At 40.2% G+C, this 119,365-nt stretch overlaps 7 protein-coding genes across 15 annotated transcripts; 3 read left to right on the top strand and 4 right to left on the bottom strand.

Annotated features, from left to right (window-relative positions):
• Window positions 1–2,188: 2,188 nt before the first annotated feature.
• kmt5aa (lysine methyltransferase 5Aa) lies at window positions 2,189–8,228 on the bottom strand. 2 transcript variants are annotated; one of them, XM_079552062.1, is made up of 8 exons: window positions 7,964–8,228; window positions 4,839–4,980; window positions 4,533–4,758; window positions 4,357–4,444; window positions 3,745–3,804; window positions 3,418–3,608; window positions 3,266–3,297; window positions 2,189–3,163 (listed from the first exon to the last, which is right to left on the bottom strand). In XM_079552062.1, the coding sequence occupies exons 1-8, from the start codon at window positions 7,970–7,972 to the stop codon at window positions 3,087–3,089; spliced, it is 825 nt and encodes a 274-aa protein (XP_079408188.1). In that variant the 5' UTR covers window positions 7,973–8,228; the 3' UTR covers window positions 2,189–3,086. The 2 variants fall into 2 exon arrangements, with proteins under 2 accessions (XP_079408188.1, XP_079408187.1); XM_079552061.1 differs by having other exon boundaries at window positions 2,195–3,297.
• A 1,656-nt stretch (window positions 8,229–9,884) lies between these two features.
• sbno1 (strawberry notch homolog 1) lies at window positions 9,885–25,293 on the top strand. 4 transcript variants are annotated; one of them, XM_079551800.1, is made up of 34 exons: window positions 9,885–10,212; window positions 12,043–12,162; window positions 12,243–12,341; window positions 12,492–12,707; window positions 13,252–13,387; window positions 13,471–13,559; window positions 13,651–13,747; window positions 13,830–13,990; window positions 14,059–14,192; window positions 14,266–14,356; window positions 14,429–14,590; window positions 15,438–15,573; window positions 15,650–15,755; window positions 15,829–15,982; window positions 16,563–16,745; window positions 17,113–17,210; window positions 17,283–17,434; window positions 17,534–17,737; window positions 17,811–18,235; window positions 18,709–18,840; window positions 18,937–19,072; window positions 19,160–19,272; window positions 19,825–19,896; window positions 19,969–20,068; window positions 20,147–20,221; window positions 20,304–20,450; window positions 20,526–20,620; window positions 20,704–20,790; window positions 20,865–21,002; window positions 21,071–21,147; window positions 21,231–21,424; window positions 23,869–23,966; window positions 24,340–24,466; window positions 24,541–25,293. In XM_079551800.1, exons 2-34 carry the CDS (start codon window positions 12,043–12,045, stop codon window positions 24,606–24,608), a joined length of 4,422 nt encoding a protein of 1,473 aa, XP_079407926.1. In that variant the 5' UTR covers window positions 9,885–10,212; the 3' UTR covers window positions 24,609–25,293. The 4 variants fall into 4 exon arrangements, with proteins under 4 accessions (XP_079407926.1, XP_079407924.1, XP_079407923.1 ...); XM_079551798.1 differs by lacking the exons at window positions 23,869–23,966; window positions 24,340–24,466; window positions 24,541–25,293 and adding an exon at window positions 21,500–22,201 and having other exon boundaries at window positions 17,811–17,981; window positions 18,063–18,235; XM_079551797.1 differs by lacking the exons at window positions 23,869–23,966; window positions 24,340–24,466; window positions 24,541–25,293 and adding an exon at window positions 21,500–22,201.
• Window positions 25,294–27,629: 2,336 nt separating this feature from the next.
• mphosph9 (M-phase phosphoprotein 9) lies at window positions 27,630–38,585 on the top strand. Its single transcript, XM_079552592.1, has 24 exons — window positions 27,630–27,729; window positions 28,801–29,069; window positions 29,722–29,866; window positions 30,117–30,206; window positions 30,282–30,691; window positions 30,770–30,935; window positions 31,039–31,111; window positions 31,227–31,327; window positions 31,609–31,665; window positions 31,776–32,161; window positions 32,618–32,767; window positions 32,842–32,929; window positions 33,992–34,207; window positions 34,310–34,357; window positions 34,444–34,508; window positions 34,628–34,723; window positions 34,803–35,018; window positions 35,403–35,557; window positions 35,811–36,023; window positions 36,098–36,218; window positions 37,385–37,425; window positions 37,503–37,672; window positions 37,807–37,875; window positions 37,953–38,585. The coding sequence occupies exons 2-24, from the start codon at window positions 28,837–28,839 to the stop codon at window positions 38,052–38,054; spliced, it is 3,411 nt and encodes a 1,136-aa protein (XP_079408718.1). The 5' UTR covers window positions 27,630–27,729; window positions 28,801–28,836; the 3' UTR covers window positions 38,055–38,585.
• A 1,400-nt stretch (window positions 38,586–39,985) lies between these two features.
• LOC306959732 (membrane-associated phosphatidylinositol transfer protein 2-like) lies at window positions 39,986–71,793 on the top strand. Of its 5 annotated transcripts, XM_079551921.1 has the most exons (28): window positions 45,653–46,078; window positions 48,501–48,621; window positions 51,990–52,183; window positions 59,060–59,274; window positions 59,785–59,906; window positions 60,031–60,264; window positions 61,125–61,460; window positions 61,589–61,684; window positions 61,771–61,875; window positions 63,373–63,437; window positions 63,535–63,625; window positions 63,715–63,868; window positions 63,950–64,139; window positions 64,220–64,339; window positions 64,405–64,616; window positions 64,687–64,862; window positions 65,627–65,797; window positions 65,884–66,024; window positions 66,189–66,350; window positions 66,432–66,659; window positions 67,013–67,161; window positions 67,257–67,373; window positions 67,453–67,569; window positions 67,675–67,823; window positions 67,898–68,047; window positions 68,362–68,545; window positions 69,017–69,145; window positions 69,217–71,793. In XM_079551921.1, the coding sequence occupies exons 3-28, from the start codon at window positions 52,106–52,108 to the stop codon at window positions 69,580–69,582; spliced, it is 4,257 nt and encodes a 1,418-aa protein (XP_079408047.1). In that variant the 5' UTR covers window positions 45,653–46,078; window positions 48,501–48,621; window positions 51,990–52,105; the 3' UTR covers window positions 69,583–71,793. The 5 variants fall into 5 exon arrangements, with proteins under 5 accessions (XP_079408043.1, XP_079408045.1, XP_079408047.1 ...); XM_079551917.1 differs by lacking the exons at window positions 45,653–46,078; window positions 66,432–66,659 and adding an exon at window positions 39,986–40,053; XM_079551918.1 differs by lacking the exon at window positions 66,432–66,659 and having other exon boundaries at window positions 45,664–46,078.
• Window positions 71,794–73,022: 1,229 nt separating this feature from the next.
• Window positions 73,023–82,681, bottom strand: LOC306959744 (kinesin-like protein KIF2A). The gene is made up of 21 exons (XM_079551942.1): window positions 82,502–82,681; window positions 81,349–81,443; window positions 81,155–81,274; window positions 78,831–78,885; window positions 78,619–78,738; window positions 78,140–78,240; window positions 77,979–78,074; window positions 77,830–77,884; window positions 77,566–77,728; window positions 77,404–77,494; window positions 77,272–77,335; window positions 76,284–76,375; window positions 76,051–76,193; window positions 75,759–75,963; window positions 75,572–75,682; window positions 75,428–75,495; window positions 74,938–75,024; window positions 74,556–74,700; window positions 74,311–74,412; window positions 74,096–74,231; window positions 73,023–74,022 (listed from the first exon to the last, which is right to left on the bottom strand). Exons 1-21 carry the CDS (start codon window positions 82,560–82,562, stop codon window positions 73,937–73,939), a joined length of 2,196 nt encoding a protein of 731 aa, XP_079408068.1. The 5' UTR covers window positions 82,563–82,681; the 3' UTR covers window positions 73,023–73,936.
• Window positions 82,682–88,903: 6,222 nt separating this feature from the next.
• LOC306983039 (zinc finger SWIM domain-containing protein 6-like) lies at window positions 88,904–107,213 on the bottom strand. Its single transcript, XM_079582712.1, has 14 exons — window positions 106,620–107,213; window positions 97,934–98,290; window positions 97,460–97,608; window positions 97,228–97,378; window positions 95,931–96,110; window positions 95,390–95,566; window positions 93,552–93,698; window positions 93,314–93,463; window positions 92,945–93,163; window positions 91,357–91,492; window positions 91,076–91,233; window positions 90,849–91,012; window positions 90,689–90,770; window positions 88,904–89,892 (listed from the first exon to the last, which is right to left on the bottom strand). Exons 1-14 carry the CDS (start codon window positions 107,017–107,019, stop codon window positions 89,030–89,032), a joined length of 3,333 nt encoding a protein of 1,110 aa, XP_079438838.1. The 5' UTR covers window positions 107,020–107,213; the 3' UTR covers window positions 88,904–89,029.
• A 7,476-nt stretch (window positions 107,214–114,689) lies between these two features.
• On the bottom strand, window positions 114,690–119,121 carry mat2al (methionine adenosyltransferase II, alpha-like). The gene is made up of 10 exons (XM_079551326.1): window positions 119,101–119,121; window positions 118,750–118,842; window positions 116,378–116,455; window positions 116,177–116,299; window positions 115,990–116,102; window positions 115,774–115,917; window positions 115,491–115,709; window positions 115,224–115,406; window positions 115,029–115,162; window positions 114,690–114,815 (listed from the first exon to the last, which is right to left on the bottom strand). The coding sequence occupies exons 2-10, from the start codon at window positions 118,820–118,822 to the stop codon at window positions 114,713–114,715; spliced, it is 1,170 nt and encodes a 389-aa protein (XP_079407452.1). The 5' UTR covers window positions 118,823–118,842; window positions 119,101–119,121; the 3' UTR covers window positions 114,690–114,712.
• Between the last annotated feature and the right edge of the window lie 244 nt (window positions 119,122–119,365).

The following is a 119,365-nucleotide window of genomic DNA, read 5'->3' as shown; positions in this document are numbered from 1 at the left end:
GGCACCCCAAGTCTACACCTAATATGAGCAGCTCTCATAGCATCGTTAAATAAAAGCATTATTGTTGAATATTGAAGTAAATATAAGTAAAGTAAAGTGTTTTTTGAAGACGAATGGACAGAATTGCATTCATGATGGATGTATTGTTTAAGTTAACCTCGGTGCACTGGTGCAACCACACAAAAATGCGAGTCTGTATAATATGTGATGTAAGCCAGTGTTGTTAAAAGACGATATTCAGATGCTGTCAAGCAGCAGGAGCATCTAGTTATTGTTTTTGACAAACATTTAACACTGTTCACAATGAGAATTATTTAAGTATACCCTCTATACTGCCTCAGACACAGTTTCAGTCAAACAAGCATGTATTATGGTGTTTTTGTAGGTCCCCAGGAGTTCAGTTTGTTTGTTTGTTTGTTTACTTTATTGTCCCCGTAGGGAAATTTGTCCTCTGCATTTAACCCATCCTTCGATGCCGCTGGGGCAACCCGTAAGGAGCAGTGGTCGACGGCAGTGCCGCGCCCGGGGACCCATCTCCATGATGTGGAGCCAGGCTGATGGCCAGAATCACCTGGCTGGAGGATTCACCTATTGCACATGTTTTTAGTGGTAGGGGAACCCGGAGTACCCGGAGGAAACCTACGCAGACGCGGGGAGATGCAAACTCCACACAGAAAGGCCCCGTCCTGGTGGGAATCGAACCCGGGACCTTCTAGCTGTGAAGCGGAGGCGCTAACCGCTGTGCTACCGTGCCAGTTTAGGCTACACTCCACCACAGGCATTTACATGGGCCCTTGGCTGTGAGTTTTGCTGCAGGCAGTTAATAGATTCACACTATGCAACTAGCTGCATACAAAAAAAAGCTAGTTTAGTCTTTACTATAATAATTACAAATACAGTCACTATTTTTTTTTTTTTTTAAGTTAACACTGACAAGCCCATCCTATTTCAACTTTAAGTTGATAAAACTTCTTACACTAACAAACTTAACGTATAAGTGCAACCAGGTACTACCACAGTACTTTTTCCAAAAGACTATTCAAATTGTCCTCTTTATGAAGGTTTACTTTTCCGAACCTGGAACAAATCTGTGGTCAGACTATTGCTGTGTCAAATGCAACGGGTGCAGCAAATTTGTGGTCATGAAATATTTTTTTTAATCTGAACTCTCAACACTCCTCATAACACACCAATAATTTATATTTGACTCAGTTTTCTTTAGATGCACCAGAATTAGCACGAACAGTACTTAAGATTATGAACATAAGTGAAGGGAAGTAAAGCATTTTCTGTATAATTTGCCCTGTAATAAAGCAGTATTATGAATCCATTGCCGTCTCAGTGAACTTGAATTTGAACACATTTCAAAACTAGTAAAAGACTCACTTTTATCTCAGCGAGATCCTTGACTGATGAGATACAAAGTAGTTCTTGCATAATAATACACCTTTATTCAACCCCAGCATAACGATTTACAGTATGCTACAACAAATCTAAAATGGCCATTTCCGTTTTGCATCTACAGATTATTGCATTAGTTAAAAACAAAACAGACCAAAATTTAGCACATTAGATCAAAATAACCTGCATGATTTGGACATAAGTTTGTGAAAGTAATAAAACAAACTTTCAATATGAATCATTTCATGTAATAAATTAGACAACTGGTATCAACTAATCCATCCACCCAAGAGAGCATCCTTAGCTACTTTCAAAACGCTTCGGCAGCTAATTATAGATATATATTATTGTGTAATATATATATATATATATACATTATAGTATATAAATATATTATACATATTTATATTTTCATAAATTAGATAAAAGACAAGCAATTACTATTCTTGTACGAGTAACTAGCAAATGCCAAAGAACAATTTGTGTCCATACATCCTCCAGAGCTCCAGCTACAAATGGTGCCATCTCTTCACCAGGTGACCAGCATTTCAGTAGAAAGCTTGTTGCAAGTCACCAGACCATAAGTGGTCACCGTATTAACATTTAAACTCGATACTGATACCAATTTCCACAGTGTGGTGTAGGTGAATTCCTGTCCCCAACCATCTCTATAGTTTTATACTATTTATTTAACATATAACAATACAATTTGTAGTTTTTAAGTTAAAATCATTGAACTTGTAACATTCTCCTGGGGTTTTATCTGACTTCTGACAGTAGTCATGCCTGCGCAGTTAAGCATCTCAGTCCAATGTATGTGTATATGTGTGTTGCAGTTCACCAAACCCATTGTCTGTACTGTGCATGTTCACATTCTGTTTGTGTGTCCTGACTGTAATAAACAACTGGTTTAATTAAAATCAATGTCCAAGTCATGCTCCTCTTTACAAACATGAAGACTGTGTCCACCATTGCTGGTAACATTCAAAGCTGCAACATTATAAATATTTCTAGTCTTTAAACCCTTTGTGTGACCTTCAAATCATTTAGATCTAGACGTCTGCAATACAATATGGGATCATCTCATTTTTCTTTCTTAATTGGAGATGTGTATTGTGACCAGCATTGAAAAAATACTAATTGTTTGGTTGTCACAAGTTAAAAGGTTAAAAGACACTATGTACAGTATAAAACAAATGTAAGGGTCTTCACTGCTCTAAGGTTATCTGATCTCTTCAAAACAATGAGTTTGGTCAACAGCTACTGGCAATAGACAACATTAGAACCAATTACTGTCTCGTTCTGTAAAAGGTCATCAGGTTTACTGTATCTACTTTTCCTCTTATCAACAAAACCCGCCGCATTATCAAGTTGCTGAATGCCATTAATTTAAAAAAAAAGAAGCTGTATATAAAAGTGCAGAGCATTAACTACTAACTGCATGGCGTTGAAGTTGTGTAATACAAAATGTACAAAAATGCTGCAAAACAATAATGTTTTGCACACATAAATAAACAAACAAACATGTACTTCAAGTGAAATGTCCTAGTACCATGTCACCATCCTATACTATTAATGACATACCGTTTCCTAGCAACTGAAACAAAAAGTACATTCTGTTTGGAAGGCATTTAGCATTAAGAGTTAAGTGTTACTGAAGTTTTCCTTTCATTGATTCGGCTCTATCAATCTTTTAACCAGGGATGTGCTGCGATGGAGGCTTTACTGCGGTCTCCATAGTCATACAGCAACTCCTCCCCTTCTTCAATATTTCGTGAGGCAACAAGAATGAGATGAGGAACACCGTTGATGTCGTGAAGTTTAGTTTGGCAGTTTCCATTTTTACTGTGATTTATCAACCTACCCATTCGGCCAGTCTCTTTTGTGGCATCTACACTGTTGGTAGAAGAACGGGTATACATTAAAACATATACGAATATGTCATCAGTGAGTAAGTGGCAATAAGTAGTAGTAGTTTTTATGATGTCATATAAAAAGTTAATGTCTTGTACATACCAGTATGTTTTGCATAAGTACTGGAAGTAGTACATGTAGCAGCCAGTAGCTGGATTTTGCGCGTATTCAGCCTCCCGCCTTTTGGCATCAGTAATCTGTAGCAAGTCTCCATGATACTCGACCACATATTCTCCTTTCTGAAAACTTCGAGTTGCAAATACTGCTCTGCCCTTTCCTTCGATTTGCTGCACCTTTAAAAACAAAAGGGTTGCATATCAATCCACTATGTCAGGATGAGTTGGTTTCGTGGTTTTACATTCAGTACAAAATGTTTTCAAACCATTAAGAGATAAAGAAAGGAAGATGCAAAAATAATTCACTACCTACCTCCATTCCTTCTTCTATACCATTTGTGATGAGGTCATCGATTACTTTTTTTTGTTCACACTAGTAACAAAGTAAAACATGTCATGATTATCAAGATGATAGTCATGATTTATTTTGATATGTGTATGGCAGGGATACCAAACTATGAATGACACACCGTTTCCAACTACCCCAAAGTGCCAAATCCAACACTAATGCACTACAACTCAATGTGCCAGCAACGCAAGAGGTGCTTGTGCCAAAACTGTGACGGAAACCTCCTAACTATAAGTGCAACACCAGGACAGAGCAGAAGCTAGAGAAGAAGCTAGAGCAGAAGCTAGAGCAGGTAGAAGTTTAAAAAAAGCCTGGTTTCACAGCAGAGTGTTTTAAAGCTTTGCCACAGTGACGCTGTTGTAAGCTAGCTTTCAAACCGTAGTGCGCACTAACAGCACTAAAGACAAGCACAGTTCTAATTCAGCACAAATGTGAAAAAATGAAAGTCATTATGTGAATATAGTAAGACACAGTAAGAATGGGCCCGTGACACACCCTGACCGTGGAGTTTTGGCTCATTACCCAAAGTGAGTTTGGCACCAGTGGTACATAGACAATGTCAATACAACTTCTCACCTTGAGCTCTGTTTTACTTTTTCTTGAGCTTCTCCTTATTGGATAGTAGTCAGTAACTTTGCGATTTTGTGAATTCTTCCTGACTACACTGCAGAAAGAAACAATTAACTAAATATAAATTTTGGACTAAACAAAGGTAAATCATACATTCATAATGCAGGCAACATAATGAGTACCTTTTAAGTGCTGGTCGTCTTTCTTTGCTGTGAACTCCTCGTTTTTGATGGTTACACTGAGGAGTTAAATTATTGTTGGTATAATAAAAGCTGCGAGAAACAGATAGGGTTGTTACAGTGGATGAGGGACTAAGTACCCCTTGTTTCCACTGAACTACACAATTCCTGATTTCTGTTGGATCCGAGTTCAAGTCTTTGAACTCGCTCATGGGTTTTAGTCTTCTACCTGGGAGAATTAAACATATATTGTTATGATGAATTGTGCTTTACCACAATTTTTATTACCAAAAAACAAAAGATACTTACTTTCATGAGGCTCATTTTCCTGGGATAGTAGTGAAAACTGTGTTTTCTCCTGAGTCATCTTGTTCTTTTTCTCATCATGGACTAAGGACAAGGTCTTAGTATTTTCTAAGACTGCGATAGTATGGGAGTTGCAAACAACTTCCTGAAAATACATACAAGAAAAAATGAGCTAACATAATAGGCCAGGTCACTTTGTTATGCCCAATCTTGTCGGATCTCGGAGGCATAAGCATGTCGGGCCAGGATGGGAGACCATGAGGGAATACCAGGGAGCCTGGGAGAAAGGTGTTTGAGTGAGTGAGTGAGTGAGTGAGTGAGTGAGTGAGTGAGTGAGTGAGTGAGTGAATGTGCTTATAATATTATAACAGGGAAATTACATGTAACAGCGTGTCAAATCACATATTATGAATGCCCTTTGTCACAACAATGCTATTATAAATATTTAAAGTGCCCTTACTTCTGTGGACACGAGTCATAAAAACTTTTCGTAAAACTTTTCTCCGATAGAACTGATCCCACCGCTAGACACATGACTCGAGACTAGAAGCAGAAGAAGAGAGAGATCTGGGCTGCCGGAGTATCTGATGGAGCATGTAAAGCTCAGCTAATTTTTTGCAGAGCCAGCAATTAACCTTCCATGTAACTTCTCATTAATGTGTTTTCTTTCTTTTTTAGTCCTTTTTCTTCAATGAATCTCAGAAAAAGCAGCTTCCACATGTAGCTTGATTTTCTCTTGACTTTTGCTTCTGGTTGCTCCCTTTTCACAGGGTAAGAGTGACTAGTAGACTATTGTGGCAAGACTTTTATGAACATCCCGGTCGGTGCAGCAGGGGTAGCAGTTAATGTTTACAGAGCACGTTAATAAGTTGGAGGCACCCTTAAGACCTGGAGGGAGACTGGCTGATAGGTAGGGCTGGGTACATTACAATTTTGTCTATGCCGATACTTTAAAGCTACTCTAAGCGATCCCATTTTGCTGGATCGGCATGGTTGCACTCCCACATTGTATCGCTAGATGCGCAAACTGTTGCAAACAGCGAGGCAACTTTGTACCACAGAAGGAGACTGGCACCGCACCTCGCTCACCTCGCCATATAAACACAAACACATGCAGCTGAAATCCTCATGAAATATCCGTTGTTTGATAATCCAATATCTACAGGGAGCCTTCCTAAGAGCGGAGGAAACGCCGAAACGCTCAGAACTATCTAAGTATCTCTGTCTGGATATATGAAGTACATTGATAGGCTACACTTTACATTTTTTCTAAATGTATAATTTTTTGGGCTTTAGCACTCGGAACATTTGAATCCCCTTCCTGGATACAATCTACAGAGAGCCGTCAGGTATTTTTCCTCCTTATGATCACAAAGCAAAGCAGGAGGAGGCTTAGGTGTTGACGGGTTGCGGGAATAAAAGCTCTGCACTGTAAACTAATTAGTTCTAGGGGTGGGAACATCTGGGTACCTCACGATTCGATACGATACCATGATACATGGCTCACGATACACTGATAATGGGATAATCGATATATTACACAAAAATAATCTACACATCCCGATTTTTTGAAACATGCGAGTTTTAACCTTTATTTCATCTGACTACATAGTATTCACCGCACACATTTGTTCCCATGTGCTTTGTGCCCCTTATTCCTAAATAAATAAATGAATAACTGCTCCCTGACTAACTCACTATGTCTATTGATCTGTCAGCGACATCACTTTATTTACATCTAAATAAAGAGAAACCACAGTCCTATTTCAAAAGGAATACATCAACCATACTGGTATCGTTTAATGGTACCCAGCCCTGCTGGATTGACCAGGGTTCAACCGTATAGCCGGCCGATGGTGCAGATTAGCAGCCTTGCTTCCGTCAGTCTACCGCAGGACAGTTGTGGCTACAAACATAGCTTATCACTACAGATTATGGAATGAATGAATAAAGGGACTTTGAGCATATGGAAAAGCGCTATACAAGTCCCATGCATTAGTGTTGTTGTTGATATTACAATTATTATTATTATTATTGATAACAAAAATGTTGCTATATTGCTAAAATCTACATACATCTATATTATGGCTGTGACAAAATATCAGATTGGACCGCAATACTTTGTGCTGCAATACCAAGTGTCGATACTTTATCAAGTATCGCAGTACTTTCAATACTTGTGTTTGGAGGAATTTTTTTATCATGCACCCTACTAGGAGGGCACTGCTGCATTCAGAGAACATGGACCAGAAGCCGATCCTCTCCTCTCCCACTTAACTTGTTAATAAAATAAGTTATGGAAAGAGCATACCAACCATTTTCTGATCGTTGTTGAGTGAAACATCCGACATAAATACACGAGAAACACTGCATGTTTCCATCGGACATGTAAATGCGGCTCACGGCTGTTGTAACCCGAAAATATCAGAATCAAACAAACAGTGTTGTGATGCTGATCGTCCTCTCCCAAGCCTAAAGTGCCCACATCGGAGTCAAGTCTTTGTGAAAGATTGCACAATGTGAAGATCTCCACATGAAGTTGGTGGGGACAACTTGGCCATCCTGAAATATTGGTGGTCCCCACACAAACCTACGCCCATGCTACATACTGCCCCTTTAATAATATCGTATTTTAAAAGGGATAGTTTTCCAAGTAAGGAGAGATTTGAAAGTAAACAATACCCATCCCTCCTGATGGGACTAAAATGCTACTCCTGGTTTGCAAAATGAAGAGAGCGAGAACAAACTTGAAAGTTTAAATGGTCAAGCTCCCTCCCCCTTCTCTCTCCTGATTGGACCTGAAGGCCAGTTCACAGGAAAGCTTGTCTCATTGGTCAAAGTGATAGCCTCAAGATTCAGCTAAGGGAGAGACTTTATTATTAATTCATATTACTTGCATTACCTCAAACTGCAGGCACAGGTGGTCAGTTATACGAAATCTATAGAATTTGTAAACCACTGAAATGTACAGACTACCACTTTAAAGTGATTGAACGTGTAGACATTATAACAACTGTATGCCCTATTTTAGAACGTTTTACATTCCATGTCATAGTGTAGCAATGGACATACAGCCATTAGCCTGGTAGCAAACCACAGATTATGTTGTGATTATTTTGAAAACTTACCCCATTCATGTCCGACTTGTTCTTTTGGCTTCTTGTTGAGCTCCAGCCAGCTTTGCGGTAAAAAAAAAAAAGAAAAGAAAAAAGAAGAAATCACATTAAACAGAATGGACACATTGAAGGATTTAACCCCTTCATGTGGATCTGTCTCTCTCTCAAACTGGGTTTTGAAGTCTGCTCCAGCGATGATCCCTCTTCTGCTTTTATGCCTCATATGTAAGCAGATGAGTCGCTACAGCTTTCATCGTTTCTCTCCGCCATCTTTGAACGAGTAGCACATAAGCCCGAGCAAAACATCTCCCTCTGCTGGTCATCAGTGAGGACCAGGCTCTGTGCATGGCATATTTGTCAAAACTTGTGGAAATAATATAATATAAAATCTTACTTGACGTCTTGTTATTCTGAAGGTGATACTGAAATAATACCATTAGAAGACAGAAAAAGTCTGCATGTTTTTCGCAACTCCTAGTTTGCAAATAGTCTGTAGATAGCCCAAAATTCTAACTTTTGACAATTTCCAAACTATCTATCTATCTATCCATCCATCCATCCATCCATCCATCCATCCATCCATCCATCCATCCATCCATCCATCCATCCATCCATCCATCCATCCATCCATCCATCCATCCATCCATCCATCCATCCATCCATCCATCCATCCATCCATCCATCCATCCATCTATCTATCTATCTATCTATCTATCTATCTATCTATCTATCTATCTATCTATCTATCTATCTATCTATCTATCTATCTATCTATCTATCTATCTATCTATCTAGCTCACCATCTTTCCTGTTCCTCTTGGAATTATTGACCGCTTTTGACACCGTGAACCATAACATCTTGTGCCATCGGCTCCAGTTGGTTGTTGGCCTCACTGATGCCACCCTGGATTGATCTGCTCATACTTTGCAGGGAGAGCAGAGTAGTCACCTGATCCCACAAGGGCCAGTCCCTTTTTACCATATTTTCACTGTTACACTGATGATACAAAGCTATAAACATTACTCCACATCCTCATCAGTCCTATCGTCCGCATTCCAGGAGATAAACCCAAGGTGATTTTTTTTTTTAAACAAAATTTAACATTTTACCTAGTAAGAAACCCCTACTTCTATTATGGACAATGCTGCTATTTAAACGGAAAAAATGCAATCAAGCAATTGTGTGTCCTCGCTATAAACATTTGACATTGTAAAATGTGTTGCCACCCCAGAGATTTTATCCCTGACCCTGCTTGCCACCCCGTAATTTTTGTTCCAGATCCGCCCCTGTGTGACTCCTCTTCCCTCCATCAAAGACATTGGAGGCAAACGTTGCCTGACCAGGGGGCACCAGGGCACACAGACCGCACTGTGTAGCACCCACAGTAGGACCCCTCAGGCAGGAGCTATCGCACTGTGAAGAGCAGCACTGAACGGTTCTGAACTATTAAAAGCTGAAGCTATGGTTCCCAGCTGCCTTGTGTGTTTTAAAAAATATATATATTTATTTTTTATAAATATTTATGCTAGCACTTATGTAGCATTGTTTACACCTTACATGCATACGGGTTATTTGCAACGAAATATCGTTTCTAGTTTATATGTGCACCTGGATGACAATAACGTTTTCGATGTTTGACATTAAAACTAACGAGAGGCCACCGATTTTTTTAGAGTACAAAATTCCACATGGTTCCATAAAAAAAACGTTGTAATGTATATTTTAAAGTGGTGAAATCTAAAAAGTGGAGTCCTCCAGTCAGGTTTAGCACACTGTCTTTTATTAAAAATGGGTGTTATTTTCTAAATAAAACTATAGAGCATTTTATCAACGAATTCAAAGCTTTTGCATTTAGATCCATGGATTTTCCACACGTGAGTCGTCGGCGTCACGAAGAAGAAGTTTGCAATGCGTCACTTCCGATCTAGACCTCGTTGTGTCACGTGACGGTGCATTAGCTCGTTGATTCTGCTATGTTTGTCGTTTGTCATAGGGTAGATAAAATGTTACACAAATCGTTAGTGTTGGCTTATTGTCATCGATGGACGATTTTTAGCTACCAGAAGATACAATTGTACCAACTTCAAGCAAAGTGGGTGACTGCGAAAACAGCGGCTTTCGGCCTTCACGTCACGTGACCAACATGCGACGGAGCCTTTGATAAAAGATGGCGTGAGCTAAGTGCGCTGGAGCGAAGAGGACAACAAACCCTGACAGAGCACCTCGAAAAGCGAGCTGCCGTAACCTTCTCGTTTTCCAGGTCAGTTGGGCTTTGGTACATTTTTGCAGTTACCACCTTGATAATACACACATATAACTTGAAATGTGCAGTGTCCTCAAAATTAAAATGATTATTACATAGCTTGTATTTGAGGATATCGTTGCCTAGCCCTAGCATGGCTTATGAGATTCCTCGTTGCTAACGTTTGCTACCGACTGCAATGACACATGTAAAGCAATCCAATAATTTTACAGCTACGAGGTACTAAGAATTTACCTAACCCTGCTGTTATTTGTATTGGGTTTAACATGGCTAGCGTTAGCGATTTATCAACGCCAACATTTTATGTTAGATGCTGTGTCTCATTTAACGACAATGTAGCGTTCATGCATGCTTGTTCACCGCAGAAGTTAAGTTTATTTTTGATTGTAGTCAAGCGACATTCTAGATATCTGACATTAGCCTTTAGAACTAACTTTAGAACAACTGTCAATACGGTATGTTTATCAAAACCGAAGACAAGCTAATGGCAAGATGTTTCTGCGATGAAGAATGCATGAATGATGTATAGTTCTGTTCTGACTGAAGGTTAGGGTTAACATTAATGTTTAGCAAAGCTATGTTTGTCTGAAGCAAAGCCGTATGGCATGTTTAATGTCAGACACCGCATTATTGTGTTCATATTGTCTACGTATGTTTGCGATTGTCAGACAGAGAACTATGCTGGGGCGTAGAAACCAGGAAGTTAACACGCTAAAAAGTTTCAAACAACACGTGTCCCGTGTATGTCACGACTTCACTCTAAACACAAGGGTAAAGCGGTAGAGGGCATCTTTAATTAAGTCAAAGAAATCTGATATATAATCCTACATAACGTATACCCTGCCCAAAACACTTGAAAGATTCAAACTTGACATAGATTACAAAAGCGACTTCTGTAAAGCTGAACACGAAAGCATTATCCACCTGTTATATCACTGCACTTACAACCAAAACGTATGGTCACAACAACAACAACGTATCCAGAACGAAACTGGCTACATGATCAGCCTCCACGAGAGCGACTTATTGTTTTATTTTGATAATCCAATTATCCCAAAGACCTTTCCCTTCTGATGCACTGGCCATCTTCCACCTGGCAAAGTATCATGTTCATAAAACTAAGTGGGCACAAACAAAGCCAAATGGACTTTTCATTTCATAAACGAACTCAACCAGTACCTCAAAACAATAAAGACTGTGACCAATCAAAAAGCCATCAAAGTCCATAATGCATCCTGCAAGTACCATCTGTTACCACATTAAACATGTTATATCTGTTTGTCATCCTGATAATGTCCTGATACAAATATTCCCCCTTTCTCTCTCGCTCTGTTTTGTATTACTTCTTTTTATTTTATGTATTATTATTTTTTGGTTCCATGTCTCCCGCCTGGCTTTTAAATATGTGCATATTTGTTAACATGTCTATACTTACTTTTGCTGCACTTTCATTTTGCAATTACATTTCTGTTAAATAGAAAAAGAAAAGAAAAATGAAAATATAGAATAGAATGATAGTCATTGTTTTATCTTTCAAATAGCACCAAGTGCATAAACACAGTTTAAACCATTTTAAAGTAGTTAAAGAACTACACATTGTTGTTTGAAATACTCTTTGGAAAAAGGTGCGTGTTTTTAGCATTATCTAAATGCAAAATCAAAGTTACAAGAGTTCATATTTTTTATTAATTTATTTGTTTTTGAGAGACGGAACAAAGCATTGAAAGATTAGACCAATGCCATGTCCTGAAGTTGTTTAGCTGTTGGACGCTGCTTCAGGTTATTTGTCTTCTCTTAAGAAAACAAACAAATGTTTTGTGATCGTAGATGGATCCTGGACAGGACTTACTTCTTGCAGCTCTAAGTGAAAGTGGCATTTGTCCTAATGATATTGGCTTATTTGATATTGAATCTCAAGATGCTGGACAGCCGTCTAACACCCAACAAGTAGGACATAATTTATCTCTTATTTATTTATTTATTTATTTGTGTCTGTTATTTTGGTGTAATGGTTTTGAAATGTTTAGTCTGTCTCTATGCATGCCTTGGATGCTGGTTTGGGAACACAGCCTTTGGAAGTCAGGCAACCTGAGACTACAGCACCTGTTCCACTTGTTTCAATCAGGGTAAGAAAAAATGTTTCACAGCATCATTTTTTTTTCAGTTTTCTCTATTTTATCATCCAAGGTTGAGATGGCACGTCCACCATGTCAATATCAAACCTATGTGGGGTTTTTTTCATGTGCTTTTTTAACCTATTTTTTATGTTGTGACAGAAACCTCAGCCATCAACAACTACATTTGTCTTAAATCAGCTAAACCAGCTGCCATCACTTGGAGCTGCTGTGACGAAACATTCTGTTTCAAATCCTGTCAAACATACCATAACTGTGACCAAGGTGGTACATGTGTCCAATTCCTCTCTGCGAGGTTTATCTTCGTCTTCTGCAAGTGTTTCTCCACTAACCTCAGTGCACTCGAACAGGGAGCAGGTACTTTGACCTCCGTGAATTTAGTCCGCTTGTAAACGCAAATTTATATAAAAGCAAGCTGTGCTATTTATAATTTTTTAAACTAAAAAAAGTCATCGTCTTAAAGAGGTGCAAGTTGGTCATTTTATGCTCCCTAACTCTAGTCTCGATATTAAGCTCGTGCATGACGGCACTTTGGGACCGAAGTAACACCTTTTTGAGTGACAGTGCAGGATTTTAGAGGCAGTTGTGATGAACAGGTCTGGGCTCATTCTACACATTAGGACATGATTGGAACATGCAGGGGAGGAACATTTTTAGTTTTAACATTTTTAAACTTCGTATTGCCCCTTTAACTGTGCCGTGCATGCGTGTCAATAGCACACCTCATTGCACACTGGATGCCAAAAAACATAATACAGCACAAACTATTGATTTAAGTTTTTATGTAAATTTGCTTCATGGGTGGCCAACTTCATGGAGGTGTAATATTGTCCTTTTAAAGAATTTAGAGGAAGGCATAGCTGCAAATAATTTTGTTTTGTTTTGCTTTTTTCCCCTTTAGATTCAGTTAAAAGACCTCCTTAGGGCAGGGAATGTGAAAACCACAAGCTCGAAGGCTAATAGTTTAATGGAGCTTATGAAACTCAAACCTCCACCTGACATCGCCCCACCAGTAGCAACTGCAACATCTGCTGGAAGTAATTGGATGTTTTATTTCAGGATATTGCACATTTATGTTTTCATATAAAGTTTGATTTTGAAAAAGTTACCTATCTTTTAGATATGAATAATGGAATCAAGAAAGAAATGAGCAAAGACACTGCCAGAATCTGGATTAACGATGAGTCAAGAGTACCAGCTTTTCATCTGGTAATCACTGAATTACATGTACATAAATTATACTATTTGCGTGGTTTAATGTCCCACTGATGTAAGGATGTATGGCATTGCTGTTTTATAGAAGTCACACAGTTTGAAGGAAGATGACGAACCAGAGGAGGAAGATGAAGAAGAGTTGGGTCATGCAGAAACATATGCAGAATACATGCCACTGAAATGTAACAATATTTTAATCTATTTCCATATATTGCTAAAATGGAGCAAATTTATATGTGTGTGTGTTTTGTTTTTTTTCTATAGTAAAAATTGGTCTGCGGCATCCTGACCCAGTGGTTGAAACTAGTTCTCTCTCTAGCGTCAGCCCACCAGATGTGTGGTATCGTCTTTCAATCTCAGAAGAAGTCATTGATCGAGGCTGTCTGTCTGCTTTGCAATTAGAAGCTATTACATATGCAGCACAGGTAAAAGCTTGTATTTGTGATTGCTACACTAACTAAAACTGTTGCACACTGACCTCTTTCTGCTTCAGCAACATGAGACATTTCTTCCCAATGGTGAACGCGCAGCCTATTTGATTGGGGATGGAGCAGGTGTAGGAAAAGGCCGGACAATAGCAGGAATTATCTATGAAAATTATCTTTTAGGCAGGAAGCGCTCTCTTTGGTAAATATTGCAAAGTTGCATTCCTACACACACAAAAAATGGCAAACTTAAGTTGTTTACTTTTGTTATCTAGGTTTAGTGTTTCAAATGACTTAAAGTATGACGCAGAAAGAGACTTGAGGGATATTGGAGCGAAGAACATTCAGGTCCATTCACTAAATAAGGTAAAAGAAATGAATTCATGTTGAACTTTTCTTGTCCGTGTTCTCACTTTGACTGCATGGTGTTGTTTTCAGTTTAAATATGGCAAAATCTCTTCTAAACATAATGGAAGTGTGAAGAAAGGTGTGATCTTTGCTACTTACTCTTCCTTGATCGGAGAAAGTCAGTCTGGAGGAAAGTACAAGACCAGATTTGATCAGCTTCTTCACTGGTGTGGGGAAGACTTTGATGGGGTTGTATCCTTTTGTAAACTTTGTGCAGCTGATTTCAAACAAGGTCACACTTAAATTTTGCACTTCCTTACATTGTGCCTGCCACACTAAGCAGTACTAAGTAACTTGTTTACCTTAATAAATCCTTTTTGTCGTTTCTCTGGGGATAATACAAGTACTAATGGGATGATTGGGTGGTCTTTCATCTCCCCCTGCTGTCTCTGGCCAGAAAACCACAATTGCAACTTCCCTGCATCCGGGTTGGAGCCACCAATACACACTAATGGAATCACAAAGAAGAAGCTAACGGGCAAGGCTAACTGTGGGCTAGCGGCACTCAAACAGTAGTTATAGCCAAGTTTGAGTGAAAAAAATATCCACTGTGTAATTGGATGTATAATATTCCTCTGTCCCTTTGTCTTTTCTGTCAGTGTAGTATTTACTCTCACGGACAATTAATGAGTAAAAAACAACTTGCTACGACACCTACAGTGGCGCTTATGGCCTCTAGGGGCATGAGTTACTTAGTGCTGCTTTAAGTACAATGTAACACTGTGCAATAACTTGTACCTACAGGTTACATACACAATGGGATAATGTGTATTATTATGTTGGTGGTACATAATGCAATAAGATATAAGACCCAAAAGCCAACCCAAAGGGTCTTATGTCTTATTACATTATGTGCCTCCACAGTACTAATACACATTATTCCATTCTGTATGTAATCTGTAGGTACAAGATATGGGTACAATGTATCAAGGTAGTGTAAAATAAAGTGTTACCTCAAGCAATAACATACGTGGCTAATACATGGTACATTTATTGTAAGATATTAAGAAGATTCATTGTTTCCTTAGTTTAAGTAAAGATTGTTTATGATGAATGTCACAAAGCCAAGAATGTCTGTCCAATTGGATCATCAAAACCAACGAAAACTGGACTGGCAGTCCTTGAGCTGCAAAACAAACTTCCCAAAGCTCGAGTTGTCTATGCCAGTGCAACAGGTAAGCTTTCAAGGTACCAGGGTTGTTTTTATTTGTGTGATTTATGTAATGCTGAAATTTACATTTTGTTATTTAGGTGCTTCTGAACCAAGAAACATGGCTTATATGAATCGTCTAGGCATCTGGGGGCATAAAACACCCTTTAAAGAATTTGGTAACTTCATTCAAGCTGTGGAGCGCAGGTGTTTAATGAAATCTTCCTAATTTAAATTAATTAATTTTATTGTTTTAGTTAACTTTCTTTTTAAATTTCAGAGGTGTGGGCGCTATGGAGATTGTGGCAATGGACATGAAACTGAGAGGGATGTACATTGCGAGGCAGCTCAGCTTCACAGGTGTGACGTTTAAGATAGAGGAGGTTCCACTGACTCAAAAATACATCCATATGTATAACAAGTCTGTGAGACTGGTAAGTGTGTCTTCTACAGTAGATGTGTTAAAGTAACAGGCCACCGTTTTTAAATAGATATGTTCTTACCTTAGACGAGTTGATATGTAGCTGTCTGGTCTTTACGCGTGCCCTCAGTAAACAGAGCACAGACGGCGTTAGCAAAAGCTTCTCATCTATGGATCCAAACGGAGGTGAAGTTTGGATCCATTGATGAGGAGAGGCTATATTTTATATTAGTTTATTTGAACAGGGACGATGCACATTAATTAGCATCACTGTAAATGTTGCCAGTTTTAGCTCTAAAGCTACTTTTCAATTGTAGTCCCTGGGCAAGATGTAGATTGCCAGCAATAAACAATATGCAACAACAACAACAATCGTTATTAACCTATAAAATGATAAAACAATTCATTACTATAATCTCACACACAACCTATGTTAACATTCGGCCCAAACACCTGACGTAGCGCACGCGTAAAGATCAGACACCTACATATCAACTCATCTAAGCTAAAGTAAGAACATATCTCAGTATTTAAAAACGGTCGCCTATTCCTTTTAATTTTAACAAATTTTAAATGATTTCCCTTGTTTTTAGTGGGTAAGTGCCCGGGAAAAGTTCCAGCAAGCAGCTAATCTGATGGATGCTGAGCAGCGCATGAAAAAGTCCATGTGGGGCCAGTTCTGGTCAGCCCATCAGAGGTTCTTCAAGTATTTGTGCATAGCTTCCAAAGTTCGTCGAGTGGTACAGCTTGCCAGAGAGGAGGTCCAGAACGGAAAGGTGAGGCATCTTTTAGGTTGTAGTTATATTAATGATGTATGGCAGTTACAGAAGTTAAACTTCTCAAAATCAACATGTTCTCAAAGGCATGAGACTGTGTGACTTGCAGATTGTTGTTGTCCTCTTTGGGCAAGACCCTTCAGCCACTTTGTCTGTATGAAAGTAGTGAGTGAGTGATTGGTGGAGGAGGCCGGCCTCTCAGACCATCAGTATGAAGTGAATGAATATTGACTACAGTGCTTTGAAAAACTTGTGACACAGGCTTGCTACACAATTGTAAGCCATTATTATGTTTTCACTCACATAGAAAATGAGATGCTCTTTATTCCACATTTTCTCGGTGTGTAAAAAGATTTTTGTCCTTCAGTGTGTGGTGATCGGTCTTCAGTCTACTGGAGAAGCAAGAACACTCGAGGCACTGGAGGAAGGAGGAGGAGAGCTTAATGACTTTGTGTCCACTGCTAAGTAAGGGCAGCTCTGAGTTTGTTGACTTCATGGTCCTGTCAGTTTTCTAACATGATATTATATTGGTTACAGAGGTGTGCTTCAGTCTCTGATTGAAAAGCATTTTCCAGCACCTGACAGACAAAAACTTTACAGTCTGCTTGGAATTGATATCTCTGGGAGTAAAGCTGCAACAGCGAGCAACAGCGCGACTGTATCGGAACAAAGGGGAAAGAAGAGAAAAGGTAAAATAAATCTTTAAACAACAAGTATATTTGTTCATTATTTTTAAAAATGTTGGTCATGCCAACATTTTACTCTCTTTTACAATCTTACTCTCGTAGCCACAGAGTCAAAAAAGAAGAAAAAGAAAACTCGTAAACATGGCGGACTGTCAGGCACTAGTTCAGATGAGAGTCAATCTGATGCTTCTGAAAAAGAGTCTGAAAAGGATGCAGACAGTGACGACAGCTTCAAGTCTGTCAGCTCTGCAGAAGATGATGATTTCAACCCTTTCAGAGAAGAGTCTAATGATGAGGATGATGATGGTGAGAGCATTAAAGGAAATATTCTAAATAAGTGAAATGAATTCTGTAAAAATCTGTACAAATGTCTTTTTAGATCCATGGTTAATCAGGAAAGAGCCAAAAAGGCGGAAAGAGAAAAAGATAAGAAAGAAGAAGAAAAGAATTGATCCCGACTCTATCCAAAGTGCCTTGTTGGCCTCTGGGCTGGGCTCCACTAGACCTGCTTTTACTTCTTCAGCGAACATGCCCACTGTGTCTTTCACAGGTCAGCATGAAGTTTTATTTTGTCATCATTTTTGGCAGCAATTGCCAGTAATAAACTCTGTGTTTCTTGTTTGTTTTAAAGCAAAGCCAGAGAGTCCTGATGATGGCTGCCTAACCAGTCACGATGCTGTTGAACATGCCCAAAAGATGAAGAAGGAACTACTGGAACAGTTGGAGGAGTTATCAGAGGTCCTGCCTCCTAACACTTTGGATGAGCTAATTGATGAACTTGGGGGCCCAGAAAATGTTGCTGAGGTATGGACTGTGCAGCCATTGCTTTGACATAGTCTCTTTCGATTAGCCCGTTATATATTAACAATTGTGAAGATTTTAGTAGTTCTTAATTACCCATTTCATTTTTGGCAAATATGCTAGTGTTCAGTAGTTTGTGGTTTACAATGTTGGCACGTTCATACAGCCAGTATAGGCCTAAGCAAACTTTACCGATTAAATTGTCCTCGGCAAAATTCAATATTTACAGTTATCCAACATTTGCAGACACGCAAAATAAACAATCAAATTTGCAGAAAATAAAACAATTTGGATACTAGACAATCGTTCTTTCAGATACTGATACTGAGATTGATGCCAATACTGCGAAATGTTGGTAAATTACCAATGTGGTGTGGTCGAAGCACTTTCCCTGAATTAAACTTTGTTTTATAATGGCATTATATTATTATATTATTTTTACCATTATTACATGTGTTATTTTTTACTACCTGCAGATGACCGGCCGTAAAGGCCGTGTCGTCAGCAACGATGACGGAAGCATAACGTATGAATCTCGCTCAGAGCTTGACGTTCCAGTGGAAATCCTCAATCTCACTGAAAAGCAAAGATTCATGGATGGAGAGAAGGTAACATTTATTTTAACCCAGAATCAATGGGGTGAGGTTTATTTTGTCAGTATTTAAAAATATGAATAGATATGAAGGCAACATTTTCTCATTCAGAATATAGCCATCATCTCTGAAGCCGCCAGCTCTGGTATATCCCTGCAAGCTGATCGCAGGGTACGAAACCAGCGGCGGAGGGTGCACATGACTTTGGAGCTCCCATGGAGCGCAGACAGAGCTATACAGCAGTTTGGTGAGTAAAATGAGCTTACTTGTCCATACCTTTGTTGTATCTTTTGTATCTTCCTTCAGATTAAATCCCGTCTTTATTTTCTTTCAGGGAGAACTCACAGGTCAAACCAAGTCACAGCTCCTGAATATGTGTTCCTCATATCTGAACTTGCAGGAGAACAGAGATTTGCATCAATTGTGGCCAAAAGACTTGAAAGCTTGGTGAGCACAAATTCCATACAGCACACCTTCAAAACTTCTATTGTTTACTATATGTGTTAGGAATGCAACGATTCTAGATAATGTCAATTAATTTGATGTCACCTTTCTGATGTGATCCACGTGATCACTTAACCCATGGGCTCATGTCGCCGTCTCTCCTAGCACTGTGTTGTTTTGGTGTGGGAGGGAAAGGATTACGCCTGTCATCCCTCACGGATGCAGGAAGAAATCGACACCATAGTGGCTTACAGAGAAACACGTCCACCTTGTGACCACTTTTTATTTTAAGTCAAACTTGTGCTATTTTAAATGCTTCACAACTGTTTTAGATTTTATAAGCAATTAAATGATTCAAGAGTAATTCACCCTCTAAATCAAACTGAAATATCACACAGTTTATGCCTCTGAAGAACAAAAAGGTTGTTCTGTTCATCTGAATAGATGTATAAAGTTCATTGAATCAAATTGATAATGTGACCCAAATATTGACATTTGTATGAAATTTGTGAGAAAACGATCATTGCATCCCTATTGTCTATATGTCTGATTTAGGGGGCTCTAACTCATGGAGACAGAAGAGCAACTGAAACCAGAGATCTCAGCAGATTTAATTTTGATAACAAGGTTTGCAAGTTTGTTCACATTTATGGGTGTCTTTATATCTCAATCCTCACATTATTTTTTAATTGATTACAGTATGGTAGAAATGCCCTGGAGATAGTGATGAAATCAATTGTGAAGCTTGATGTTCCATTGGTGCCTCCCCCTGCAGATTTCAAAGGGGATTTCTTTAAAGGTGCGACTCATTGGCTCAAAGTCCATTTTCATATATCTTTTAAACCAACTTGTGCTTTGTTTCGCATCATATTTGTAGAAATTCAGACTGGATTAATAGGTGTGGGTCTGATAAGTCTCGAGGACAGATCTGGCGGGTTGTCTCTTGACAAAGGTAAGAATGGAGTATAAATGCATGTTATGCATTTAAATGAGGAGACCTAATAGTGCATTGGGTTTATACTTGCTCATTACAGACTACAACAACATTGGAAAGTTTCTGAACCGCATTTTGGGCATGGAAGTCCAGCAACAAAATTCTTTGTTCCAGTATTTCTCTGATACATTGACGGCTGTGATTCAAGAAGCCAAGAAGAATGGCAGATATGACATGGGCATTCTTGGTAAGTTACTTTTACCATTTAAATACAGTCTATACTTTTGATGCATAGGTTTAATATGCTCATCTTTCCTGTTAGATCTTGGCTCTGGTGATGAGAAGGTCAAGAAGATGGAATGCAAGAAGTTTCTAACACCTGGCTACACAACATCGGGTCATGTTGACCTCTTTACTGTATGTTATGGGCTTATTTTAAGGTTGGAAGTTAATTCCACGTTTATTGCCATACAATTTACAATTTCTTTTTCTTTTAAAAGGTGAGCGTTGAAAGGGGTATGTCTTGGGAAGATGCCACCCATGCATGGGCAGAGCAAAATGGATCAGATGATGGCTTTTATGTGCAGGTAAGGCTTTGGAGGAGTTCTTCCATTGCTCGAAACAAGTTTTAAAGTTTAAGACTTGTTTTTCTGTCATTCAGACAAGAAACAACAAAAAAACTGTTATATTGGTCAAAGAAGTAAACCCCAAAAAGCGCTTGTTTCTGGTATACAGACCAAACACTGGAAGACAACTGAAACTGGAGTCTTATACGGAGATAAAGAAAAAGTTCAAAAAGGTAATGTTTTTGTTATTTGAATACTGTCAGGAGTAGAGTCCGCTCTGTGCTGAATCTTGTAATCTTAGGCACTGTCAGACGACGCCAAACAGTATTGGACGGATCAGTACAAGTTGTCAGCGCACATCTGTTCCCACGCTTATTGGTATGCTCTTTGGAGTTTGTGAAAAAAATGGAAATCTGTTGCCCTTTTGTGTAACATCTATTTCATGACTGTAAATCCAACAGGCGAGGAAACTGTAAGAAAGCGTCAGTGGGTCTGCAGTGTGAAATCGGTCTTCGGTGCAGGACATACTATGTTCTGTGTGGATCTGTTCTCAGTGTTTGGAATGAACTAGAGGAAGTTCTCACGCCAGTCAGTGGAACCAACGTAAAGGTGCAGATTGTCCGTCTCAGAACAGAGGATGGACAAAGGATAGTTGGTAAGGACCTGATCTCAATGCATATTCACATAGCATAAATTTGCCCTCATTTCATTTTGCTCTTTCCCATTTCAGGGCTCTTGATTCCAGCAAACTGTGTGTCTCCACTCATTACCAAGCTCTCTACATCAGATCAAAGCCAGCAAATAGCTGTGCAGGAGCAGCAGAAACGACAGCAGCTCCATCCCCAAAGTCTCAGTCATGTTTTTACCATTTAGCATGGGTTTGTCTTAATGTCCCACTGGCATGGGACAGATCAAGTGTCTTTGCAGGCTCCAGGGTCTCTGCTCCATATTCTGAACTGCCACCGACTGTTTTAATGACAGTTACTGATGGTTGTCATGTTTCTTAAGCAAAAACAAAAATGTTTGTATATTTGTTTTTCCTTGTATATTTTAAAAAGGCTTTCCACTCAATTTTTTATGGGTGATGTATAATACTCTGATATTCAGAGTGAAAAATCTGTAATTCATTGTGTTAATATTAACAGTTTAATCTCAGAAGGCATGTCTGCTTGTGACACTAAAGCTTTAGGTTTGTTGCACCGAAAACCTCTTGATCTGATACAAAAGCTAAGTCAAATTAAAAAAACAATTATTCTGTGACTTGTTGAATTGTGCTTTTTGTTAAGCCACGATTGACTCCTGACAGATGCTGATACACGACTCGTTTACATTGTACAAGCGAGTGTATAATAGTAAATGGGTTTAGTATAATAAATGATTACAATCTGTTGTATGGATGAGCCGAAGACTTTGAGTAGTTGGAGGTTATGCGTGGGATGGACAGAGTCCAAAGGAATGGCAAGTCTACATTATTGTTTGATTTTGCCACTCAGTACGAAATGCTGCGTGTTCTGTTTAGAATGAAAATGGAAGTATGTGCTGACCGTCTATATTTTAGTGTTCAAAAATTACATGCAGGAGTTTTTGTTTTGTAGATGCAATAACCTATTTCAATCAAAGTTTTGCTTTGAAGCACCAAATCCGAAATTAAGGTGACTTGTTCTGTTTGAACATGTTTTTAGTTTGGTCTGTGAATAAGAACACAACATAGCTTATAGCTTTTATAATTTGATTTAGATGGAACCAAGACTTTTTTTTTGCTTGTTTTTGTGACCGCAGTCACAAAAGTTCACTTGTAAGCCCTTGCAGCTTGTTCCATAAATGTATTTCTGGATTCTGGCCAAATTAAAAGTCTTTTTGAAGAGTTGGATTAGGATCGTTTTTTGCATCAAAATGTATTTTTATAAGTTTGTATCTTGTTCAGTTTGTTTTGTTTGGAAGCGGCATTTCCCGCTATACAGTATATGTGTGCGCGTGTGTATAATATATGTATGTATATATATATATATATATTATATATTTATATTATATATTTATTATATATACATGTGTGTATATGTATGTATGTATGTATATATATGTGAATATATATAGTGTGTGTATGTGTATATATATGATATATAATATATATATATTATTTATATATATATATATATATAGTGAGTGTGTATATATATAATATAATATATATATATTTTATATATATATATATATATATATATATATAAATATAGTGTGTGTGTGTATATATAAATATATATATATATAGTGTGTGTGTGTATATGTATATTATTGTCAATCGGCTATCAACACCAATTTGCCCAAAATGAGTCGTAAACCATGTCTGAACATCCTCTGACGGTGATGTAAAGTAATATATATGTAAAGTAAAGCGTGGTTAATAATTGCACGGTCTCCCTGCATGAGCGCATTAAAAGCGCCAGGGTGTCAATACAAAGTGACGGCCATATTTGCCGGTGCCGCTGTAGTAAACAAAAAGTGAGAGACAGACGCTTCACTGAATTTCGGGTCATTTTTATTCCTTTAATTTACAATGTCTTTGGGAATGTCTCACAAACCCAATGTCCATCAGCATATTCCGGGAACTTCTGGGACACAGGGTAAGGTTAAAATAAGGTCTCAATTCAAATATCCGCGTGTTTAATCGAGTGTTAAATTCGGGGTCTCCGAGAATACCTGGAGAAAGACCGACTCGGTAGTTTTTGTCCAGTTACATAGGGTCAGATCCAAGAAGCTAGGCTAATTCATACCCGCCATTATTACCGATGTAAAGCAGGCACATCCGTAATGTTTCACAATTGATTAAAAGTAGGATTAAAAATGTGAAAGCGGTGTTTTGCGTAAGACCATTACTGGTCTCGCCTCGCGGTCCCGCTGGATGGGTGCGAGACACGGTGACAAAAATGTATCACTTCGGTCTTAAGCCAGCCTTGTTCCGCGTCCTCCATGATGCTCCGACCGAGGAGCTGATTGATCTGATTACTGACTCTTTGAGCACACCTAGTGGACAAACCTGCTATTGCATCGAGCGGCATTGTTCTTCACAGTCTCTAATGTTTTAACGCCTCTGTTCGACAGTCGGAAACCTGACCACCTCTGCAGCCAATCTGGCAACATTGCAATCATACAGGCCACTTCTGAGTGACTATGGGCCTCCTACTCTGGGATTCCCACAGGTACTTACAACACCAACATAGACCATGGCAGGGTCACCAACCTTTTTATAGCTCAGGGCTGCTTCAAAATTAGTAGATGTTGTTTAGACCGGGGCCTGGTTAAAATAATAACCAGAAGACACAGTAGATACACAATTTAAAACTGTATTAACTTAACTATATATTTTGTCACAAATTTGCGCTTCAGAGAATAAAAAGAAGAAGAACTATATACTATATTCTAGAAAGCTCATTGCAAGAGCATGCCATGAGCTGTTATATTATTAGCTCAATTACCATGGCCGACTGAGAGGGCACTCAGGGCTTCAGGTTGGTGACTCCTGGGCTATGTATTCATCTTGAAGCTCTTGTGAAGTGTTTTCTCTGTTTGAAGGGTACAACTGGTAGCCAAGTGCCTCAGAACAAATATGCCGAGCTTCTGGCCATTATCGAAGAGCTTGGTAAGGAAATCAGACCCACGTATGCAGGGAGCAAAAGCGCCATGGAAAGACTGAAAAGAGGTAAACTCTCAAAATTGTATGCACATTCTAGTAGGACAAATTGTATTTTAATATGGAGTTTGTGTTTTTAAAAGGAATCATCCATGCCAGAGGCCTGGTGCGAGAATGTTTGGCTGAGACGGAGAGGAACGCAAGGTCCTAGTTTCTTATGCACATCTGAACAGTATCATATCTTTGCATGGCATTTTCTATGTGGAAAAATTAAGTGAAAGGATGAATGGAAGAACTGATTCAGAGACACCTTAAAACAGTTGCAGTGATCTCTTTTTGTTGGACTGCACAGCCATTTAGTCTGCCCCCTGCCCCACCTATTTAGATGATATTCCACTTTTCATTGGTGCTCTGTGAATTGTACAGAAAAGAGTAATTTGAATTATTAAAACAATTTACTTTTATAAAATGTACAATTTTTGGCTCCTTACTGGTTTGAAATATGTGGCAATCTGCTGCTCTCTCAAATTCAGAGGATATTGCAATTTAATATTTGTATATTTTTAGGAATAAACGCCCATACGGCTAGAGAGTTACTTTCTCAAGTCGTTCCCTTCAAGTAATAATGAGAACGACTTAGAGGTGACAAGCTTCTCAGAGACACTGTAGTCATTATTCATTCATTCCATACTCGGAGGTGGTAAGCTACTATTGTATCCTCCGAATCTGCCAATCTATGCCCTTGCCTCCTCCGACTGCCACCAACCAGTCACTCACACAGACAGTGGGTGTCTTGCCCAAGGACACACAACAGTCAGATTTGAACTGACTGAACTTGGAGCTGACTTTTGGATCTGTGGATGAACGCTCTTACCATCTGAGCCACTGTCGCCCACATTTTTGCTCAACTAATCAAATTATTTTTATTTTTTTTACAGTTTGATGTGGTTACCTTTCTTTTTTATATATATAAAAATTGTCACATTACTGAATTACTGTTTTAGGGAGCCCTTGAACTTTTTTGTACTTGTTAATTTATGCATGAAATTGGCCCTGTGGGGTTGTAGTTGATGCTGCATGGCATTAGGAGTAGATGGAAGTAATAATTTTAGTATAGTACTTTGATCCATTTTTAAAATCACTTGACTGAAGGTCATATGTGCCAAACATTGCAATTTATTTAATGTTCAATGATTTGGTATTTTGAGAAAATGCTGTTACTTGCATCTTTGTATGTACAGTATTTATTACCCAGTGTGATGATTAAATTGTATTTTCAATACAAGTATCATTGCCTTATTTTTGGTTTATTTTTTTAATTAGAAAAGCATCTGAAATGTCTAAAATAAGTTTAAAAGTGATTTTGGCAAAAAATTAGAGATGCTGCTCAGGTTGGCCCACAGGGGCGGCTCAGGACTAACCCTACAATACGCAATTTCGTTATACAATTGTACAATGACAAACAAATCACTTACAATGTATTCCAAATTATTATGCACATTGTATTTTTGTGTCATAAAAGTTAAAACAAAGTTTTTCAATGATGGATGGTATTGTGTCTAAGGACTTGTTGAATCAGCTGTGATAACTAGCTGTCAGGTAAACCCACATTATTAAGCAGACCATTATTTTCAAGCAATATGGGAACGAGAAAGGATCTCTCTGCTGAAGAAAAGCATGAAATAGTTGAATGCCTTGGGCTAGATATGAAAACCTTTGATATTTCATGAAAGATTAAGCATTATCCTCGTACCGTTGTGATAGCACACAGGTTTGTGCAGATAAAGGCACAATGAGAACGGTTTCATCCAGACAAACACATCAGATTAAGAGAACAGATGCTACAAAGCAGCAGACAGGTATTTGAAGCTGCTGGTGCCTCTGGAGTCTCCTGAACATGAAGGTGTAGGACCCTCCAGAGGCTGCAGTTGTGCATAAACCTTCTATCCGGCCTCCTCTAAACTGATAATTGAAGCTGATGAACAGAAACGGCTGCAACGGGCTCAGGAATACACGAGGACTCATTTTTAAGTATGGATACTTGGTGAATGGCCACCAAGTCCCCACAAGGCTGTGACATCAGTAAGGAGGGGGCGGAGTCATGTTTTGGGCCAGAATCATGGTGAGAGAGCTGGTCGGCCCCTTTAGGCTTTAGTCTGAAAATGACCTCTGAAAATATGTGGAGTTTCTGACTGACAACTGTCTTCTATGGTACAAAATGAAGAGCCGTGCTTTCCCTAACAAAATCATCTTCATGCATGACAACGCACCATGTCATACTGTAAAGAAAACCTCTGCATCACTGGCTGCTATGGGCATAACAGGAGAGAAACTCATGATGTGGACCCCATCCTCCCCTGACCTCAACCCTGTTGAGAACCTTTGGAGCCTCAAGCAAAACATCTATGAGGGTGGGAGGCAGTTCACATCCAAACAGCAGCTCTGGGAGGCTATTCTGACATCCAGCAAAGAAATCCAAGCAGAAACTCTCCAAAAACCCACAAGTTTAATGGATGTAAGAATTTTGAAGCTGCTATCAAATGAGGGTCCTATGTTATAATGTAACTTAACCTGTTAATGTGTTTTTGATTGAAATAACTTTTGATTTATAGATGACCTCCTAATGCTGCGAATTCAACAAATGATCATTTTCAGTTCTTTACAACCTATAACATCTATTGAAACTCTGCTGTGCATAATAATTCTGAACAGTGCATTTGAGTTGTCTACTACATTTATTCTTGAAAAATACTGGAAGTTTGGAAGCTTTTTTTTTTGTTTTTAAGTTTTTTTCAATCACATTCAAATGATCCTCTAACAGTTAAAGACTTTTGAAATTATGCTGACTGTCATTTGAGTTGACAATTTAGAATTTAGAAATAGCATTTGCATAATAATTTGGAATGCAGTGCACTTACACGTAAACTTAAGAGGTGCATAAATTAACTGTATAGGTGGTTAACATGGCGCTTTTCCTTTCGATAAAAGTAGTTTTTTTAGGGTTCCTGGTAGGTTTTCACTGTTGACGGATCTGTCTCCGTGGTTACGTATACATTACATCCAGAAAACCCTAAAAATCCTGAAATGAAATAGATTCTGGGGCGTCTTAGAGGCCACCAGGATGGAAAGTAAAGGTGCCATGTTCACCCATTTTTACTTCCGGCCCCGAGTGGAGCCTCAGAGCTCTTATCCAATCACAGCGCAGAGTGTCCTCGAGCACCCGCCTCCGTCGAACAGGCTGTATACGGAAGAGCTCTGTTCTGCAGTGCTGCAGCCGATAGCAACTTTATGCATGAGAGAAATATGGATGTCACAGAGAAACCAGTCAACGGGTAGGTTCATTTTTAGTGAAATCGTTATTTTTAAGCACACGGTTAAAACAGTTGTTCACTTCAATGCAACAATAACTATTACCATGATAGGGCCTTTATTTCCATGGCTAGAAACCTAAGCTAGCTAACTTAGTTGGATAACATCGTGTGGCATTGTCAACACTAAAGCTTTGTTTATTAGCTTCGCATGTTAGGGGCTCAGTCTGGGGCCCGTTAGAGATGAGGGGTTCTGTTCTGTAGGGGGCTCTGATTGTGGTGTACTATGGGTCAGCAAATTATCGTTACCAAATGATACAGCTTTGATGATATAGTTACCATTCAAATAATGATCTCATCAGTCTGTTTACATTCTTTCATACTAGCGGTTGTATACATGATAAACAACTACAACACGTGCAGTAGGGGAGAGACAATAAGCATGCACACTCTCTAGAGCAATGTAGATCTATCCAAATCATGAGGTTTTAATATTCATTAGTAACAGAAAGACCAATTTTAATTATTGTGTTGATTTCACCCAACACGGGGAGGGTTGGGTCACTATTCTGGAGGGTAGACACTAACGTTTATCTATGACATTTTGTGGAATTGCTTATTTGGTAAAAGTTAGAATATTATTGAAACATAAAACCTTCACATAGTAAACCATACCACCACTAAGATATAAAGGAAACAGTAGATGGAGTAGAGGGGTGCCTAAAATGAGAACAAAAGTCTCTGGATTTAAAAGATCCACAATAACAGACCACCTTCAGTGGCAGTTCTTCAGTGTGAAAGCTGACTCGCACTTGACAAACAAAAGTACAGAAGTTGGTATGTTTTTTTTTTAAACTTTGGTTTACTCACCTTTCTGGCACCTTTCTAGTATCCATTAACAGTCAATGACATCACACTCTGTGACCATGAGCATAGCCTCGTATTAGCTCAAAAACACTCCAGGACCAAACCCTCCCTGTGACCAACCCACCCCGTCAAAAATTATACTTGTACCACTTTACATTTAAATTTGTAGTAATAAATATGCAGCTGTAGTTAGTGTTCTATTATTTCCTCTCTCTCTTTTTTTTTTAGCTCTTCAACAGGCCTTCTCTGTATGGTGGCATAATCATGTCCACTGATGATAGTATCTCAGAAGATGTGTCCAGTTCGGTGGCTTTGAGCCACTGCCATGCCAGTGTTGATGGGGACGGAGGTAAAGAGAGTGAGACCTCTTTGGTGTCGTCTGAAGGAAAATCTACCTCTGGGCTTTCTGTCTCGGAGGACAAACAGACAGCCTCCCAAACAACAGGAGGGACTGTGCAGTACAGACCCGTGGACATCACATCTGCACAAGAGATCAGGTAATGCAATTATAAACTATATATCAATGTTGAGGTGTGCTCTGGTATCCGGTGCATAATCCTTAGAGTTTTATACATCTGATCATGATTTTTGCAGAAAAAAGACTTGTTTTTGTTGCCCTGAATCACGCACATAGTGCTCACACATTTAGTGATACAGATGTAAGTCCTGCTTCTACACATACACACATTTCATAACTGAGAAAAGGCTGGAAATACTCCGTCCGTACTCCAGAGTCGAGTGCCCTGGGCTGCCTCACGGTGAGTGCCGTACGAGCACACTGCCAGTGAGCTGAGAGAAGCGAATACTGCCCAGCCACTGTCTCTCGTTATAGTGAAGCTGTTTTGCAGGCGATTTGATCTACGGGGAAAAAGTTGATTGATTAGGTTTGTCTTCACCCTCTGAGTTTGCAGATTAGGTAATTCAAATATGAGCAAAGAGAGTTAGTTTCTGTGGCCTCAAAAGCTCTTCAATAATATCGTTTATCGCCTCAATATATCGAACTTCAGATTTTGTTATTGTAACTATGGGAAAATCACTCTTTCAAACAACAGTTGGTGAGGATATTTTTGCTGTGAATTAGGAGTGGTAACTACTTTGCCACAGCAATGCAATATGCAATTGATTTTTCATTGTTTTACTGTAATACAGGGACATCTGCCTGAGACCTGATGTGTTTGAACATGGGAAGAATCTACCTTTTATTAATCCAAGTTCTATTGAGACATTAAGAGCCTTGGTTCAAGAAATACGAAGCAGCGGAGAGACAAACCCTGAACTCTGGAAGGATTGTGAGGTGCTCTGACAAAAAACTGCTATGTTTTTGTTGTTGTTTTTTGTTTGTTTTTAAATTCTCATTGCCTCTTTGTTGTAGGATAGCAAAGAGGCTATCCTACAACAAACTATACTTTAGTGTTGCTATACTTTAGCAACACTAAAGTATAGTTTAGTGTTGCTCTACTCCAAGCTCTATTCATTGATGTTTGTATTTTATTTTATGCTAGATTGGCAAACTAGTTCTAAATGCAATCCTATGTTCACAACAGGGTCGATGGTTGCATCTCTTTCAACTAGTTGAAAAGCAATACCAAGAGCAAATACTTGCTCAACAAGAACAATACCAGTGCCATGTTCAGGTGAACTCACAATGGAAAATGAGAAAAATGCAATCATATATTTCTGTATAATTATACAACTTTTCTGTGTTTCAGTTAATTCAGGATGAAATCAAGGCTCTTGTTCAAATCCAAAACCGCCAGACCAATGTTCAGCCTCAGAAAGACTTATCTAAAGCAAATGTTGCAGAGGGCTGTGATATCTCTACGATCAGTACTCACTGCACCAGTGATAACGATAGTGTGAAAGTTAGTGGAATGGAGGCACAAGACACGACAGTGCTCAGTAGTGGCTATGGGACCATGTGCACGTGGGAGAGTGGTTTTGTTACTCATAAGTCTGCCCAGGAAGATAAGGTCAGTGAATGTCGGAAGAAACTGCCCTTGTTCCTAAACTCTGCAGACGAAAACCCAAGTGTCATCAAAAGCCAGCCGAAAAATTCAAGCGCAAAAGAACCTGGACTTGAAAGAGTGACCCAACAAAGCAACCAGCAGATACCTCTTAGGTATGAGTGTTGAAATGTGCAAATTCTATAGGTTTGTGGTTTGTCCTAAAATTGTATTTGAATTTTGTCTGATTTTAGCACTAACCAGCAACTTACATCCTGGGTGCAGAGGAATAAATTAAGGCCTAAAAAAACCAAGACGATGCCATTGTCAGTGAAGCTTACAGAAAATGAGGCACTCCATAAAAAACATGTTGAATCTCACCAGCCAATTCAAGTGAAGAGCACAGATTCTCTTGACCAGGTATTCAAGTGAAAAGCTCATCCCGACTGGAGCAGTTGTATTATGGCACTTTATACTGCCCTGACTTTTCCATTTGTGCTAAAACATTATCTTTGTATATTAGCATCAGCCAGGAGGACCTTTATTTAACTCGTATGTTCTAAGGAGGAGTGATAGTCTGATATCTGAGACCTCAGGTAACCTATTGATCCACAACACCGCATAGCATTTTCTTGAAATGTTGATCAAACCAAAAATGTGCAATTCAGTGGCAGGATGTTCTTCACTTACATTTTATTTTCGTACTCTAAGGTCTGACCTATTGGCGTCTGCATGAGAATGATCTATATCACCCCCTGCCTGACAGCTTTGACAGTGGTGTGCCACATTTAAAAGAAGAGTCCATGAGTTTTGTAAGTGGGACCACATGAGATTTATCACATCACTTACTTGTGTTTTTTATTTAGCGTAGCTGCATTGCTTGTCTAAGAGGCTTACTCTAAGTTTGATGTGCAGTGGCACCAGACTTCTGCGGGAAGTATGGCTTTGCCATGCTATGCCAGGCTATGCGATTTTAAGATTTTTTTAAATCAAAATGGTTGGTTTAGAGTGGTTTCAAACTGACCTTTTAATAGTATTTATATTTTTGGTGTGTGCAAAGTTGAAGACAAAGTTTTTGTCATTTCCTCTTCAGATACCTCATCAACTGTCACTGAAAGAGATTTACTGTAACAAGCAAGATTGCAAACAGGTAGACAGAGATGGTTCTTTTAAATCCAGCTCTATATCTCCACTCCCATGTGTATGTTGAAATTCCACCTTGTTTCATGTGACGATTCTCACAACATTTTTGTGCCTTAGGCTTTTTCCTTGGACCCTGTTACCACACGGCAATCGGATCATACCTCTGGTTTCACGTCACCCTCTCACTTCAGCAGCCCTTCTTTTTCCACACCTTCTCACTTCGGCCACAGAGCTGAAACTCCCATAACCCCTGACAGCATGGTGGAAAGCAGTCATAATCCTGGGGATACAGACTGTCTCTCAGATGCCTCTAGTGTTTCTGCAGCTCGACATTCAACTTTAAAGGTGCAAGACCAATGGGGTGCTCTTCCTCTCACTGCCAAGCACAATATCTCTCATCACCAACCGTATCTGGAGAAGGAACAGGGGTGGTCTCAAAACTATCCCAACACTCCCCAGACAGAGGGGTCTGCTTCTCTTGAGGATCCTGTCATCCTTTCATTGTGAGTGTAGCGACTGTAGGAACAGATGAACCTATGATGGCCGATAACGTAATAGCACGTTGTGCCATTAACGGAATAACGATCATTATTGCACTATTGGCTGGTTATTACCTGCATGACGAGATAAAAATTATTCACAAATGTAATAAATTCAGCCAATAATATAATAACACATCATCATCTGACTTTATTTTCAAAAACTAACATACAGTATTACATTACTGGGCTGCAAATCATTATCACGTTATTGGACTGTTTTTGCGTTTTCAGCTTATTACATTTTGAAAATTGCCAAATGTATTACACTATCGCCCGTTATTATTCGGTTCCTACAAGGCTGTGTATAATTGTAGATCTGATTTCTAGATACTGTTTAGTCCACTCTGTTTAGAGTGTAGCCGCTTAACCAGCATCGTATGTAATATTTTGTGTTTCTTACCTTTTCTGTCTCTGTAGACTAAGACAGAACTTGAGAGAGAAACACTCCAGACATGTGGCAGATCTTAAATCCTATTATGAATCTGAGATCCAAAATCTTGTTGACAAACTTCAACTCAAAGATCTTCCCAAGGATATTGAAAAAAGCAATCGTGCTCTCACAGAAAGGTTTGTTTTTACATTACACCCTGACACTTGAACTGTGCTTTGTATATTATGTATTATACTCTAAACTTTGATAGATGCAAGCATTTGGAGAAGGCTTTAACTGATGCAACAAGTCGCATTCAAGAACTTGAAGCAAATAACAATTCCCTTGAGAAAAAAATGGTAAATGTTTACAGTTTCACATTGTTTATTGCCATATACAGTGGTATGCTAAAGGTTGGGTCCCCCTGTAATGTTTCCACATTTTGCCACACTATGGACCATAAGCATAAATATATTTACGTAATTGAAATTTTATGTGAAACATATACACTAAGTGACACACAATCGTGAAGTGAAATTTAAATTTATACATGATTTTGATTTTTTTATATAAATAAAGAACTGAAAAGTGTGATGTACAAAAGGCCCACTTTCCTTTTAGTGCAACCAATTGCTTTCAGAAGTTGCCTGATGATTTCTGAATGATCACATGTCGACCCAATGACTAAATAGAGTCTACCTGTGTGTAACCTAATGTCAGTTCAAATTCAGCTGCTCTGTGAAAAGACTATTGTGGAGCAGAAGCATCATGAAGTCCAAGAACACACCAGACAGGTCCGGGATAAAGATATTGAGAAGTATAAAGCTGGGTTAGGCTATAATTTTTTTTTCCAAAGCTTTGAACAGCTCTCAAAGTACAGTTAAATACACCATCCAGGAATGGAAAGAGTCTGGCATCACTGCAAACCTACCGAGACCCGGCCGTCCTCCTAAACTTACTGACTGAACAAGGACAGCACTGACCAGAGCTGTTACCAAGAAGCCTATGATGACCCTGGATGAACTGCACTGGCATTTTTATTTTTTAAAGAAAACCATAAGAAGCCACATGGAGGCTTCTGGCCACAGAGCAGCTGTATTTGAACGACATTAGATTACAGACAGGTAGACTCTATTTAGTCATTGGGTCAACATGTGATCATTCAGAACTCATCAGGCAACTTCTAAAGGTAATGGTTTGCACTAAAAGGAAAGGGAGCCTATACTTTTGCACATCACACTTTAAAAAAAAGAATACATTTCATTTCACTTCACAATTGTGAGTCACTTAATGTGTGTTTTTGATATCAGATTTCAATTAAATATATTTATGTTAAAAAGTTAAAGGGGTGCCCATACTTTTGCATACCACTGTAACTCCTTATATTATTTTTACCTTCCACTGTTACCTTGTCTCCGCAGACTGAATGGTCTGAGCGATATGCTGTTGCCGGTGCCACAGTGAAGTCTTTGTCGAAGCGACTGGAGGAAAGCAAACACTCGGCCAAAGAGAAAGACACATTAGTAGTCCGTCTAAAGATTCGAATACAGCAACTGGAAGAGGCGGCACAGAAGGCAGAAAGAGAGGCAGAAGAAAAGGAAGCAAAGAGGGACAGGGAGTACAAGATGCTTCAAGATGTAAGTGTCAAGGCCACATAAAGATAATATTTTTTCAACTGAGTACATTTGTTGGCCATTTTGCAACAAATAATGTCTTTCAAATATTCTTACATCCCTTAGCTACTGGGAGAATATGACTCTCTGATGAAAGCGCATGAGGGTCTGAAGGTACTACTTTGTCTTATTATTTTTTATATAATTATAAGAGGTCATTGAAAGTTATGTGATTTCTGCTTCTCTGTCGAAATGCAAAGGGTAACCTGGCCTCAACTGAGAACAAGCTTGTTGATGCCCTTGACCAGATCTCTGAACTAAAGAAGTACGTTTTAGATTACCCAATGATTGATAAGGCAGTGGCTCCGACTGCATGTCTTTATACATGTAAGAAATAACCTGAACAAACCTATTTAGAACATTTTGTTTTTGTCATTTAACCAGAAACATTTCTAAGATGGAGTCACAAGTAAAACAACTAGAACATGAGAATCAGGCTAGAATTCGTGTGTCACACAACATCCAACCCTCTGGAGCTGGGTATGTAAGCCAGCAATATTGTAGTGACTTTATGTTCCTTGTTCATAATATGCCACTGACGTTTTCTACGTGTTTGCAGCCTTTACCACCATCCTGATTTGCTCCTGTCACCAACTAAAGGGAATGCTGTACCTGATGTGACTCGTACTTTTTCCCATTCCCCAAGTGAACAGAATAATGATGCCGCATCACTCATTCAAACCAACAAACCGATAAAATCTCCATCTAATAAATTCAGCAATATATTGACTGGACGTGAACGTCCTATTGAAGATGCAATTACTGAAAGCTGGAAGTAAGTATTTTGATCTTTAAAAACCTAGTTACTGGTCACAAAACTTTTGTTTTTTTTTGCAAAAACTTCCATCATGTATTTTTTATCAATGTTTCGAATTGAAGTGATAGTCTGTTTAAAGTTTAAATGTTTTACTAATTTCATAGATTGCGTCTAATTGACTGCCTGGGCCTGCAATGAGTAATAATGAATAAGAATATTTTTTCTAAAGTCCCTCCTTTTGCTGATTTCGGCAACTAATCAGATTCCCAGGCTCCTCATTTTGCAAACTTAGAGTGGCTTTCTGGTCCAATCAGGAGGGGAGGGAAGACTTGTTTACTTTCAAATTTCACTTTGCAATCTTACAGACTATGACTTTAAACACAATATTTTTTTTATCTGAAGTAGCGCAGATCGTGAACTGTCTCAGTCGAGGTTTCAAGAGCAGAGCTGCAGACCGAAGGAAGTTTCTTGGAGACAAGGCTCGTGTGTTATGACTCCCATGATGAGAGCCATCGTTGAGCTGGAGGAGACCCGAGCGACTCAAAGTCGAGCCCCTTGTAAGAATGATGTCACTTGTTTAAGTTTTCAGTGCAAATGCATCAAAATCATTGTTTATTCTTCATTGGAGTCAATGGTTGAAGTGTACTTGAGAAAAGTATGCAAGTACTGTAAATTTATAGTAATTTGCTTTTTGCTAAAGACTAAATAGCGACAGTCTGTTCCTTATTTGTATGTTTTTTGTGAACAGCTGCAGTTTAATTTTTATTTATATCTATATTGACATAAAAATCTCCACTGTTCTTTATACAGGGGTTGACAATTCAAAGGCCACTTTTGGGTTTGTTGAGCAGAGACTGAAAGTGCCAATACAAAACAGAGACATTCCTCAGGATTTATCGAGGCCTTTGAGAAGAGCTGAAAAAAGCAGAGTTGGAGCCCTTCAGAGAAGCCTGTCTCCAGAGAGTCACAGGTCGTCGTCATTGCCTCCTCCAGCCCAAAGAAACATGCCCCCTACTACGCCCTGTATGTACTATTGTCTCCCAGCATTCCTAAAGCCAACAGTGAGAGCTTGAAATTATGATTTATTTTTCTTCTAGCAAAAAGAGAAACCCTACTTATGCCCGTGTCTGCAAAATCCAGTCCAAAACGCTGTCCTAGTGAGAACTTCTCTACTGCTTTTGGTCACTTAATGCCCAGAGAGGAGCATTTTCACCACAGGTGAGAATATTTATTGATCAGTGTCCTTATAATTGCTGTAAGAGCCGTGAGGGTTATGGTGGTTTCCCCTTTTTATGAGCATTTTGACTCGTCTTGGGGGTGCTAGAAAATATCTTGACGGGTGTGCCACTGGGACAACTCTACAGCACTCTCTCCACACAAGAGAGGCATCGTGGCGCGTAGCGGCCATGTGCCTGAGACTGCGTTGGGGCGCTGGGTTCAGGCTGATTCCGCTGTAATTCTACAAAGCTAGTGGCTTAGCATTGCGCTAAACCCGTGTTAGCATCGCAGCTGAGGGACCGAACATAACTGCTCTGACTGACTACTTTCAGAATTAAGCAACATAAGCTACGTAAGCATGTGAAATGTATCTCTGTGTCCTCAGCAGAGAATGTGTGAGGTATAGAGATTTGATTATTATGTCTTACAAAGCTTTATTTTTATTGTTTTACAGTAAAGTGCACAAAACGTGTCACATAAAAGCAGTGTATAAACATTATTCTGCAGGCCAGTTCTCCCCAATAAAACACATTTGTCATGTAAAACTCCAGCAGCAGTGGCACCGCCTGTGTTAAAGAAAGTTACTGCAAAAGCAGAGGAGAAATGATGCTCAAATACTAACGAGCCTTCGCTCGGAGGTAAACAGCCCTCTCCCCTGCTCCCCCCTCACTGGAGGCGGGGCCAGGGCCCTGTGTGGGAGGAGCTGAGGAGCAGAGCTGACTGACAGGTAATGAAGCAAAATCTTAAGACCAAACCACACACGGCAGCCGCGAAATTCAAACGCTGTAGACTTTAACACAGAAGGCGCCACAGGCGGTTTTTGGCACAAACACAAGATTTAAACAAATATGCACTAAACTGTCAAAATGGTTGCGAGACAGGTAGGCAACACTATTAGATACTCATTCATACATAACTTATCTGCAAAAAAAAAATGATTTGGGGTTTGTTGCTCTTTAAAGGTACATTCCCCCGATACAGTATGAAATGTATGCTTTAATACTGATTCATCCACAATTGCAAAATAATTTTATAGCAACTGTTGGTTCTTAATGCTATATTTTGATGAAATATCTAAATGTTTAAACATGATCACAAAAAACTGGCTACTACAGAACTACTGCTTATTCTGCAATGCTGTTTGTTACCTTTTTCTGCTGCAGCAGCCCAAGAAAAAGGCTTCACTTCACAACAACTGATCAAGATGGTAAAACATGAACTCATAATAGTTTACAAACAAAAAATGTTGCTTTGATTGACTCTTGATTTGATTGTGATTATTAGCGGAGCAGCATACTTCAGATTCTACAAGTGATGTGCAGCCCCGTGATGTTAATCCCCAGCTGGACTGGGATGAGCGGGATGAGGATATAGGACTGTCTCATTTGGATCGACTGCAGTCTCTGTCTGATGCAGAGCGGCTGTTTGATGAGCTCACACAGGAGAAACTGCAGGTATTTACTTCAATATCATTTAATTTAAACATGCATTTTATAAATCGAAAGTAAATAATTGAATCTACACACAGTAATTATATTTAAAAGCTATAAACTCAAGATATAATCATTCAAGAATTTGTTTTGGGCAGATTGAGGCAGCACTGAGCCGGATGCCTGGAACAGGGAGCAGAGTGAGTTTACAGACAAGATTGGATGAGGTAAGTTTAGAATACAAATGTTCTTTGTGTTTGTCTGTGACCACTATTGCCAATAGAAGCTCTTCTTAACTTCTTAGGTGGCCTTAGAGAAGCGTTTGGAAAGACTCAACCAGGATCTGGGATCCCTACGCATGACCCTGAAGAGATTTCATGTCCTTCGGTCTTCTGCCAATTTATAGCAGCATCTTTTTCCAAATTATATTCTGGATGTAATTGATGATTGATTTTTTTCCAGACCTGAATGTCAATTTGTACAGTAAGCCCATGCTTTTTGCTCTGGGATATTTTTCTATATCTAAAATACATATATATTTTTTAAATATATTTTATTATTGCTCCAGATTGTATTATAATATTATACTATACACTTGTAATATCAATTTGATATATTCCATGGTAAAAACTTGTCCTGTTTATTTTTCCACTGTAAATTTCATGCCTTTAATTTAAAGAACCATTGCCATATTTGTTAATAGGTTTTGTCACTTTTGAGGTCCATTGTTTACTTTTTTATTGTACAAATGACATCAGTTCTTCAGTACATTCCATGTACATTTTACTTTTGTGCTTAAATCCACAAGCAGCACGTGTTCCCGATGCTTGTGCATGGACTGCTCTGCTTCTTTTGTCAGATGAATTAGATGTACTTCAATAAAGCGTATGTAAGCCTACTGCTGTTGCGGAAACATTAAAAGTTAATGTATTGTCTACTATTGTGTTTTGATTAATTTCTTTCACACAACTTTAACACAAACATTATAAAAATGTTCAAAAAGTGGCTCTGTGCAGTTTGGAGGGACAGAATTGACTGTACAGGCTATTGCGTAATAGGGCTGGGCGATATATCGATATATTTTTAAAAGAAATATATCGAGATATTTCAAATTCAGATATGCTATTAAGTTACCAAAAAGAAGCAGGTAATTTCATGCAAATTTTTAAAAGGTTTATCTTAAACTGAGCACTTTATTTTGTTATCTCTATATATAAACGCTGCCCTCAGAAAAGGATTGCCCTATTTTTATTTTTTAGGCAATTTTTATTTAAATGTGCAACTTACGGAGCTTTGTTATACAATGTTTATGTTTACATTTTATATATTATTATTGTATTTGGCTTTGACTTTGACTTAACATTTCATTTCACAGCTCTCACTTTGTGGAAAAAAATATCGGCATATATATCGTATCGATATTCAACCTAAATATATCGGGATATGACTTTTAGCCCATATCGCCCAGCCCTATTGCGTGATATCAAAGGAAGTCTATGAATGGGTTATATTTACCTGACATCACCACATGCTGAACAGCCTGTTTAAAGGAGAGGTGCAGAGCTCTAGTTTCTATGGTGGCAACTAAACCATCCAACTTGGATAATGGGTATTATCTGTAATTACTGGCACAATGCAAATTAAACAAATGCTGACATGAAGTTCAATGTTTTCTATGTCAGCACATTATTACCAAAAGGTCATTTTTTCCTCTCATTGTGGACTCCTCAAGTGGTGCAATCGTCAGAAACATGGGTGTTATGTTGCTCAGTACAAAGGACTTTAACGTGTCATCAGGTGTAATCTGGTTAACCATTTGTACACTTTCTTTTTGGAGACTTCTTTCAACAACTGTGTGTCTCTCCCCCGTAGAAGTTGCATGTAGATACCCTGCCCTCCAACCGAAATGACGACATTAATGATATAACGTGAACGCAACCTGGTTATACGGCCTGCAACCATTAAAGACGCTTAAAACCAGAGGGACAAGTCCTGATCGTGCCGACTGTCTCTGAGGTTTCGAGCGTCGCTCTTGATTGCGACAGACTTCCAATAGGGGGCGCTACTGTACATCCACGGATCTCGTACCTTATTTATGTCATCATGGACCAGACACCGGCACTTTACCGACGACCGTGACACTGGATGGTCTCCTAGATTGACAGAGGGGAGCGATGTCGCGCGGTGTTTGGCAGAACTAGCTGGAGGAACGCGGTGCGCGTGGAGGGTCTGCGTCTGCCATTTGTATCATGCGACCATCGGAAAACACTGTGACTGTCGTCTTCTCTCCAAGGTTTCCAATAATGTAATGTTGTGGCTGTTTAATTGACGGCCCGTATCCCCCGTAAACGCTAGATAACAGGAAGGAGGAAGACCACGGATACACTCTGCCCGCGCCGATGCAGGTGAGTCAGCGCCAGCGTTAGAGCCACTGGGTCTGTCAGCATTAATCTGAGAGTCCGGGACTAAACTAGCTGATGCAGATCACTGTTTTAGGCTAACGGGCTGTTGCCTGTTATATAATGTGCGGTCATCTACTGCCCTCAGTCCGTAAGCGCCGTAGTGATCTGTCTGAACATACGGCGCTAAAATACACTGTTAACGCTACAATAACGGAATATACAAGCGGTGTGAGTTATTATTATTACCAGTGTAAGTAAGACTGGCAGGCTGATGATGATAGAATGTAAACGACACGTCACACCTACGGCATGAATTGATTTATTTGGATCATTTATGTATATATATATATATATATATATATATATATATATATATATAATGCTACTGTACATAACTTTGGGGTCACTTAACATTTCCTTACTTTTGAAGAAAAGCTCATTAAATCTATGAGAAATACGGTCTACACATTGTTAATGTAGTGGTTTTTAATGGGATACCTGCATAGATGCAGAGGTGCATTTCAGGCAACCCTCCAGTGTTCTAATGGTACACTGTGTTAGCTAATTGTGTTGAAGGGTAATTGATGATTAGAAAACCCTTGTGCAATTATGCCCTGCTGAAAACTGTTGTGCTGATTAGAGAAGCTATAGAACTGGCCTGGGTGACCCTCTTGGAGCTAAACAACATCAACAGGACTTGAAGAGCCTGCATTGCAACCTCGATGAGGTTGTGGAAAACCACCCTTAAAGCCAATGGCAAGTCACTTGCACAAGTCTCCATCAAATGTGGCATATACCAAGGAGACGCCTTGTCCCCACTGCTGTTCTGCATAGGCCTGAACCCCCTCAGCCAAATAATCAACAAGACTGGCTATGGATGCCGACTCAGGAACGGGGCCACCATCAGTCGCCTCCTCTACATGGATGACATCAAGCTGTACGCTAAGAATGAGCGAGACATCGACTCACTGATCCAGACCACCCGGATATACAGTGCAGACATTGGGATGTCATTCGGACTAGAGAAGTGTGGTCGGATGGTGACTAAGAGAGGGAAGTTAGTCCACACAGAAGGGGTCTCACTCCCAGAAGGAACAATAGCAGACATTAAGGACAGTTACAAGTACCTTGGAATCCCACAAGCAAATGGCAACCTCGAAGAGGTGACAAGGAAATCGGCTGTGGCCAAATACCTCCAACGAGTAAGGCAGGTCCTGAGAAGCAGCTCAATGCTCTGGTCAGGACTTGAGCAGTGGCATTTTGTATTTATTGCAGCTGTCCAACAGCTTGTTTTGAAAGGCAAGTGAGCAGGCCGTTACAGTAGTCTAACCCGCTGGAGACGATGGCATGGATTAGTCTTGTTTTTTTAGGAAGACTGTCAAACTTTAGGTCTGAGTCCATGACTTATACTTGATTTTTTAGGTTCTAGTGAGAGAGCCTCAAGGTGATCAGGGACCATCTCTCTTCGCTTTTGTTAATATTAATAAGAATTCTGCCAGGATGAGAGCGAGCATCACTGCACAACATGCATTTGGGCTGTCAAGCACCATATAAAATGGATGTCAATCACCTTAACTCAGTTTCAGACACAATGAATGTTTAGGGCTCAAAGTATGATTTCAGTATTTCAGTTTGATGCTGACTGGTCTAAACCAAACAGTCTGGTTTAGACAAACCAAACATGTGAGACTGATTAACATTTGGTTTATAATTTGGGGAATCCTTCTTGCATATGTAATGTTTTGCCATACGCATCGTGTTGGCCCCTTATGTGTTGTTGTGATACATGATGTCTCAGCCCTAATAGTTACACGAATTTCTCAACCCTCAGTTTGTAGTTACTTTTTGTTTTTTGTAATTAATATCATATTACGTCCGGTGATACAGGCGATAACTGGACATTTTTTGTAATAGGCCTGTTTCCTCTGTCGAAGCTTCATTGTGCATGAATTTAATATGCGAGTTCTGGAAAGAAAATTATGTTGCCTACAAGATCAGATTATATGACCAAAATGATTAGGTTTGCTTTAATGAATGCTGTTCGGAAGTATCCACTGCAGAAAAGAATGAGTCATAGTATTGATTGCTGCTTCCCCCTGTACTGGCTCCTCGCAGGCTTTGCTTCCTCCTCTGCATCCCTCCCCCCCTTGTGCTCTGCCCTTGTCTGCACATCGCACATCTAGTGTACCTCCTACTTAAGCTCCACGATTTGCCCATATCAACCATCTCATGACTTCCACCGTCTGTGTTTGCAGTTAAGACGCACAGTGTTTGAGTTGAGAGACAGGAGGTTGAGAAATGCATATCAATAACGGCAACTGCTCATTCTGGAAAGAGGAGGCGAGCGAAAGATGGATGGAAGGCTTGTCACAAGATGCTACGTCATAGCTGTGTGTGAAATCTATTTTTAGCTGCGTAAACAGAGGAATTCCAGACCACTGATCAAGGCGTCACAGTCAAGGCGACGTGATAGGAGGCTGTAGTGAATGAGTAGCACTTGTGTTAAACTGTATTGTCACTAAACAAACCACCATACACCCACAGGCTCGGAGTGTCAAACCAGAAAAGCGTGCGCCACAAATAGACCAGCACGACAGTTCACAGTCTGCCACTTTCTCCGTCTCACTCTGTTACACATGCATGCACATATGCTGCAACCCTCTCTTATGGAACAACATGCCCACAGGACACGTTTAACATAGGCTTGGCCTTTTCACTTGGCATGCCTTTGTTTTAAATTTAGATTCATGTGCATCTTGAACAGGCAGGATCATGGTCCCAGCTGCTCCAGAGGTCATGTCTGACAGAGGGATATGGTCTCGTTTGCTTTGCATTTATTCAGCACTTCTAGTCTAACAATACCTTATCTCCGGGAACGTGTCCAGTGTTTTTGCACAGGGGTGGCCCAAAGGCGGCTCGTGCAAGTAGCAGTAGTACGAGTAGCATGTGAAGTGGTGTAGCAGTACAGTCATTTGTGCATTATTTACTCATAGCATTCTCTCATTTGCATAACAAAATTTGTGGCCCCTATACTGTTATACACATCATTCCAAATGTTAAATCAGGTGCAGCACGGCCACAAGTTATCTCATCAAGTCTCTCCTCTCTATTTATTAGGAAGGTGGCTCCAGTTGTCAATAAAGGGTTAATTTTTGGTCGTAAATGTATCTCCTGAACCACTCTTATCACATTGTATAAGACATTCAGAAGAGTAAAAACTTAGATTAGCATCATCACTAAATCATTAACCTTATCCTTCACACCTCACTAGCCTTACTGGTATCCTGCTGCTGCCCCCCTCCCCATCACCGCGCTGCTGGCCCCCACCCTTTGCTGCCCAGAGCTAAAAATAGATTGTCCTCTCATCACAAAGCTTTCACGTCAGGGCTCGGTTCACTCTCATTTGCTGCCCCCAAGCCTCTTTTCATCTGTGACAGTTGGCAACATACAATAAAGCTGTTCATAAAGCTGTCGGATGTAGACGGTGATATTTTTGAACGTTCAAAAAATAGTCTGCGTTTGTGTCTGTTTTTGTTTCTTTTTGTTCTTTTTTTTCCTCCCGCCCCTGTCCCTGCCTCTTCCCCTTACTGCTTACTGTCCCCGGGGGGTCTGGTCATGAATGGTGTTATTTTACGCTGACTAGCATAGACGTCACAAAATAATGTTACCATCATTTCTTGGAACTGCAAAGGCCTTAATGAGGCGATGTTCTTTCCCACTTAGAGGAACTGGGTACAGATATTGGTTTTCTATATAGGAGAAAGACCATTGTAGACTAAAAAATAAGTGGATTGGGCAGATTTACCATTCATTGAAAAAAAAGGGTCAAATTCTATAATATGTAAGGCTCAAGACAAGGTCCACTCATCGTCATGGGCTGCTTTAATTCAAAGCTTTGCACAGGCTACACCTCTCCAAAGTACAGCTTTCCAAAATGTTCCATGGGGTGAACACAGCTTGTGCGACCAGGAACAGGCTTCACTCGCTCACACTTTCTTGAACTGTTCTAACAAAACAGTTTATTGGACTAAAATGTTAACATGGATGTCTCATATTTGTGGAATACTGTCACGTCCTGACCCTGTGCTTGCACTTTTTGGAGTTCCCCCAGTAACCGCTAATCTTGTTTGTCTCAGTGCCAGAAGACCGATAATACTAAATTGGAATAAAAAGAAACCCTCCGACCTATATTCATTTGGTACATGATGTAATGAAGCATATTCAATTGGAAAAAAATCTGAACTGAAAGGGAAGGTAGATGGTTTTCGTTTGATATGGGATCTGTTTCTGAAGTACCTCGACAAATTCAAGCAAGCACATGTGTGAATATAGAGTAGAAAAATGGCCTGACCCCCCTCCCTTTTTTATTTATTTATTTATTTAATTGTATTTATTTTTGTATAATGTTTAAAAACTCTAATAAAGAAAAGATTGGCAGGAGGGGGGTGGTAGTCATCCTCTTGGTTTAAATATAGAGGCTGTTCTATGCCAGGGTTACTTCCTTGCAAATTCTCCCAGCTTCACCTGAGAGCGAGGCTGCTCTTTGATATGTGAAGAGTGTTTTAGCATTCCTGGTGCAGGGGAAGCTGTGCTTGACAAGATCACAAATTAACAGCAGTGCACACATGAGCAGATGTTTGGAACTGTGTGTGGTACAAACGAGCAGGGACTTAATTTTGTTATCGCTGTGCTCTGCTGTTGATCAGGCAGAGTGTGCGCTGTGGGCTGGGCAGCCATCAACAAGTCATTTCATTTGGAGGATGTACAGTACATCCGTGCTGATAATGCTCAGAAACCCGGGTGAAGGGAACAACACACGGCTATTGCTCATTCGACTGCTCTGCATGTAGGACAAAAAAGACTTTTAATAATAATGATAATGCAAGGGTTATATACAGCCTTTTCTAGAAAGTCAAAATGCTTTACATTGCATTATTCATTCACACAGAATACTATTGTAGCCACGGCTGCCCTGGGGTTGACTGATGGAAGCGAGGCTGCCAATTTGCTCCTCCAATCACCACCAACCACTCACTCACTCACTACATTCACTCAGGCTTCCTGATGTTCCCAAACGGTCTCCCATTCGAGTACCAACCAGGCCCTGCTTTGCTTCCAAGATCTGACGTGATTGGGCAGAGCAACAAAAAAAAGCTTGATTATAAAAGTAAAAGTATGAAATGTTTTCCTTTGACTTTCGGAACCCCGTGTTTACCTGAAAAATGACAACCACCACGCGTTTATGCAGCAGGCTCAGAGGCCGTCAGTGCAGAACATTGTTTCAATATTTTACTTCCTGTAAGAAAACATATGTTGTGACATATTTCATCAGTGTTCACTCCAACCCTGTAAAATAATAGTGGTGGCCGAAGTCGGTAAGCAATACACACCAGACCAAAGGAAAGACTGGTCACGACACCTGAGATGCATAATCATGGAAGCAGGTGATCGGGCCCCAGTGGCTCAGAGAAGTGTGTTTCATGCCGTCGCCTGCATGTGGACTGGCATCTCGGGTCATATTCTAGTTTAAGTCTAATTCACTACATTCTTCATAGTGACTGCTTCCTGTTCATGAAAAATCACCTACTGGAAGGAACGGAGAAAAACAGAGAATACAATCGGTCCAGTGGGCTGCACCAGTAACTTGCTGCATCACAACAAACCCCACAAATCAGGCGGTGGCCTCATCCGTCACCATGGTAACAGAGCCTCCTTAGTGCAGAGGAGGAGGAGATATTGAGCAAGGAGAGAAAAAAAGGAAAGCGGTGACTGTGCTGGTGGAAGCGAGGTAAAGCCAAGGGGGTTGAATCAATATCTTCTCCTATTATACGGAGGGGACTGAGAGCGGCATGGCACTGGCCCTTTTCAGAGAGGCCAGGAAGGTTTTCTTGTCTTTTCTTTTCTTTTTTTGCGGATTGCAACGAAGATAAACAAGGATGGCGTGGAAGGGTGCATGAAATCCGGGAGAAGGATCTGCATTGACGGCTTCTGAGCCTGCTGCATGGATTGGGTGGTTGTCATTTATCAGGTAAACACATTGTTTACTGTCAGACATGCCACAAAGCATCTTTTGGGTAAATGCAATTGTGTGAACATAAAGAGCAAGGAAATGAGCATCTTCTATGCTGCGAGCTGTCCAAAAAAAAGTGACATTACAAAAGGAGGTAGAGCTGATGGGATCTGCAGGTGGTTTGCACACGATTGGCACCGTTGTGTGGTTCAGGAACAGTGGAAATCCTTGTGATTACTTAAACAATTGTCACACAAAACTACTTTATGGATATATACTGGAAAGCACTGGCTTATACTGTATGTACTGTATTTGCTGTAATCCTTACTTTTGGCTACTATAATGAATTATTAATCGACATTTATAGCCTGAATAGAAAAAGCTCGTCGTCTGGCTGGCCAGTCTAGACCATTCTTGTATAATTGATGATGCAGCCTACAGGTTTTTCTCATCATAAAATAATGTTTAGTCTAAAATATTGTTTAGTCTAAAATATGAGTGGATTAATTATTCAGACTAATTATACCTTTGACTGTGACGTTGAAGGAAGCCTTACAAAGATACTGCTGACTGCATCTTCCTGATATTGGGTATATTTATGTTTTGCCTGAGACATCACATCGTAGCATTATAACTTGTAGCTCTTGCTTGTGGTTGACCATAACCTACAATGAGGATGTCAGAATTTAGAAGGTGTACTTTTTCATTACCTGAAACATTCACACGGATACAAGACTGATCAACAATGTTAGATTGACCAGGGCTGTGTGTTATGGACTGGAACTTAACGTGATTCGACGCGTTAGATGTTAAAGCACTGGCCTTATTCTATTCTATTCATTTATTCTTTATTAGGATCCCCATTGGCTCCCACAAGTGGTTGCTACTTCCCGGGGTCCTGACACAATATATAATTACAGAACAGTTCAAATGGAATACATGAATGTTACACATTTCATATAATCATACAACCATAGAGCACATATGGGACACGGTGACTATTGCTCACATGTTCTGAGCCAATTGACTTTTTACTTTCAGCTTGAAGTGTGGTTTGCTTTTAGTGTTTCTAATGATAAAAGAAAGCAAGTTCCAGGCGTTTGCTCCTCTGTACAGAACAGTTCTTTTCACCGAGTTACTATTGTCTGGGAACAACCAAAGAATTTGTTGGCCTTATTGTGAAGATTTAACAATTTATTGGCTTTTATGTTAAGAGAGCTGGCCCAAAACCTGAAAATTGGGGGGAAAGAAAGTGTTTTCCTTGATATGTCTCCTCTTGAAGGTAATGTTGCGTTTCTTGGTATTAAGTCATGCTAAACCTATAATCACAATCAGTTTTCTTTAGTTTGTTTTTTGGTTCTTTTGACCAATGGCCCACCCCAAGTAGGCTACATGTTGCTCAAACAAGTCCAAACATACAGTAGCAGGCGGATGTGTGTTGTTTCCAGTCTAAGTGCTGAGTTTATAGAGCTGAACTAAAACCATGTGGCTTGTGTTGCTGATGGCCATGCAATATGAATGTACTGAAAAACAGTACACTCACTGGGAATATGACACCCTTTCTCTACAATGCCTCTCTGTTAATTATGTGTTCATCTGTACAGCTCTGGCAGATTCATGCAAAACCTTGTATTTTTGCGCTCCTATTTTCTCATAAAAATGTCATATCAATTTTTAATAATTGATGATTATTTAGCTTTTCTTTGTGCTATTAACTATTTGTAACTATTTTTCTCAAGGTTGTAGCATGCATATGCTTCAAGTTCTGTATCTGACATATTCAATAATTCCTGGTACTAACAGACACAAATGCCTTTCTCAACTGATGAATTTATGTTGGCACAGATTCATGAAGACACCGTGAAAGTGTAAAACACAGACAAGACAGTACTTAGTACTTAATACTTAATACGTAATACTTACTTAATACAGACTTGTTGGCTGAGTACCGAGAGGGGAAGTAGCCTCAAGTGTCTTCTTGTTACTTCTTGATTTACTTAACTTCTTCTTAACTTCTTCTCTAACTTTTACCGGCTTTTAATCATGCTTCCCTTTTCTTATTATGAGATCGCTTCTTCTAAAGATAGTTAACCTCTACTCTGCATACAAAAGCTGAACTGTCTAAAATTTACATAATAAATGCGCATAACAAAAGCAAATTTACTTAAAGAGGCTAGATGCAAGTTGGCCATTATATGCTCACTACTGCCACCTCAGGTCATACGTGTAACTGCAGCTTCTATGTTAAGCTCTTGCATGACCCGAAGTAAGAACTTTTTGAGTGACAGTGCAGGATTTTAGAGGCAGTTGTGGTGAACAGGTCTGGGCTCATTCTACACATTAGGACATGGCTGGAACATGTAGGGGGAGGAAAATACTTAGTTTTTACATTATAAAACTCTGTATAGTCCCTTTAAGGTATACTTTATTGTCCCCGTAGGGAAATTTGTCCTCTGCATTTGACCCATCCTTCGATGCCGTTGGGGCGACCCGTAAGGAGCAGTGGGTGACCGCAGTGCAGCTCCCGGGGACCCATTTCAAGATGTGGAGCCAGGCTAATGGTCAGTATCACCTGGCTGGATTATTTACCTATTGTAGGGCAAGGCAACTTTATTTATGCATTACAAGAGAAGATATGCAAAATCACAATCCGGTTAAGTTAAGGCAAAGCACATTGATGAGGCAGACGCAGAAGACACGTCCGCACTCGACAGAGACATGAAGAGGAACATTGTACATGTTTTAGGTCGGGGAAACCGGAGTACCCGGAGAAAACCTACGCGGACACGGAAAGAACAAACACCACACAGAAAGGCTCCGTCCAGGTGGGATCTTCTAATTGTGAAGCACGAGCACTCACCGCTGCGCTCCCATGCCGCCCTAATAATTAATAATAAATATTATAAACGCAAGTCGATTAAATTTGTCTTCAATTTAGTCGACTGTATTGACATGCAATTTTAGGCGACTGAAACTAGACTAAAATTGAAGAGATTTTTTTTTTGACTAAATCTCAACTAAAATTAAATTACGTTTTCACCAAAAGACTAAAACTAAATTAAAATATGTTGTCAAAATTAACACTGTGTAAGATTCTGTTATGGGCCTTAGGGGAGGAGCTGAAATAGTTTTTGGCAGAATTGGCTCGAGGTGAAGATTGGAGCCGTGCGTGAGGTACAGCTCTGGTTGCTCCCGGCAGGATGCTAAAGAAAAGCTGACTGTGCAGATGGAGACCACGAAGAGTCGGTGAACATGCAGCAGGAGCTGGAAAGGTCACTCACTGATGTTAGTGACAGAGTCGCAACACTGAAAAATCAAACAAAACACTGTCAAAACAGTACAGAAAGGTTTGGGAAAAGTGCATGGATCTGGAAAACAGAAGATCGAACATTAGGATTGTAGGGATCGAAGAAGATGCCAAAACGAGCAACCCTACTCGCTTTGTGACACATCTTTTGATGCAAATACTGGGTATAGAACATTTTTGCTCCCCCGTCATCATTGACCAGGCACATAGGACCATTGGTCCAAAGCCTAAACCAGATGAGCGTCCCCGAACATTTCTTGCCCGTCTGCATTACTACACTGACAAGGAAAAGATCCTAAAGTTGTCCAGAGAAAATGACCAGCTTTTTTACTCCGGCTCTCGAGGACATAGTTAAAGCCAAGCTGCGTTCTGGGAAGGTCCTGTACAGTCTTTACTATCCTGCGAAGTTGAACATCACGGTTGAGCTACAGCAGTTGAAGAAAACTGCCCCCAAACAAATGTAGATCTAATCATCAGAGACATAAGAGTTGCCAGATGAAGGCCAGACTGCAAGTGACTGCATTTCTCTTCTCTCTTCTTCTAATACATTTTGATAGTTTTAGGTAATAGCTGGCCTTGGCAATAGTTTTTTGTTCAGTTTTTGTGTTGCAATGGGACATAAAACTACAAGGAACTGGAAACTTCCATCTGCTATCTGATCAAAAAGGATTTTTTTCTTTAATAAAAAGAAAAGAAATTAAAAAACACATAGATTTTTACTGAACTACCAAGAAAGAACCAGATGTAACCAGGTGTATTCTTTGGGAAACACCTGGTACTTGTGTGAATTCATTGCTTCAATAATAAAAATCGCAAAGAGAAAGAATTTGGGATTATGAATGAAATCTCTAACATAGACGAGCAATATGCCGTTTCTCTCACCCTTGACCTCTATAATAAAAAAGTTGTCTCTTCAAACGGAACTTAACTCGCAACAAGAACTATAGATAAGATAAGAGATAAGATAAGATAAACCTTTATTGATCTCACAAAGGAGAAATTCACTTGTTACAGTCGGCGTTACTTCACAGTCTTATTGTACAGTCTGACAGCAGTGGGGATGAAGGCTTTGTGGTAGTGCTCCGTCCTGCACTGAGGGTGTCTCAGTCTGCCACTGAGAGAGCTGCACAGCTCTTCTACAGTCCCGTGCAGTGGGTGGGAGGTGTTGTCCATGATGGAGGTGAGCTTGGCTAACACCCTCCTGTCCCTCACCTCCTCCACAGAGTCCAGGGGGCAGCCCAGGACGGAGCTGGCCCTCCTGACCAGCTTGTTTAGTCTGTTCTTGTCCCGCTCTGTGCTGCCCGGGGCCCAGCACACGGCAGCGTAGTGGAGAGCAGAGGCTACCACAGAGTAATAAAAAGTCCTGAGCAGAGGCCTGATCACTCCGAAGGACCTCAGTCTCCTCAGAAGGTGGAGGCGACTTTGGCCCTTCTTGTACAGGGAGTTGGTGTTGTGGGACCAGTCCAGTTTATTGTTGAGGTGAACACCCAGGTACTTGAAACTGTCCACCTTCTCAAGCTGAAATTAGGGATGATTCTGGACAACTATTGATCCAAAATAAATTGAAGAAATGTTACACATCTGAGTCCACATATAATGAAACATGTCCAATTGGAAAAAATCAAATTTGATCGTAGATGATATGGGATCCGTTTCTGGAGCATTTTCAATCAGTTCAAGCAAGCAAATGTGTGATTGGGGAATAAATGACCCACCCACCTGCCACCTCCCGTTTTGTTTTGTTTTGCTTTGCTTTTGTTTTATTATACATTTCATTTGTGTATTTCTGTACTATTATTTGTGTTTTTCCTCTTAGCCATATAACCTGGCTAACACCAGGCTGCTGTGTGCGCTCGAATTATTTCGAACTGCACAACAGCCTGGGGACCATGGCCGAAATCTCCGGTGGATTTGGGAACCAATCACAGAACGAGGAGGGACAGCAAGACGATGACGCGCTATTCGATATATGGAAGCTTGTAGTTTATTTACGGATAATAAAAAAAAAGTTTATTTACGGATCCAACATGACAGCAGCAGACACGATGGTATTTTTTGATCAAGCTTTAGACCTTGTTCTAAATAATTTAGCTCAAAAGTTTACAGCGGGTACGCCATACGTCATCTCATACGATGATACGATTGGCTGTGGCTACGTGCAGACGCATGAGACTTTTTTTTTTCTTTTTCGTATCGCCGACTATGGACGATCGTAAACCACACCTCTCCTACGAGAAAATGAATTGGTGGTCCCCAGACTAAATATCACTTGTGATTTTAGTCTGGTGTTAGCCAGGCTATTAGCCATATGTAATGCTCTCAAAATTTCACACAAATTTGTCTTGCTGTTGAATGTAAGATCATTTCATTCACAAGGCGACAGTGAACCATAATTAATCTTAAGTGTGCAGGCTGCAGTGCTGGGATTTAGGTTGGCTGAGGATTTGAGCGAGTCCAGTGGATTACCTGGTAATAGAACTGTATAGGGGGCCGGGCAGACACACACAGCAAGTGTTGTCTTGGACATGGGTCAAAAAGGGAGGGGTTAATCCTTGAAACAACAACTTCCGCCGTGATTCATACTGGTCATTAACCTCTCCAAACCACTCTCCTCTTTTATAGGTGTGGATACCAATGAGTCCTGTCCATCTTCTTGAACATGTTAGCTGGGTTGTGACTTGAACTTTGAGGCACGGCTCTTGTACGCCTCCCTGTGTGGACAAGGACACGGACAAACCATGTTGATAAAGGAGTACCGTATCCCCATGCCCATGAGCGTGGAGGAATACCGCATCGCACAGCTCTACATGATACAGGTAGGTGGCTTCTTCCAAAACCTCATGCTTGGAAAGCGTCATTTGAGTGAAAGCACTGTGTTATTTTGGTTTGTGGCTCATGCGGTTGCTGGTAGGTCTGGAGTTTAGTGTCATTGGTGTCTTTTGTAGCAGAACAAAAAGACCAGAGAAAGGGTCAGTGATCTTGTGTTGTTCAGTGAACCAGCTGGTGCTCCATATGCCATGTGGATTATGGTCCATTTCATAAATGTTGTCCCCACGCACTTTCACTAATGGAAAATATTGCTGTTGTTTATTCTAATGTCTAATTCAGCAGTTTCATTGCTTAAGGTTTCTGTTGAGAATTATCGCATTTGGCAAGTATATCTACGCATAAGATAAGATAAGATAAGATAAGCCTTTATTAATTTCACAATGGAGAATTTTACTTGTCACATAGAGCTCTTAGAAACACTCAGGTTGTGCAAATAGGCAGAAAACGTCAGAAAACAAACAAAAAACTATTAAATAGTAAAATAGTGGTATCTTATGTACAATGACTACCAAGGACTTTGTGGGGACAAAAGTATAAACAGCAAATAATTAGGTAAACAGACGATAAACAACAATGTTATAGCAGTGCAGGTTTACATCATAGTGCAAGTGGTTGATAAAGTACCATGATGTACTTTTTATTCTGTTGATAAATGTAGTAAGTCATTCCACTATCAAAAAAGATTATGAAGCAAAACTACTTTTACTAATGCTCTGTGGCTCCCCGGTAAGAGCTGAAGTGCATATGCATGGCAGGAAGTTCAGACGAATCATTAAGCTGTCAGATCCTCACACACTTTAAAAGTTAGACATTAAAGACCCTAAATATTTTTAGCTGAATCAGGGCTATTCAGCTATATTTTGTTGTGTATGTTTTCCATATATGTATATCATTGTAACGTATAAAACATGAACTCAGCGTATTTTAGAACCCTGAGTCAAGCATACAGTATGTAACCTTTGTAGCTTTCAGTAAGCGGGACATAAACAGACTTCGTTTGTTTATGCATTCAAAAACATAAAGAGATGCTTCATAGTCTACGTGATGCTTCTGTAGGGCTGTAGTTTTGAGGAGTGCAAGTAGAGGCTAACCTTGTGGTGTCACATAAATTATTCAGGGCGAGAGACGCCCTCGAAGAACAAGGTCTTGAGGAGTCAGCCATACAAACCTTCAACATAAATGAACTGCTGCGAGCTCCTTGATGACTTCTGTAATCGTAATTACAGAGGTAGGAAAATGTCCGTGAAAGCTTTGGCATTTCTCACATTTCTGCCTAAATTGTGGTCTGATCTTAATCAAAATCATAAGAATGAGTACAGTGTACATTTTTATTGACCACAACATATAAACATTAACAGGACAGGGAGGAGAAAGTAAGCGAACCCAGGAGTCTCGCTGAACTGCAACAGGTTTGTAAAGTAGAATGGTTCAATGGTGGTTTTAGTTTTATGCACACACTGTTTATTCATTCTTATGATTTGGATGAAGATCAGACCACATTTTACAACCAAGGCAGAAATGTGAGGAATTCCAAAGCGTTCACATACATTTTCCTCCCACTGTTCTTTCACATATTTACAAGACCGTGTTGGCAATGTTTGAAAATATAACTTTGTCTTCTTTTCTAAATGTGTTTCCATCATGGATGTATTATAATAAAATCGATCCACAACCATAACACTCTCCTGTTGGCGGGTCAGCAATGGTGGACAGCTACTACTTACTCTCTGCCAGCTCATCTCATCCCTCTTAATCCAAATCCAACAGGAAGCTCTCTTTGCCAGGTTCGGCACTGCCTTTTTCTTCTGATCTTCTCGCCCTCATTGCAATCAGCAAATTAAAATAACTAAGTGGGAATATCGATCATTTAAATGTGTACTGGGAGGTAGCATCAAACTAAACATTGAGTGCCAGTTCACATACACATTATGCTCTTCCAGGAAGAAAGCAAACAGATCAGACAGCAGAAGGGTGATGTTGAACTTGTAAAGGCAGTCAAAGAAATCAAAGGCATTCTATAATAGAAAAATATTTATTCAGACAATGACAATAGGTCTAAAATAACATGTTTCCACACCAGCGTGCCTTCATCAGGACCATTTGGTGAATGAGCCCCACAGGTACTAAATACTAGAGGAATCACGTGGACACATCACTCGTCCGTGGAAAAGTACAATAACAACAATACTCATGAACTGAAGTGATCCTTTCTATACATACATTTGTCATGTTTGTCAAGACGTTGGAGTACAACCAAACTGTATGAACACTGCAATAACAAATAACAGTGACAATAACAGTAAGCTTATCCATCATCATAAGCTACACTTCAGTATGTGGGTATTGTTTATTGTACTTTTCCATGGACACCTAAGTGTCCAACGTGAAAACTGCCCTGAAGACATGCAGATGTCAAAACACGTTGGTGTTATTTTAGACCTATTGTCCGTATCTGAATACAGGGATTTTAAAAAATTTACAGAAAACTACAGAGTGCTGCGTTATATTTGATCCCAGAGCACCAAACTGTTTAAGTGTTAGGCATGAGCAGAAAATATGTTAAAGGTGAAAATACATTCAAATTAACAAGAAACGTTTATTTCCCTGTTGAGTTTTTGTGATTTGAACTGACCTGGATCAGGAGTTGGTTTATACAAGGACCACAGCGTTCTCATGGTCAGGATCAGCAGTAGCTCTCTACTTATGTTTAGCCCCATGTGTCTATGATAAACTGTGTCACTGTAGTGGCCACAATAACCACAGGTCTCAGGAAAAGTAATGTCGTGTCTTTCAGCCACTTCATCGTCTGAGTTGTCGTCAAATTCTTCTTCATCGCTGAACTCATTTCAAAAATAGACTAAAATGTAAAACAAACCACTTGAGGCAAAAATCACTGTTTTGCAGAAGAAGCTGCATTTATTGAAAGTTCACGGATAACAAGAAATAAAGCATTTTCCAGAAAGAGTGTTACAAAAATAGCAAAGACTGAAAATATAAGCGAGAAAAAACAAGACAAGACAAAAAGCTTTCGAACCTCTTTTTCCTAGTCTTTTATGCCCTAAAATGTGGGAGGTTGCCAAACTTTTGACAGCTCAAAGTCACATAAATGTGTTTTTAACCAGTCAGCTGAAGCTCCATTCCTAGTGCCATCTGTAACAGGGAACCTTCCCCTCACTTTGTTCCCCTCCGTGCCCTGCTGGGCTGCGCTAACGTCAGTTTTGCAGAGAGTAGAGCGGGTCGTCTTGTGTTCGGAGGATCGGCAGATCTAATCCTGCTGGTGCACGCTGTCGTTGTGTCCTTGGGCAAGACACTTCATGACCATTTACCATTTTGCCCTGTGTTGGGATATCCAGATCTTATCTGGGCTTACGGCATTCCGTCTCTCTTCTGTGTTGGGCGATCCAGCTCTAATCCCAGCCGCCAGCTCGCCCTGTGTCTATTCTTCCTTGACCTGTGGTGGGCCTGACATCCTGCCATCCTGCCATCCTCCCTCCACTGTACTTAAGACTTTAGCGAGCATGTGGCCTCATAAGACATACTTATAGATAAGACATATTGTAGGAATACTGCTTGAGGCAGCTAGATTAGGATAAATGCTCTGCTTAGCTGCCGTGGTCAGTGTGAATAATATATTTGAACACAAAACAAGCTCAAAGCGTTAAAATTAAATCCGACAGTATCGAAGCAAAAAGTTTAAATCCTAAGTTCATCACAAGAGCCAAGAGTGTTACAGATGAGATGACAGTGTCTGAATGCGGTCTTCTTACACCATACTTTTTTTTTTTTTTAAGTGAACTATTAGGTCAGAACAGACAGATGACAAAGGGGAAATCAGAGTGGTCACTTTTATTGATTTGTCTGTGTGTTTTACTTTATTGACTCCACACACGTAAGTGCTCTCCTCAGCAGCAGGCACAGCATCTTCTGTGCAAAGATATCGCTGACAGAAAAAAAACGCCTCTGTTCCTGTGAGACAGACCTTATGTTAACCTTTACCCAGATTTAATTAGTTTCTTGCAAAATTATTTCCTAGGATCATGGCAGAAGGTGAACCTCACGACATTAGATGCAATAGACGGTACACACCTTCTTCATTGCTGTGGGCTTTGAGAAAAAACATCTCAGACTTGTAGAGGGCAATTTAAAGCCCTTAACTCCTCACCCAAATTACATTACCTGCTTGATTACTGCAATTTTCTTGCTTTTTGCCTCCTATGACCTTCATTACAGATATCAAGTCCCTAAAGTCTTGATGAGAGGGGCTCTGTGTTCAATCTAAGCGCTCACTCTTGACCCAGAGCATCCCTCTCTTGCTGCTTGTAATGATCATACTGATTTGTATTCAACACGTCTCTGTGCTTTGACCTCCAGTGCATTACAATCAGAGGAGTAAAACCGCTTTTCAATCACCCCTCAGCGAACAGGATACACTGTCAAATCATTCACTCTGGGCTCTCAGCGTTGTATCGGTGGGCTGCAAATCAAAGAGTAGGAGTTTTTATGAGTTTTTATTCTTTACAAACAACAAAATATCATGTCTCCATAAGCTGCAGTGCACAACTTCAGACACATGTTATTCATATTTCAGTCTTTCTGTCAAAGTTTTATGCTCCTGGATGTGTTGAAAATGTGCACTGAGAACTGAATCTTCATTTGAAAACATAAATCACAAATCCAACACACGCCAGATCTTCCAAAATAGCTCCCAGATGTACATGCATGCACGTATGTATATGTGCTATGAAAGGTGTAGGGGAGTTTAGTGTCATATGTTAATAAACTTTATTAATTGCAATTGTCGTGAAATTTAGCCTCAGTTTTGAACACTGATTTTGAGCACTTACTGTATTAAAGATACTTTTAAAGGGACTATACAGAGTTTAATGTCCTAATGTGTAGAATGAGCTCAGACCTGTTCACCGCAACTGCCTCTAAAATCCTGCACTGTCACTCAAAAAGTTTTTACTTAGCTTAATATAGAAGGTGCAGTTACATGTACGACCTGAGGTGGCAGAAGTGAGTATAAAATGGCCAACTTGTATCTAGCCCCTTTAATCTTTCTCTGATATCTTTGTCTTTCTTACAATAGTTTGGCCTTTTTTCTTTATTTCCTGGTTAGTTTATGCATAAAGAAAGAAATGTGATTATATCAATGTCAGATCATGTATATCAGTTTACACAGTAACCAATAATCAGGTCTGCATGTGTAGCCACAGGCGCATCCCAAAGTGTTTACCAGTATTAATAATAATAATAATACCAAACTCATTTCTCTAGACCTTATTAAAATAGTAAACACACAGAAATACTATCGCCATGTGCCGATCCAACTATTATAGCCGTCAGTAATTATGGCCTAAAACTTTATGTGGACCGTCATACACGTTTTTCGATGGGAATAATCATGATCTTTTTATGATTTTTTTATTAGAATATGTGTCTCTAAATGATCAGGTCTCAGATAAGGACTTTATTTACAGCTTTTTGAAATGACCAGATTCCAAAGACTCGGCTCCATGTAAAGAGCCATAAATCCCGAGCCAAGAGAGAGAGGGCTCTTAAAGGATTTGTTAAGTTACCATCTGTTGTCAAAAGAAAAAAAAAGAAGAAAAATGAATACCGTGCTGAAAGTGAAAATCAATACATTGCCTTTGCTACATGGTGAATTAGCTTCAAAATTAAATGTAATATATGTGTTTAAAAAAGCTAATTCAAGGTTGTCAAATGTTGTGACTTAAGAGTGCCTTTCAGTCTTCATAGGCCTCACATTATGTGGCTCTCTTGCCTCACTGCAGGAAGGTCCCTGGTTCGATCCCCGGGCCATTGGGGCCTTCCTGTGTTGAATGTTCTTTCCTTTTCTGTGTAGGTTTCCTTTGGGTGCCATGGTTTAGAGTCAATTATAAGGTTCCATCTGGGTCAGGATGAGTGAGTGTGTTACAACCAATGTATATTAGCCCATGGCTACAATCCAACATGACCACCCCAACCAAATAAACAAAGAAATACATTCAATATTCAGGCTCGTTTTGTTCACCTTGGAACAGCATGATTGTGTTAAATACTGCCAGTGTATGGAAAACACATGCATCTAAAAGTTATTTAAGCTGAGACCTGTCTTTTACTGACGAGTTGCATCGATTTACTAAAATATAAATACAGCTAAAAACATCATGTACATTCTTCTAAGCTATCAATTACATGCATGGATAAAATACCAGATGTTCTACATTAGAAAATGAATGACAGCTGTGAACTAAGACGAGATCCAACCCTGTCATGACACGCAGCGACTCAATCAATAAGATAGGGCAGGATGATTTTTGAAAAAAAAAAAAATCACAATTATTTTCCCGTATTGATTGATCTCGATTAGATTTTTTTGTTTAAAAGGAAAAAAACAATAAATGTGGTCTTTCCTGGACGAGCATGTAAACAGATGCTGTGACATTTTACACGTAAATCACCAGGTCCTCTGCTCTGGCTGCCGCATGTGCCGTCCTGTGCTTCCTGTTTGTTTGGGCCAAGTGTTGCCCTGGGATTGCCCTGACAGGTTGCACTGTCCATATTTTGTGCTGTCCATATTTTTTTCCTGAATGCGTCACGACCGGCCAATTCTCCTCGATTAAAACGCACCACGCGATTATTGTGATCGACCTTTATTAAAATCACAATTAGATTAAAATTGTATTAATTGCCCAGCCCTACAATAATATTAATTTCAGAGTATAATCTAAAATATTTCTTAAAACATTTGACAGTTACAAGCTGTTATAAAAATCAGCTTGTCACCAAGCAAATTCACTTTCTCCTGGTTTATTGTAATACTTAATCTGTCACATGTTCATGTCTTGTCATGTCTGCAGAAAAAAAGCCGAGAGGAGAGCTGTGGTGAGGGCAGTGGGGTGGAAATCCTTGAAAACAAGCCTTATAAGGATGGGCCTGGCGGTTCGGGTCAGTACACACACAAGGTCTATCACATCGGCAAACACATCCCCTCCTGGTTCTGTGCCATCCTGCCACAGGCTGCCCTTCGAGTGGAGGAAGAGTCCTGGAACGCCTACCCATACACACGTACACGGTGTGTAGTCACTTCGTCTCCTGTTACTTTAATTTCAACCATTCTGTACAAGATTTTTTTGTCATTGCTGTTTTCTGATCAACTCTCATTTTGCTGAGGATTATTCAGCATTACATGATCTTTTACTTCCCGAGTCTATTATCAACAATAAAAAAGTTTCACCCAGGTGCTCTTCCGATTAGGGATCAAAGAGTTTCTTCCATTTCTTTGTTTAGAATAATCTTTTACTGCTTGTGCAGGCAATAGTACAAGCAGTAAAAGGTAATGCTCCTTATGGGTCACCCCAGAGGCATCGAAGGATAAAGTTCACTTCAACCTTAATCACTTATAAATCTACTGCAGGTGCAGCTCTATATTAGTTTTTGACACAAAACAGTCTAATACTTAAAAGGGTTGATGGATCATTGCCATAAAATATGAATATTGTATTTATCCATTCTATGTAGTTCAGTGAATCACGTTACCTCTGACTCCATGACGACCTAAAACACCTGTTTGTCTCGATTTCAGATACACATGTCCTTTTGTGGAGAAATTTTCCATAGACATAGAAACGTATTACAAACCTGACACAGGAAATCAAGGGGACGTTTTCAACCTGTCTTGTGCTGAGAAAAGACTAAGGACTATCGGTAAGCTGTGATATCACCAAAAAACAGCAGTCGAACGTTTGACACTACATGATTTGAGAGACACTGATATACTTTCAGTTTTATAAATGTGTACACTAACAAATATTTGTTTTGTTTTGATCAGATCCCATAGACATTGTAAAGGACTACATTGCCCCTCATGAGTATTTAGTGGAAGAGGACCCTCGGCTGTATCAGTCAGACAAGACAAAACGAGGGCCGCTGTCTGAGGACTGGATTCTAGAGATCAACCAAAACCCCAGCCAGTGCCCCGTCATGTGTGCCTACAAGCTCTGCAAAGTGGAGTTCAGATACTGGGGCATGCAGTCCAAAATCGAACGCTTTATACATGACGTTGGTAGGTTTATTTACTGTTGATATTTCTCTATTGTTAATCATAAAACCGATACACTTATTTAATAAACACTGGTTTTCAACAAACTTGGGTCTAAGATTTGTTAGGTGATTTAGGACAATTTTGATGAGCTGAATCCATAAATCCGAAAACCAGATTGACCAGATACAGAAAAATTAATGTCAGATTCTGCGTTGCAATAATGTTTTAATATCCACCATAGAAGTGTCTGATATGGCTGGGCTGCAAAGCGCTGTATATTGTAGCACAACATTTTAACTATACTAAATGCACGACATACATGTAAAGATGATCTATTGCTAAATACAAATATGAAACAGAAAGAGGGCCTAAAGAGGGCCATAGTTAATTATCGCACTCCGGTCGTTAATTAGTCACACAGTTCAGCATAAAGCATCTAACTCACATTGAACACAAACTGATTTATCTTCATTACAAAGGACTAAAGATAAGATCAGCCTTTATTTATCTCGCAATGGAGAAATGAACTTGTTACATGCAACAGCAACACTTTATTTCTTACTTGGTTCCTAAAATGTGCACAAAACAAGGAAAAGGTCTCAGAGTCTGCTCTCATCATCCCTGACCACAAACAACTGAGCCACCCCCTCTGCACAGGCACACTTTATGTGAGCAGGCATTCAACCACACTTCACTGACAACGGCAATAAACTCATTTATGATTCTGCACATCCGAGCACTGAACAAATATGTCACACACCAAGGGTTGTAGAGTAATGGTTTTTTTAATATTCTCTATATGTTCAACATGTGGTGAGGTTGACAAGAAAGCTTACTTTTGAGTCCGTATCTCTTTCATTAAAACCATTTTTGTCCCACAGGCCTCCGTAGGGTGATGGTCCGAGCCCACAGACAGGCCTGGTGCTGGCAGGATGAGTGGTATGGGCTGACCATAGAGGACATCAGACAGTTGGAACTTGAGACGCAACTGGCTTTAGCTAAAAAGATGGGTCAATACAGTCTGAGTGAGGAAGGGGGAATAGAGACGAATGGCTCCTCTGTGAGTCAGGACCAGGAAAAGGCTGCAGAGACTTTGGGACCTGCTGATGACGAGGGAGGATCGACTAAACTTGTGGACTCACTAGAAACAAGAGGGGAACTCACCAAACAGTGGTCAACGTCTTCCAGGTCCTCCAACCGCTCATCCAAAAGAGGAGGTTTGTGTTAAACCACTTTTGTTTATTGCTGGATGATATTATAAATATAATATTATACATGTCTATCCTTGTCCATGAATTTGAATGACATTATGAATTATTTCATTATTTTTCTGTTTACTCTAAAGGAAGTCCATCCAACCAAAGTTTATCTGAATGGAGGATGCAAAGCATTGCTCGTGACTCAGAGGACAGCACAGATGACGAGTTTTTTGACGCACATGGTGAAAGTTTATTCAGCTTAAAGTGTATAGCACTTTGTTATATCATCACCCCATTTTGTACCTTATTTTCTTTTTTTACTTTCTAGAGGACTTTTCTGATAATGAAGACATGTTTGCCAAGCAGATCACCAAGTGGAGCTCCAATGACCTGATGGATAAAATTGAGACAATAGAAGTGGATGAATCACAAGGTCAGCATTTTTTAATAACGGCGTTGAGGTTACTCTAGGTCTTATTATTGTTAATATATGCAAGGCTCCATTTTTTGTTGATTGCACAATAACATTTGACAATGGACTAACTGAAAAATAAGGATATCGGCTTGCATTTGGTGATTACTTTTACAGTACCTAAGCCAGATTGTCAAGCAACAAAATAAAATGCCAGGAACTTGGACCACAAATTGTAAGGTGAGGTTTAAACAAAAGGATGAATCCAATGTAATGGTTATTAACTCAAAGGTTTAGACAAATACACGTAAGCAGGCATGATTGATTTTTCAAAAGATAAAACAATCTAAACTAAACAGTAACATAAAGAGTTGCAGAATCAGCCTTTTCAAGTAAAATGCTAATACATATTAGCATTTAAGCTGTGAAGTAGAGAACATAATTAAACTACAGTTTTTGACACTAACTTGGACTCAACATTTGAGGACAACAAAGTAGTAATCAGGGCATACATTATATTTCGTCAAGAAAATAAGATGATGGACACTAGTGAATCTATTCAGAATCAACGCCTATACTCCTTGGGTGCTGTTACAGGCCACCAAACTCACGTAATGATTACTGAGACAATGTCTGGAAGAAGCTTATTTATCAGGTGACATGAACATGGACTGGAGCTTAAAGGTGCATTATGCAACTTTTTATTTGGAAAAGAATGTTGATATTTGTTCATATTTGACCTTGTCGGCTGTATGAGCGGTTTACTTTCATTCACGGTGGTCTCTAGGACGCTAATGGACCCTCTCGCGAGAAAACCTACAAAACAATTGGTCCTGAAGTGTCCTAGAGACCACTGTGGTGGAAAGTCAAGGCTCATACAGCTGCTTTGTCATATGTAAAAAGTGTGTGGGCTAAACTCTACTATCTGTTAACTACAACTGTGAAAATGTCACTTTTTCACATTTGTGGTGTCCAGGGGTGAAGGGTCAATAAGTGAATTTGAATTGAATTTTGGGCAAAACATTTTGAGTTCTTTATTATGTTCAGAGGGTCAAATTCTTGGTCAAAGAGGTTAAGACAAAAAAGAAAAGAAAGAAAAGACAGTTGGCCATTGACTCCCATTCACTTTTGTGAAATAAGTGGCACCTTGGGAGTCGGGACAGTGCGCTCTACGTTGCAGTACCAATGGGTCCTTACACACTGCTGGGCCAGAATATAATATAGCAAATTCATATTTCGTACTTAATAATTGCTTGTTTGTATCCATTTGTATCTAAAAATGTTTCTTGGATTTGATGATGACGCTGTGTACTGTTAAGAATGTCATAAAGACATGTGTGATGTAAATACCAAGAAAGGTAGCTGAAGCCGTATACTGCTGATGCTAAAGGGAGACATGAACATTTTATTATAGCTACAAACTTCAGTAATCAGTAAACTGCACATTTGTAGGTGTAGGTGCACCTAAGTTGATCTCATAATGAAGCTCTGTAATATACTTTTATCTTGTTCCTATAGAAACCTTGTATCGGGATTCAGGAGGAGAATATTCTGTCCTAAGTAATGAAGAGACATACATAGAGGTATACTTTATTTAAAAAAAATGTTTTAATCAAAATCATAAGACAAGCAAATATTACATTGGAGAGATTTAAATGTTTATTTTTTTGTGCCTCCAAGGACTGTTCATCTCAGCAGGGTCGCCAGGCTTCCAAGATTCATGTTCTTATTTTGGTCCTTCATGGGGGAAACATTCTGGATATTGGCTCTGGTAAAAGCTTACTTATCTTATCTTTTTTTTATTATTTTTTTTATTGCAATTTGAAACATATCGAGAAATATTTTTTGGTCAATTTCCAGGGGATCAGAACAGTAAACAGGGAGACGTGAACACTTTAAGTGGGGCTTTCGACACCGTCATGAGGGTCCATTACCCCACAGCTCTGGGCCGTGTTGCTATTCGGACTGTTCCGTGTCCTGCTGTTTGTGTGGAGGCTTTCTCATTAGTCTCAAAGTAAGTACATGTTTTTTTGCAGTTACTCCCCATCTCGATATCACTATGTTTTATTGTTAAATGATTGTGTTTGCTTGCCAGTCTGAGTCCCTACAGCTATGATGAATCCTGTCTATCCAGCAGTCAGGACCACATACCACTGGCTGCTCTGCCACTGTTGGCGACCTCGGCCCCGCAGTATCAAGACGCTGTAGCAACAGTCATCCTGCGATCCAACCAAGTGTATAGTGACTTCATCAAGTCTTTAGAAGGAGCTCCTTTTACTGGACAAGTCAGTAGAGAACCTACGTTTGCTCATTGTAAGAATGCTTAATGTCTTTTCCATGCATGCTTATCCACTGTCCTTTGCAGGTATGTGTCATTGGGGATTGTGTTGGAGGGATCTTGGGCTTTGATGCTCTGTGTAGTAGCTCTATTGTTGTCTCAGAAAGCCAGAACAGCAGCAGACGAGGCAGCGCCATCAGTGTACAGGTAACGCAATCTATCTCAATTAAATAAACGTTTACATATTTTTTCATAGATTTTTTGTCTTTCAGGATACGGACCTCTTGTCTCCAGGTATTATCATAAACAGCATCTCTCCGCCCTCACCAACCCTAGAAGGAAGTCGTCACCTTAGCAGAAGCAACATTGACATTCCTCGAACCTCAGGGCAAGATGATCCCAAGAAACCGCTTCCTCGCAAACGCAGTGACTCGTCCACGTATGAGCTGGACACCATCAAACATCACCAGGCTTTTCTGTCCAGGTACGTCCCGCTTATATAACTGGTGGTCTTCTGGTTCTAAGTGTGTGTGTGTGTATTTGTGTGTGCGCAGCCTTCACTCTAATGTTCTCCACGGAGAGCCGGGATCACGGCGATCCAGCAACAGCACCATGTTGGAGGGAGGCTCTTTGGGGAAGTTTGACTTTGAAGTGACGGACTTCTTCCTGTTTGGCTCGCCTCTGGGACTGGTGCTAGCACTGAGAAAGACTGTGGTGCCCTCATTAGATGGTAAGGATGCTTTTATATCGAATATTGATTAATATTATGCTTGTTTGACACTATGATGAGAGCACAGGAATATTGAGTACTTTAATGTAATGATTTATTCTGTCATGGTTTAGGGATTGAGTATCAGCTCAAAATTCAACTTCAAGTTTATGGATTATGGAAAAGAAATAGCCAGAAACAAAGTGATCGTTGTTCTTTGGGACAGTGCAGCGTCACAAGATTAGTGCTGTTCTTTTAAACATCTGTGCCAAATGTTTACAGTCATGTTACTGCACTTAATTTATAAACAAGAAGAGTCTACAAACGTTGTGTCACTGGAGCGTTTACCCAAAGTGACTGCATCACACACACTGTAAACTCAATGGTCCACACCATGGGTACTCCTCTCTAGCTACTGTATCTCTACTGTTATGTCTGAGCTCAAATGGTTGAGCCGGTCGTCCGATAACCAGGAAGTTAGCGGTAACAATAGTAAACAATCTGGAATATCTGTGAGTTTGTCATTGTGTCCTTCACCCACTGGCCTGTAAATCTGGTGTGTGAGTGGTTGGTGTTGGTCAGAGGGGCCGCCTCACTTCGGTCAGTCTACCTGTGGCTACAGTAGTCATTTACCACCACTGAGTGTGGAGTGACTGAAAAAAGGACACAGTGTAGCGTTTTGTGCCTCAGGCTTGTAAAGTGCAATACAAGTGTCAGCCATTATTAGGTCCGAGCTGCATTATTTTTCTTTTTTATTAAATATTATTTGAATGTCACTTGTCTAGTGTCAGCCCTGCGTCCCGCCTGTCAACAGGTGTATAACCTGTTTCATCCTGCTGATCCATCTGCCTCACGACTGGAGCCCCTCCTGGATAAGCGCTTTTACCTCCTTCCACCATTTAACGTCCCTCGGTACCAACGCTTTCCACTGGGGGACGGTCTCTCAGCACTCCTTGGTGAGAATGCCACAAAAAAGAAAAAAATTCTCAGGAGTAATTTGTCTTATTGTAACCTGGAGTTTCATTATTCCTTGTCATTGCAGCTGAAACTGTGCAGAGTAACCCAAAGCTCCTGATGGATTCAGGCCCTGCAGGCCTAAACCGTCTCCAGGACGGGACCATCACTGAAACCTCTATTCCAGTGCCTGTGCTCAACTGGCAGGTCACACAACCGCAGTCAGACTGTAAGTAATATTATAAATATTATGATAACATAAATATTATATGCATGATAACACAATAAAAAACATGTTATTTTGTAACAAAAAACAAACGTGGTTTTTAAATTCTTACAAAATTGTCTTTTATTTTATAAAGCACAACTGACAGTTATGTTTGTTCTTTTTAGCGGACTTGCTTCATTCTCCCTCCTACTCTGATGGCCAGTGCTCATCTTCCACATCACCAGGCTTGCCACACCTGCGCTGCACCCGTAGAGCCAGCGAAGCCAGCATTGCTAGTCAGGTGTCAGGCTTAGCTGATTCATACACTGCATCCAACATTGCCACAAGTAAGTTGACCCCTGTCTGATTAAAGCATGTGGTGTGTGATGGTACATTTACATGTTGATGTTCTCATTTGCCTACTTGAGCAAGCACAGTTGAGGTGAGCCAGCCTAAAAGGCTCTGTCTGCTCACTCACCTGGCTCTGCCCTACAATAAGATTATGCACACCCCGTCACCTCGGTTGCGCAAGAAAATGTGTCAGTTTTTCCCTAAAGTCAAGAGCACAGAGCCTGACTCCAATGAAGTCCCCTGTGACTTGACAGACACCAGCTCCACCCCCCCATCAGCAGGTGTACGGGAGAGCATAGAGCAAGGTACCCTGGGAGCTGTAGTATCTGTTAGAAATTAGTTCTTCTCCTCATTCTCGTGTCTTACCTGCCCTGATGTAGTTGTCTGTTGTTTCTGAGGCAGTCTTTAGGCCCTCAATACAAGTGCATGGCTCATTGTTTTTTGAAAATCACTATTCTTGTCAAATGAAAAAAACAATAACAACCTTCAATGTGGTTCTCCCAAAATCTGAGCTATGCCCTGTGAGCTCTTAACTAAGTGTGGTCTTTATTCTCAGATTTCTCGAGTGTTTTATATCCCATTTAGATTCATCGATTAAACTGTAATTATTGTTGTAACTTTGTTCCTCTTGTGTGTTCTTTTGCTTGGACTGCTGCAGTTGCGTCTCGCTGGTGGGGCAGTAAAAGAATGGACTATGCCCTGTACTGCCCTGATGCTCTGACAGCATTTCCCACCGTGGCCCTGCCACATCTCTTTCATGCCTCTTACTGGGAGTCAACAGACGTTGTGTCCTTTCTGTTAAGACAGGTGAACACTGAGAAGGAAATTATTATATTTCAATGTTCATACTTGAGCATTTTATTTCCTTATTAAACCATGATGCTATTGCTGATTCCTTTTAGATAATGAGACATGAGAATTCCGGTATTTTGGAACTTGATGGAAAAGAGGTGTCTGAATTTGCTCCATCAAAACCCCGTGAGAAGTGGCTTCGCAAAAGAACTCATGTTAAAATTAGGGTACGGGTAATGTTTCTTAGGTAATACTTTTTCTCAATTGTTGTAAACCTGAATAATTTTCTGTATCTATATTTAACAGAATGTTACAGCCAATCACAGAGTCAGTGATGCTGTATACACAGAGGATGGGCCCCAGATGGTGACTGGACGTTTTATGTATGGCCCTCTGGACATGGTCACCCTTACAGGAGAGAAGGTAGCTCAGCTGTGTGTCCCAAATATAGAAGTTATAATGGTGGTTCGTGTCACTTGGGGTTTGCAGCAAACACACTGTCACATTTGAGCTCATATCATTTCGTAGGTCGACATTCACATCATGACCCAGCCTCCGTCTGGAGAATGGGTGTATTTCGACACTGAGCTCACCAACAGCAGTGGACGTGTCTCTTATGTCATACCTGAATCGAAGAGGCTTGGCATTGGCGTGTATCCTGTTAAAATGGTCGTGAGGTGAGTGTGTTTACGTGTCATAATGATAGTTTGATGTGTGTCATCACCCTTCATCTTTTTTGCTTTTGTGACAGGGGTGACCACACATTTGCAGATAGCTATCTGACCATCATCCCACAGGGAACTGAGTTTGTTGTGTTCAGCATTGATGGCTCATTTGCTGCCAGTGTTTCTATTATGGGTAGTGATCCAAAGGTTCGGGCTGGTGCAGTGGATGTGGTGAGGTGAGTGTTTGTGTCAAAACTTGCCAACATGAGGCCACTACATGTGTATTCATCTGTATTATTACCTGCTAATCAGGAGTTTTGTGTTGTTTAATGGAGTTTCAATGGATGTATTGAAAAATCATAGACACAGAAGTTTATGTTTTTAAGACTTATCTATTTTACCTTTTTATTTTTTGTAAAAATCCATATTATTATTTATTCATTATTGTTGCTTTAAAGTGTAAAATCCTCTTTCACTGGCACATGTTTTTGTAACTCACTGGGTGTGTGGGTAGTAGTTCCTGTATGATGTCCTATCTCCTGTTTTGTAGGTACTGGCAGGATTTGGGGTATCTCATAGTGTATGTCACAGGACGTCCTGACATGCAGAAGCAGCGAGTTGTAGCCTGGCTTTCTCAACATAATTTTCCTCATGGAATTGTCTCTTTTTGTGATGGACTGGTTCATGACCCTCTTCGGCACAAAGCCAACTTTCTGAAATGTCTTATTAGTGAGGTAAAGAGCACAGACTTTTAGAGACACATTTTGTAATAAAAAATTTGCAAAACAGATTATTTTTAATTCCACGTCCCCAGTCGCCCAGTACAGATGAAGATTTATTATAATAAAATAATATATATAATGTAAATATGGTCTTTTTACTTGTATGAAACTTTTATTTGCAAACGTTTAAGAAAGCATTTTGTTACAAAAGTAAAGTAAAAATTACCATATTTGCGCTATATATTTTAATATAGTAAAACTTCATGTGTAAAGAGCGACGCCTAAACGTCCTTAAACAACCTTGGGGGTAAAGATCACTTGACTCTGTTCCCTAAAAGGATCCACACTGGGTGGTGGAATTATCAACAACAACAAAACCTTATTTTGAGCCTTTTGAACTTGACTTTACAAAATCCAGTCTAGATATTTAGTTTTATTTATGTAATCTTGTTCGGAATTAGTGACATTTTCTTTTTTTACTAGGCCCACATGAGAATCTTTGCAGCATATGGCTCCACCAAGGACATTTCAGTTTACTCATCTATCGGGGTCCCGCCATCTCATATTTACATCGTGGGTCGACCAACAAAGAAAATGCAGCACCAGTGTCAGGTAGAGCCTTGATGCAAGTAAAGGTCATGCTAATATCTGTTGTTAAATAAATGTACCTGCTTCTCTTGCAGTTTGTTTCTGACGGGTACGCCTCTCACCTGTCCCAGCTGCAGTACAATCAGAGGTCTCGGCCTGCCAAGACTGCCAGTACACGGATGGTCCTCCGCAAAAGCAGTTTTGGCTTGAATGCAGCTGGAGGGGACTTCCTGCGCAAGAGAAACCACATATTCCGCACCATTTCCTCACAGCCTGGTGGGACAGGGCCAGGCTCGCCCTGTCCACCGGGCCGCACAGAGAGGACTCTGAGCCAGTGTGAGGTAGAGAGAGAGCGAAGTGTCCCAGCAGCCACTCAGAGGAGCATGAGCATAGCAGCAGGCTGCTGGGGCCGCAGTGGCAGTACAAAGGAGGGGAGTGTAGGTTTACTGGGTCCCAAGTAAGGACCAAGCTGAACTATGAAGAGCAAATCCTCTTCCACTATGATCTCTGGACGGGAAAGCGAGTGGTTTTCTCTTTTCAGAAGAGAGAAGAAGAAGAGATGAGCTATAGACTCGGCAGTGACAGTGAATTAGAGGGAGTGGATTTTGTGAAATCAAGACAGTGACGTAGCATGACTTTTAAGAACTGCATCTTTAACGGATCAATTACTATATATTGTAAGCCTTAAATTGATCTTGTATAACAAGAACATCATTTTAACGCAGTTACACATTATTCATACAGCTGCTTCCATTAAGCCAGAACATCAGCAGAGCCACATGCAGTGCAGTGTTTTCAGGCCAAATTCACCAGAAACCAATGTACATGTTTTTTGTCCTGAGAAATTGGTTTTCTTTCTTTGTATTTGTTGAAAAGGCCCTCCATGGACCTTTAAACCACAGAACAAGCTCAAAAAGATTGAAAGTGATTGCTATTGACTAAAGAGCACTTTTCCTACAAATTAACATAAACATATAGTTTAGTTTATTTCGAACAACTTAAAAATTATAATAATGCATTTGTCGAAATGGAGTGGGTTGAAGTGTGACATTATTTAGTCCCACCCCCCTATAGATTTTTAACAAACCCCATTATTATGCATTTATAAGTGGAATCATTAAATTTGGCTGCATGGCCTCCTTCTTCAGCTTCTGTAGGCAAATACACAATGTTTACAGGTACAGGTATGTGTATGCTTGACATAGTACTATATGTCCTTGTTAATATCTTACTTCGGCTAACAGTACAAGTATTCTTAAAGCAAACTAAAAAATAGACTTTAAAATCAATACATTTATTAACAAATACACCACCTTCCAATTGTATGTTGATACTTTATAATTTTAACCAGTTCAAATGTGTGTCCTGGAGGCCTTAATGTTGAGATGGACAATAACAGGGCATACTCAAACAGTCCTCTGCAGCGATCCCTTTACATTCATATTTGCAATACCTCTGATACCCCAGTGGTGGGAGTTTGTCTCTCACTTGGGCTGCTGCTGGGAGACATCTCCTGACTTTTTACTGTCATGACAAAATTAATGAGGAGAAACATGGTCTCTACTCAACAGTTTGGAAATAACTGAGGTGGGGTCTTCTGTATAGCCCCCCATTACAGATACAGCTACTCTTTTAATTTCAGACCAAATGCCTAACAAAAGGCCACTTTGAACAGAAACAGTGCTGACTTTTGAAGTTTAGTGGATGTCCAACGGTCGATGACAGCTGCCTGCTTGTTTTATAAGTCCAAATGAAGATGCCATCAGCCTGCACAATGTATGTATTTAACAACAATGTGAGTAGAGTAAGGTTTGTGGGGCTTTTGTTTAATGAGTTTACAATCATGTACCTAAATGTTATAAGCTAAGTAGTGTGTTTTGACTCCCAATAGCCAAACCAAAACTAAATGCATACTTTAATACTGTAGGCTGTCAACTTTGTAACCTCATTGATATTTTTGCACTAGTTTACAGTAAATATACTGTAGTTATTACCATTTCATGTTGCTACATTAACTTTTGTTAACTTTTGTTGTGCATGATCCACATTTTATTTCAGGGTTTTGTGCAGAAATGTACAGTGAGCACATGAGAAAAGGATGTGCCATAAGTACACTTTTAGAAGTAAAGTTATTGTGTTTCTCGCCTGGAGATGTTTGAAGAGGGGCTCGAAGACAATGCTTTTGATGAAATTATAATATTATAGTATGTCTGGGTAGGCTCTCAGTCGTACAGGAGTTGTTCATCTTCAATGAAGGTTCTTGAGTCATCTTCTGTAGGCTACTCTAGTTGAAATGTAGAACGTTTTCGCCTCATCCAAAAAGCTTTGTCAGCGACACTAAAGTTTAAGCTCAGCCCGCAGACTCGATATGGACCAGTGGGAGGAGTTAAGCTTGGCTCAGTCCCTCTATTAACGGCTACTCTCACCTGTGGGTAAACAACTTTGTAGTTCTTCATTCTGAACGGCCCTACTCTCAGCTGATCACTGCTAATTACCTGCCTATTGATCTGTCTTGGGCTGAGTTTCAACCTCATTAGCATGACAGAGCTCTCCAGGCCTGGAGTGCAGAAGGCGGCTTTACAGCGGGGAAAGGTGAATGGAGGGATTTTGTTTCTTCACAAAAATTGCTTCTTTGACTCCTCTTTCAATGTTTTTCTTTAGCTAAAATGTTCACCTCTCTGTTCTCAAAGGAGTGGTTGGTGGCTTTGAGGTGGAGGTGAACACCCGACTGAGGTCTGCTTGTGCTTTTCCTTCGGGGTTGACAAAGCCTCTTCTGTAGATGTTGTTTGGTTGCTCCAATGCTTTTTGCATTCCTCTTCTTTGCATCGAATAGTATAAACCACATTTCTTTGTGGCTCAAGGTTTTGTCTTTGAGGAGCAACTTGTCCAGAGAGCCCTCTCAGGGTGTGGCTATCCTAACTGGTCTTTCACTAAAGCACAAAGGGCGAGAAGACCTAAAGAACAGGACAGACAGACAGAACCCAGAAGAAAGGGCCTTTCCGAATATGGAGCTGGTGTCTCAGAGAAACTTCAGGGAATCTTTTGACAACTACATAGTTTACCACAAACCAGTGAACACACTGAGTCAAAAATTAGTTCATCCTAAAGACAAAACCCCGAGCCACAAACAAAACAATGTGGTTTATTCTATTTGATGCAAAGAAGAGGAATGCAAAGAGCATTACATTGGAGAGAATGGTCAGGAATGGCAGACTTAGATTCCACCTGTCAACTGTGTCCTGACCTGGAGGGCTCTGTCATGCTCATGAGGCTGAAACTCAGCCTAGGACAGATCAATAGGCAGGTAATTAGCAGTGATCAGCTGAGAGTAGGGCCATTCAGACTGAAACTCAGGTGTGAATTAAGTCATTAGGACTTGGAACTACAAAGTTTTAAAAGGGGGGGCTGAGTTGTGTCGCTGACAAAGCCTTTTTGTATGTGAGGCGAAATGTTCTACACTGAAGAACCTTCATTGAATATTATACTATATTCAATTTCTGAACACGGTAATGCTGAAGAAAACCAGTGAAGCCAAGAATGAGCATGCTGCAGTCACGTCAGTCACGGCAGATCATGCAAAGTCCTCGAGCTCCTCTGGTTCAGATGAATGTTTGTCCATGTGACTTTTTGTACATACTGTAAAAATGTACAATATACTGTACCTACATTTAACTTAATATATAACATGGCTATTTATTTATTGAGACCATATTATGACAATTTCAGGTTAATTATATTTGAATATGTAGCATTTATTCATCACTTTGGCAGTGATTAAATCTATGGACCAACTGTTCCTGAGTTTGTCTGTTTTCTGTTATGATTTTTCCATCATGTGCAATGTCGCCTCTGAACTTTTCCCATGTGGCCTGTGCACGGAAAAAATCCACACAGCGCACTAAATTACATTAAATCTGCAGCAACAAGGGCACAGGTTCGATTCCTGGGCCATGCGGGCCTTTCTGTGTGGAGTTTGCATTTTCTCTCCCCGTGTATGGATGGTCCAGTGCTCCGGTGTCCGCCATCAACCAAAAACATGCACAAAAGGTGATTATCCGCCTGGCTCCACATCTGGAGATGGGTCCCCGGGCGCGGCACTGCAGTCGCCCGCTGATCCTTACAGTTTTGCCCCAGTCAAATGCAGAGGACAAATTTACCTATGGGAACAATAACATACACCATAACCTATAACCATCAAACCTTCTGCTGAGAAGCACATGAATGACATACAAAAAGAATTCAACAATCTGACATATTTATTATGTCAAACGAGTTCACTCAGTGCAGTTTCCATTGTACCTTAAGGTTTGACTGTGGCGCCTCCATCAGGTCAACCAGTGTAATGCTTCTTTTTTTTTCATAAATTGCATCAGTTCTATAATACAACCAAGACACTATCACACTCGTTTTGTCTCATTTTACACACAAGCTCCACATGCACTCATTAAGCCCGAAGGAATACGGGCAGGATGATGTGTGGAAAGTAATGCGATGCGACAGCTGTCTCAATATAGTAAATAACTTGACATTTGAGCTACAAATGAACATTAAATGATTTGTTCAAGTTTAAGCACATGTGACATAACATTAATGTATATACAACTTGTATTAAAATCAAACATTGAAGAAATGTTGTGCTCTTTTTACAAAATCGATGGATGGAACCAAAAGGTACTGTACAGTAGAATCACACAGATACGCCAGGAGTAGATAATAACAGCTGAGAAATGTCAGCTCTTTAACAGACTCCAGTTAATGCCGTCTCTGATGAAAGTTCACATGTTATTTTTCACATAATGTGTGTGGTCTAAGTGTCTATAGTGCACGAGGCCTCTTCGGGGTGATTTGTTTGCTAGCTTGTTCCTCTTCCTGCAGTGCACAGCGGAAAGACTTCACTTTGTCTGGAAAAAACAAAACAATGCACTGTACAATGCATCTTGAACAGACTTCAAACCTTAAGTTACACTGTCCTACCTCTCAGCTCAGTGAGGATATCTATCTTCTGATCCAAAATTTGTTCAAGTTGAGTTGCATATGATTCAACATCATAATCCACTTCCTCTGTCATTTCCAAAAGTACTTTTTCATCTTCTAACCAGCGAATTGATTCCTGTGAACACATTTATAGTTTCAAAACCACGCAGTAGCTCAAATTGAACAAAATGCACATTGTTTTAAATGTAGTGTACCTGGAACACAGCCCTGTGGTCCTCCAAAACCTGCTCCTCCATCTCCACAAGCTGCGAGACAGCCTCATGGAAAGTGAAGAGCTGTGGAGAAACCTCCTCCTCCTAAAACATCACAAAATGGGGTTAAACATGGTAGGTCCCTCACACATTAGAGCAACAGCACCAACAAACTTTAAAGTTTTGTTGATTCTGATTTGTGGATCTATACTTTCTTCACTCAATAGATTTTCTGACTAAATAATTACATTCTGTTCACAGAGCAGCTTCAGATCGTCTCTCTGTGGGGAGCTGCCCACTCCCCACTGCGCCTCCAGCACCTCCAGCTGATCGACGTGTACAGCCTGATGACAGTCCATCGCTGCCAACGGATCTACAGTCAGCTCTTTGACACTAAGAACAGACAGAACGCTCCGATTACAAACCAGACATCAAATAATGTCCCAATGCCGTATGTTGCACTGGTCACTTTAATTCATTACATTTCTACTGTTTTTGTGTGTATATATTTCGTGTGTTGTTATTTCACAATTATTCATAGCCGTTGTTAAAATAAAGAGAAAAACACATTTTACTTCAGTGTCCCATAGGAAACTACTGTGTGAAAAGTAAAGTAGTGAGAGGTCATACTCGTAAGTGGGAGACAGCTCAGACCGTCCTCCTCCTCCGCTCTGTGTAAAGGGGATATCAGAAGGGCTGATGCCAAACTCTTTTACCCTGCAAACAGAGCAGGAAAACAGGCAAGAGAGAAGAAGAAGAACTTTCTTTATATAGCGCCTTTCACAGACCTAGTCACAAAGCGTTTTACATGAGACAATTTTACATTCATGGTGTTCAGTTTTCCCTGGAGGAAACTGACTACACACATCTGTGCCTCTGACCACCATCATTCATTCATGCGCACACATCATTCATCCTGGCCTATTGTACATGTTTTTAGTGGTAGGGGAAACCGGAGTACCAGGAGGAAACCTACGCAGACAATGAAAGGCCCCATCCAGATGGAACTGAGCCTGACAAGAGCCATTAGAGTGCAAATAACATCAGCACAGTCATATCAATCTGGCATTGTTCCTGTTGAAAGGGTTCGAGGACAAACCTATAGCGAAGCATGTTTTACCTGTTGGCATATCTCAGAGTGTTCAGAGTGTTTTCACAAGATGCCATTCCTGGTGAGATTGTAGCAATCTGCAAAAAATAAAAATAAAGACACATAAGAGGCCGAACAGAAGATTGAATGCAAAATTTGCAACTTTTGTTATACCATGCAGGTCCTAGAGTTTTCTCCAATGAAGGAGTCCCTCAGCACTTGGGTTAACTTGCTCGCTCTAAATGGAGTGTGGGGTTTGTTTCGTCCAAGTGCGCGAATGCACTCCTGAAATGAATAAAAAACAGTCGTATTATTTGGATGACAGTTAAACCGCGGCAAACTACGGGACTTAGCAGCACACTTTAAGTGCCAACAGGCTCTTATTGATCTCAGCCCCTTCAAGGCGAGTCTGACGGTCAGCACTGGATGTGTCTGCTCCCCTCTCATTTCCAGCCAGGTCGATAAGAGAAAACTTTCCATGCATCTTTCCCCGTCTGCGCAAAATGATCTGGAAAACAGCATGGCTCCTGGAAGAATGGGCATTTGCTGATGTCTGCCCAGAAGTCCTTAAGAAAAACACATTCATTTAACATTTTCCCGTAGCCCATTGATAACAAAGTAATCGTGTGTAGAGTATATGAATGTTGTGCTACCTGCAGCTGTTTCCCACTTCGATGAGTTTGAGAACGTCCTCAGTGCATTTGACCTCTCTCTCCTGTAGACCCACCACCTGGACCTGCTGCTTCCCATCTTCCAGCACCCGCAGTTTGGCTTTGCGATTTAACAAGTCAAAGACCTTAAGTGCAAATGCAATAGTTACTAAATCTATATATTTGTGAGTTTGTCCAAATATATACATACATTGAAGTGTTTTGCAAATACATACCTTGCCGCTGTAGATCTCAAAAAAAGTGGCATAAACCTGAAGATCTAACTTTTTGTAGTTTGGCTTTTTCAACATAAGAAATACATCTCTGGCTGCAAACACAAGTACAACGTTCATTTATAACCAAATAGGTTCAATAAATGTGAACAAAGGTTAAAGGTTATATATAAACAAACAGTCCCCGTCAAATGTTTAAGACCAGGTGAGGCCGGATCTGAACTTGGTTCTAAGTAGAACTTAAATATGTAACAAGATGAAATGAGAGACAAAAACATTTTTGAGTAAAGCTTTTATTGAAAACAATTAAACAGAATTAGGCTGATTTGCAGCTGATCAAAAGTTTAAGACCACATGCCTTTAAAATGTGGACTAATTTTCTGTCAGGTATTCACACTGTCATGACGTCCTGAGGGCAAAAGCAATAAAAACATCACATTCTGCATGTGGTCGGGTTGTTGAGCTGCATAAGCGGGGCCTCTCGCAGCTGAGGTGAGACGCAGTCGGCTTTTGGGTCGAGGATCGTCCAGTGTCTTGACAGACAGCCAGTCTGATCCTCCAGCTCAGTGCTGGTCACGTTTTTGTTCCCTGACCCTCAGGATCTTTTCAGAAATTAAAAAGCACTGTTTTACTGCGTCCCGCCTCAGCGGTGATGGTGCTCTGCGAGAGGCCCAGCTCATGCAGCTCAACAACCCGACCACGCTCAAAACGAGAACGTTGTTTTTTGCCTTTGCCATCAGGACATCATGACAGTGTGAATACCTGTGGTGGACCTAAACTTTTGATCAGCTGCAAAACAGCCCCTTTCAGTTTATTTGTTATAGTCAATAAAAGCCTCACTCAATTTGTTTTGTCTCACTCTCATTTCTTGTTGCATCTTGAAGTTCTACTTGGAACTTTGATAAGATCCAACCATGTAAAAAGTGATTTCTTTTGCCATTTTTCAACTGCCTTAAACCTTTCGATAGGGACTGTATTTAAAAAAAATCACCTGATAGAGCATAGATTCCTTTAGAGCAGTCCTGGTTCTTCCCTGAAAAGTCTCCTCCCATTGTCTGTAAAGTATAGCAGTACAGTCCATGATTTTTAATTAAAACATACCAGACGAGCAAACATTGCTTACATGTGTTTTTCCACTTCCGGTTTGTCCATATGCAAAGCAAGTCGCCATTCCTCTTTCAAAAATCGTCTCAACCAAAGGCTGAGCTGTAAACCTGCAGATCACACAAAATGTTTGCTTGAAATTGTGATCTTAAAAATGCCAAAATGGATACAAAGTGTATACCTGTAAACCATTTCATTAGTGGAGTGTTCATCAAAGGCATAGTCAAAGCGAAACGTTTGGTTTTCCAAGTATCGCGTCAGGTCAACCTTTTGCTTTGGCTCATGAACCATAACGACGTCTTTACTGGGGACAGTGATGACGTCCAAATCCTTCATTGATAACTCTGCACAGGTGACAAGTGTTTTTCATTGATTACACAGACAGGAACAAAAACACAGACGGCAGGTGTTTATGAGTGTAATGCATCTATTAAACCTCATTCACCTTTTTTATTCAAAGGTCGAGCTCGTACACATACACATATCCTATGCTCCTCAATCTAAAAGCATAAAACACAGCAAATGTTAAACGTCAACAATGTAAACAATGTTGTGTAGTATAAGAATATTACACTGTGTGCTAAAAAGACTTACAAGATCATTGGAGGTTAAGGGTCTATAGTCCAGACTGGCTCTGAAGTCTCTGATCATGCACATGATTTCATAGTTTGGTAAATTTACATCTACTTCCTGGAAAAAAAGTTTTAAGTTTTAGTGCACACTTATGATGCAAACAATGTTCCTCATACTTTTACCTGAGCCCTTTTTTCTCTAAGTTCTTGTTGCTGAAGTCTTCTTTTCTCGCGTTTCTCTTGAAGTTTCTCAACCTCTTTTACACAATTAGATTTTCTCCGTGCTGTGAATGCACAGGCCAAGAAATACATTAAAAAAGAAACAAATCAGAGTATTTAACCCACAAACTCTCTCTACTGTGGCAGAGCACAACAATAAGGAAATAGTTGTTAAGATTTTGAATGAGACTTGGCAGCCTCAATCACCTGAGCTCAGATATATGATGTGATTGTATGTTTGAGAAAGCTCTCATTCATCCAGGAAGTATGTCAGAATGTGACAACAAGAGCTAAAGAAGAAGCTTCTGTGAATAGAAGCGAAATGTCCTTAACTCAACCAAAACCAGTCGATAATGTCCGCTTCACTACGATATGATTGTATGTAAAGTACTGCATAAACTACAGTGAAATATGCTCATCAGAGGCAAACAAAGCCCGGGTACCGTTCTGCTGCTGTATTAGTGTTTGGTTGAAGGCAGGCTGTGAAGCTATCGCCGGTGGAGGAGGCTCTGACACTTGGCTGTGCTGACTGGGCCGGGCTCTGGTTGTTCCGACTGCAGCCGCTAAGGCGCACGACCAGAAAGAAACATGTCATTGTCAGATGTCAATGCAAAAGAGCAAAGACCACTGTGAAGTAAAACAATAATTCAGTTACCTCTGTTTTCACGAGGAGTGTTCTCAGCTCTAGGTATAGCTGTAGTTCGTCTTGTCTGAGGAATAAATACAAAACTACATTATTCTTCAGATCAATAGATTAGTCTGTTAGTTTATTTAGCAGGGACAATGTACAAAAACAGGAATAGAAATACTTAACACCAGATTTAGCTTAAGCTAGTTTTCCCCTGCAGTCCCTGAGGAGGTGTTAATACAACTATCCAAAAACATCCAAACACAGTCCACACCACCTAAATACAACCAATCACTACACACAATTATTCAACACAGTCATGTAGAATTACTGAAATAAAACATCACTGAAACCCATAATGGTAAAATGATCTCAACTTATATAGCGCTTTTCCACCTACATTAGGCACTCCAAGCGCTTTACAGCAAGGATCCACTCACCCATTCATACCTACACCAATGTACACAGACACTGGGGGCAATGTGGGTAAAGTGTCTTGCCCAAGGACACAACGACAGCACCTTCAGGAGGTGTGATTCGAACCCCCGACCTTCCGATCATGAGACGACCCACTCTACCATCTGCGCCACTGTCGTAATTACAATGATCAGTGCAGGTTTTAATAGCTCTTTTCTGACGCTGTGAGAAAAGGATGGATTCTGGTTTGATTTACTGAAAGCAGATAAAATATGTATTTCTGCTTATTCAGTGTTCTAAAAATACATTACGGATACAATTTGCTTAGGGTTATTTTTTTCTTCTTCTTTTTACAATTTTAGCCTAACCTGGCTAACGCCAGGCTGCTGTGTGCGCTCGAATCATTTCGAACTGCACAGCAGCCTGGGGATCATGGCCAAAATTTTCGCATGGATTTGGGAACCAATCACAGAACGAGAAGGGACGGCAAGATGATGACGCGCTATTCCATATACGGAAGCTTGTAGTTTATTTACGGATTAAAAAAAAAAGTTTATTTACGGATCAAACATGACACCAGCAGACGCGACGCTATTTTTCGATCAAACTTTAGGCCGTGTTCTTAATAGTTTAGCTCGAAAGTTTACAGCGGGTGCATCATACGTCGTCTGATACGATGATACGATTGGCTGTGGCTACGCATGATACATTCGTAGCGCCCAATAAACGGCTATGGACGATCGTAAACCACACCTCTCCTACGAGAAAATGAATTGGTGGTCCCCAGACTAAATTTCACTTGTGATTTTAGTCTGGCGTTAGCCAGGCTAATTTTAGCCCTTTCTATCAAAAAGATGTAGCCTATCAGAAACAGAAATGTGTAATGGTCACTCAAAAATACATGAAGTCTGTTAACTAAGTCAATTACGCTCAAATCTGAATGGTTTGCATTTAAAAGGCCAAATATTATACAAAATGAGCGGCTTTAATTTCTTAACTTTATAATTAAATTTGTACATTTTGATACATTCATAAAATGTCCATACACCTCAACCTTAAAGGGGCTAGATGCAAGTTGGCCATTTTATGCTCACGACTGCCACCTCAGGTCTTACTGCAATCTCTATGTTAAAGGAATAGTTCACCGTTTTTACACACTGAGATATGTTCTTGCCTGAGCTTGGACGAGTTGATACGTACCTGTCTGGTCTTTGTGCGTGCCCTCAGTCACGCAAAACAACCAAAGACGTTGTTAGCATTTGGCCTCTTCCAATGTATTCCTATGGCTCCAAACGTGGGTGAAGTTGGAAGCTACCACACTCCTCCACAGGCACAAAGACCAGACAGGTACGTATCAACTCGTCCTCCTCCTCAACCTCAGGTAAGAACATATCTCGGTATGGAAAAACGGTGAACTATTCCTTTAAAGGGACATTTCAAGGTTTTTGACATAGGGCCTCATTTCCTAGTTATCCTGAGTGTTGCTGATTTCTGGAGATATTTTTTTTGTAATTCATGCAGTTCTTATATTTGAAGAGTTTCGTGGTGCTAGGCTAGTGCAAGGCTAGCACATTTCTATGGTATCAGCTAGCCTGCATTAAAAACAGTCTGACCCGCTCCACAGTGCACCTGAGGCAAATCACTTATAACACCAGACTAACGATGTAAATGCTTGTGTTGATAGAATAATTTGGAATATGGAATATAACTGACCTTGCATCACATGAATGATCGCATTTTAAGGAAAATTTTCTAGCAGATCACTCCACCGCTGCGTAGCTTATACAACCACAAAGCTGATGCTGCTCAAATATAAGTTATTTTAAATGCAAAATGGTTAAAGTTACTCTATCTTGTTAGTTAGTTACCACTTTTCGGAAGACATTTGCTACATTTTCAAAAAAATAAGAAGAAACCTTTAGTTAGAGGCAGACCTTTGGGACTTTGCTGACTTTAGGAATAGATGAAGGAGGAAGCGGGGTCTCAGGGCTCTGTGGTATCTCATCATCAGGGGCAACATCTGGATTCAAAGCAAAAACGCTTTCAAGGTCAATCTGTGGGTAAATATATAGAAGCATTAGAGATCTAGTTTCCTGCAAACTCAAAATAATGGCCAGCAGTGAAATACCTCTTTGCCTTTGGTGTCCCCGTTCTCTATCCACTCCACTGTCACACTCTCATTGTCCTCGTGCAGTGATGTGACCATGGCCTGGTGTATTCGTCCTGCAGTGAGGAAAACCATGAGGATCTCATTTAGTTCAAAGATGCTCTACAGTTCAGTTGCTGAAGGCAGTGGTTCCCAACCTGGGGGTAGGATTGGGGGGGGGGGGGGTTGAGCTTTGCCCGGTCAGAGGGTCATATGGTTCAAATTCATTACATATGGACTACAGGTGCACAATTTCTGTTTATTTGTTTGGCATAAATATGTATGTTTTGATACATTTGTGTTGGCCACAGTTTTGGACTGGTCGGGGGCACAGCCGGACTACAGCAAGCGCAGGGGGGGCTTCAATGGAAAACGGCTGGGAACCACTGGCTCAAGGGATGCTTCTTGACCACACATTACACAGTGAGCTACATATTGAGAAAGACAATTCAGTCACTGTAAGGTTAATTAACTACAGACAGTTGTTCATTGTTTTACTTAGTCCCTTTTGGTTAAGTATAAATGAATGTAAGTATGTTTGAGGGTGTGGTCCCCATCACAGGATGTGCCATTCAAAAGCTCACGCATCCTCTCCAAACCTATTATCTAGGCTCAATCTCATAGTGCACCGCGGTGTTTACAGGATCGTAGTGTGTAAGTCGTAATAGCATGCTGTAGACGGAGTTAATAAATGTGAGACGGTGAAAGCGGTCAGATCCGCAGCAGAAGGGGAGAGGCCCCAGCTACAGACAGGCCCGGACTGGATGATGCGGTGCAGGGAAGCTTCAATTACTACACACTACACACGATACAAGGAAGATGAACAGATGATTAAGTGATTGACATTATCATATTATCACAGCCGATGAGCCTGACCCACCCACCCGGCGTCACTATCTCCATGCTTGACAATCGGGCAAAAACCTATTGAAATGAGTGAGTAACCACAATGAAATGATCTCGTCAAATATACATTCTAATGACAGACAAGGCACTTAAGCCAAAAGCAGCAGAAGAGGATGATGTAGTTAGCCTAGCTAGCATGAGACCCCCTCACTTGCGGCGGACGGCTGCGGCTCTCATCCAGACCAGCCGGATGGAGCTGCGGCGCGTGCGGGGAGCTAGCCTCACATACCGTCGCTCCGTTTAATCTCCACATAAATCCCCACGAACATTTTTCCAAAAATCCCGGCCATCTTTCTTGCCGGATATTTCTGTTCGATTTGGGGGTGCCGGGTAGGTCCAGGTTGGATGCTGCTCCTCAAAGTGAGGTCACTAGCGGTCAGTGACAGGAGGCAGGAGGGAGGCGGTGCGCATGCGCGGAATCACAGCAGCATCCTGCATTTCCATCCTGCATTTCTCACAAGGTCCTGGTGAATGCGCTGTGCGGAAAAGAAACTGCTCAGGCTAAATAGAAGTAAAACAATGTGAATATGAATAAACAGCACAGTCCGTACAGTAAATAGTCTGTCACTCACAAAGCTTAGGTCTAATATGATTCATTGTTTACAGTAACCTTCAAAGAAGCTGACCCACACACCAAAATGTATTTATTGACTGTTTGCTGGGCCGCATTTTAAAATATTTGTTATATTTAACTAAATATCTGTTAGCCAGAGTTTCTACATACCATGGTTTAGCCTAGGAGGACACGTGTCAGATGACTCTGAATCTGTGGCACTTGCCAGAAGACACAACGGCTCAGCATATTTTCAAATATAAAAAAATAAAATGAAATTCACAACTGCACGTGGGCGATACATAAACTTGGTGGCGTAAAAACAGGCCCTGGCCTTCAGGGGGCCCCAAGCAGATTTGACTACATCAGCATCACACAGATTCAACAACTGATTACACACATCACCGCTGTCATCATCTCCACTTACTGAGTGGAACATTGAACACTGAACAATGTCAATGTCAATTTTATTTATGAAGCACATTTAAAAACAAACTTCGTCGACCAAAGTGCTGTACAAGTACAGTAACAATATGTACAATAAACACAATAAAACTTAAAACACGGGTAATATAAAGGCACGAACTGTGTCTGGTCTACACAGAACCGAAGGTCAAAGCCAAAATGTGAGTTTTAAATTTGGTTTTGAACTCCTCTATAGACTGAGCCGAGTGTACATGTAGAGGAAGACTGTTCCAAAGTTTAGGGCACAATAAGACACAAGAACAATTCTCGAGGTAGAGAACACCTGGCATCATTATTTCCTGTTTTCATGTGCATTTTAATATAGCACAGTCTGCTATAAAATGATCACTGCATTAAGACTCCTTCAACCTAAAGCTCTAGACAAAGGATTTTAAAACCACATGTTGAGCATCGTGCACGTTCACAATATAAGCTGTCGTCTGTGTGTAGGCTGTCAGGCGTACAGGAGTTGTCCATCTTGAGTTCTTGGCACCAGGGGCGGATCTAGATGGGTGGCACTGGATGGCAGCTGCCACTACATTGATGTCAGCCAGGTTTTGTCCTTGTCTGGAACTCAGTGTTAATTTCGTTGACTAAAATATTTAGTCTTAATTTTAGTCAAAGTGATATTTTTAATGACTAAAATTGAACTAAAACTAAATTAAAAGTTTTTCATGAGACTAAAATCATCCAAACTTCTATTGACAGTCTGAAAGAGCCTCATATCATGTAAATCCTCTGCCAAAAGAACGGCTGAGCTTTGTTCATGTGGGAGCAGCTCCATGAAGTAGAGGACCTTGATTAAATATGATTATAATGAATATTATTAATGCAAAGTTGACTAAATTTGTCTTAAATTTAGTCATCAACCTGGCACTTTATACATGCATTGTTTCAAGGACTAGTTGCAATCCAGATCTTCAAAGCCTGATTCATTTAATAGTTATTTTGGTCTGTATTAATGTGATGTGATTTCATGTTTAGCGGCCCACCTGCTTTTCTCGCTGCCCACCCAAAAATTAGATCCTGGCGCCGCCACTGGTGTAAGAGATATTCATAACATTCGTTTAGGGGAAAAAGCACGACCATGGAGTCATTATGTTTACAGTCTATGGTCATTACTAGTATTTGCTGCCATCTACTGGGCTATCACAGCAATAGCAATCTTGAATCCGGTAAAAGTGTGAACGTAATGCACAACCGAACAAGGTCGATCCAGTTGATGGGCAGCACCATGTTAAGAAGCTGCAAATGAATGGGGCCATAAGTTTCCTGGGTGGCTATAGCTCAAAAAAGTGTCAAAACAGCAACAAAAATGAGACAAAAACGAGTATGCAATTTAAGAGCAACAAAAACGTGACAAAAAGGCGATGAATAAGTGACAAAAACGCAACAAAAAGCCACAAAAGATCAACAAAAAACGGACAAACAACAAAAGAGTAACAGACAAGTGAAGGAAATGAGGAAGAATATTTGTGGCAGTGTTTTCTCATTTCCTTCCCCACCTTCAAAATCATCAGAAGAAGCCTTTTGTTATGCAGCACTAATCACTGATTGTAGCCTATAGCTTCTTTACAAAATACAAAATGAAATGAATATTGATGCTATAGTGCAAACTGGCACAATGAACATTACTATGCTAAGCAAAAAATAATGCTGACTGGCACTTTGTAAGTCACAAAATCCAACCCATTTTGTTGTGGCGTTAGCTTTAGCTAGTGGTGGCACAGCTTGGATTTAGGCTTTTGTCTGCTTGTTGTTTTACGTTTTTAATCAGCACATAACATGAAATTAATCAAATTAGACCAAAAGCTGTGAAAAAAACCTGACATTTTCATTTTGGTATTCAGCACTTTATGTTGTGCACAGCTTCAAAACCACAAAACGATACAGAGGCATCTCGTCATAGAAGGGGGCGGGGCCGCGCTGAGGGGGAAAATAGAATCTTTAGAGAAACGCAATTTTTCACTCTTTATAGCCATTTTCAGCCAATATGAACTTATTTGCCACACATAAATAAAGTCAAGTGTAAATCGGGCCCATATGAATATTTTCTCACAGCAGATTGTTCAGCTGAAGTGAAAAAACGGCAGTTGTAGCTAGCGCTAGCTAACCGTTAGCATTAGCCCGTTGCTAACATGAAGCATCAAGTTAGCGTTCTCTGTTATTTATGTATTTATGGGCTGTTGAACCACTTTGCTCTTCTCCATGTCTTTGTATCTTTATTTAGTAGAAAACTATATTCATAATTCAGCATTTGTTAAAGTATTTTTTGAATAATTAGAGAAAGTTTAGATTTTTCTCCAATTTGTTTTCCCCCTTAACTGTTTTCAAACATGACCATATATGGGCGTCAATGCTTTAAAATGTTGACAATATATTTCCTGCCACAGTGTAGGGTCTGTTTTAAATAAATAACTCTCCATGGTTTAAATCTGGGCACTGGTGGCATTTAAAGCTCTGTCAGTAAATTGGGGTGAAGAGCTCTCACTTGTTATGCCTCTGAGGACCAGCACTGCCTGTTGCTAGGAGACAGCCCAGGATATTTTCAGTCCACAGATAGCGGATCACTGGTCTCTGGTGAGAGTGACCACCAGTAATTACGTTTTACAGGATCTCTATCTCAACGAAGCAGGTTTATGTTAAAACAGGCTGCCAGTCAATCTAATTATTGTTTTTTTTATTATTGGATAAGTTTGTCCGATCCAGTCACGGCCTTAATTTGGGTCGAGGATCGTCCAGTGTCTTGACGGACAGCCAGTCGTTTTTTGGGGTTTTCGTTCCGTGATCCTCAGGATCTTTTCAGAAATTCAAAATGACTGTTTTACTGCCTCCCACCTCAGCAGTGATGGTGCTCTGCAAGGGGCCCTGCTTATGCTGCTCAACAACCCAACCACGTTCAAGACCACTATTTTATTTTTTTACCTTTGCCATCAGGACGTCATGACCTACCATAATGGCCTACCTGACAGAAAATGGCACTGAATCCACATTTTTGCACGAGTTTGGCCTTAAACCTTAAACCTAAAGTTAATTTGTTGTGAAAACTTTTACTCCAAAAAATATTTTGTCTCTCGTTCCCATTTCTTCTTGTTGCAAATTGAAATTTTACTTGGAACCTTAAGATCCAATCATGCACAAAGTGATTTATGCCATTTTTCAACTGGTCTTGAGCTTTTGATAGGGACTGTATGTTCACACCGACTTAATGCTTGGTATAATTCATTGACAGAAACAAGGTAAGCTTTAAATAGTGACAGAATATTTTTTGTTTATTTATTTCAACTTTTTTTTTAATAAAAAACAATACTTTTATAAAAACATATTTAGTAACATAAATAAATCAGTGTAAAAATCTTCATGGACAGGTTAACATGATTTAACAATCATTTCCCCATCATAATAAATAAAATCAACCATTTCTCACCAAAATGGCACAAAGGGAACAAACAACAGGTTTGGTTTCACAAAGAAAAACTAAAAGAAGTCATTAAAGCACCAATACAGAGCCAGTGAGGAAATCAAGACACTACGGTTTTGTCCAGTCAGTCAGCGCATGAAGAAAGGTTTGGTAGCAGTCATTTCCATTTGGATGTGTTAAAGCATTAAGACAAAGATAAATAGAAGGCTATTGTTGTGTGAGGAGGTCAGATTTCAAATTTCAGCTGAAAAGCATTTGATGAAGCCTACAGACATTCAATCACAGTTTGTGTGAGTACTTTTGTCAGTAGCTTCAATTGTTTTTATGGAATATAATCCCATTCTACCAACTCCCACCTCTTGTATTCTGAAGCCACAACAACAGGGCACTTAAAATCTTTCTGATATGTTGTTTCAAAAACCATGATACAGCAACTTCAACCATTTTGCCTTACATAGAACTGTCATAAATTAGTCACATTTTCAACAGTCGAACATTGTACATACAAAACAATAAAATGCTTTCAAATGAGAGATCCCTGAGAGTGAGCGGTGAAAAATGGCAAGTTTCTTCATTGGAAAATTAAACATACTCAATAACACTATTTGTGAACAGAACAGCTGAACAAATTCTTCTGGCATTGTGTGAATAAAATAAAATAAGAAGTAGCCTGAAGTAGACAGTGAGCACTTCTTTTCTTTGACATTGTTTTAGCAGCAATGAGCAGTGGGGACAGTGTGGCCTGTCCATTCTACACAAGGAAGTTAGTCTGGTAACGTAGCATTTGGAGCAGTATGAACAGGCACAGATTACCAGTGAAATAAACCAATCAGCAATTAGCAGAAGTCAAGAAGACAGCTGTAGTCCAATTCAGAAAATATTAACTGAATATAAACTGACAAGAGCGCGGGGGCAAAGTCCTCGACTCCTTCATCCATTAGTTTTGGCTAATAACTTATGCGCGTGTCACTGTTGATAGAACTACAACATAGCAGCGCAAGCGAGTGACGTAACCTTGTCAGTTCCCTTCCACTCGTCACTCGTTTACCAGACCCACCTTCTTTCACACAGAAAAGAAGTGGGTGTGGTTTACCAGACCCGCGACAGTGTAAAGCTGTATTCTTTGAGGTACTTAAGATTCTGACATTTTGCATTTGGTTAAAAAGATTTGCCTTTTTGTGGTGCCAAAGTAATATGTATAGTAATATAACCTTGCACTACAAGCTGGATTGTTGTGAGATCTGAATTTTCCTCTTGAAATGGCTCAGGCTGATACGTTCGGGTGGATTGGACCACATGTGACAGTATTGCCGACAACAACTAGCTCTTATATAGATACAAATTAACAAAGCAATGACGGAAAAACACAAGGTACACTACTACAGACAAATCAACAAAAATACCTGTAAAACTAAAAATGTAATTGCTCTCGAGCAGGGGTAGGCAAGTGTGTGTCGTGGAGGGACGATTTTCTTCATTGCCAAAACTCACAATTGTAGCCCAAAGTAAAGCACCTTTTTTTCTACAAATATTAGTTTTGTACATCATATATGGCCTAATGGGTTGCCAGGAAATGTAATTATTGCTGTAATAATGTTATGACAGTAATAATGTTATTACCACAGTAATAATGTTATTACCACAGTAATAATGTTATTACCACAGTAATAATGTTATTATTGCAGTAATAATGCTATTAGCACAGTAATAAAGTTATTACTGCAATAATAACATTATTAGCACAGTTATATTGTTATTGCAGTAATAATGTTATTAGCGCAGTAATAATGTTATTAGCGCAATAATAATGTTATTAGTGCAACAATATTTTATTTTTATTTGACCTTTGTTTATTCAGGATAAAACTCAGTCAATTGAGAATCTCTGTGTTAATATCAATCTGACTTTTTCCAGGTTATTTGCCATGAGAAGTAAAAGACTGGCAGGTTGGGCAATTCAGTGTAAATGGCCCAAAGTTTGTTAAATAAATAATTTAGATACCGTATGTACATGCACAAACGTTGGATGTATGAATAGTTCCAGACTGTTAATCTCATAATTAAACCACAGACTTGTTTTCATAAAGGTATAGTAAGTACATTACTTATTTTTTTTCAGTGAATATTTTTCACATTTTTACAGATGCCAATGTGCGATACATCAATGTCTGAAATTCCATTATAATGTTTGTACATCTAATTCTTTATTTTATTTACACTTTATTTTGTTCTGCTTGTTTATTTCCTAAACACTTTGGGGTTGGCTTGACAAAATGTACTTCAAGTAAAAGAGGATACTCAAGCAGTCTTACAGGAACATTAACCAAATCTCTCTCGTACAAGCATCATAAGTTTCTTCTTGCCCTTGTAAATCTGTTTCAAGTTGTCTATGAACTGTGTGAATTGGATGTGTCCGTCGTGAGCCATGAGAAACGTCTCCCTGGCTTTACTAAGAAACTCGATAAACTCACTATAGTGTCTGGGGCTGATGTGCGTCAGCCGGGAGTGCGTTGTGTTAATGTAAGCCCCGATCGTGGCGTCCAAGAGCTGCCGAAGTGGAGCTTTGTCTAAGGACACGATCTTCCCAGAGTTCCTGCGACTGTGCAGAGCAACCATCCCTGGTGTGGTTAATGTGCAGCGCCGCAGAATGTCCGACAGCACTGTGGCACATTTAACGCTCTTGACGACCAAAGGAATGACCGCGGCAAGTTCGTTTTTCCCCAGCGAGTGACTGAGAGCGCAGGCCCACAGCACATCGTTGATCGCTGGGTGAGTGTCTTGGTTGTAGGTAAGGTTTAGGTGAGTCAAAGCTAACATTGCTAGCTTGTATCCCCTCATAGGATACCCGCGATGCTCCATGTAACGTGCGATTGTAAAGAGCTGCGTGTAGTTCATCCCTGTTGTGGCGGCATCCAGCACAATTTGATAGGCCGTCTCAAAGGCGACGTGGTCCTTCTCACAGAGCGTCAGTGCAGACAGGGCACAGTTTTGAGGGTCTTTCATGGCACACTGTAGAGCCAGAGTACGGGCAGAGTTGGACAGCTTCTCCTGCTGGTGACAGTCCAAATGGAGACGAACAATGGTGCTGTTGGACATGACTGTACTTGCCACAACACTGGTGGCCTCAATGGGGGTGAAGAGAGTAAACCAGTTCTGCATGATGCTGTCCAGCGCAAAAACACCTACAGAAACCGGCACAATGGTTATTATCTAGATACTAACAAATATATTCTTGCAATATCATCTAATAAAAATCTCCACCTTCTGAACCAGCTAAAGATTACAAACCCATAATATTTATAATAATTAGCATCAGAGGATCATTTACCGAATACTTTTTAGCTTTGATGGAAAATTAGGAAGGACAGACTGGAAATTAGGCAGAACACCGCATGGTTTTGGTTTCTTAGGTCTGGGATATACATTCATTTCTACACACCCACTTAACAGCCTTTTGCTGTCACGAAGGTTCCCTAACAATACACGCACCGGGGACAGAGAGTGCATCTTGTTCCTTGTTACTTGTAAATTAAGGTAAAATTGATTAAATACAAATAATAAGCTCCAATTTGCATTTCTAACAATGAAATATGAGCCTTACTATTAACTATGCAGTTGATGTCATCCTTTGAGGCTTTGATGTATCTTTGACACATTTCTATATGCAAAATCTTGAAGAATATATTTCACCTTTTTTTGTTTAAACATAATTCCATAACAGAGAAACCAATACATAAAAAAGGGTTTCCAAACCTTTGACTGATAGATTTACATCAGTGCTAATGTTATTGGCACTGTAATACCAGGTTCGATCAATTAACGACGGATTAAAATAGCTTATGATGGATTTTTTTACCCGTCCGTCAAAATGATGACGTGTTTTGATGATTGGTTTATTTGGTCTGGATTTATCCCAGCGAAACAACTAATTAGCACTTTCTTTGTTTTTATCTAATGCCAAAGTTTGTGTAAACATACCAACTTCAGTTGCACAAGTAACCAGCCACCGCACCATCTCTCGCCTCCGCCAGTTCAAAGTAGAGAGGGTCATCCTCATAACCTGCAGGAATCACAACATTAAAGCTGGTTGTGGCTGTAAAATGTGCACATGCTCACTATGTGTTTGATCATCATGTACCTGAAGGCCCAACTCCAGAGAGACTTTGAGCAGTGTGAGGTCTGGCAGACTGTCTATTAGTGTGGCAATTTTAAAGGCATCCTGAGCAAGTTTGAAGATATGGGACGAGGAGTGAATGTTCTTTTGGATAGACTCCAACACCGTTTCCAGCTTACGCGCATCACCTATACAATACATGCCATTTTCATATTAGGGTAACAAAACAAAATAATGAGGGCCAGTTTTACCTTTAGCTGCTGTGAGCATGGTTGAGGCCAGCTCGCATTGCTGGGACTCGATGTGGCTGAGGGTGAACCAGCGTGGGTACCGATTGGGGACCACAGACACAATCTGTTGAGGTCTGGACAAGTCATTAGAAGAGACTGTGGACTCCAGCACTGGCAATCTGAAACCATGTAAATAATGCATGTTCAAAACAATGGAGGAAAAAATGGCAGTTGGTTGTTGATTTAGTTAAAGAAAAAAACTCACATAAAAAATTATAGATCAATTTAATAAATACACTCACCTCATGGCCCTCAATGCAATCTTGTATGCCAGTTCAAAATCATGAGGTAGCAAAGAGGTGAACATATACTTGGCAAAAGTGTGCATGGGGACACTTTCTCTGTAGAGCAACTCTCCCAAACCACTGTAGGGTCCAGCTGTACACAGGACAACAGTTTAGTCAGCTGTAGCAAAGTCAAGCAAACAATAAGAATAGCCACTAGAGCAGGGTAGAGCGGGCTGAGTTGGGTCACTTAAGACATTTTTTAGCTTTACTGCCCAGGCTTTCAACATTTTCCCAAAAAACTAAGTATGCTGCACACACTCTAGAACAATGAGTAGATGCCTATAAATAATGAAACTTTAATATTCAATGGAAACAGGATGACATTTTATCTCATTTTTAGTGTTTATTTGGTAAACTTAAAATATTGAAACATGAAACGGGTTTGTCATCACTGAACTTTACTGCAGTTTACTACTAAGTCTACAGAAAACCTAACAGATGGATCAGATCTGTCAGAACCTCCTCCTACAGGTAAACAGGGACAGAGCACGAGAACAGTTTCTGGATTAATAAGTTCTAATAAGGTCTTCCTTGTCTGGATTTGCAAACAAAACAAAAGATCCACAATAACAGACCATCCACCACTTCTTTAGTCACTCCTCAGAGTTGGGGACTTTACTAAAACATGTATACCAGGTGTCAAGGATGAAAGCTGTAGGATCCATTTAAGATTTGTCGCTGTTATTTCACCCCCTACCTCTATGTGGCACTATGTCTCTGTTTCCTCCCTGGGCCTATACAAAGGGTGGTCAGATGCTTCCCCTATTTCAGGCCGATATACAAAATCCAGCGTGGTTAAAAATATTTCACCTACCCCAGCGTTGTCACATGAGTCATAGTAACATTTAGAAAAAACTTAAACTCTTTGGAGCCAGGCTTTTAAGCCGTCCTAGGGAGGTCTGAAGTCCCATTAGAATACTGTCTACCAAGTGTCTTTTGGAGTCACCCCTGGCCACAAGGGGGTGGTATTACAGCAACGTCAGCTCCCCGCCATGAGGACCATAGAGAAGCGCATTCCTCGCCCAGTATGCTGGTGTATACTGCCATTATAAAAGCCCTAGGACATCAGTGTCTTCTGCATGACCCAACGCTCCCCAGTAGATTTTTTCACCTCCAGCCAAATAACACATGAATGAGTAAGAACCTTATTAGTCTTTAGATTATGACTATTCATTCTGAAAATGATGATAAATGAAATTTAGGTTTTTCGGTGTTCAAGCTGACTCGCACTTAACAACGAAAAGTTTACAAAAGTTGGTATTTTGAGTTCCTTAGCTCCGGTTTACTCACATTTCAGGCAGCTGCCATTTAGCATTCATGAACAGTTAGTGACACCACACTGTGTGACCATGAGCTCTCAGTTTATCCTGGTCTCTCTTGTTAGTTCTAAAACACTGCGAGACCCAACCTTCCCCGTGACCCAACACACACCTACTCCCTTTTTTCATAAAATATCTAATTCTACACCAGTCAACACAATCTGCGTTGATGATAAACCACCAGAGGATTCAACCTTTGTGGGTAAACATTATTTTCGACTCACCTTCTAATAAAAAGGTCGCTTGTTTACAAAAGATCTTCACCAATGTTTCGTCTAACTCCACTTCCTGCAGCTTGGCCAGCAAATGTTCTTCGTTGCGAGAGACTTTCTCCTGAGCGTAAAGGCCATCTGGCATCACCCTCTGCTGGCCTAAGCCAATGAGGGCAGTCTCAACAGCCAGGGAAACAAATGTCTCGCCTTCCTCTAAGAATGTGCCTGAAGCTGAGGAGAGGACGGAAAAGAAGAAACAAGGCGGGGCCCAGCGTGAAAGGAAATCGTCACTTTGGCCACAAGGCCCTCTCCAGTATTGACGGCTGCATTGGGCTGATCTTTTCTACAGTGCTTATATTAATATTAATTACATATTAATACCTGAAAAGTCGTGCGCGAGTAGTGCAGTCGCCTCCTCCCTGCCTTGTCCCGCTTCCAACAGCGTATTGAATAATGTCCCAACAGGGTCCAGAGGATGGCCCACCCATCCCTCCAAGTTGGTCACTGAGGTCATGCCTCTGTGAAGCAGCTCTACAGATAAGTGAATATTGTTATCCAATTATATAAAACAATATACACAAAATACTAAACATTACATACAAAATAGATAAACACAAACCTTTTTTGTGTGACCTGAAAAACTCAAGCTGTTTGTACTGCTGCCTCCTCAAAGTGTTGACAACAGCAATCGCCAAACGCAATGATTGCCTCGGATAACCGTGAGATCTCAAGGCATCTACTCTCGCACATGCAGTTGGGACATGCTCTGTAGGGGAAAACAAGGGTGGGTTTTTATTTATATTTTCTTAAAAGGGGCACTATGCAACTTTTCATGTTAATATGAGTGCGTATTTGACCTTTAGAATATTTTATTTTATTTATTTGACAGGGACATGTACAGGAGCATTAATCAGCATATGAAAAGATGCTTTGTACCAGACTTTAGCTCTTGGAGCTAATTTCCATCTGCAGTCCCCGAGACAGACAATTACAAAACACTACAAAAAGCATAAAAAAATACAGTTCATAATATTTACAGACAGTATTTACATTTTATATACATTTTTTTTTTTTAAAGTACATTTTATTAAAGGGAAAACTTGTTCCTCTATAGTCTATACCCACCCCTACCCTTCTCAGATGTCAAATTTAGTTGTTGCTGTTGTTGTTTTCTTTAATGCTGACATGTTTGATTTCCCAGAAAATGTTGTTTCACACCCAGGCAAAATCGTTTTAAGTCTTTGCATAATTTTAGTGCAGTTGGAAGTTTGTTCCATTCAGAGATAGCTTTAAAAGAAAATGCCGATTGTCCTAATGCTGTTTTTCGTTTTGGTATGGTACATTGGCCATTGACTGTTGAGCCAGTGACCCAGGGTGGTTAGGTTTGCTCACCATCCCGGTGGCTCCTATGATGCTACAGGATCAATTTTATTTCAGTTTCTTGTTAGGGTTTCTGGTTCCATTATGTAACCATGGATACGGTTCAATCATCAGTGAGAACCTAAAAAATAATTGATCCTGGGGCGTCCTACAAGCCATCAAGATGGCAAGTAAAGGCGCTATGCTAGTGCACCTTTAAGGATTTCGAAACACTGCTGCAAAAAATATTGTACTCCCCACACCAAGCCTCACGGATCAACCGGGGACCGGGCATCAGAACCAGAATCAGAATAGTTTTTATTGCTATTGTTTGTAAACAGGTTCACAAACTAGGAATTTTTCTCTGTGAGACGTACAACATTAAACAAAAAACACATAACACAGAGTTTAGATAAAAAATAAGCTATAAAACTTTAAATTATAAGGCTTTCGGGGGCATGCATAAGAATACTAAAATAAATAAGATTAAATAGCAGTGGATCTAAGTGCGGACATACCACATAGTGCAATAGAGCAGATTACAGTCTGTACTGAGTTATTAAGTCTCTTTATCGTTCATGAGTCTTACGGCGGTGGGGAAAAAACTGTTCAAGGGGCCAGATCTATGGGTCTTGATAGACCGTAGCCTCCTGCCTGACAGTGGACAGTACTCCACACACACCCTGCATGTACACATCAGCCCCCTGCCATCAGGATGGAGGTTCAGGGTTGCTCAGATGCAGAAGGGCTCCTTTTAGAAGAAGCCTAATCCCCTCAGCCAGGACATTTCTGCACAGCAGGCCTCGCTGAGTCTACTGTGATTTCATTGTTGTCTGTCATATTGTGACAAACATGCACTGTGTACGTGAAAAAGAATGTCCCCTGGGGACAATAAAGTCTAAAGTCTAAAGGTCTAGTCTGAAAAGTGGAGAGAGAAATTCAGCAAATTGTTGCAGCTGGGACGAGGACCCATGAAGCTGGGGACAGCACAGTGCTACGCCCTATGTGCCGTCGCCCTAACCACTAATCTATCTGCTGCACAAGTCTGGCCCCTGGATTGACCTTAGTATGAAACAGTATTGGTGTGAGCTCTCTCACCGTGCCACAGGGGCCACCCCCGGTCATCAAACAGACAGTTGTTGTAGTTCTCTTGATGACGGTAGTTGGTGTAGTGGTCTTCAGTGATGATGTGCTGCAGGTGGGGGTCCTGCCAGTGCAGGTCACAGGCCTCTATGGCCCGTGTGAACACTGTCCTATGAGGCTTTGTGCGAGAGTCTGAGGAAAAACAAAACAAAAACAAAACTGTAAGAACTAGAGGATACCCAGCCTGGCTTTAGGGGTAAGGAAAGCTCTCATCTGTGTTATTAAACTAAATTCATGCGCCCTACTCAGGACACTCTTCTGGTAATGTCAGGACTTTCGGGAAATCTCCTGACATTATCCTACCACTGTCCTAAATATGACTGAAATAATGACACAGTAAATACAATGAAGGAGAAAGAGAAGTTAAAAAGCATAATAAAGGGGGGGCTACAGAGAAGTTTAGGAATATAATGCACTGTAAAAGGAAAGGTTATAACGTTATATATAACTATATATTATAACTATTATAACTATAACTGGTTAAGTGTCATTGCACCTGGGTTAGCAGCTGGGCCTTGGGACAGAGCGTTGGTCAGATTGGTCAGGTCACTGCCATGGTTACCATCCTCCAAGGGGCAAATGTCAACACTGTTCCACCTCCGAAGCTGCCTCAGCCACACAACCTTCTGCTCAAGCTTACAGTGAGGGTTGAGCACTACACACATCCAAAGTGCCCCTACACAGCACCGACAAAGAAACATGCTGCAGTCAGACCAAAAGCATTACAATGACATCACAAACATATTAACGGCAATCGGACATTGTCTGAAAGAAACTGGCATTCATGATTTTACAAACTGTTCATTTGTTAAAACACATTGAGCAAGCAAAGTAAGTGATGAAATCACTTCAAGTCAAGTATTGCAATTGTGATTAGATTTGCAATTACCAGGTACATTCAATTGAGAAAAGACTGAAATATGTGCATTTCAGAACACGTTAATAGATTTGTCACAATAAATGCTCATGGAGACTGAATGGGCATTTAAAAATAATATTTGCAGTCCTAATTAAGTATTTGCAGTCTTGTATTTGCTAATTGCAAGCCTTCCCATTGCCATTTTCACTTACTTAATTCATTAATTGTACAGCCCACAGTTAAAACAATACAAATATATAATTTTATTGGGATAATCAAAGCCTTAAACTTGATAAATATTAAACTAAAAATGACAGTGCATATGTACATGATTTAACACATACAACTGGTTACCGCCTGCTACCGCCCTAGTCAATACTAAATTGTATGATTTATAATTCCACAACAAATCTTTACATCATTTATGTGCCGTTTGTGCAGATACTGCATCGGGTCAGGTTATGTTTCAGCCCGCACCGCCCGCAGATAAGACAGCATCTGACCCACACCGCAACACTGCTTCTATTTTTACAACTCGCCCTGTCACGCCCCGCCCTGCAACCATTAAAAATAACGCATTATAACAGCACAGCTTTGATTCTGTCTGAAAATGTGCTTGAAAGTTGCCTAAAACAGGAAATAGCCCTTTACTATCCCAACGGGGACAATAAAGTACTCCTTAACCTTAGCCTTAGCAGCAAAACTGCAAAAGGCAGCAATATGGGAGTCGTCAGGGGAAAAAAAATCTTTGGTTGTAATCATTACCTAATGAACGAGAGGGGGCGAGTGTGGCTCTCTCGCCTTCCTGCTCAGAGCAGGGAGCAGAGGTAACACGAACTCGCACACAGAGGGACAGGTCGTGGACATATGGTCGTGGACCTGACCCGACATGAGGGCGACCTGAGCATCACTAATACTGCATAAATGTTTATACCTAGCTCATCCCACAGCTGCCTGTACTTGTCAGTCATGGTTGTCCCCTGTTGCCTCCACAATGCCAGTCGTGGGTCGCTCATGAACTGCTCTGTGATCAGTGTCAACATGCGAGCGCCGTTGGAGTCCCTCATCTTGAGCATTTCCCTCACCTGCCAAAACAAAACAAAAATAATAATCAAACCTGACTATTGCTGAAACACGCTTCTTCAAATGTACAGAGGGGTTTCTACCTTGCTGAACAGTAAGCTTAGTTGCTTCCCTGAGCCGTGGTACCCGCCCTGGGACAGAAACAGTTTGACCTGCTCTTGGACTTGCTCTTCGTCCAAATGCCAGCAGTTCTCATCGTCGATACTAGCCCCTGCTGTTGGGTCAGGAGCTCCTAAAACCACAGAAATCAATAGGTTTACATTTGCTGCTTGGCTCGTTTTCAATAATAATTAACTTAAGACAATTTAATGAAATTAACTCCACTGTAAAGGGATGAGACACTAGCATAATCATGCTAATGTCAGCATAAACCGTAATTCACCACTTGCTGAGTGTGCGAATCTGTAGTGCTTGTTAAGCAGATGTGATCAATACCAAAGCACTAAATCCGAACATCACAGGTACACAGTAACATGTAATGTTGGTTAAGCTTAAAAATACGACAATACAAAGAAAAAGTTATTTATTTTGTTTGTCAAATAGCACTCCACACTCACCGTGAACCTGGTTGATCTCAGAGTCGAGCGAGAGGATTTCATCTGCTAGTTTCTGTGCCGTGGGTAAGACTTCTGTGTGATGCACTGAGATGAGGTACTGGACAAACTTCTGCAGTTGGTCCCTGTTCATCTGGAAAAGTGTCTCTGAGATGGGGAGGCGTAGTTTGACTTGCTCAGGCTTCCGTACCCGATATAATGACAAGGCTACAACATGGGCGCAATAGAAGATGTCCTTGTTGCCACAGCTACAGGTCACTGCAGTGATTTTACACCGGTCAAAGCTGATGCTCACGTTGCAGAGCATCTCTGGCGCTGAGGCTGTGGCAGGTTCCTTCACTGTTCCACTGAGGTGAAATCCTTTAAAAACACATGCAAAATAAGTGTCAGAATCTCAAGGTAATGGGCGGCTCAAGCACTGAATTATATACTGCAGAAAACAGTGAAGATATGGAGAAAATGGAATTGTGGACAGCCACAGAGCCAAACATTCATTTCCTTTCCAAAATGACTCTGGTGCTTACTTTGCCATAAACACACCTCCACCTTCATAAAAAATGAACAGAGCCTCTGACCAGCTGCAAAGAGAGCTACTATGGTGGCCCTCAAACTACAAACACAGAAATGTTCAGTCCTGAATTGAGTCACAGGCCACTGCCTGCCTCCAAATGACTTTGTGAACTCTGTCCATAGAGCGCAGAGAGTGAATGTTCATCTTCTGGAAAGAGTAAGAATGATGACTTAAAATGCTTCTTGTAATCAAGTAATGTACACATTGTGCTATATGTTTTACAGACTTTGTATATATTTGTACATATCTTCATATTTTTTGTTTTTGTAGAACTCTCTGCATAGATCCGCTATATTGTGTACAAGTTGAAACCATTTCAAAACAGAAAAATGATCTGAAGATACAAAAATAAGCAATAACAAAAAAGTGGTACAAACATTACAAATAAAAGTAAGAAATGAATAGTGGCCGATCTTTTACAAATAACCATTTCAGATCTTTACGCATTTTTCTTACATTTGCCCGATGCTCTCTTTTTAATACCATACGTGCAGCCATTCTGGATCTTTTGTGAGTTTTTGACCATGTCAGCATTTACATTTGACCAAACTGTAGGACAAAAATCCAAATTAGTTAATAACTGTGCTTGAGTGAGCCGCTTCAGCGCATGTTTATTTCGAAAAGATGCACTTCTTTTGATGGACTCTACTGCAGCACCCATTTAGGTGGAAATCTCACGCACATGTCGTCTCCATGACAGTTTGCTGTTCATGATGAATAACACCCAAAAGTTTCCTGCACCTGACGCACTCTTCATTATTAGTAATTTCAGGTTTCTTGTTGAGATAATGTCTAGAACCTTTATCAAGAACAAAAGGTAGTTATTGATAAAATACTGTACAATAAAGGTAACCATGTAACTGTTCATTTATCTCAGGATATTATTGTAACATGATGGCTCACTCAGAGCCTTCATATGCAGTCCTGGTACATTATCAACATGTTCAAAGTGGAACATGTTGATAATGCAGAGTGTTAGTGACACACTGTAACCACAGGTTCCATCCTGAGCTGAGCTACTAAACCATATCAAACAGAACTGGATGCTTCAAGCTGATTCTACTTCACAAAGTATTTGTTGCGGTTCACAAACTATGGATTCCATCATATGTATTTGAAAGCAGTGTTAAAATGATAATCTCCACGTACATGCATGGCCCACAGTTGAACGGCTGACGTCACAGGAACAGTGAGAGAGACTGCGCTCTCAGCTGAGCTGAGCACATGGAGCGGTTAAACTTGGCGGCGAGCCAAAGCCCTGAGCTCAGCATTCTGAAACACACTTCCTCTGAGAACGCGAGTCTCGCAGCTTGCATAATACAACTCATGCTTAGGATAGCAACTAACCCCAACTGCTTCACCACCACACCAGCACAACACCCAAACTGAGAATAACTTCACCCTTAATTAATGTCAACTTTAGTCATCTCCAAGTATTCACAATGAAAAAAGCTGATGGCTCTCAAGGTATTTAAGACCAGAGCATTAGCCTGAAGAAAAAGTGTAACCCAAAAGAGACCAAGAGGCACACTGGTCACTGAAAAGGGCAACAGGGGTCAAAGCCTTCACTTAAGAGCTCTGCCCAAACAATGGGCCGGTCATATACCCTCCAGTCGAACGCACAGACAAACACACCAGTTAACCATTAAGTTATCCAAAGAGGGCCACTCAGGCGGAAGTGAGAGCCCTTCGGCCTAGGTGTGCTTTGTGTATGTGCACTTCTGATGACAATGGGAAACGTAATCTCTCACCCGTGCAGATACAGAAGCACCTCTGGGCCTGTCGCAAGGAACAGCAAACAACAAATCAATAATCACGGTGCACTGATTACCATCTGCCCTTAATGACTGGGTCTGGATCAGCTTCCACTGCATTTATCACCTCACGCTGGACCTGCAAAATCTACCTGTCGTACTACACAAGTACAACAACAGTACACCGTAAGTAGGACTGTAGAGAGCAGTGACAAATATCATTGCATTATTGTCTTTCTTCTTTTCATAATACAGAGCAAACCAGCTAGAACTGTTCTCCCCTAACCTCTCCTCTTTCACATACTGTATTCATTTTAGCTTCGGCCAAAGAAAACAACACTTTTACAATGAAGTCAATAAAAAACATATGCCCCGTTATTCCTGTAATACATATAAACAGGTAAAACTTTATGCTTGATCAAACTTTACAATAAGAAGCAGATGGTGATGCCGATAGTGCCTGTCGGTACCTGGCTTGCACTATGTCAGGTACGGAGAGGGCGCGTTAGTGCTCCCTACAAAAAAAATAACTTTGTCCAATCACCATCTATTGCATTCTAAAATCCTATTACTAAGACCCCCCATAAAAAAAATATATAGAGGCAGTAGCAATAACACCGTAATCTAAGATTGAGGGAAACAAAGCAATACCTCACTCTTGCTCTGGGAAGGGCGATGGGTTAGGGCTAATAATCGCCGCTTGTGGCCATATTTCAAATATAATTTTCTAATGAATAGGGTTTGTTCCATAATCAAAGAGAGAAGAGATTACAGTTGTTTTGCAACACCTCAGAAGCTCCAAATGGTTGCTTTGTTCAAATAAAATCCAAAACTCAGAAACTGATGTTGTATCACATTTTCTACTTTTGCCTGTTAAGTAAAGTGGATCAACTTTTTTGTACAGGTACAAGAAGCAATGAAATCTAGTTTTCTCTAGGCCTTGGCAGATTATTGCACGTGGATAACAATACAATGGCTTACTTCCTGTGCAACAAAGTAGTAGCGTCTGTGACTCAGGGCACAAGCATTTTTAAAATCAGGTTTGTCTTGTGAGTAATGATTGTAACAGCACACTCAGAACCATCAGGCTCATCCTGCTTTTGATTAACCAGGAGCGACCGTTGGCTGTTATTTTGACGTCATAACGGCACTTCAGATGGAGGAAACACCACTTCCCTTAAGCGTCACCAGGGGAGGGGTCAGTGCACTGACTTAACAGGATGAAGTCACGCCTTATCATGGCACAGCATCTCACACACACCCTGAGCTCAGGGCTGTGTTTGGGCAAAGCAGACAGTACAGCTTGTTCTGAGGGAGGCATGCTCACACAGTAATGTAACTGGGCAGTGATCACTCACTGTCAAGTTATAGCAAAAATAAGCAACTGAATAAATAAAACTAAATATCTAGTCACTGGCACTGAAGAAAATTAGCAGATCACATTTCTCTGATACAGTGAACCAACAAGAGAAATGTGACCCTAAAATGACATTGAATGGAAGCAGAACCAGACTGTCTTATGTTGTAGACTATAGAATATTAATATTCTAAGTCAGACAACTAGCCAGTCTAGGGAAGGTGTATTGTTTCTCTGGCAAAGTTTTTATATCCAGATTCATTTATTACTTTGTAGCCCATGGCTACAATCAGCACGCGTGTGCATGAGTCTAGATTGTGTTCATTAACATTACTGTCCCGATTCCAGACCAAATAAGCAAATAAACTGAACATCTTATCTCTTCCTGTTATGTATTTTGATTTAAAGGGCCTATTCAACTCGACCCTTTGATAATAATAATTTTCCATGAATATAATGGTGACTAAAATTGAAGCCACATACCAGACATACCCCCCTTTTGTGTAACATATTAACCATGTACCGGGCCTGTGAGAGCTTGTGCCATGATCCTTCAGGTAGGCTGATGCTCTTTGTGTCAAGCAACAGGTTTTTCTGATGAAGCCATTATTATTGTACCTTCTCCAACTCCGGAAAGAGCATTCAGATCAACAAGGACTTTCGCACAGCCTGAGTTTGACAAGGAATGCTTCAGATTCGGAAATAGTAGTAGGACAGTCAGTCACGTACATCTGTTATTCTGTAAATTTAAAGTAACTTCTAAGTTCATGTGTCTGGATCAAAAATGTGCAATTAACTTTATCTCTCAAACTTTTTAAGCACCAAACAAATTCAGCACTCCGGGTCTAGAGTATGCCAGGTCTATGACAAAACGTTAAGAAAATATATTTTTCATCAGAAAAATAAGTTGGTAATACCACTTGTAGCCTACTTTTATTAAAGCCGTGCTAAGTAACTCATGCCCCTAGAGGCCATAAGCGCCTCTGCAGGTGTTGCAGCATGTTGTGGGTTTTTACTCATTAATTGTCTGTGAGAGTAAATACTACATTGAGAGAAATGACAAAGGGAGAGAGCGATATTGTTCATCCAATTACACAATGGAGACTGTTTTTTTCACTCAAACTTGGCTGTAAATACTGTTTAAGTGGCGCTAGCCCGCAGTTAGCTTTGCCCTGTTAGCTTCTTCTTCATGATTCTATTTGTGTGTATTGCGCCTCCGACCTGTAGGCAGCGAAGCTGCAATAGTGGTTTTCTGGCCAGACACACCAGGGGGAGATGAAAGACCAGATTTATTATGGTAAACAAGTTCCTTAGTTCTGCTTTAATGGCAAGTAAAGTACCATTGTATTACTAGTAAAAGTTTTGAATACCGGCATTCACAAATATGTAGCAATAAATGCGCTGCCTAATCGTTATTTGATAAAGATGAACGTGTGCCTCAATCGTGCAGCCTTATGTTCCCGAGGTGTGCGCTGTACCTGTTGAGCCGACGCATTCATTTACGCGACTTTCCAGCGAGAAGAAGGAAACCCTTTCACAATGTACAGGTTATATCTATATAAACATTTTATAATGAGAGCCAATTCCCGTGTCCAAAGGTTTAGGTGAGCCAGGGATCCGAAACTTTGGATTTATCCACTCGTCTGTCCCCGTCATGAATTTTAACCGGAAAGCCAAAGTGTTTCCAAACAGGAGACTGTAGTGATGTGGCAGGGTCTTCAAGCTCTGGCTTCTCTTTCGCTGTTGCCATGATGCCGTTTCTAATAGATCCATGTACTCGTGCAGCTTCAATGTACGTCACTCAATAGCGTCCGTGCGGAAACTCGCGTAGGAACTTTGTTCCGCGGCACTTAATATGACGCTAATAATAAATTTACATTATTTAATGAAAATAATACACCGAAACGGTACGTAAGTGGACCGAACCGAACAGGCCGAACCGAAACGGTTCAATACATCCCCGTGAACCGTTACACCCCTAATCACGATAATTACGTGGTGCGTTTTAATCGAGGAGAATTGGCTATTCCTGTCGCATTCAAGAAAAAAATATGGACAGCGCAATGCTGCAGGCCTGTCAGGTCAATCCCAGGGATGCTTGGCCCAAACAAACAGGAAGCAACATGCAGTATGCAGCCAGAGGAGAGGACCCGGAGATTGTATGTGTAAAATCAGCTACAAAGTTGCGCTAACTCGTCTAATGGGCAAAACGAAAACACAGGGATGTAGAGTTTAAGAGGAAAATGATTGATCGCTATTTGGACCATGGGGATTTGTTTTAATAATCGAAAATCGAAATCGATCAATATGTGAAAAATAATCGTGATCATTTTGTGACTCAGTTACACCAGTTAGGAATGGATCAAAACTCCAGCCAACTGTGCACAGAGGTGTGGATGTTTGATCCTGAATATGTGCCTGAGGTGAGAGTGGCTTGTGGCTACTTTTATTGTAAACTACGCAATTTGTACTCAAATCAGATACGGACTGGACTGCAACATTCCTGCTGTAAAAATACTGTTTTGACTGCTGTGGTGTTTCAGAGGAACTAAGCGTCTCAACTTCCAGGTTAAGAGAATTAAGTCATACATCTTAAAAGTGGATGGTGTAAAACAGCATGATATAGCTAGATTTAAAAAAAAAGGGACTAGATGAAAGTTATAATTTTTTTTACTCGCCACTGCCACCTCAGGTGATACACGTAACTGCAATCTCCATGTTCAGCTTGGGCACGAAGATGGGGATAGTGGGTAATTCGGCCTGAAATACCAACTTTTAGGGCTTGTAGCAGCAGTTGTGGTGGATAGGTCTGGACTCATTCTACACATTAGGACATTGCTGAAGCATGTGGGGTATTATAAAGAGAGTTGGCATTTCACACCTTGAGAAAGACATGTAACACAATAAACTGTCACAAAGGACAATCACCAAGTGCACATCACAGAAAAGTCCAGTCTAAGCAGCCGTTGATGTTTGGAACTGTGTATTATTTCTGAATGGAGTGGTTTGTGGAGCTGCTGAGGTCTGAAGGGCATTCCTCCTTGGAGACCAACTTATGGGGCCAGGGATTCCCAAGAGGTAGCAATACTGGCAGGCCAGGACTTGCAGAAACAGTGTGGGAATGGATATAGCTCCTTAAACAAACCCTAGAGAAAATACTGCCCTAGTGGTTCAGAGCTCCTCTCAGTTAAGCTGACACTTTTGGTTCAAATAAGAGGCGCTACCTGAGTTATAGTTATAGTTAGAGTTATTGAGCTAAATGAGGCCAGTGGAAGTCAACTACCTGCCCTCTTCCTCCACCTCCGTGAGATCGGTGAGTGGTAAGGATAATGCATGATTCCGTTTATTTTTTATTAGTTGTGTTGGATTGTACCCATGGGGGTTGCAAACACTGGGAGTTGTGACTAAAACAGTATTAGAAGAACCATCTATGACTGTATGACAACTGGTTCAGTACTTGGACCCTCAGGTTTGCGAGCAATGCGAGTTTCCAAGGAAAAAGTTGCTTCAATGAATATTGTCCTTGCAATTCACAAAATTCATGACAGCAGAGTTCAGACTGTGTAGCGACCCGCTAAACAAAAATTGTATGATGAAATGTGGATAAAAAATAAAATGCAAGACCTGAGATCTGGCACCTGCAAAGAACCAAAAGTTTGACAAAAAACTGGACTTTGTTGCAAGCACTTCATGTTATGACATAATGTTATCATACTGACTCCCACAAAAATAATAATAGCTTGCAAAGAACAATGTTTTCCCTCCTAAAATAATTCTAGTCAACGCGTCATCTCAAAGTGAAAGCAGAGTCTCCCAAAATAGCATTTACATGCTGCTGTAAACACAGCAATCTATGCTTCAACCAAACCTATACTTTGTCAAAAGGCGACTTCATTGAACTGAAGACCACACATAAAAGTCCTCATTGTGTTTGTGCGGCACAAACTGACAAAAACATGTTCGTATCAGTTTTTGATTTTCATCTTCATTCTGTACAAACAGTGCTGCAAACGTTAAAGTGCTGCACAATAATGTGGTAGAATACGTTTGTAGAGATATGTGGGGACTTCACACAGACTGCTCACTTGTATTTCAGATTCTGTTCATGAATTCTTAGGTGTATCGCCCCAGCCTATTCATAAACAAGGCAATCAAATCAAGCACTCTAACGTGCATGAATTTTAGTGATAAAGTACTATAGTTATGAGCCTATGTGTGTAAATGAATATCCTGAAGCCCATACCTATAAAGTGGGGGAAGTGACAAGCCATGGAAGTTTGAATAACAATTCAAATTAATCATGCAAAGTAAAGGGATTACCGTCCTTAATGCCCTCTGAAGGTGTCCCATGTCTCAAGAGGTCACAAGTGACAAACTGCAGAGGCAAAGGCTAACTTCATTAATGAGATCAACTGCCACCAGTGGAGGTCACATGTGTTGGTCAGACAATCATATTTTTTGGAATATGTGTAAATAGTGGCTTATTTGTTATCAATACATTTCCTCCGTTTAACACAGGAGAGAAAAAAAGGCTTTGTTGAGATTACTATGGAGCCAGGAAGCTTAACAAATGAACATGAAACTGAAAACCATTGTTTTCAAATATTCAAGTTTTTTAAGCTTTTTGTCTAGTATTAAAAAGCTACTGTTTACCATCCACACTGAAGGAGACAAACATAATGGAAAGAACATCTTCACGCAAAGTAATTTGAGTCATTTAAGGATATTGTCAAATGAACAGAAAACCTCATTCACATTCAACCTGCTCACTGTCTCAAAACAGTCAATAGTCATTAAAGCCCCATTGTGCCCCTAATGTACCTCTCCCAGCGCGAGCCTGAGCAGCCCAGCATTGTCATTACAATCAACTTGATTGTATTTTTTCCCTTCTTTTTACTGAATTCTCTCGCTCCAACCACTGACTGGCCAGTAGTTCAGCAAACGTCCAGACTCCAGACAAGCACCTGGTGTAGTGTGTGGACCGGTCCAGCTGGTCGTTTCACTCACCGACTTGGAGAACATTGTCCACGCAGCCGCTTTCCAGCAGCGCGATCCCGCGGCGGAAAGGCAGCCGTGACTCGTCGTCGCTGTCCCCGCTACTCCCCACATCCTCGCCGCACCCGTTGAAAGACGAGTACATACAGATTTCCCGTTCACTTCTCGGGAAAGACCAGTACACTATCCGCCTCTGAACGGGCTCCGGGATCCGCTCGAAGCGCTCCTCGACCCGCTGAAACGGCCACTTCTCCGCGACTCTCCGCGCTGCGATGTCGAGGAGAGTCTCCGGGCTCTGTGTTCTCCTCTCGCTTTGTGAAGACCCATCGACCCGCTGGGCCCCTCGCAATGTCCCGTACCCATGTCTACAGCAGAGTCGTTTACTCGGGGGCGGCTGTGTGCGCTCCGCCATGATAGTTCCACTTTAACGCGGACGCAGGAAGTCAGCGCACCACATGAACGATAGGGGAAGGGAAAAGGTTAGCCACGGTATGTTTAACCAAATCAGCCTTTTAAGGAGAGACGGGGTTGGACCTCTCCGTGTGTGTCAAACCCCTTTGTTGACAAATGAAGTGCGGGGCGTGGCCTGTCCGGCTGGTTCGGGCCAAATGGGGACTAATCCTTTGTGAGCCTTTGGAAAGGAGGCAGCGCTGATAACACCCGCCTGTCCTCCTCCCGCTGTAGTTTTACTGCAGGGCCCAAGACATATTAGAATTAGAAAACGAGGGTCGAGGCGAGCTGCTTTGTCTGAAGGAACCTCGTGAAGAGCTGCGGTGTCTATGGGCGGTGATTGGCCTTAGGGCCTCGTGGTTTGGGGGAGGGGCGACAGACTGAGGCCCGCCTCCGTGACGTTTAAATGTCCACAGGATTGTGGTCTTTCTGAGGATAATTTATGTAGACTTATGGTGGCCTAGTGGCACCAGCCTACTGTAGGGGAGGTTATTACAATATTAATGTAATTTTCTTTCTAGTTTATAAATAATGTATTTTTCAGCCATTAGTAAATAGCAAATCCATGTGTTTCAAGTGCATGCATGCCTATTATACTCCTGGTTGAAACTCACGAGTTTGTTCTTCCTGCTTTAATCAGTGCCACCTGCTACAACAGCAGGACTGTTGTTGGCAGCATTAAGCTATTGTAGCGTATAGTGGAAAGGAAGAGAGCGACCTGTCTATGGAGGCCAGGGACACAGACGCCTGCACTTATTTTGAGGAAAAGACAGAATGCGGGAACACACAACTTATATACAGGGGCACAAGGGCACAGCGCATGCCCAATTAGTCCCTTACACTGTGCTGCTTCATGCTGAGTAAATGATCAGACCCTGTGGCTCACAATCTTTACTATTGTCTCATTTCACCCTGCAGACAGTTCTGAAGAAGCACATAATGACTGAGCCTATTCACCCAGCTCAGAGGAAGATATATGGGCTTCAGGAAGAGAGCAGGCAGACAACTTTTCTCCAGTGACTTAAACTTTCTTATTCACTCTGAAATATCCATCTGGCTCTAGGGATGGGACGATAAACAATAGTATTGTTAATCTCGATAAACATTTTTTGAATATCGTGATTATCGTGCTAGAAGATAATCGCTAAATCCATCAAACAACCAATGCTGTTGTACCTTTACCAGAAGTGGGTACGTCTCCATGGAGATGTGACTAACAGCAGTATTTAAGATTTCAGCCGGTTAGTTCCTCATCCAAATCCTCTCTGTGATGACCCACTGTAGAAATAGCATTTTCTGTGGCGAGCTGCTCATTAACTGCATGTTTTATATTGATATACAACAGTATAGTCCAAAATGTTACACAGCGTGCCTTTAAATACTTACTTTATGTCTCACTCAATATGACGTTTACAGCAGACAATGAAGAGGAATATTTAATCATTTCCTAATCCCCATCATTTCTGCAGTTTCAGTGATATTTTAAACCATAGGCAAATATCGTGATAATATCGCTAATCGCAATTATTTTGGCCAAGATAATCGTGACCCCAAATTTCATGATCGTCCCATTCCTATCTGGCTCTTGCCAGGTGATCATCAGTTGAATTACAAAGATCATCTGAGCAAATATTCCTCTGCACTCATTAAAGTGGAGTGTTTTTAGTTATTTTGATATATATATATATATTTTGAATAATTAACGTAAGAAGTGGTTCTCAACTAATGGGTCAGGATCAAAAGTGTGTCTGAAACCATTAACGGATGCAAGTGCATGAGCCAAATGTAATGTGATGATACATTTGATTGTTTTTGATTGACTTATGATCAATGGTCAATTGAGAACACTGTATGTGGATATAATAATGGGTCAAATCAATATCTTCTGCTAAAATATGGCTTGTCTGGTTGAGAATCTCGGACAAGCTCCATATGTGATATGTGAGAGTTAATGACCAACATAAGCAGTACGGCGCCTTTCTCATCTCCAGAGCGCATTGTTCTGTACAATAAACACACAGTGTCTTAAGCACTAGCTATTGGGGAATAAAAAACTGCTTAAGACTCAAATCAACATGATTTCTATGCAGTGAGGTGAGTGGGGGTGATAATGACCTCTGCCGCTCCGGGGAATAGGCCCTATTGCTGCACACTATCTTTTCATTCTCTGTCCTCATTTGCATTCTCATCAGTATGCAATACATTTCTGTCTGAACCCTAAGACCCTAACTGATGCATAATACACATAAATGAGTATAAAAGTGAGCATGATAATTAAAATTCACATTAATTACCAAAGGGTGATGGGTAAAGGAAAGGGAGGGGAGTGGATTTGCAAGCACTGAGCCAATGAATGGTATTATAAGCATAAAAAGAAGGAAGAGATACAAAGGCAATAGAGATGAAAGGCTCTTGTCTTAACAGTAAATCCTGATGAGGATTAGCGGAAATGATATAGAGCAGTTCAAACTACCGTCCCGGTTGGTGGTAACAGGCAATATAAGCAAAAACTGGAGAAGATGGGAACAACGCTTTCAAATATACATGACTGCAAGTGGTGCTGAAGGAAAGGAAGCTAAAGTACAGGTAGCCATCTTACTGCATGCACACACAGAAGATACTCTCGGAGTACACAACACACTTGACGTACAAGGGATACCAGTGGATGACATTTTATATGCATTCAAAGCATATTGCGAGCCAAAGAAATACACAGTGTTTGAAAGACATCAGTTCTGGGCTTATCACAGGGCAGAGTCAGTCACCATAGAGAAATGTGTGACGGAGTTGAGACAGAAAAGCAAGGACGGTGAATTTGGTGCATCAGAGACAAGATTGTGTTCAGTTTGAGAAAGGCTGTTAAGAGAGTCAGATCTCACACTGGAGAGAGCGATTGTGGAGACGGCCAAAGCACAAATACAAGCAATGAGTACAACAAGAAAGAAAGAAAATAAGCAGCAATACATGCAGTGAACAAGACCAAAGGCAAAGACAACCAACATAGAAAACAGGGACAAAAACTGCAAGTCCTGAGTGACAGCAAGAAAAGACAGGATGAAGTGTTCAGGAAATGTGGAAAGTCACATCAACCAAGGCTTTGCCCGGCATTTGGAGCCCGAAAGCGTGGTAAGCTCAATCACTAGATGTGAGTCTACAAAAGCAACACATAGGATGAAAATGCATGATTTGTGCCCAGCAATAGACACACTTTCTATTGGGACAGTGAACATTGACCACGTGGTATTCAGACATAAATGCTGGTGACATGTCTGTTAGTTTAAAGGAGCTAGATGCAAGTTCGCCACCACTGCCACCTCAGGTCATACGTGTAACTACACCTTCTATATCCAGCTCATGCATGACGGCAATTCGGACCCGAAGTAACAACTTTTTGAGTGACAGTGCAGGATTTTAGAGGCAGTTGTCTGAGCTCATTCTACACATTAGGACATTGCTGGAACATGTAGGGGGAGGAAAATACATAATTGTAACATTTTTAAACTCCGTATAGTCCCTTTAATTTAACAAAACATTGACGAGAAAAGCCAGACGCGAAAAACAAATAAACTTGCAACTGAAACCGACCTTGCGTTTGTGGCGTACGGTGGAGTTGAAACCAGAAGAACAGTTTCACTGGAGTGCTCCACTGCCCAAACCAAATCCAACCTGCTGTTCTACATATCAAACCACTCACACACAGCTATCCTAGGCAAGGATACATTACCATACTTAGCCAGGGCTATATTCACTTATTCCATGCCATCCTGTTAATGTTTACATGTTATGGCCAATAAAAATATGATAAAATGTAAATCTTTGGATGGATTTAGTTAAAGCAGACACTGTTTACTCACTCTTGTGATTTTAATAAAGATCAGACCACATTTTATGAGCAATTTTGGCAGAAATGTAAGAAATGCCAAACGGTGTGCTCACATTTTCCTCCCACTGTTTGTCTCAAATTGGCTCACACGGCTGTCATGGGCACAGCAAGTTACTTTCATTAACTGCGGTTCTCTGAATGTGCATGGTCTGAAACAAATTACTGTCAGGCTAAAACTCAGTGGTAAGATAGAAATAAGCAGTCAGGTGCAGGTTTCGATTCAGTCCCTGAGCAGAATATTGCTTCGAGCCCCAGACAGGCCAGCACCGGCTCTTAGGGGGTCCACAGGGACACTCCCCGGACACACAGCGGAGACAATCCAGCTCTGGCATTTTCAGAGCGGCCTTAAATGCCAGGACACACCCCTGATCTCATGAGCATTTTAAAAACAATAATTAAATGCACCAGAGTTCTTTCGTTACTCTTATAAATGCAAATGTGCTTTCAGTGTGCTTACAAACCTTATGAAAAATGTAAATAGGTAAGGTATAGAGCGTCACATGAAAGATGGACAAATATCTGATTAAATATTCTGAATATGTTTGTTACAGTGTATGTAAGAGTAAGTTGCTCTGACTGCATGCTCTACACCCCTTATCGGTACATGCCAAACATTTAATAAGGTCCCTGAGTTTTTATGATCCACTCTTTCCAACAACTTGCAAAACTGCAACAGCTTCGTCAATGCCACAGTTCACAAATTCGCACAGTATTATTCAGATTCCTTCCAATATTATCATTAAACTATAGTTTTCGTATTAATCATATTATTTATTTAAGTAAAAAAAAACACACTCTAAACTCAGATACACTTTAGATGAACACGACTATACAATACAACCACAGGCGGGTAATTCTTTAGGCTATATTAAACTAAAGTTGTACATGTACATGTAAGTATCTGTACTCTTACTTTAGTTTAAAGAAAAAGTTACTTGTTCCAATGTAAAAGTAACCATATTATGAACCATATTGTTCAAAATGATTTTATAGCCTATAATTTCATGGCATTTTTCTTGGAAATATTGGAATTTTCAATTTCAATTTTACTTTATGTTTATGTTTATTTTTATGTAAGATTATAGGTCTGCTCTTAGCATGATTTGAACTTGACGGACAAAAAGATTGAAAAATTGGTTAGAAAATAACCCCACTTTTTATGAAAAATGTGTTTTCATGATGGTTGGCCTGATCACAAAAATAATCATCACAAAAAACAAACAAACATCTTTGTCCATTTAAGTATATTTTGTTCGGTGTAAGAGCAGATCAACAGCTTAGGCAGATTTCTTCTTAAACCAACATAACTGTCTTGGTGTTTTTAAAGAAGAAAAGATGGGGTAAACTGACCCAAAAACGTTGGTCCAAGAAACAATGAATAACAAACTACAGAAAATGTTAATGTACAATTCTATAGTTTTTGCATTGTTTATTGGTGGGTCTAGGTCTAATAGAGACAAATGATAATAAAATATTACATTACATTATTTTGGTTTTGTTAGAGCCAAAACGGCATGATCTACTGTACAGATGAAAAGAAAAATATTAATTACAATATATATATATATATATATATTTATAAAATTGCTTATGGGAAACACTAAAATGTAAAAAAAAAATGTTTAGTGTCAATTTCATTTTTTAAATCTGGTGGATCAATTTACCTCAAAACCTGGTTCAACTTACTCCACTCCTAAGGTAAAATGGTAAACACTTTTTTTGAAGGCCAGCATCTTAAAAAATATTAAAAATATTCCAGATTAATTTTGAAGATGCAACTAGAAAACATCTAAAAAAAATCTATAAATAGTAACACATTGTATTTTATACTGTTTTACACAACAACCACCAAAGCAAAAAGTGTCTCATCTTATCCTCAAGGAGTATTTTCTAGTATTTTTTTTAACTCTTACTAGAGTCATTACATGGGTCACTACCTTCCACGTCTACTTTAGTAAAATTATTTCAAAGTATCGTTATTCTTGTGTACAAAAAGTGGCTTCTGTACAGACCTTTTGAATACAATATAAATACAACAGCGCCATCTCTCGGTAATTAAAACCTGGGACAGGCATGGACTGTGCGTAAGAAGGTGATAAACTGTAAGCTCCCATCTCACGAGGACCTGTACCTCATTTTTTTTTATATTGTACTTTAAACAATAGGGGTGTCCAAACCTATTTCACCGAGGGCCACATATTGACATGTATTACAGCATGGAGGGCCCGCACTTTGGACATGCCTGCCCTAGTCTATATTCTTGATGCTCCATATAAGATACTTTTACCCAGGAAACGCATATGAAACAGTCGTAGATTTTATTTACATATAAAAAACGTATGCAATTTTTGCTATCATGTTTGACATACGTGACATACATGAGTTTTATAATAATACATAACATTTGTATATGGTGATTTTACATCATATAGGATCCATTTATAATTCTGCTAAAACAGATACGATTTATATGCATTTTTGATAAAACTTTTCCATATGGGGAGCACCTCCCGCCACAAGAACAGTTTTTCCTCCGGGTACTCCAGTTTCCCCTACCACTAAAAACATGTACAATAGGCCAGGGTGAATGAGAGTCTGTTTGAGGGTGTGTATGGGGGACGACAGATGGAAATTAGCGCAAGGCTACAATCTGGTGAGGCTTGTTCATTAACATGCACTGTCCCTACAAAATAAACCAATAAGCAAACAATATAGCATTAAGGGCCACAGATCTGTGGTCAATGCAAGTAACCATTGAACCGGGTGCATTTCAGAGGTTTTAACAGTGTCTCACATCTTCATTTTGCTTTAGAAGATCACAGAAAACATTTACTTTTTGAGGCTATAATTGTCTACAATGATTAAGTTTGCAGTAAAAAGTACCATCTCTGGCAATGTGTGCCAATTCAACAAGAAGTCTGAGGGCCACCAGAAATTGATCTAAGGACTGCATTTGGCTCCTGGGCCACACTTTGGACACCACTGACTTAATGCATCTGTACATTTGTAAATCCATTCACGCTTGTTATTTTTTATCATATTTTAACTTAACATGTTTATGCATGCCCTTATAGTTTTTAGTTTACTATTTATCTCTACCAACTTCAGTTCTGTTTCATGATGCGCGTTTGAACCAAGGAAAATCCCTGAACTCTGAACAGACAACAATGTATGGCCTATTAAAACAAGGGCAAGGAAAAGACGACAATAAAAATGTGCTTTTCACAAGAATTTAGTGTTTCTGGAAATTAACATTTGATTAGATCGTTTACGCATAAATCTAAGTATTTCCAACATTGTCAAGACTAAACTTTTCCAAGGTTCATCAATGATCTGAGATTCATAAGACACATCAATGAAGCCATTTAGAAAATTCACAGTGCAGGTCCTTTTATTATCATGATTAGAAAAAAAGTCTCTGTTCTTCTGTAACACTTTGGGCGACAATGTTGCAAAAAAGAGTGATTTTAAACAAGTTCTCGTACAAATATGTTTCCTCCTAAACACAATAGCTCTACACACACACACAACAAAATCCACTTTATTTTTTAACTTTATTATATAGATGTCACAAAATGTATATAAAAAAAGAATTCGTACCCAAAGGTTAATCATGAAACATGTTGGGTGCATGTTATGGGTCAGTGTAAGAATGTTAATGTAACCCTCAGTCGATAACGTGAAGATTAGCTCAGGTTGGCTCAGGTTGGCTCAGATTTGCGCTTTGAGTGCGTAATGTAGGTGGTAGGTTGATCAGGTTAACAAATCACTTTTAAAATACCAAGGGTTTAGGCTGTTCCCACGGAAATTCTTCTCTGCCGAAGTGACCATAACAGGCGGTGGCCTGGTAGATCGGTCGCTTTAGACCCAATTCTCTATCGGGAAAAATATATATATATACAGTGAGAACCATATGTTTACATACTAAATACTAAAGTTCTAATTGATCTAAAAGGTAAAAGTTAATTCTGGTTTCATGTCAGACAGTGAGAAAAAAATGCAAACGTGTCTTTTTATAAAGTGTAAGTAAACATATGGTTCCCACAAATAACAATACATAAAAACACTGCTGGTTAGTATTTACTTACTTGACAATCACTCCTGGTCTGAGATCGAAGTTCTTCTGTACAATTTGCAGCAGCTCATCTTCATCTCTGGAGGATGTGCCATAGTGAAACACAGAGATGGAGAGAGGGTGGCTGATGCCGATGGCATATGAAATCTAAAAATGACCAGATAACAGTTTTACACAATCAAATATATTAAAGGTGATTTTTATTTACCTGGACAAGGGCCCTTCGACATAGTCCAGATTTCACCAAAGATTTGGCGACCCAGCGGGCGGCATATGCTCCCGAGCGATCCACTTTTGAATAATCTTTTCCCGAGAAAGCGCCCCCTCCATGTCCACCCCATCCTCCATAGGTGTCCACTATGATTTTACGTCCAGTAAGGCCAGCATCACTCTGTTTTTTGTATCATAGACAGAAGGTTAAAGGTCAGCAGGAACATAACCACATCATTCAAACATAATTGGTTCCAATACCCACCTGTGGACCACCCAACAGGAACTTCCCACTTGGAAGCAGATGGTAGATGGTCTTCTCATCCAGATATTTCTCAGGAATAACAATTTTCACCACCTTGTCCATCAGTTGGTGCCTGATCTCCTCTAGGGTGATGTCCGGACAATGTTGCACTGAGATCACGACTGTGTGAACTCGCTGTGGCTCCATTGCCCCCATGTTGTCTTTATATTCCACAGTAATCTACAGTGGTAAACCTTAGTCAAAAGCCCTTAAACATTATGGTTCACTGTAAGCTGCAGCGGACCTGTGATTTGGAGTCAGGCAGTATCCAAGGACACTCTCCACTTTGGGACAGCTGTCTCATCCTGTAGTTGAGTTTATGGGCCAAGAGAATGGTCAAAGGCATGCACTCTTCTGTCTCATCTGTAGCATACCCAAACATTAGACCCTGAAAGGCATCATTATTGTTGTTTAAATATATTCCTTATCAAATTGTGGTTTCATGGTAAAGGTTTTGAACCTGGTCACCAGCACCAATATCCTCTTGATCTCTCCCTTCAAAGACACAGTCAGCGATCTCCAAACATTGTGGCTCAAGGGCAATCAGCACATTACAAATCTTATAGTCAAATCCTGCAGGTTGGAGATAAGAACTTCAAAACCAATTGTGATAATAGACAGGTTTTATCAAATGCTAAATGATTAACCTTTAGCTGAGTCATCATAGCCAATCTTCTTTATTGTATTTCGTACAACAGACTGAAGATCTACGATAGCCTTTGAAGTAACTTCACCGACCAATAAAATCATTCCTGTCTTTGCTACACACTCTGTCACAAATACATGGTTACAATTATGAGCAGCTTTGAAAACAAAGTAGTCATTTTATGTTCTTGCTACACACATACCACAGGCCACTTTAGAGTCCGGGTCTTTACTCAGATATGCATCAAGTACAGCATCACTAATTTGGTCACACATTTTATCTGTGAATGAGAAAAACAGTCAGGGTAAACAGTCTTCAAAACAAACAAACAAAAAGAGTCTATAATAAAACAGTTTCACTTTAAGCCTTTGGGATATTATTTTTTAACTGGTAGCCCTTGAACAACTTAATGCTCTTGTAGTAGCACTCGGCTCTAAAAGAAAACAGTTGGTGACCCCTGGTTTAGGGTTTGTAGTAGGGCCGGGACTTTTTTTCGATTAATTTCGATTAATTAATTACATAAGGTTTAGTGCGATTAAAAATATTAATCGAGTGCTCTAATTAATTGCACTTAATTTCGACACTTCAGTTTCTTTTTTTCCTGCAGATGTTGCTTAGGCACAAACAACACGTAAAGCCAAAAACAATTTGACTTTTAAACTTGTTTATTCACACAGTTAAGCGCCGACATAAACCCATTTAAAAAGATCATTCTCCAAAAAGTGTTAACACAGGCCTCACATCTCCACTTCAGACGAGTTCAAATGCAGGAAAATGCAAAGAAGCATCTAAAGTACACCTCTAAAAAATAAACACAACCCCTAAATAAATGATACTCAAGGGGAGACACTACAGGCAAAACTAAATTTTTTCAGTTTTCAGGTTTTTTGTCCAAATTGGTCTCTGAACATATGAGCTTTCACCCGGAAACAGAAAATATGCCTAATCTTCACAATAACATGTTTAAATATTGCGCTGATTCAATGTTCCCCCATAGACTTATATGGGACAATGCAATTTCAAGGCCCTTTTTCTCAAAACACATTTTTCTGTCATTGTGGCGACACTATGTCCACGTCAGTCGGACCTAAAGACTTCACACTTTCCAGCTTTGGACTGAACACGATTTGGAAGATTTTTTCAGAGGGATTTTTTTATTATCTAAAACCTAGCCCCATTTATTGAGTTTTGAATGTCAAAAAATAAGGCGAATTTCTTTTTACAATTTTTTCCACTAAAAAACTGCTTATTTTAAAACTAAACAAGAAATCCTCTGAAAAGGTCTTGGTAACTCATTTATCAATAAAATGAAACCATAAATATGAATGTAGCTCTATCCATTATTCAGATCTTGTCGCCGAAAAGATGGGAAATTTGGGGCATTTTTAGGCATAAAACACCTTGTTCTTATATGAAAAGATAAAATGACAGAAAACTTGCAATGTATTTTTTTCTCACATTTATGCCAGTAATCTATAGCAAAAGTTTCAAATTGATATCTGTAAATATAAATGTTTTCCCTATTCGCCTGCAGTGTCTCGCCTTACTCGATTAATCAATTACAAAGGCCATAATTAACTCGATTAAAAAAATGTAATCGTTAATGTCTGTTACCACTAGGCAGTGGTATATGAGCATACATTGGAAACCCACAGTTATACACATACACTTTATTTTTCAAAAAAAACAAAAACAAACAAACAAGCATGCAAGAGAGGTGTGTACCACGCCTTTAAGAAAGAGCCTCGAGCAAATATATTCAACACCTCTAATCAAAGAAAAACAGGTAAATCACTGGGCTTTTATTATTTTTTGTCATATCAGGCCAGATTTACAGTAGCCTTGTTATTTTACTAATGTAACTGGGACTAAAAAACAGCCCTGGACTCTGACCAGCCTGGCCCAAATTAGCGTAATTGTGCACTTCCACAAATACATATTTTAACCTTTTACCCTCCGCCTAAACACTAACGAGTGCATTTTCCCCAGTTCGGCTTTTTATTATTATTATTTTGATCGGTATCATCAGCAAAAAGAACTGGAAAGGTGGTCGTAGAAACAGAAGCAAAATCATTAATATAAATAATTAATAATATTGGTCCCAAAATTGAACCTTGTGGCACACCATACTCCACGGAATTCCTTTTAGATTCATGTTTACCCAAATCTAAAAGCTTCTCGACTGGAGATCAACAATGTAACGCCTCATTTGAAAGCCAAGACCTACAAAAGTGATGGAAACTTTTCGTTACGTCGCCACATTTTTGTCAATTTTTTAAATTATTTTTTTTCTATCATTTTTTTGTCCCTGTTTTTCTCATGTGTTCGTCCTCTTTTTCTCGCTATTTTGATGCTTTTCTTTTTTGCTTTTAGATTTGGGTAAAGCTCGGTTGAGGCGGGACCGGTGGCCCTAGAGCCAGTGGCCCCTCGGTGCTCTTCCAGAATGGACACATGGCCAGTCCGCCCCTGTTTATCACAATATCAGGCAGCATTGGCACAACCGGGGTAGAAAAATTAAAAAATGAACGTCATCTCGTGCAGCTAAACATGACGTGCACACACAAAAATATTTACCAGAATGCCCCTCTCCCACAGACTCAGAGGTGAAGAGAAAGTTTTTCCCGCCTGAAGTTGCTCTGGAATTCATCCTTAGCTTTTGACAGTTGTCTGCAAAAACAAAAAACAAAAAACAAATCAATCGAACACAGCAAAAGAGGACGAAGGGCTAAGTCTGCCTCTTTTATAGCTGCTCCCCTCGCATCGCTCAATCATTAACCTGCAGAAAGTTACTGCGGCGCGACTTTAAGGTGGGCCTGAAGTTACATTTTGAGTGAAGTTAGAGCCAGAAGAGAAGTCACAGTCCGACAGAGCGAAAGCACTTCTCTAAACCCAACCAAACACATCGGTGAAAATGGCTTAACTCACACTCGGTTTCGCAGCTGCTGCCAGGATAGGGAAATGATGCGCGGTAGGCTGGACTAGACCCACTTCAGCTTTTACTGTGCGCGCGCGCCTGGCAAACATCTCCATATCCGTCCTCTACGTCGCAGCTGATGGTGAGTACAGTTTAAAAAACGCCATTCATCACCATTAGAAAAGACAATGTTTGACTTTTAAAGAGTTCACAAGCTTAGTAAAGTGAATAAAGTGCAACACGTGTCAGTTCCGTTTCTTTTTTGGACACATGATT

The sequence above is a fragment of the Gobius niger genome (assembly GCF_951799975.1).
Source record: "Gobius niger genome assembly, chromosome: 2".
NCBI lineage: Eukaryota > Metazoa > Chordata > Actinopteri > Gobiiformes > Gobiidae > Gobius > Gobius niger.
The sequence above is the reverse complement of the archived record's forward strand: the minus strand, read 5'-3'. Positions and strand labels throughout refer to the sequence as shown.

What these genes read in the sequence shown, in the direction of transcription:
- kmt5aa (XM_079552061.1), bottom strand. An exon ending in AAAGTAAAACAGAGCTCAAG is followed by an intron (nt 3,805 to 4,356) that starts GTGAGAAGTTGT and finishes CTTTGTTACTAG; the next exon opens with TGTGAACAAAAAAAAGTAAT. An exon ending in GTATAGAAGAAGGAATGGAG is followed by an intron (nt 3,609 to 3,744) that starts GTAGGTAGTGAA and finishes TTGTTTTTAAAG; the next exon opens with GTGCAGCAAATCGAAGGAAA.
- sbno1 (XM_079551800.1), top strand. Translation starts at nt 12,043, where the DNA reads ATGGATCCTGGACAGGACTTACTTCTTGCAGCTCTAAGTGAAAGTGGC. An exon ending in ATAACAAGTCTGTGAGACTG is followed by an intron (nt 15,983 to 16,562) that starts GTAAGTGTGTCT and finishes CCTTGTTTTTAG; the next exon opens with TGGGTAAGTGCCCGGGAAAA. An exon ending in GGATGGACAAAGGATAGTTG is followed by an intron (nt 21,425 to 23,868) that starts GTAAGGACCTGA and finishes TCTGTTCGACAG; the next exon opens with TCGGAAACCTGACCACCTCT.
- mphosph9 (XM_079552592.1), top strand. Translation starts at nt 28,837, where the DNA reads ATGTCCACTGATGATAGTATCTCAGAAGATGTGTCCAGTTCGGTGGCT. An exon ending in GCACAGATTCTCTTGACCAG is followed by an intron (nt 30,936 to 31,038) that starts GTATTCAAGTGA and finishes TTTGTATATTAG; the next exon opens with CATCAGCCAGGAGGACCTTT. An exon ending in AAGAAGAGTCCATGAGTTTT is followed by an intron (nt 31,328 to 31,608) that starts GTAAGTGGGACC and finishes TTTCCTCTTCAG; the next exon opens with ATACCTCATCAACTGTCACT.
- LOC306959732 (XM_079551921.1), top strand. Translation starts at nt 52,106, where the DNA reads ATGTTGATAAAGGAGTACCGTATCCCCATGCCCATGAGCGTGGAGGAA. An exon ending in ACGCTTTATACATGACGTTG is followed by an intron (nt 60,265 to 61,124) that starts GTAGGTTTATTT and finishes TTTGTCCCACAG; the next exon opens with GCCTCCGTAGGGTGATGGTC. An exon ending in TGAAATGTCTTATTAGTGAG is followed by an intron (nt 68,546 to 69,016) that starts GTAAAGAGCACA and finishes TTTTTTTACTAG; the next exon opens with GCCCACATGAGAATCTTTGC.
- LOC306959744 (XM_079551942.1), bottom strand. Translation starts at nt 82,562, where the DNA reads ATGGCCGGGATTTTTGGAAAAATGTTCGTGGGGATTTATGTGGAGATT. An exon ending in TTAGAGAAAAAAGGGCTCAG is followed by an intron (nt 78,075 to 78,139) that starts GTAAAAGTATGA and finishes CTTTTTTTCCAG; the next exon opens with GAAGTAGATGTAAATTTACC. An exon ending in GAGCTGTCTCCCACTTACGA is followed by an intron (nt 74,701 to 74,937) that starts GTATGACCTCTC and finishes GTCTGTTCTTAG; the next exon opens with TGTCAAAGAGCTGACTGTAG.
- LOC306983039 (XM_079582712.1), bottom strand. Translation starts at nt 107,019, where the DNA reads ATGGCGGAGCGCACACAGCCGCCCCCGAGTAAACGACTCTGCTGTAGA. An exon ending in GGGGTGGCCCCTGTGGCACG is followed by an intron (nt 93,699 to 95,389) that starts GTGAGAGAGCTC and finishes TTTCCCCTACAG; the next exon opens with AGCATGTCCCAACTGCATGT. An exon ending in ATTGCATTGAGGGCCATGAG is followed by an intron (nt 91,234 to 91,356) that starts GTGAGTGTATTT and finishes ACATGGTTTCAG; the next exon opens with ATTGCCAGTGCTGGAGTCCA.
- mat2al (XM_079551326.1), bottom strand. Translation starts at nt 118,822, where the DNA reads ATGAATTCCAGAGCAACTTCAGGCGGGAAAAACTTTCTCTTCACCTCT. An exon ending in CTATGATGACTCAGCTAAAG is followed by an intron (nt 116,103 to 116,176) that starts GTTAATCATTTA and finishes TCCAACCTGCAG; the next exon opens with GATTTGACTATAAGATTTGT. An exon ending in GTCGAAGGGCCCTTGTCCAG is followed by an intron (nt 115,163 to 115,223) that starts GTAAATAAAAAT and finishes GGTCATTTTTAG; the next exon opens with ATTTCATATGCCATCGGCAT.